At 41.8% G+C, this 144,179-nt stretch overlaps 6 protein-coding genes across 6 annotated transcripts; 3 read left to right on the forward strand and 3 right to left on the reverse strand.

Moving 5' to 3' along the window:
* Positions 1-981: 981 nt before the first annotated feature.
* On the reverse strand, positions 982-15,838 carry lonrf4 (LON peptidase N-terminal domain and ring finger 4). The gene is made up of 12 exons (XM_069670534.1): positions 15,076-15,838; positions 13,476-13,594; positions 12,760-12,882; positions 11,496-11,684; positions 11,245-11,362; positions 9,694-9,769; positions 9,361-9,475; positions 8,762-8,883; positions 8,481-8,639; positions 7,189-7,351; positions 6,905-7,054; positions 982-4,495 (listed from the first exon to the last, which is right to left on the reverse strand). The coding sequence occupies exons 1-12, from the start codon at positions 15,371-15,373 to the stop codon at positions 4,346-4,348; spliced, it is 1,782 nt and encodes a 593-aa protein (XP_069526635.1). The 5' UTR covers positions 15,374-15,838; the 3' UTR covers positions 982-4,345.
* Positions 15,839-16,627: 789 nt separating this feature from the next.
* Positions 16,628-19,744, reverse strand: med7 (mediator complex subunit 7). Its single transcript, XM_069670090.1, has 2 exons — positions 19,637-19,744; positions 16,628-18,108 (listed from the first exon to the last, which is right to left on the reverse strand). Exon 2 carries the CDS (start codon positions 18,100-18,102, stop codon positions 17,338-17,340), a length of 765 nt encoding a protein of 254 aa, XP_069526191.1. The 5' UTR covers positions 18,103-18,108; positions 19,637-19,744; the 3' UTR covers positions 16,628-17,337.
* A 2,078-nt stretch (positions 19,745-21,822) lies between these two features.
* itk (IL2 inducible T cell kinase) lies at positions 21,823-29,378 on the forward strand. The gene is made up of 17 exons (XM_069670087.1): positions 21,823-22,000; positions 22,156-22,260; positions 22,367-22,448; positions 22,537-22,662; positions 22,881-22,918; positions 23,588-23,739; positions 23,846-23,911; positions 23,997-24,051; positions 24,523-24,602; positions 24,840-24,982; positions 25,105-25,179; positions 25,460-25,628; positions 25,778-25,994; positions 26,078-26,142; positions 26,235-26,353; positions 28,750-28,907; positions 28,992-29,378. The coding sequence occupies exons 1-17, from the start codon at positions 21,863-21,865 to the stop codon at positions 29,055-29,057; spliced, it is 1,854 nt and encodes a 617-aa protein (XP_069526188.1). The 5' UTR covers positions 21,823-21,862; the 3' UTR covers positions 29,058-29,378.
* Positions 29,379-30,346: 968 nt separating this feature from the next.
* Positions 30,347-56,680, forward strand: cyfip2 (cytoplasmic FMR1 interacting protein 2). The gene is made up of 30 exons (XM_069670086.1): positions 30,347-30,532; positions 37,206-37,355; positions 37,456-37,545; positions 38,284-38,361; positions 39,873-39,974; positions 40,092-40,273; positions 40,362-40,458; positions 41,870-41,998; positions 42,114-42,218; positions 42,309-42,397; positions 42,518-42,755; positions 42,936-43,088; positions 43,586-43,725; positions 44,351-44,498; positions 45,195-45,348; positions 45,464-45,620; positions 45,703-45,799; positions 45,882-45,958; positions 46,051-46,159; positions 46,256-46,375; positions 46,478-46,677; positions 46,761-46,848; positions 46,987-47,130; positions 47,284-47,374; positions 49,801-49,931; positions 52,076-52,148; positions 52,279-52,373; positions 53,220-53,458; positions 54,125-54,272; positions 54,770-56,680. The coding sequence occupies exons 2-30, from the start codon at positions 37,239-37,241 to the stop codon at positions 54,935-54,937; spliced, it is 3,759 nt and encodes a 1,252-aa protein (XP_069526187.1). The 5' UTR covers positions 30,347-30,532; positions 37,206-37,238; the 3' UTR covers positions 54,938-56,680.
* A 628-nt stretch (positions 56,681-57,308) lies between these two features.
* Positions 57,309-64,947, forward strand: hmmr (hyaluronan-mediated motility receptor (RHAMM)). The gene is made up of 20 exons (XM_069670023.1): positions 57,309-57,354; positions 57,571-57,660; positions 57,767-57,846; positions 57,956-58,033; positions 58,187-58,375; positions 58,508-58,594; positions 58,724-58,835; positions 58,942-59,007; positions 59,673-59,746; positions 59,834-59,904; positions 59,987-60,354; positions 60,444-60,592; positions 60,678-60,892; positions 62,213-62,329; positions 62,451-62,651; positions 62,735-63,424; positions 63,522-63,594; positions 63,925-64,101; positions 64,200-64,359; positions 64,523-64,947. Exons 1-20 carry the CDS (start codon positions 57,309-57,311, stop codon positions 64,537-64,539), a joined length of 3,060 nt encoding a protein of 1,019 aa, XP_069526124.1. The 3' UTR covers positions 64,540-64,947.
* A 347-nt stretch (positions 64,948-65,294) lies between these two features.
* Positions 65,295-66,308, reverse strand: insb (preproinsulin b). The gene is made up of 2 exons (XM_069670134.1): positions 66,119-66,308; positions 65,295-65,431 (listed from the first exon to the last, which is right to left on the reverse strand). The coding sequence occupies exons 1-2, from the start codon at positions 66,306-66,308 to the stop codon at positions 65,295-65,297; spliced, it is 327 nt and encodes a 108-aa protein (XP_069526235.1).
* Between the last annotated feature and the right edge of the window lie 77,871 nt (positions 66,309-144,179).

A 144,179-nucleotide genomic window follows, 5' to 3' on the forward strand; every position in this document is an offset into this window, starting at 1 on the left:
ACCTGTATTGAACAGTTATTGATCACTTTTTTGATTGTGCTGTTGTTGGGATTACTCTTCAAGATTACAGGTCAGAATGAAGTGGATAAGAAGTAGAATCTGTTTAAATCTTTACAACTATAGCCTACATCAGAAAGGTAATATTTTAATTATACGGTATGAACCATGACGTGACTTAACAAAGACTATAATTATAAGTGTGATATAATAACTAATGCCATTTCTCTGCAGCTGTACAGTCAAATAATCTAATCTAAAATTATCATCAGACATTCACTAGGATTACACTCTCTCTTTATTCTAATTTTAAAGCTCCTGAGGAACATTTGGTTTGTGTTGATTTTTGCGCCCCCTGTGGACAAAGCCGTACCTCTCATCTCTTTGCTGAGTTTGTCCTGTACATGCTAAAGTGGTGGGTTTTAACAGAAAATCTCATCCTGCTTTCTTTAACAGTCATATGTATCATTCACTTTCATTTTTTGCCCTGGAAAGTTTAAACAAAGGCAGCGTACAGTTCATGGCTTCGTCTGACACCTACCCACCACCAGCAGTTTCAGGCATTAAAAATAACTATATAGAAATAATCAATCTTGTCGCTGATGGTCTGGTTTGCTTTTGAAGCTCATATAGAGTCATCAGAATTTATTTCAGTCTGTTTCATAACCAGTGAAAAACTCCTCACAGCAGCTTTAAGTTCAAACCACACGAGCAAACTCGAGGCTTCTTTCACTCCGCCGCAGCTGCAGCACTTCACAGTTCTCTCACTAATTCTAACTGTTCCACGACCAAAGTGTCTCACTATCAGTATGTGAGGCACGTTTTACCACTGTCACCCTTCCTCTCTACCAATTTCTGTCATGCTGTGAACTGCAACAGATCCTGCCACTTCCATTTTGCATGTAATGCCTCCTAAATGACCCAAAAATGGGCCGCATATCATACAAATCAGCCAGACACAAACAAAGACATTAAATGCAGAGCTTGCTTTGAAGAGCTTTATTTATAATAACATTTAAAATGTCATCCAGGGGGCAAGCAAATAAACAATAATCAGATCAAGATAATTGACTGCTCTTGGCTTGGAGGTGGAGGAATGAATACAAATGAATAAAAGAGAAACTGCATTTGAGGGTTTGAATGTATGTGTTACTAACATGGAGGTATCTGGAGAACAACACTGCATGTCTGTAGTTTTCACAGCCCGCAGACCACTGACCATCAGACCACATCAGCCAACATTTCCTGCACGCTGCAGCAGCACATCGCAAGACCACGCTTTTCACAGCCTTTCCCAAGAAGTGTTAGACTTGTTCTCATGGGGGAACGCTGCCAAGAGCGTGTCGCTTCTTGTGCTCCGTTTTCTGTGTTACAGACAATGTGGAGTGAAAGTGTTTTAACTGATTTATAGAACATTTTCTGAGAGCACAGTAAGACTGTAACTAAGGGACATCTGGGAAAGAGCTGCAGTCTGAATTAGATGACAGCACAAAAGTTGACCCTATAAAAAGATTAAAGACAAGTTACACATTAGGTTGGGGGTGCAATAATTAATTTTTCAATAGATTTAGCATTTGAAGGTCCCGCACTGGTGCAGAGATTTCTCTTTTAAGCAGAGTAAACCAATATTAATCTTTAAGTTAAAAAAGTGACACACAGAATTATGCATGAAAAAACAAGACATAAAAACACGTGAGAAACCTCAGCTGAGCAACAGAAAACACACAAAAGGACTTCAGTGTACAGAAATCTTCTCTGATAAGAAGCAGGCCTGGAGGAGGAGGAGGAGTGAGCTGCATCTCAGTGGCTGCGGGCTTGTAGTCATGCGTACGCCATCAGGCTGGTCATTCAAAAATTCTATAAGAATCTAAATCCCTTTTGTTTCATGTTAGCTTCAATCCTGTCTGGTAGCAAGAAACTGACCTGTATGATACATGTGAAATCAGTGAAATCAACACGGCTAGCTTTGGATACTATTGTGATAACGTTGAAGTCTTTGACATCAGATCACGTCAAAAACGTCTAACGACTATAAACAGGCAAAAGCAGTGTTTCCTGCCCTCAAGTAAAGTGTAAGTTCCCAGGTTAGAGTTCAGAGGTTAAGTTGTCCATCAGGTAACCAACGCTGTCCCAGAATCCATCAGTCTTTCCACTGGTTCGTCCTTTCGTGGGACATTTTTTGTGCATATCAAGTCGCATGATTTCCCCTTTTATTCTGAGCTGTGTCTGCAACCTCCAACTAGCAGGGCTGCTGTCCGGTACAGACAAACTGTATGTATGTTTGCTTGATTATTCTGTTAGAGTGATATGTTGGCCATGAAAAGACGGTAGTTAAATGTCAACCATACAAAAGGCATGAAGACTAAACTCAGTGTTCATGATGTGGACAAACATAAACTATCTAGCTAAGTATCCCCGTAAAACACAGAACATAGAAATATATCTATGGCACATATATCAAAGTTTAAAAAAAAACAAGCTCGAGCTCTTTAGTTTCACCCAGTTCAGCCCGTGTTCGTTAGTAAATTAACTCTATGTAACATTGCAGTTTGAACATTCCACGGAATGTAGCACTAAATCAATAAAAATCAATGGCAAAAATCACACACGCCTTCGTCCACGTGGTGTGCAAACTCTAAGACTCACAGGTCTCCTGATCAGCCGGCCCAGGCACTCAAAGGCACAACGACTGGTGTTAGAGGGGCCAGACAGACAGGGAGACGCAGTGGGCGCCAGATGTAGGTGATGCGGCCTACACAGAGGCACCGCAGGGGGACTCAGCCCTCGTCAGACCTTAGCTCAATTATTTTAAAGCCCTCGCTGCACAAGAGAAACACTGTGACCTAGAACTGCTGCTTCTTTTATAAGCACAGTGCTCACGCCACACTATATGTCAGTTACAAATAAAACAGCTAGTGAAGATGACAAAAATGACTCCTTATTTACAGCTGACAAACAAACACACAGTGCTGCATCCACACTTGACTATCAACATAAATTTTCACACAGGTTTATAGAGTAAAACAAAGGGCTGTCGAGAGGACTCGGAATCATCTTGGATTTTTTCAGACAGATTTTTGTTTTGTTTTTTTACCTCGTCTCAAAATGACTATCAATTTTCATCATATAACAGGTTTTTTATGAGTACTGAATTACAGCAGAGGTCTCCTTTGTTCCAAAACAAACAGACCCGGTGATTAAATCTGTAAAACTAAAATCTGTGTCTATCTGACGACATTCGGCGAGGCGCCAGGAGCTGCGAACCCCCGAATATGTTCTGATGTCCAGCCAACAGCCGGCTTTGATTGAAAACTGATACATGGCGTCATACGAGTTAAAACATGACCCTCCTGTGAGCTTAAGAAAGAGTTTGGCGTCGTGCTGAACTGGATTAAAAAAAAGAAATAACTAGTCCAAGTTTCATATTAAACAGTCAGATCCGATTCAACTGACAAAAACCTCATTCGGGTACAGCCCCAGCAGGTACGATTCACTGACCTCCCTCTCCGTCATTATTTCACAGACTCTCTACACAGGAAGAAAGCCAACAGCATCTAAAGCAGCAGCCACATCAGCAGCTGACATTCACAAAAAAAAAAAGATCCTCCAGCTGCTGATTTACCACGTCACAATATAAATAATTATTGCATTATTCTCTAATACTAAATAGGAATCTTTTCAGATTATTCAATAGTATAAAACGAGCCATAGTCGATGGCTGCTAAGGCCAATAGAATGTGAGCGTTGTGATTACCTGCCACACATTAAGTTGAATCCTCTAATATGCATAGTCCTGTTTAATCCAGTAATTGTGTGTGCTATTAATGTGAGCTCGCACTACAAACTTAGCTAGTGTAATGTAAAGAGCTGAATACGCAACAGGACTTGGCTGATGCTGTTGCATGTTGTTTATAACTGGAGTAAAACAGTGACACCTAGTGCCAATTTTCAGCAACAGCACTTTAAAAATGAACTGATAGAGCTCATCCACAAATAATAATTTACCACTATGATGGACTTTAATAAGTAGACTCTTTGGTCAAACATTTTTCTTACTGTTTCAGCAAGAACAAGGTGTATTCTGAAACTCTTTTGAAACAATGGTGTAAGAAAGATGTGCAAACCCAACTCTACATGACTGCACTGTTTTCAGTTACTATCTTTCTTCTATTGACCAGATGATTTGGCCTCTAGCTGTGACTTTAGGACCATCCCTTCATCATTGTGAGTCCAAATCCCAACCTCTCTGTGGTGCAAGTGCATTCGTTGCTTTCACTCCATTCCTGTGGGCGCGTGCATTATGTGACTCTCAGGTGGCTGTGGCAACAATGACACCGTACTGATGGGTCTAGCTCTGAGAGAAGTACTCGAGGACGAGGCGGAGGTGTCCCAGGCGGTCTTTGAGTGCGGTCAGGGACAGGACAGTGGTTTGATAGGAAGGGTCCAGCTGGAGGACGGACAGCAGCCACCAGCACCAGGCCGGACCGTTGGACGAGGCCTGGAGGACAGGGACAAAGACTGATTAAAGAAACATTCGACCTTGGGTATCAGACATTCATAATGTACAACACATAAAACCATGTGCACTTTTCGCATAGTCTAAGGCCCTTTTTACAACTGGTATTGTCATGTGACCTGGGTGATCCAGTGGACAGCTAGTACATTCACACATGGCATTAGAATGCATTTCCAGTTACCACTTGAGATTTGATCTCACTTCCAGGCTCTAAATCCAAATAAACAAATGTATGATTTTCATAATATAGACCATGACTTGATAAAAAATGTAAGGCAGCCGCACAGCAGAGAGACAGAGCGATCTACAGTTATGTGGTTCTGATGAGGGCTGTGATGGTAGTGAATTTTTCTATACACAGTGGACATAGTGGTGCATTAATAATATCCTTATCTGTGATTAAAAAGCCTTAACTGATATCAACGTCCGTTAATAATGTGACGTTCCACAATAATAAAGTTACGAGGCGTTATCCAGTTTTGTCTTGCTTTAATATTCCCATGCAACACAGGCTACACAGCTGGAAGAACAACAACCCTCACTCTCTGCCAATCACAGGCGTGACATCTTGCACAGATCACTGTCAGAGGAACCAGAGGTGACTGACAGGCTTACAGCCTCTAAGCATCTCGCGTAACACTGCAGTCATCTAACACATTCACTGACATTCACAAAAACTCAAAAACCACAACAGACCAGATTTACCCTCTAATCTCACTTCATAGTACACCCCTTCCCATGTTGAACGAAAGTGTATATTTGACGGATGCAGTGAGGACAGCGACTGTCCGTTGCTACACGATGTAACGCGATATCTCACGCTCGCGTGACTTTAGGCCACGGGACAGCCAGGCCTGTCTCTATTGCCCCTTGGCCGTGATGACGGTCACTGGGTCCGCACCAGGGTTGGCGTCACATAACCGCGGTATTGCGGTTATGCGGTTACCGTCACAGTCCTAATTCTAAATCCATTCATTATTCAATCTGTCCCAGATTTTCCATAACACCCCACTCTAATCCATACACTAAGTTTTCACAAGCTTGGAATGAAATTTGATTTATCAAGGGACAGTGCATTTTATTTTTTCAATATGGGACGATCCGCACAGGGACAGGGAAGAGGGCGGGACGCAACTAGACAGGGGTTAGAGATATGACCCATGCAGCACTTCAGGGACGGGGAGAGAGGATCCATTTGTCTATCGTCAACAGCCTTTTCTACATTGTGATTCCAGCGTTGTGCCACCTTTGCCATTTTACATTGAACTAGGCAACATAGGTGTAAAGCTGCCCCAGTGAGTGTTCTTACATAGTGTTCTGGTGTTGCGAAATCAAAATACATGCGAAAAGACATACACACACACACACGGTGCTGTTCTGCCCTACCGGCTCTGCTGTTACACAAACGCCTCCGTTACACCTCCATTACTACCTCCGACGCTGGCTCGGAGGCAGAACGACTTCCCCCATCATTCCTTCTGCCTCCGTGTGTTTTACATAAAATACAACATGTAACAGAGGCAATAATAGAGGAGATAATAATCATCTTGAACTAGCAGTGTAAAAGGGGCTTAGGTTAACAAATACTCCAGTCTGCAGTGGAGTTCAGAAACTTCAATGTTAACAAAACTGTAGAGGAACATCCGGCTTCACGTGATCACATCTTTTGCCAAACATACTCCCTCTCTACTATGTGAGCTCTTCTGTGAGTCATTATTTTCATATGAAGTGCGGATGTGAGATCCGATTGAAAGTGGTTACTGGAGACGCGTGTGGAGATGCATTCGAGAGCCAGATGTAAAAAGAGGTACTGAGAGCTGCCCACCTTGGAAAAATGTAAATACCAGCTGTAAAAACTCCCTAACAAGCCAGTTAATTCTATTCTTTCAGCTGAAACTTTATGCTATGAACACAATACCTGTTTCAATTGTTGTCAGGGTTTATGTAACCACTGTGCAGACAGCCATTTGACTGGACAAACCTGTACTGCCTTACTAATGCAAACAATAACTAAACTTTGAAAGATATAAAGGCAGACATCACCTTCTTTATGAAAATTACTTCAAATCAAAAGCTGCTTCTAAAATCTCTGTATGTTAAGATATTACAAGAAGAATGGTGCATGAATAAAAAAACAGTTGTGGGGTTTCATTTATAAGAAGTGAACTCAAATGTGCTAATTAGTCGCCACATTTGTTTGATGACATCGGATCCATTAACCTTTAAGCTAGGAACCAATTATAAGAGAATCACCATTTCACAGGTGGACAGCCTGACCAGCTACTATCTGACCTTTAAAACAACAGGTACAACAGTGGTTCATTAACACTGGTAGAGAAATCAGCTGAGTTAAAGCTACAGTAAGAGTCACACTTGTTCTAAGGCCCCAACCTGAATGTTCTCCTCCTTATCTGGCATGGCGCCATACTGTCTGTTGATCTGCTCACGAATGCGGCTGCCAAGGCGCTGGTACCAGTCCTGAGCCTGCTGGTACACACTGTCATGGAGATGCTGCAAAAGCTCCAACTCACTACCATCAACCTGGACGAGGGAGGACGCATAGACAGGAAACAAATACAGGGACAAGGAGAGAGAGAGGGGAGATCCATTTGTTACATTTTCAGTGAGTGCTATCTTCAAGTGTTACTATAGTTCGTGATCTCTGTGATCCTGACCTTCAGGTCCTCCAGGTACTCTATGTCAGCTGTGTGGTAGCCATCTCTCAGACCTCTCTTTATCACCCTGAATCTGCTGCCACCCACTGTGTCCACATACGACCGTCCATCAGGCAGCAGCTCCAGAGAGTGGATCTCCAGCATGCAGCCGTAGTCTGCAAACCTGAGGCACACAATGAAATGAGTTCAATATAAACTTTAATGTGTCTTTTTTTACATGAAAGACTTCCAGGTCTAAGTAAAGCAAAGAGTCTTGTAGTTGCTATTTATGTTAATAGTCAAATTGTCTGTGTCTGATGTCTGATTAGTCTAAATGAAACAGCTTTTGAAAAGGGGTCAACCAATGTGGTGAGGTGAGGCAGATTTAGACAATGGGTTTATAAACCAAAAGAATAAATAAACTGAGCTGTTTAATAAAACACTTCGGTGCAATGTTTTAATATATTGTATCATATTTGGATCATGCTGGGAAATTCAATACCATGACAACATACAGAGGAACTAGGAGCAAGTATCCGGCGGGGGAAGAAATGCACAGCAGATCTCAAACCAGATTTGTGACCATGCTGCTACGTCCCCTTACCACCCACTCAGGGCCACATATGACTTTTCTAAACTTTGCCCACTGTGCTGCCTACTTTGTCATCAATCCCATCAGGCTCCAACTTCCCTGCCATGAGCCTCACAGTTAGGGAAATGTCAAACACGGCCTCCAAATGCCAAAACAGCCTCGTAAAAATAACAGTAAATGAACTTGTAGATGAACTGGGTGGTCACCTCACATGGTTCATCTGGTTCAAAACTGTTCCTATTAGGGGTGCACGGTATTATCGGTATCTGCAGATAATGACTTAAAAATTACATATCGGCATCGGCAGATATGTAATTTTTTCTGCTGATATTTTCCGCTTTAATTCTACACTGCCTACACCACGCCTCTTCCGTCAAGAAGGGCGCAAGATGTCTTTGGTTTGGCAGTTTTTCAAAGTTTCAAATAGTTTCAAATGCATCCCTAGCTTCATTGTGTTTTATGTATATATTTAAATTAAGTTAAATCATCACGGTAAACAGTTGGAGCAGGTGACAATGGTAATGTCACAATCAAGTAGCTTTCAGAAAAGTTATTTTCATAATCTGCAATCCAGCAAATACGTGTTTTGTTGGCAATCAAAAAATATAGGCATATCAGCCAAAAGTCCTATATCGTGCATCCCTAGTTCCTATGATTAGGCACATATTTATCAACCCAGGATTTTGAAATTTCTATGTTGGGCATAATATATATGACATACCCCTTCCCATGCTCGTAACTGCACATGCCAAACTTCTTGGTGCCCGTCTCCATGCAGCGGCGCATCATCAGTCGATACCGAGGCTCAAAGATGTGCAGAGGGCATGGCACTCCAGGGTAGGCCACCGTGCAAACAAATATAGGGATGTCCTTAGTTAGACTACAGAGGAAGGAGCAGAAGAGAGGCAAGAGAAGACAAAAATATAAAAAATATGATAGTTAATTTTGAAAAACAATGGCACAATGAATAACAAGTGTAGATTGTGCGACGCAGGTGCCTACTTGGACAGTTCAGCCATCTCAGCATCATGGACCTGTTTCCTCTCAGCCAGCTGCGAGGGGAAAAGGAGGGTCATGATTTCCTGGAGCAGAGCTGTGGGGTTGTACTTCCTGTTTTTAAAGAACTGGGAAGAGAGAGAGATATAAGTTAGATATAACAACATTACAATGAGGAAGTAAGCATAACACTCATAGCATTCCAAAAAATCAGGGTACTGCAACAAACGAAAGCATTAACATTTAAAAAAGTTTTTTTTTGGGATCTAATCTAAGTGCTTGTAGATACATGTTAACACAAAGCTGGGACAACAGTGTTATTAATTATCAGTGTCATCACAAAGCAAATTATAGGAAAGAGGAAGCAGGAAGTTCTCTTGTTGCAACGTTTATGGGAAATTGTTAGTGAGAGCGCTGAGTACATAAGTATAGGTTTAAACTGTCAACAAACATTAAGTCTGATTATATTATTGCCACAATGTGTTGTCCATAACAAAACATTAAAAATTAAGCAGCCTTTAAAGTGGAGATGTTCATGTACTAAAACAGCATCCTCTCTCCATCAGGCTTAAAATAGATGTATGAAAGTGTCTGTGGGTGGTTACCTCTTGTAGCGGCTGTTTGCAGAGCGGACAGCGGAGGTTGTGGTCCAGACTCCTCTCTATGCACTTTTTACAGAAGGTGTGACCACAGGGAGTAGTGACTGGCTCAAAAAACAACCTTCAAATGGACACAGAGAGAGAGACACAAACGAAGGATATTTATACTATTTGTACAGTAGCTGTAAGTCTGCTGAGTGTTTGTGTTTAGGCTGTATTTGTGCTTAACCAGCCAAAGAGAGAGAGGAGAGAGAGTGGATTCAGCCTGTTACATGACTCTACTGCAGACAAGGTACAGCAATGCATTATTGATCAAGGCAAGCACTCCAGCACACTGACCTAATGCAGAGAGGGCATTCGAAGTCTGAAACAGTGAGGACAGACAGCGTTTTCTCTCTGTGGTGACTGCTTTCACCTAACAGACAGAGAGAGAGAGAAACAAAACAATGTTTAAGATTATTATGAGCCAGCACTCGGAAACTTTACATGACTGGGAATAATCAATGGAAGAATTAGCCTCAGTCAGTTTTGAAGGAAGAGAGAGGGATAATTAGTTTGAAGGAAGACAAGAAGAACATTAAAGTTACTTTGATGCTACTATTTAGCTAACTGGAATTTTGTATTAGAAACTAGCTACTTTGTAACCATGCTAGCTAGTTTAATTGGTAACACGGTTATACACAGTACAAAGTGATCACACAGTAATTGTTTATAATACTAAATTACATTAATTAGGTTACAAATTATTTATAGGAGGAATTCTGATAGATACGTATTATTTGATGTGAACACATCCTTGCACATACAAGGATTTTGACTATGGTTTAACATTGCTCTCCATGTTCATACATAGACGTAGACATACTTAAGACAACAGTACAACAAGCTTGACAAGGTAAAACAAACATGAATCTAATATTTACAAAAACATTAAACTACTATGTACAAGGCTACATAAAAAATAAATCTAAATAAATATTTAAGTGACATAAGTGACAATCTAAAGTGACATGTTATGGGATAAAGTGACGTATATGGGTAATAGCAGCATCATTTAGTAGTATGAAATAGTACAGTATAAATAAGGTGCAATATAAAAAGTGTTAAATAAATACAGTATGTTATATTACAGTATGTGTATTTTTATAATGTAGTATGATATGGAATATTAAGGCAATTGTAAAAATGTTATATAAAGGTAAAATTGCAATTACCTAGTGTAATTGTATAATATAGTGTAGAATAATATAATATACAGTATGTAGTATCAATAATAATAATATATGAATAATGATAATGTAATAATGTAAAGTAAAGACAGAATATCGGATGTTATATGGTGTTGATGGTGAAGTATAATATGAACATATACATATCGAATATTAGAATAGAATACTATATAATACACTACATAACAGTGTACAAGTAATAATGATAATATAATATAGTGCAGTATAATATGGAGGTAAGTAGTGATATGAAGCTTCTATATGAAGTGATTGGAAGTGATGATATAACAGTATATGGAAAGTATATAAGTACGTCATATGATAAAACAGGTTATTATGTAACAAGTTGGTTTAGATACAGGAGGTAGATGGGTTTGACAGGATTTACATTATAAATCGTGTTGACAGATAAACCAGTAAAACTGTTCCTGTATAAAGAATTGAACTGGAAATCCTGCCTTAGCTCACGTGTCCTTACAGGCTCATGTGTCCTAACAAGCCACTGAGTAGATAATAATCCTGGTATTAGACTATCTCAGTTATCAGTATTCTTCCTAACCATCTGGTAGTAAAGCTGTTTGTGTTGGGAATAACGTACATGATTCATGATGAGGACAGTGATGATGGAGATGAAGATGTGTGTGTGTGTGTGAGTGCATACCCCTAACATGCCCATCCTCCTTCCTCATCATCATCTCTTCGTCCTCTTCAGCAGCAGGGAGGAAGGACACAGCCTGGCAGAGGCTGAGGCAGCACTCAGTACCCGAGTCATGCTTTACCTAAGAGCCCCGAAGACAAACCCAACTATCAGTTAGAATTTAAGATGTATTTGTATTCAAACAACCCACAGCCAAGCCTCAGAGCCGGCATAAGAACAGTAAACGTTTTCCTAACCCAGTGTGCACAGCTTACCTGATGAGCATCTCTCCTCCCTTTTCCTTCTCCCTCATTCCCGTGTGGATGTCTCAGACCCTCAGGGTGAGTCGGCCCCTGGGAGCCGCTGAGGCTGGTAATGGGGCAGGGTTCTTTCAGGTACTCAGACACCACTTGGAGGATGCAGGACACCTCCTCTGGCACGTCCATGCCCTCGGCCTCCAGGATCTAACATTTAAATCCAAGTCAAAATAAAAGTGAGTCAAATTAAGGTAATAAGAAAAGTGTTTGTTTTCACCTGGGCTGTAAACTGAAATCTAATGAAAATAGTGATAAATTGTTAAAATCAGAAATAAAAAGAAAAGTTAAAGACCCCCTCCAGAAAAAATCAAGTTAATAACCTTGTAAACATCTCCATGTGGTGTTTCTCATGTGTTACAAGACATGTCAGGGACAACATAAGCAGTCATCTCCATGCCTGAACAACACGTTTTCAGATTGGCAGGTTTGAGACGTCACAAACCTAAGGAGCCAATCCTGTTAATGGACGGGACGCTATGCATATCATGTAGTGATAACCACTTCAGCGATGTGCGAGCCAGCTGTAACCATTATCGTCATTTTTGCAAACTCACTACTGACTACTAACGTTAACGTTACTACTACTAATTACTACATTTCAAGCTAGCTAAGTTTCAACAAGTTGCCAATAAACGATGGCAGAGACATGTTTTGTTTTAAGCTGAAATTTTGCAAAAGGAAAAACGTAGTAAATAGTGGGCGGGGACTATGCAGATTTGGGAATTTTTAATGTGGGAGAAGGAGGAGATGCCTTGGGAGAACTCAACATTCAATCGGACACAATTTATTATTTCAAGCAGAGCCTTTTATATGTCTTAAAACATGACTGGAGCTGGTCTTTAAATGTGGTTGTAAAAATTGGTTAAATTGATAACTAAAATGCTCGTAAAGTAATTTTACCTAACTAACAACTACTTAAAGAACAAAATACTTCCAAACCCCGACACAAACTAAGACTTCCGTGATATAAATAGAAAGAAAGAAAGATAATTTTAAGATTAGAGATTAGTAGATTGCACTCACACATATTGTTAACTTTTCTTTTTGTAACTTTACAAGGCCGAAGTCTTTCAAGTAAACGTGTTACTTCAGTCTGCATCTCACTGTCCTGTTATTTTTGCAGAAACTCACCTTTATAATATAACACACCTCTTGTTTTAGTTAAGTTTCTATGCAAGCTTTTATTAAACCCTCTGAAAAGCGGTCAGTTAGACAAACAAACCTTCTTGATCTGGCTCTTTGCAGGAATAAAGTCAGGTTGTAGATTTAGGCAACGGTGGAACTGGACGAGGGCCTCCGCCTGCTGACCCATTTCCAGCAGCACATTCCCTTTACGAAAGAAGCCCTGCACAAAGAGAAGGGTGACATCAGCACATCACTGCCTGTACAAATGCATGACACGTCTAAAGCACCTAACTGCAGGGAACATTACACATATTATCAGTTACTTTCTTTGTTTCATTTCTTTCATTGATCTTGATCTTTACCTTTAAAAGTGATATAACATGTCTCTGGAAGAAAAATTAAACAATAAAAATGATTACATGCAGTCAGCATTTCTGCATTTTTCAGTGAGACACCCACTGCCACCAAGTGATTAAATGACATTATGACATAAGTAGCTGTTTGCATAACTTTGTGAGTGACATAACATCAATAAAATCAGAGGTAATCGCTAAAAGGGGGTCAGCTTTCCATGGCAAGTTAAAATACAAAAAGATATGCTTAAAAAAGCTGCACCTTTTCTTTCTGGTTACATGTGTCATTGCGTGCATGTTACGAAACCAACTAACGGTGTGCACCTTAGGTCAAACTGAAATTCTGTGAACTGGCAGCCTTAAACGTGGTGCTGTTGATGATGCTGTTATGCTACGCAGAAAAAACAAGTATGCAACAAGCGTGACATAATGTGTTTTCTAATGCTTTCTCGTCTCTCACCTCAGTCCAGTTAGGACGAAGGCAGCAGAGGTAGTCGAGGTCTGTCAGAGCATCAGAGAAACGCATCAGTCCCCAGTTAGCATCGGCTCTGCACACCTTTAAACTCTGATCATCTGGGACTGAGGAAAACAACAGATGAGAGAGTGAGGAAAAATGGGTGTGTATAACGTTTGAAGAGCTACACACACCTTATTACTGTACATATAAACATTTAACCTGTAATGACAGGCATGGAGCAGCCTGCAGAACAAATACTGCTTGCTTTGAAACGTGAGGGAAATGTGTGTTACGAAGCTTTCTGAACACATTGTGCAACAGCAAGATGTTTACAATTTGCACAAGCACAAACCAATGTTACATGTTCAAAATATTATATGATATTGAGTTTAGGTATCAGAATCAGTATTCAGAGAAAAACAGAAGTTTTACCCCACAAAAAAACAGATTTGACTTCAAATAAGAAAAATAGATTTGTGCATGTGTGCATTCTCGGCTCAAAGAGTGGACATTACCTAAATGCTGTTGCGCCAGTAAAGTCATGTATATTGACAGTGCAAAGGTCTCAATAACACAGTGTCTGTGACTGACAATGTCCACATTATAAAATAAAAATTAGAAATAAAAATGTCAACACACAACCTCATATCTCCTGTGACATAAGACAAATCTGATGGGACATCATTACACAAGAACAAGGAGGGCTGGAGCAAGAGAAGCAGCAGTGTTTAATTGGATTGGCAGAGATGGCAAACATGTAGGTAATTCAATGGAACGCTGATTCACTTCAGCACAAACACTCCTACGATCTAGAAGACGCCCACTGACTACATAAACTCATCTAGGGCAGAAGTTGTCCCTTTTTTACGTCCACGCTGCTGCCTGAAGAAAATAAGGTCAGGTGCACATACAGAGGCAAGTGCGGAGGATCAGTAACTGTGCAGATAAGTGTTTCTTAGAACCAGAGGCATTGAGCTGGGGAAATATTACAACACATGCTCTTAAGCATTCCCTGCTTTTGTAACCATGACTAGACAGCAGAAAAAAACAGAGAAAGCTTGCTCCAGAAAGACACATTTTCTTAGCGTGTGTGCAACATTATTTTACAGACAACAGCTGTTTTGTCTGCTGTAACTGTTTCTTAAACTGTGTGTGGCTGAGGGGAAAATGGGAAAAGGGAATGTGTTGAACCAAACTAATGCAAGTTACATATAACATTATTCTAGTTCATGTTATTTTGTCTCAATGGTTCAATATGCAAGCAGACATAAACAAGAAGGGGCATCTGGAGACTGTTTACTGACCCAGTTATAAATTCAGGTCATCTATAGCCTCAGACAGTAAATATAATGAGTCCAACTGCATCCAAGTATCTCACTGCCGTGCACATTATGACTATGTTCTGGGGTGCAGAATGGGATGCACCACCAGTCACCATCACTGGGCATAAGCCAAAAACACTGAGCAGTGCGTAAAAGTGTGCCTCCAAACTGCCTGCCTCCTGAATCAAGTGTGATGTAAGATAAACGTGTGACAGGCTTTAAACACTTATGCACCAAACAAACTTCTGCATTGTGTCTGCAATTGCAACGATGTCCCTTACCTAAGTCTAGCCCCTCGTTGGCGATGCGTAAAGCTTCCGTGAACTCGTTGGCTTTGAGCTTCTCCTGTATATGGCACATCATTTTCGTCCCGTCGGGACAGCACTTTTCAACGACGCTGATGAGCAGGACATTGTTCTTCATGCTTTTCACCTCTCGTTGTTTTAACCTCTCTTTGCACGACGGGCATTTGGACGGGAGGAAACCCCCGACGCACCTTCGGCAGTACGTGTGACCGCACGACATGGTCACCGGCTCGCACATCAGGAAGAGACAGAGCGGACACTCCAGCATATCCATGGTGGATGTGTTATGTCACCAACAAACGTCCGACCGGACGAATTGATGCTTTCTTTCTTCAAAGCAATGCGGGCGGAGAAGCTTTTCTTTAAAGTACTGCATGGACCATTTAAATAACACTCTGTCTGGAAGCGATACAGTAAATGTGCCCCCTCTTTGATCACATCTGCTCGAACCAGACTGGTTTCTGTAAAGCTGGCTACGGCTAATTTAAGCTCACAAATGCTCACTTCACAAATGTCCTGATCATATTAAATTTACCCATTGACATTATCCATTTCAAGACCTAACTTAGTCTTTGGTCTGGGACACATAACGTCTTCCCTTTTTAGGCAGGTTGACTAAAAAAACTCAGCTTCCAGTTTAATGCGGCGCTTTCCTCGCTGCTCCAAACTCCATGAACGCAACACGAATCACACAGGAATATCTGCACATTAATATTCTCTCTTCTTAGAAGTCCGTGTCCGCTTTTAACCCCTCTAGCGACGTCTCCGCGGCCACAAAGCTGGGTTACTGTGTAACACCATTACATTACATAAATAAAGACCACGTGACGCAGCAGCGTGCAATCTGATTGGATGAAATGATGGCTTTCCGCCCTGTTGTGAAACGCAAGGATGCCGAGTTTCATAACATAATTCCTGCGACAAAACTTCTTGCTTTTTTATTCAATTTTTCAATTGGAAAATATTAGTCGGTAGTCTCGTGTGACATATAAAAGAAAAAAGAAAAATAGAAATGTAACTTAACAGTGCAGTGAATGGAAACTACCGCACAGTGTAGGGAATCCCAGCAGAAGAGACAGCTGGGGGGGCGGGGGCAACAGAACTGTGACATAAACCCACTTACCTATATCTTTATTTCTTTTACTTACATACACGAGACATTGAGACCTACTTAATTTTATGCCAAGTATAAATATAAGTTATCTAATGATATCGAAAGGGCTGACAACGTTTACACAGGGAGGCTACAGATGCTGCCATTGAGGAAAAATAACACTTCTGAGCTGTTTCAGGCAGGAAAGTGCTGAAAAGCAGATACATATGGCAAAATCTATTATATCTGTTATACAAGTAGTGCATGTCAAGTGCAGCCTGTCTCATAGACACAATGAGATGGGGATGGACCCAACAGCACTTTGATTCACATTTTGGTAACCCGCTGCCTTATAAGGCCAAATTTCCATACCCCTTAGTGACAAATTAGATTTGCATAGTTTTCCAAGGAACCTATTACACAACATGTGTTGGAAGAGGTTTTATTTACAGTCTTAAGTTTATTAGAAGAAATTGCCTCATGCAATTCTGTATATTTCAATACTCGAAGACTCGGCTCTGACTTACAGTAAAGAAATTAGGATCCTTGAAGGACAGATATGCTTGGAAAAGTTGACATTATTTAACATATGTTACAGCACAAAACTGTCACGGGAACAAGGCGACAAAACACTGCTTGTACTGTTAAGTGCTATCATGAAAACATGAGGTTAAAGGGATTGAGGGAGTGACTATTTAACTACAGTCTACACATAATGGCCTTTCCATTACCACTCCATCCGGATTAGACAGTGTGCAAGTCACAGTGACAGAATGTTTTCTGTCTTTTCTTTGTGAACTTAACTGAATGTAAGTCACATATATGTTCATGAAGTTTCCCTAAAAACAAGTATAGATTCAATAAACACTAATGGGCAAGTGTGACAGCAAATGGAAATTTCTTTATTGGTTTTATTACAAAAACTGAAAGTTTGAATGTAATAATTAAAAAGTCATCAAATATCTTCACAGGAGCTCTTTATGATATCTACATGATAGCGCTTAAATAAAACACCATTTACCTCCAGACAAGATTTCAGGCCCAATGAAAACACAGCAAACTTTTCATACTTACTCTAATACAACAAACAAAAGACAACCACAGTTAGATTTGTACAAAAATAAACATGACTACTCAACAGAAAATTAAGCAATTTCATCAATAATACTACACATGGCAGCATCCTTGTCCAACATTTTGTCCCTCTTTGAAGTAGGGGCACTCTTGTCCTGGTGACCTGCTGCCATACAGCTGCCACCTGCTTCCTCTACGTCCATTGGTTCAGTTTTCAGTCTGGGGGCTTGCCCAGAGGAACAACCAACACTCGCTGCTGCAGACGCAGTCCTTGTCCCATCACCAGCACCATCTGGACCCTCCATCTGAGGCAAGTCATCAGGTAAGGAGGCAAGGCAGCCCTGGATCATCTCCACCACCCTCTCAAGATGTTTCTGGAACCTCTCTGCCGTCTCTAGCCTCTGTCTCTTCTGCACCTCCATCATCACCCTCAGTGTCTCCCTGGCCTGATGTGGCCTGTATTCATTTATGAGGTGGTGCATATGAACAAACAGAAGCTTTAAGTCCTCCAGCTTCTCTTCGCGCTTTATACTGCCAGGGCTCTTGATAAGGATGTCCAGCAGATCCAGAAAGTTCACAAGAATGGACATGTTGAGCTTCTTAAGCTCCCGTTTGTGGTCAAACTGCATAGGATGGAGCCTCTCAATACCTTGGCTCTCCAGAGGCCGGATGATGAGGTCGTCACACTGGAACTGGTTGCCAAACATCATGTAACTGTCTCTGATGGGTGGAGGTGGCTTAGGAGCCAGGCCCTTGCGGATGTTTTCATCTGTGTACTCTTTGATGTACTGCATTGGTGGAGGAGGCAAGGCGCTAACCTGCTGTGGTTCACCCATGATGATCTGAAACAATGACACAAAATATTAATGAGTATGTTTTGGAAAACAGCAGCAGCAGCAGAGGTGGAGCTGTACATTAAGGTAGCAAAACAGTCGGAAAAATGCTGTTTTACTGGTATTCAAAACGTTACATGGTTTAAAGTAAACCAATGTTTCACAAGAGCATACTTGTTGTCAAACCACAACAAGTATGCTTTCAATGAAGTAGGCCGTAATGCAAGTATCAAGAGTGCAGGTACATAGTTACAAACAATGGCTACTTTAAAGATATTTTTTTAAATATTGTAAAGTATTCCAACTGATGAGATGTGTTTCATTTAGGGATGCACAATGTTAGCGGCACGTTATCACTATCTGCAGATTATGATTTGAAAATGACATATCGGCATCAGCAGATATGTCATTTTTCTGACAATATTTTCTGGCGATAAAACAACACTTTTATTATGCCTAAATGCTCGATGATTCCAAAAAATAATGCTACAACATTAACTTGGTGCAAGTGTGCACACGCATCACGCCTCTTCTGTCAAGCGTGAAGAAGAGGTGCAAGTATGGCAGTTTTTCAAAGTTTCCGAAATGTACAACAAGGTTGCTATTTGCAATGGTTGCTCAACATTGGTCATGCGAGGAGGTGCCATATCTCATCATCCAAGCCTGTCTAAGTTATATTAACATGACAGTTTTATTTGAAAGAATATGTTACATACAAATAAATATGGCATTTTGTACATAACCTAAGTTTAAGTACTTTTCTTATATTGCCCAGTGAATGTGTACATTTCAAAAAGCACTGTATTATTCTATTTCTGCATCTGCCAGTGGGCCACTACAATAAGAGTAGGCATGCAATCAATTCCACTACAGGGGATACTTAATGTTCTCTGCAATTAGGAGGAAAAAAAATATGTGCCTAATACATCAGTATCGAAAACAGCAATCGGCAAAAAAAAGTTTAAAATGCATCCCTAGTTTCATTGGATGCTCATGTGTATTATGCATATATATAAATTAAGTAAAATCATCACGATAAACAGTTGGAGCAGGTTACAAAAGTAATGTCCCAATAAAGTAGCTTTCAGAAAAGTTATTTTCATAATCTGCAATCCAGCAAATACGTGTTTTGTCGCCAATCGAATAAACGTTTTGCTGCTTCAATTCGCACCAGCGCCAAAATGTTTTCCATTCAACGTTAGCCTTTATTACAATATGTATTAACACAATTAGCCGGGTTAATGTCAGCACGGATGAGGCCAAATGTAACAAGCAAGTGACGCTAGATAATCAAGGGACTTCCTCTCCGGAAATTATTTGCACATAGTTTCATGTAGTCTCTGAAACCTCTATTCACGTTGTTAAATGCAAAGCTTGTCAGTCTATAAAGAGCGTTTTACAGACGAATGTAGCTAACTTACTTAGCAATTCTGCTAGTTTCGGGCTAGCAATATTGCTGCTAATCTCCGCTAACTAGTTACGAACCAAGAACTCGGAAATGCGGAAACGAAAATGTAGCTATTATACTTCTACATACCTCTTAAAGGGATCACTCCTCAGTTGTTGAAAGTAGACTTTAGATATTAAATGTAACAGAGGAATCTTGTCGGACTATTAGCTCATGACTAGCCTAGCTTCTCCCACACACTGACGATCGTTTCTGTCGCAATTCTATTGGCTGAACTGCGCTCGTGACAATTTTTTGGTCGTGTGGATTGGGTAGTGCCCGACAAATATACTAAACGCTGATTGGTCGTATTAATCGGAAGTAGCTACAGTATGATGAATATTTAGTCATGATTGTCTTTCTGGTATCTGATGTAGGCTAATTTATGTGTTTTTTTATTTATATATTATTGCACATTTTTACATGTATACTTATGTCAAAACAATTGTCAATGTTTATTTACAGCGTTGTAACTCATTGAAAGGAATAAAAAAAAGGGGTATCTGATGTAGGCCTCATGTAATGGGCCTCACATACTCAGACACAAAGACACATCAGAACTATTAGTGGAAAGAACACACTGAAAAGGACAAGCTAATGTATACAGTGTAATTGGAAAATGATACTTAAGTAATAATAATTTTACTGTCATTGTTTTACCATTAAGCTAAACCAAATACTTTTATCGCTGAAAGTGCCTGCTTACGAGCAAATGATAATAACAATAACAGTCTGTGGAGCACTTTACAATCAAGAAGCATAAATTGATTTAAAAGCTTAGGAAAAGAAAAGACGGGAAAGATAGAGCCATCATTTAAACAGTTGGTTGAGCTAAACAAAACACAAATTTGAATACATTTCAATACACTACAATAAAAGAAAGTTATTAGAAAAGCTATTTGTAAAAAAAAAAAAATGGTTACAAAGTAACAAAAACGTATGATGCAAACATGACAAGTGTTAGTGTACTTTTTTCACGTCAGTCATTTTATATTCTAAAGATAAAACTTTCACTAAATACATTCAGCAAAAGAGATTTATATACACATGGTTCTGAAATACCAGTCTGATTTGGCAAATATTCATGACAAAAATAAAATGTTGCAACTGCTTATATTTGAATGCCAACTAGACTGTTTATTTTTAGAACAAATAAAGTGGCCTAATTATTTTGTCTGACAATTATATTTTGTAGATACAATTTATCTTTTGAATTTGTCACTACTTACATCATTATAATATCACTCTTACTTATTTTCATCTTTTCTACTTTGTGTTTAGCTTTATTTTGCTGCTTATGTCATATTCTGTTTATGAAATTAGTTTTTAATTGTTTGTATTGTAATGTGTGTTTTTTTAGATCTTCCTGCCCGGGGACCACAGATGTAAATTAGCTATATAGCTAGATCTGGTCCAACAGTTGTGTTGTGCACGGCCCCTGTCAACTAAACTAAACTAAACTGTTGTTGTGCTGAAACATTACGACGACACGCTCACACTCACACTCATTACAACACACATACACTTACCAGACCACAATCTCCACATCAGACAGCTCAAGGACCTGGACATGTGTTTTAAAAGTATATTTAAAAAAAAAAAAAAAAAATGTTTCTGAATTCAACAAGTAAATGTGATATAAAACATTTTTTGCAGTTCAAAATTTAAAAACAAATGATGAAAGTATTGAGTTGAAACTGATAGAGACCAGATAGGAGTCCATCTCTAATCTAAAATGTCATGCAGACCTAATTACAGTTTTCCTGATGGTGGTGCTAAAGCATCCCTTCAAATCCCTCATGTTTTATGAGAGTTCTTATAACACGCTTAACGTTGTTTCTGGAAAAAAAAGAAGAAATCACGTTATTCCCCACTTCATGGTAAGTGAAACACAACTCTACAATTGTCTGGATTTGTCCGTGATTATTAGAAGGAGACATGACGACAGAAAGGTCTCTCGGCCTATATTTACATTTGTACCAAAACTTGCATATTTTGGTGGAAAATGTTTAAAAGTGCTGAGATTATAAAATGCCCCCCTTACTGCTGCACACTGTACCCACTGACTTATTGCATCATCAGTGAAAGTACATGTGGATGCATGTGCAGTTTGTATGAGTGTGTTTATGTTAGGTGCATGTTTGATTGCACAACCCATGTCATGCCGTGGATGTGGTTTACCGAGTGCAACAACTTTGTGCCGGAAGCTCCACAGCTTCTATCAAGTGATCACACACGCCTTTTTTTCTGTCACTGCAAGGTGCTCATTCTCTCTTTCTCCAAGTGTTTCTCATAGCGTCAATCGGAGCTGTCGCCATGTTCCCCCGGGTGATTTTGAAGGGAACTATGATTAAAAAATCTCAACAAAAGAGAAGAACATCACCTTGCAACTACAAGGAGAGGTTTTTTGTATTGGACACACAAGACCTGAAGTATTCTGAACCCCGTCCGGGGGTAAGTACATGCCCTTAAGCAACGCATACTCTGGCTTTTGATGTGAAAATCTACAATGTGGAAGCTGGGTTTGTTCATTGGGCCTTCTGGGAAGCAGCTTATATTTGAATCACAGTTTGCATGGCACACATAAAGTGATTATCATTTCCTCTCAGAGAAGGCCGATGGTGAAAGGTTGCATCAAGCTGTACACAATCAAGTGTGCGGAGATTGTGTGTAGTGATGTCCCCATACCATGTAACTATAAGTACCCTTTTCAGGTGAGGTTCATGTTTCTCAAAGCACACATGCTTACAAATACAAGTTCAATATAGTGTTTTTTAAGCGCTAGTTTTTTAAGAAGTATTTTCTCAAATGTCTCAACAGGTTTTTCATGGTGACCACTACCTCTACATTTTCGCTCCAGACAACGATTGCCGTCAGAGATGGGTCCGAGCTCTCAAAGAGGGTAAGCTTCAGATCTTTCCAAACACTTGACTTCATTATTGCACATTTATCATAAGCTTGACATGTCTGCTACTCTGTCTGCCACGCAGAGACAAAGAACAACAATTTAGTGCCAAAATACCACCCGAACTTCTGGATGGATGGAAAATGGAAATGTTGCCTACAAACAGAGAAACTGGCGGCAGGCTGTCATGTGTACAACCCAGTGGGTTCTGGTATGTATTATTCTTTCTCCTCTCCTCGTTCCATTTAAAACAGTTGATAAAAATCATATAAGCAATGATAAGACTCTTCTGAAGCATGACACGGTAAAATCTTAATCTTGATCTCAGTTCACTTGAGTTCAACAACAAAATCTGATATAAGATGCTGTTTCACTCATTTGAATATTCCAGAAAGATTCTTCATTTTTAATTTTCTAATTTCTCCGCAGCTTCTAAAAAGCCGCTGCCTCTTCTCCCGGATCCAGAGGTACCACTTGTTAAAGCATGAATAATTAGTTTGATATTTATTCTGTTGCTTCTCTGGCTACAAGTTGTCTGTACAACTGTCCAACATTTAAACAACAAGTTTAAAAATAATTTTGCATTGCCTTTCAACAAATGCTCCTGTTCTTTTGTAACAGACGATTTTGTGTCTTTGCATCTCCGACTGTTATATTATATGGCTCATATGTGGCAGTTGCTCTGCCTTCTCTATGCAAAACATAATATGATTGCTTTTCCATCATGTTCACATCTATTTTGTGTCTTTCTTGAAGAACACGTAAAGTGTAAAAATTGCCTTAGGGGCGCTGGTTTAGCTCAGCTGGTAGAGCAGGTGCCCCCTGAACAGAGGCTACAGTCCTCGTCGCACTTGTCGCAGGCTCGACTCCCGGTCTGCAGATCATTTGGTGCATGTCATCTGCCACTCTCTCTTCCCCACATTTCCTGTCTCTCTTCAGCCATCCTATACAATAAAGGCAAAAGCCAAAAAAATAATCTTATATAATAAACTGCCTTATGTAAAAGGTTAACTCAACTCAACTCAACTTTATTTATATAGCACTTTAAAAATAACCACAGCTGAAAACAAAGTGCTGTTCACAAATAGACAAAAAGACTTGCGTTTAGCTCAATGACTGTCATTCGTCTCTGCCAGATGGAACTGCGGGATGAAGTGCAGAGGACGGTCATCGCTCTGCAAGACTACACACCACTGGGAGACGACGACTTGCCTCTTCAGAAAGACCAGGAGTATATGCTGATCAACAGCTCCCACTCTGAGTGGTGGGCAGTAGAGGATGACCAGGGGTACGTATGGTACACAAAATACACATGCCAGTTTTAGTCGCAAATATACTGAAGTACGGATGACTTTAAGTTTGATTAATGTGTATTTCTCCTGGCTCTTAAACAGGCACACAGGCTTTGTACCCTGTACTTATGTAGCTGTAAAATCTGGAAAGAACTTTGAGAGATTTGAGTGAGTTTGATTTAATTCCTCTTCTTCTATCTGCACACCCATTCTGTTGAATTGATTTATTTGTGGTTAATTTGTCATCTCACAGGTGGTACAACAAAAACATAACCAGAGGGGGAGCAGAGGATTTGTTAATGAAAGAGGTAAAAACATTACCGACATTTACGATTGCAGTGATTATTCACTTTTCTTTTGTTTATTCTTCCAGCTGTGTATTGACAGCAAAAATTCTGCAAATAATAATTCTGATAATTAGCAGGATGTTGCTCCTGCGTGACGCAGTGCAGTTTTGCTGTGACTGTGCCACCTACAGCAATGTTGCACTTGCAAAATTAATGCAAATGCACCTGCGCAACAAGCATGGGACAAAAAAAAATGTCTCACAACCACAAGGTTTCCTCCAAAGCTGAATTTCCTGCAGTTTCGCGCTTTGTTGGGTTTTTGAAAGCAGGAGGTAGAAAGGCTTTCCAAAATGTATTTGATAAAATGAGTACTCCGCAAGTGCTGCTGTTAACTGCTGATTAACAAACAATCGGTTAACATGTCAAACGTGTATTAGAAATGTTGTTTTTCATTCAGATGGTTTGATTTCGCTTCAACGCTCTTCTTTTTAGGGAAAAGAAGGTGCATTCATGGTGCGTGACTCGAGGCAGGCAGGAGTCTACACAGTGTCAGTGTTCACCAAGGCACCGGGGTAATTTTACTTCCTTCATACTTGAACTGAAATGCGATTATGAGATGATGCTGGTGAATGAATCTTTGTTTAAAGCATTAGATGCTGGCAGACTGATTTATAATAGCTTGACCTGCCTGTTGGATAATTACATGCAAACTTGAAATCAATGCTGATTTTCATCTTGTTCTTCCTTTCTCACTTTAAACTTCTCCATTTGTGTGTCAATTGTTACATAAATGTATTTATGATCTTCAGGTCAAATGGGGAGAAGAACCCGAGAGTGAAACATTACCAAATAAGACAGGCAGAAACAGGAGAGGCCGCATTTTACTTGGCAGAGAAGTACCTGTTCAGCACCATTCCTGAGCTCATCCATTATCACCAACACAATGCGGCAGGTAAAAGCTGCCCCCCCGCATGCTACAATACCAATTTCATAAACACTGTGTCAGAGGATGAAGAAAAGCACTGCTCTGAGAGGATTTGTGCGTTACATGTCTCTGTGTTGTGTGTGTGATAGGATTAATAACGCGTCTGAGGCATCCCGTCTCTCAAGATGGAGGCAGCTCCCAGGACATTTGTGATCCCTTCAAAGGTTAGATTATGCACTGTTTTATAAACGGGTCAGCTGGACAGACTGGAGTTCATATAAGTCTTTACCTAATGCTGAAAATCTTGTGTTTGCTGACCTCCAGTGGTCACCACAGAGGTATTCTCAGGGTGTGTTCATGTTACATGACAATTATGTGACTGTTAAGTGTTGTGCAACAAAACCTGGATCTTGTATAAGACTAACTGCTTTAACACACTTTAGTAGCCATGTAAACATGCACATTCGTCGTATTCTCTTATATAGTCTGTGGTTATTTCAACAGATCAGTGGGAAGTGGACCCCGAGGAGCTGACCCTGGGTCAGGAGTTGGGCAGCGGCCAGTTCGGCCTCGTGCTGGAGGGGAGGTGGAAGGAGAAGAAGGTGGCAGTGAAGATGATAAGAGAAGAGTGCATGTCGGACGAGGAATTCAAAGAAGAGGCGAGAGTCATGATGTAAGAGCAGTTCATATCGTTGCCTAACATTGTTTTGCAAAATTCTCCTTATTTAATGTGTGTGTGTGTGTGTGTGTGTGTGTGTGTGTGTGTGTGTGTGTGTGTGTGTCTGTGCGTGTGTGTGTGTGTGTGTGTCTGTGTGTTAACAGGAGGGTGGCCCATTGTAAGCTGGTCCAGCTGTACGGCGTGTGCACCCAGCGCTCCCCCATGTGTCTGGTGTTTGAGTTCATGGAGAAGGGCTGCCTGTCAGAGTACCTGCGAGCCAAGAAAGGACGTCTGTCTCAGGATACCCTGTTGGGGATGTGTCTGGATGTCAGTGAGGGGATGGCTTACCTGGAGAGCTCCAACTTTATCCACAGAGATCTGGTAAACCAACAGAAGAGAACTTTGTATGACACATATTTGCATCTCAGCTCTGTTAGATCAGTTAATCTTTTTCTCTCCTGCAGGCCGCCAGGAACTGTCTTGTTTCAAAGAACAATGAGGTGAAGGTGTCTGACTTTGGTATGACCAGGTATGCTTTTTATGTTTACCTACAGTATTTATTATGTTTTTTTTGTACTTTTGTTTAACCGCAGTGTAATGGTATGTGTCTGCTCTCTGTAGATTTGTGCTGGATGATCAGTACACAAGCTCCCAGTGCTCCAAGTTTCCCGTCAAGTGGTCGGCCCCAGAGGTCATCAAATACTGCAAGTTCAGCAGCAAGTCAGACGTCTGGTCGTTTGGTGTGTTCATGTGTCCATCTATGTTCCTTACATTACTTTGTCTGTGCTTAAAGTCGAGGTCAAACGAAAAATGTCATTTTAATCCTTTTAGATCACATCCCCGGTAATATTGTGCATCTATTTGACAATATAGGCCAAAAAAAATACAGAAAATCAATTTCTTCGTATTCTTATATCAAAATCCGATAAATTTTTCTTCCTGTAAAACAAAATATCACGTGTGCCTACATAAGCTAGGCGCAGAGCACCAAGAACGCTCGGTCAGTAAGCTAGCTACTGCGCTGTGGACAACGTCTGTCTACGCCCACTTCTCAACGGTCAAATCAAATCCCTCTAATGATATGTCCCGCCTGCACGTCCTGTTTCACTCGGAAATGAGTCACGATATGGAAGCTAGATACTCTCAAAAAGCCGTTTCAGCTCGACTTTAACGTGCACTCTTTGTAGTCCTTTAGTGCAACATTTGAGATACTGTGGCTTTAACTGTAAAACACCAGGTCTTCCAGGTTTTGCTGGCTCGTTAAATATGCATCAAAATGATCAGAATTTTCTTTCATGGTATTTTGACTTTGGTGTTCTATGCGAAGAAAGTGGAAGTTAAACAATGCAACAATGATTTGGCGCAATTGTTCATAGACACAGAAGGTTACAGGACACATTTTGCATCAAACACACTGTTAAAAATTGTGTTTAAAAGCATGTTGTGTAAGCTGAAATTACACAAGTAATTCCAAAACACACATTATTGTAACTTCAGGAGAGATAAGAAGGGTTTATTTGTACATGTGCCAAAGACTTTGACAATTAGTCGGCTTTTTCATGGTTCAATGCCAACCAGCGGGTTTACAGTAATCGTGAGAAGTTAATACTTTTAGGACCATCGCCAAAAGAAAGGAGTTTAAACATGGAGCAGGATTTTGACTTGGCATGGACGGAAGATTTAGAAGCTGGGACTTGCAAAAGCTGCAGAATAGAGTGGAAAAAATAAATGTTTAATTACAACTTCCATCTAAAATAAGTATCAAATGCATGTCAGTTATATAGTAGATATTGTTCAGGAGTCAATCATGTTATTTAGCTATTGCAAAGATATGATTCGATGATATTGCATTAGTTAAAAAGTAGAATATTTAACAACTAAATTAATAATGTGCAGCCACATGTGACAGTTATATAGCTTATATTATATATATGTATGAGCCTGGTACCTCCTTTTTCCTGTAAGCTTGTTGGCTGATTGTAGATTTGGATGGTGTTTCTGATAATGATTCAAATTAGTGCCTGTAAAAGGGCTAAGATGAAACAACCACAGACATACAATAGGGTGGCTGTGGCTCAGTGGCAGAGTCTGTCATCTCTCTTTTGGAAGGTTGGGGGTTCGATCCCTGACTGCTACAGTCACATGTCGAAGTGTCCTCGGGCGAGGCATTGAACCCCAAACCCCATGTATGAATGCCTATAGATCCTGATAGGAGATTGGCACTTAGGCCTTTGCCATCAGTGTGTGAAAGGTTGAATGTGACGTGATGTGTGTAAAAGCGCTTTGAGTGGTAGGAAGAGGAGAAAAGCACAGGGAAAGTACAGCCAATTTACATATCACTGATTAACAGGATCACAGCAACGGGTTTTGGTTTACCCTCATAACTTAAAATGATAACCAACCAACTATTAGTGCATTCACAAGCGCACCTGTCCTCCGTCCTGGTTAAGATTGGAGTTTTGAAGTATCATATACTGGTTTTGCGGAAGCTGGAACTGCTCGGGAGAACTTCCATAGAAACCACAATACTGTAGCTTGTTAAGCACCTGATCCAGGTTTCTGATCATTCTTTGTTGGTAGAGAACATAGAGGCTGAGATGCCACGAAATCAAAACACACAACTGCACACAGATGATTAGAAAGGTGGATGTTATCATGATCATGTAAGAACATCCAGGTGTCTCTGGTTCCATGCAAACATCCCGTCCCCAATATATCAAAATCAGGAAAGCCTTAAAACGGGATACCAACAAGCATATACATGCACTCAATGCTATAGGTGTACGTATAATGATACAATAGAAAATGATAGGAAACAATAGGATATTATACTTTATTGTCCACATCGGGACATTATGCTGCATGCATTTAGCTGTCTAAAACAAAAAACAAAAGTATATACTGTATGTAAATCAAGTTGCACTACAAACACATTTACCATACTGAACATGTTTTACGTAATATACCACAATGATAAGTAAAAGGACATTACAACACCATGAAGCCATCACACAACTCCTACAGCCTCAAGAAACTTCATTTGAAATGTTGATACAGGTAGACACTAATGTGTTTGTAAAACAGATGAGTTTACATTGGGATCATTATTGATGTCTCTCTGTTCTCCCCTCCTCAGGTGTGCTCATGTGGGAGGTGTTCACCGAGGGCCGTCTTCCTTATGAGAACCGCACTAATTCTGAAGTGGTTGAGTCCCTGAACTCCGGCCTGAGGCTCCTGAAGCCCCGGCTCGCCCCCGACGCCGTCCACCTGCTCATGGAGTGGTGCTGGAAGGAGGTGAGTGAATGAAAAAGGAGGACTGCTGACATACAAAATAGACGGAAAATGTAATGTTCTTTTATTTCATGTTCTCTCTCTCAGAAACCAGAGGATCGTCCATCCTTTGCTCTCCTCCTGCATGAGCTGGCCTCCCTCTCTAACCTGTGAACCAAGATCATTTTGGGGGTTGTTAACAATAAAATAGCTTTATTTATTTTATTTATTGATTCTTTTTTAACAAATTGCTTGTAAAATGTGTTAAATGCCTGTAAAGTTTTTATGAGTAAGATGATTTCTGGATTTTGCACTTTATCTGTTTCATACCTTTGTTACAGTTTATTCTAAGGAAGGCTCACAGTCCATTCACACAGCCACTGCTGTTTACTGCAGATTTTTGTTAGGGTTCAAACACTCCGATCTCTGTACATTTAACAGTCGAGATGGTAATGATGTGAAACCCTGTGTTAATAAATAAATTCATGTGAAAAACTATTTTCTCCTAAGTTATCAACATATTTTTAGCACTACAAATAAAAAAAGGGGTATTCTTAAAGGGTGGTGTACAATAATTAACATTAAACAGATGTTAATTCATAATGATTAGTGACTTATGATTATCTCAAAGTAAAAATAAAAGACTCACACTAAAAAACAACAACAACAAAATACTACATGCCAAGTCGAATTCAACGATGGTTCTTAATATCCATTACAAAAGAAAAATATGTTTTAGGCCTACATGAATTATGGGAGATGTAGTACTAGAAAAACTTGCATTGTAAGAGCCCCTTTGACATCAGGACTTTGGCCTTAAGTGATAAAAATGCATGCAGCAAAAAAATAAAACGAGGGCAGCTTAGTAAAGACTATATCGGTAGGGAATAGGAGTAGGCCTATAGCTTAATGCACTTATATCATTATAAATTATAGGCCTTAATTTAATAACACATTTGAAACATATGGTCATAAACACAATTTACACAACAGGATGAACTAAGAATAACTTGACAAGTTATAACATCTTGCAGCTAGGGATCTGGGGTACTTATCGATTCATTTTCTATGTTTTTTATTTAGTTTAACCTTCATTTAAAAAAGTCAAGTCTAATATTGTGTTTTTAGCTAACTATCAATACACAAACATGAGTACCCCTAAGACGAGTTTGCTGTAACATATAAAGAGACCTATTTAGGTGTCGTTTTCAGAGGACTGTACTCTCTGGTCTATTTCATGCAAAGCAAAGTTCATTTGATCAGGCCGTTCCCTACTCAGACGCATATACGCACTACTTTTAACGTTAAAACACTGTATGTCTAAAAAGCAGCACGTAGTCTCCGGATGTAAAATGAAGTTTACAAAAACTACTAGTAAAAACTGAAATGAGTAGAATCAACATGTCGGGGCCCCTCATCATCCCCCATCCCTCGACTGTGACTGTCCCTTTAAGAAAATGCACTTGCAGCCATTTTCTGCTCTTTGTGTGGGGTGGATTAGCAGCACTGGGTAGGTACTGGGCGAAACTAGAGCATCAATCGGCACAGAAGACGAGCGAAAAAAGACCAGCAAACATTGGACCGCCGTCGCAGACCGCGACACCGTCTGCCCGTTTCCGTGTTCCGCCGGACGGACATGCAATTTACAGGTATGTGGCTTTCTGCAGCGATGGATGGAGCCGCAGCGCTACAGATGATGTGCGCTGGGTAGTGATGATGGCTGGAGACTGGAGCTGTTTTTTCTCTTTCTCTCCCTCCCTCTCTCGTTCCTCCTCGTACCGTGCATCGTTTCCGTTACTTTTCCGTCCGTGCACAAACAAGATAAAAGGGTCCATCGTGGAGAAATCGCCCTGAAGTGAGAGCCGTACCGAGCGTCCCGGTTTTCGCGGATTATTCTGACACATGAATGGGATCCCCGGTAGCTCACATCGGCATCGTAGCTCACGCTGAGATGGGTGGGGTGAGGAGAGGGTGCCTGTGTAGCAAGTGCACGCTGATGAAGGATGGATCGGCGATTTTCTGACCTGATAGCGGCGTTTTCGCCGCACAGAGAAAACAGATAACCGCTATGTTAAATAGGCGAGTGAAATTGATGCTTCATTCGGCTCGATTTCACCTCCTTTCATCATTTAATGGGCACTATTTTCTCTTCTGGATCGCCGCTTTGACCCATCCGGCCAGCAGGGCATTGCATGTAAATGAGAGCAGGCGATCTGCACAGCATTATAGACGTTTTCACAGCTATCACAGCTGCAGGCAGGCAGGCCTGTTACTGATGCACAAATGACAGGTTCACCTACTTCCGTTTCTTAACACTGCTGTTTAATTTTAGGCCGATCTCTCTAGTAGATTATGATCTGTGTCCATCCACTAATGAAGCGTAGAATTATGAATATCCCTCTTGCAGACTCACTGAGTTGTAAATCTCCACGCCAGCCCCTCACCAACGAGCAATTATGTAATGATAAGGCTCTGGATGCTTTACTGCTGCTCATACTGATTCAAAAATCACCATATGATTCCAGCAATATCTCTAGACAAGTCAGTTTATAATTATAGAGCCAAATCATACATTTCTCTCAAAGGTTAGCCTACTTTGCAGTCAGCACAGGATCTGGCACCACCCTTTCATACACCCTTGGTGTTGATTAAGAAATATAACCCTCAATACAATAATTTAATGTAAAAAGGGAAGAAACAATAGAGGAAGGATCACATTTAAATAAGGGACAGATATGCAATAGATGTGTTATATAAAGGATATGTGGATAATTTGTTGTTTACGGCCCTCAGACCTGAGGTTATTTCCCTCTCTGATATCACTGTCATGTCTTTCACTTAAAGATACATTTACAGTCGATCAATAGAAAATGAATGGCTGTTACTTGATTGATGACCAGCACTAAATTGGAATTAAACATCAAGTAAATATGCCAAAGATTTACTTGTCCTAGTTACACAAACATGAAGATATCTGTCCTTTCTCTGTTTAATATCTTTGTAAGATGATCAATTTGGGATTTATTAACTGCAGGTTGGACAAAATAAAACATCTGAAGACAATAACTTGGGTTCTGAGGGATTGTGATTGACATTTGTGACAGTTTATACTTTTGAATTAATAATATTTCACATTTTGATCGACAAAAGCAACAACCATTTGGCTCAGCCTAGTAGCCCATAATATGGCTTAGTTTTGTTGAAGCAATTGCATATTCACCTTGTAGTTTTAACGTATTTCTGGGAGTACATGTAAACCTCAATACATGATCATGAGCAGCCATTTGCAGCTAGTAGTAACAGCTGTTTTGTTTTTGTCGGATCAGTAAAATGATCAGACATGCGTGTAGACAAAATGACCAGCAAACCAAACAACCAAAGAAAAGGGAAGTAGAGGTGAACAATGTGGACAAACCATGGTGGCCAAATCCCATTTGTAAGCATAAGTTTGATACTTCTTTTTTCCCTAATGACCACAAATCTATACAGAAACAACACACTGAAACGTTAAAGGCAGGTGATGTTAATTTACGTTTTTGTTTACTTGTCATGTGAGATTGGCTTCTGTGTTTTCCCCCCATTGAGTATTCATGTGATGGTCATTGTTGTTGGTCTAAAAGGAAAGCATGACATCATGGGGATCATGAGACGACAGCAGTTTTGCGGCGCTGATCTCTGAAACGACAATCAGCGTGTCAAATAGCTTCAGCCAGCGTCCTGCACATGATCACAAACTGCAGACTGCACTGATGCTGCTGGAGCACACACGTTACACTGGTGTCGGTGTGAGTTATGTCAGTCAATGTGTTGTAAAAGATCATGTGTGTGCGTGTCTAAATGCTAAGATTCCCTGTCTCCTCCGTGCTGATCCGATCTCATCTCATCGTGAGGATGAATATATATTACAGAGCTGGCCTTGGGGGGAGATCCCATTGAGTGGTGTGACCCTGGAGTTGACACACTTTCTCTCACTCTCTGTGTTTCTCTCAGGCAAGATGTATTACACAAAGACCTCGCTGTACATGCTGGTAGTGAGTTTCTTCTACAAATTATGTATTGTCTGTTTTATTGCTTTTTATGGGTATTTTTTTAACTGTTCTATTATATCGTTCCCATTTTTATTTGTAGTTGTTATTAGAGCTTGACTGATATGTTGGCTAGCCAATAGTAACGGGCCGATATTATAAGGTCGATATGGGCTTGGGACAGATATATTTGTGTTGCCATTTTATTCCTGATATGTGCTGATTTGAAAACGTATTTTAAAGAGCATATAATGCAGAAAACAATGCTTGGGGTGATTTAGAAATTCTCTGACTCTATTTTTAACAATACTATATATAGCTATATATATAGCATCACAGCTTAGCTTAAAAGGCCAGTTCGGTGATCTTCAACCTCAGTCCTATCAGGCTATTATGGGGAGGGGGCCTTTGGAGGATGCTATCCGCTCCTCCAATCGGCCCTGGAAAACCTCCGCCAGACTATGTAACATGTGTCATCTGGCGGAGGCCAAGGAGCTCACTAAACTACACTTCCTCAATCGGACTCCCGCCTCCGATGACATGTGTCGCTCAAAATTTTCAGGTTTGAAATGTAGACTGCAGACCCGAAGATTTCTTAGACGATCCACCAGTATAGTCTCGTTGTATTTCGGATTTTGTACCGCTCTGAGCCTTTGCCTGCAGCAAAAACAGTAGTATTTCTGTATCCGTCTCTTGCTGGACCGTTCCTTTCAGAGGGAGGGGCGCAATGCATGCTGGGTTTTGAAGGAATGTAGAATGGGCAACTCATGGGAAATCACTAGCTGTTTGTACAACTTTCTCCACAGCTATGGCGCCAATTTCAAATATTATCGCTTCTATTGATTACAGAGAACACCAGCTGTGACTGACAGCGGCCTTTTCCAGGGGCAAATTGCTCCTTTAAGTTATTAGTTTGAGAAAGCAGCCCACTGACTATCTTTGCTCAGTCATATCAGTTCAAGTTGGCTATAAAATTTGCTATATCAGCCACCATATCGGTAACAAGTGAATTTATTCCCTCTTAAAAAATTCCATATTGCTCCGGCTCTAGCTGTAATGTTTTGAGCACTTCCATTGGATCCTCATGGTTTGTCAGGAGGAAAATAACTGACCCTAGTTTTGATGTATAGGCTAGTTGTAGTGTCAGGAGGACTTTTTTTTTGCTATGCCTGTCAGTAATGTTCTTCAGGCTATTTTCCCAAGAGTCCAACTACTGTATGGGGCTTGTAAAAAGAGTTTCCTTGTGTGGTCTCACTTGCTTGTTCCAGTGTAAAACAGGCCTACGGCTAGGTTACTAAGTGTCCAGAAGGGAATGAAGGGGCTCTTTGCTTTGTAAAGATGCACACATAAACACACGCTCGCACAGACACACACACACCAACTGTTGAACAGAATCGGGTACAGGGTGGGAAAGTTTATTCAGCCAACCCGGGCTTCAGTCTGTGCCTGTATTCTCAAGCACAGATGGGAGTTTAGCAGCACATAGCATGTTTGTGTGCCTGACAGAAGCCCTTGTAGCAAGCTGCATGTTTCGTTTTCTATAAGCTGTGCAAATAAAAATAACTGAGTCTGAATCCAGGCTTTGAAATGAACAGCTGTGAAAGAATACAGGAAACAGCCACTTAGAAATGACTAGGTAACATCAGCACAGGGCCGTCTTCAGTGTTAACCAATATATCAAACCTGCAACTCTTTTACTTGTTTCATTTTCATATTTGCAATACATCATCAACCACAAGCCATTTATAAGAAAGACAAAGAATTATAAAAATTAAAGTATTCCAATGCACATAATTGCGGGAAGTGAGATTGGACAACATAGATTTGACATAAGCAACTAGTAAACCTGACTTTAGATAAGGCTACCACCTTCTTACAATGTTTCTGTGAATAGCTTTTCTGGTGAGTACACTGAGGTGTCATCCACTCATTAGTTTCATTAGAGGTTTGATGACTCAGCCCTCCATCTGATTTCGGCCTCGAGACTGTTGGCTTACCTCATTGCAGATATAACCTCAGTAAACTTTGACAGTTTGATGTGACAGGAAACTCCACCGCCCTGCTTTTTGTCACATTTATGTTCATGTCTGTGGGCCTGCACATGTGTGCATGATCAAGAACAAAGTGTCTCAGTCAAAGTAGGATATAAGCCTCTGTCGTATATAGGATATTTCACAATGATGCCTTACACTTACTCTTTCTATATGAAGATTGCGCCATTTAGTAAAAGCCTTGAAAAAGCAACAGCTTGATATTTTTCCCTTTTTAAATCCAGGGTTAAAATCTCACATTTGCTGCTGTTACATCATTTATTCACCTACCTGTTCATTAGATCCTCAGTCAATGGCTGACGTCCAAAACTAATACAAACCTGACTATTCAAGATACCTTAACAAGATTTGTATCGATATACAAATACGTAATGGCTGTGTAATACCTCATGTAACAGTGAGTTCTTTGTCTACCTATAGCGAGGAGAAGAATTTTATTTAAATGTATCTGCCTCTTTTCTCTTCGCTCTTTGGATCCTATCCCTCTCAGCTCTAGTTGTACTCTTTCTGGCTGTGAATATTAAGCTGATTATCGTCCCTGCCAGCCCTGTCTGCCAGGTCAGACGTAAACGCACATTTCTTAGAGGCACATGACATACCGGTGGGCACATACACACTGCTTTAGCTGGGTCTCTGTTTTGTAATGGGAGACGGGGCGCTGCTCAGGCTGTGCCGTTACAAGGGGGTCTAGTCAGTATTATAACTGTGAATTTTGATCCGTTGTAATTAAGGTGCATATGCTGTGTGTTTACATATATTACTCAACATTATTTGATAGAGCATATCAGGGAAAGCTTCTGTGAAAACCACATAATGCCAGTGAGTCCACAACATTTGCTAGAGTCCATTTGTCAAATGTCATTCACTGCCAGACCAGACCTGTCTCTGCCTCTCTCACATCAATGAGATTTCCAGGTCTAGGCATTTCAAGAATTATACGCTTCAAATATGCCTCTAGTCAAATATGAAGGAAACAGTGAGGGGCCTCTGCCCTTTACTTCCTCTGAGCATTGACATATGGTGAAATGGGAGAGGATACAGGTGCAGGGTGAACACCCTGCACCACATAGCCTAAACAGGGTCTCATAAGAGGAAGTGGAGTGGTCTAGACATATAAAAAGAATATTGGGTTAATTTGTTTCTGAGGGGAAAGAAAAATCACGTGACTATAGCTGATATTTTTAAATTGTGTGACCTTCCTCATTCCTTTTATCTTTATTCATTCTGCATCCTCTAACCTTTTAGAGCCCCCAATAATTCTCCATGACTCTTGGCTAACTGCTTAGCTAGATATTTGAACCATTTATCTGATCACGTTTAGCTAACACTACTATTTGAACCATTTATCCATTGCCTCAAGTTCACTCTTTAACTTCAATTTTAACCAGTTATCCATCAATTTTATCTAACAATTTGAACCATTCATCCATTCATTTAAGCTAACTATTTAGCTTACAACTTAAATTATCTCTACTTTGCCTCAAGCTCATTGTTTAACTGACAATTTGAATCAGTTATCCATCAATTTTAGCTAACAATTTAGCTAACAACTTAAAGTAGTTCTACTTTGCCTCACTGTTTAACTTAGAATTTGAACCATTTATCCATTCCTTTAAGCTAACTATTTAGCTAACGACTTAAACCATTTAAATATTACCTCAAGCTCACTGTTTAAGTTACAATTTGAACCAGTTATCCTTTACTTTTAGCTAACAGTGTAGCTAATATTTTGAATAATTTATACTTTAAGCTAACTCTTTAGGTAACTATTCAAACCATTTACATTACTAACTATTTAACTATTACAACTGTTACTCCCATACTGTATATTATATCAGTTGCTAAATATTTAAACAGATTTACTATTACTTAATCAAATTCAGCTGTTTGTCCATCACCTTTGGCTAATTATTTTAACAAGAAATCATTAACTTTTAGCTAGCAGTTTCAACTTCTCTGCTAGCTTACAAACAAAACAGTTTGTAAGCTAGCTCATGTATTCTTAGCAGAAATACACAGTTTCAGTTTTTCTGACTCAATACGTGGATGTGTTTATTGAACTAATCTGCATTTTAATTTTTAAAACATGTATTAGACATTATTAAAATGAAACCCTAGCTACTACAGAATTGAGTAAAAGTACCCCTGGATGCATATTCAGTCACACTTTGCATCAGAATTTTTGTTATGGTGTTTATTTGTGCACTTCTCATATCAATGCTCCTTTTCTTTCTTTCTGTCATCAGACTGGGGTGTTGTGTGAGTGACGCCTAGTAAGCATGACGACCCACGTGACCCTGGAGGATGCCCTGTCCAACGTGGACCTGCTGGAGGAGCTGCCCCTCCCGGATCAGCAGCCATGCATCGAACCCCCTCCCTCCTCTATCATGTACCAGGTACACTCTCAGACACACTGACACCACTACCCACCATCATCCCAAATTGTTTAGACGCTTACATTATACCCCTTTCATTGCTTTCTCCCTCCTTCTACAGGCTAATTTTGACACCAACTTTGAAGACAGGAATGCGTTTGTGACCGGCATCGCCCGCTATATAGAGCAAGCTACAGTCCACTCCAGCATGGTGAGAAATGTGCTCAAGTCTAAAACACAAACACACACACACACACAGTGAAGATTGCCATCGTATTAGTTTTGCATCTGAGTGGTGAATCAATTTTTTTGTTGTCCATCGTAAATAGTTGCTGTTCCCCTTTCAGTGAACACAAAGCCGACTGTGGGAAGCAGCCTCACACCCTAAAAGAGACCCTTGTTTTATTGTGAATTGATTATCATTCGGCCCTTTTGTTAGGATTTGGCAAGGCCCGAGGCAGGACACACATACACACACAGACATGCTCATATAGACACATACTTCACTCACACACTGGTGAATCAGGCAGGCAGTGGACCAGGAAACCTCTTTCCCCTGATGGTGAATGAATGGAGAGTGTGATTTGCCTGGCAAAGAGGGGAAGTAGTGCTTTATTTAACCCTGTTAAAGCAGGAAGTCCCATTGAGGTTGAAGCAGGTCTATTTGAGGACACTCCTCAGTTTAGCCTTTGGGACGGAGAAATCTGTCTCACCTACTTCTGAATGAAGCGAACGTTCCCCTGCTGCAATATTTATCAAGCCCCATTCATGCTGGAATATTTGAGATGTTAAAAATGTTTTGTGTTGTTGAATGCCGCTGCAAATTGTAACAACAAACATATGCAACAGTCATGAGGGATAACGAATCCAATCAAGGCTTTTGTCAAATGAATATTCGCTGTAACTGTGCATTAAGAGTTAAAGATGTCTATATTTTGTGTGTGTGCAGAATGAGATGCTGGAGGAAGGACATGAGTATGCTGTGATGCTTTACACTTGGAGAAGCTGCTCCAGAGCCATTCCCCAGGTAACGCACACACATATACTCACACACTTGCACTTAACACGATACCTAACCTCTTACTGCATCTCTGTTTTTGTATGTTAAATTTTCTTCCCTTCCTGATCTGATCTTGTTCAGCAGACTGTGAGGCTAGTTCATTAAAAAGATTGCATGGCCTTAACAGTCACTAAACCTGCACAAACTAAATGTGCTGCCAAGAGAATAGTGTCTCTGTGCTCTGGTGCTGTTTGCTTCAATTTATATGCATTAATATATTACACATGACCCCAATTGCAAAAACGTTCACAAACAACAGCACTAATAGCCACTAGTTCTGTCAAAATTGGCCACAAATGATGTTTGATTATTCCTTCTACATAACAGAGATGTCTTAAAAAATTAACATACCTATACCATCTATCTGTCCATCTATCTATCTACTTTCTGTTGTTCTGGGGCTGAGAATCTGCCTCTGTTCGGCCGGGCTGGGATTTGAATTCTCTGCCATCATTACCACACGGCAGACGGTTGTTGTATTTGCTCGTTTCAGCTAGACTAAAGTTTATTATTGACGTATCATAGTATTAAGTGACACTCCGTAACCAAGAGAGTGCGTGCGAGGACATACGTGAACATGCAAATATTAATTTTAATAACCGAACATGCGTTTCTTATTACAATTGGGTTATATATTCGAATTAAGAATATTCTTTGACAGCACTAATAGCCACACACAGTAAGATTCTTAATATGACCATCCTCAAAGACTCAATGGTAACTGAAGCACAATATTTATCCAGGGTTTCACATCCAGACTTTACAGCGATCAGGGCAAAAAATACTCCTTTGTTTGAGCTACAAAAATAAAATTATCTGTAAATACAATCTGTAAATGATATTATGTCGTAATCAATGTAATAAGGGGTTAAATCCAGTCCAGGCTTTTCCAGACGCTTGTGGACGTGTCTGGAGCCATTACGCATGATGGGAATGAGAGTGTTATTTTGTCTGGACAGCCTGATCTCGCCGGCTCGCTCCAGGGAGTAAGCGGCGTTGCAGATGTTTAAACAGATATCACATCTGTCGAGTCTGGGCTTCTCAATAAAGTGAAAAAAGAGCTGCCCCCTCTCCTCTTCACAGTTCCTCCACGTATCAGACATATAACAAGGACAGATTGCATATCCTTTGTGAATTGGACCTCGAGAGGGCAAATTTATGAAGCTCAGCTGTCAGCGCTTTTCCATTTAAGATACATTGACCAATAAATTGAGTCGCTGTACCTTGAAATGTTCTCTAGTGTCACCTGGGTGACTTTCATTTCCCAAACTGGACAGGTAGAGCTAATGCATTATGAAAACAGAATCCCTTAAGAGTTGGACAAATATAAAACAGAGAGAAATAAAACTATATCTAAAATAATTACTGAATCATGCTGCAAGCTAATTATAAAGTAGCATGGACCTGCTAAATTAAACAACCTGTACACTGCTGTTGCTAAATAAAGCTGTATGATGGCACCCTCTTGTGTTTTCTAGGTGAAATGCAATGAGCAGCCCAACAGAGTGGAGATCTATGAGAAAACAGTGGAGGTGTTAGAACCTGAAGTGACCAAGCTCATGAAATTCATGTACTTCCAGGTAAGGCTCTGTTGCACAACAGTGGTTTTCATGCTTAATGATTGAGTGAAGCTGAAAAGATCAAGAGACATGCTTATGCGCCATATCATTTTGACATCTTTGTGTTTGTCTTCGCAGAGGAAAGCCATAGAGCGTTTCTGTAGTGAAGTGAAGCGTCTGTGTCACGCTGAGAGAAGGAAGGACTTTGTCTCTGAGGCCTACCTGCTCACTCTGGGCAAATTCATCAACATGTTTGCGGTGCTGGACGAACTGAAGAACATGAAGTGTAGCGTTAAGAATGACCACTCTGCCTACAAAAGGTAGTCGCTCTGAAACAAAGGAATCCAAACCCTAAACATTGTAAAAAACAAACAAACAAACAAATTAACATTTCTCCTCTGCTTTCAGGGCCGCTCAGTTCTTGAGGAAGATGGCCGACCCTCAATCCATCCAGGAGTCCCAGAACCTCTCAATGTTTTTAGCCAATCACAACAGGATCACTCAGGTTGGTATCGTAGACTGTTTTCTATAATGCGTAATGTATTTATGTTAACAACAGTATGGACATATAGGATAGAAGATTGACTTTTTAAAATTAAACAGGCTTTTTGTATTCCTGACTGCAGTCGTGAGGGGACTCTAGGTGTTTTTCCAGTGTATCTTTGTACAAATGTGTATTCTGTATAAGAAAGAATTACTTCAGCCGTCTACCAAGTACTCCAGGAAATGACTTGCTATATTAATTGAGCTGACTCACATTTGTGCTTGCACTATTTTAAGGGTGACAAGTGACATATTGTGCAGTCTAAATGAAAGTGTCTAAAGGGACAATTAAGCTCTTATCCTAAACATTAACATCTGACCTGCTGAACAATGATGTATTCAGCCTTCCAATTTAAGTATTACACTGTCGACTTTCAGATAAATAATGCCAAAGAAAGGAAAAAGAAAATCAGACAATTTTTTGCAGAAAAGTTAATTTAAAATGTCAGTGAGTCGAGTCGAGTGACAGACACTGACCAAGTCAGTGTTACAGATGATTTTGGCTGAATTAAAAGATTGCTTTGGTCCTTTTTTAATGACTCAAATCCCCATTGAAAGCTCATTTGAAACAAATGAAAAGCTTGTACATCCTCTTTGAATTTATCATGATTGCAATAAATACAAAGTTATTGCGTTAAAAGGTTTACTTTATGTTATTTAACTATATGCCAAGTAGAATGAGCCTTTTTTGGCATTTGCCTGTAAATATATTAGTCTAATGCTCATTTCTATTAACAGATTCTACATAGAAATGTAGATTCTGTCAGCAGGGGCGTGGATTTAAGGGATAGCAAGTGTTCTGGTTTCCGTTTGTAGTACGCTTGTAGTCCGAGTAGTATTGACCAATCACGCATCAGCAGGCTGCGGTGTATGCAGGAAAAACAGTCTGTGTGGCAAAAGCAGGCGGAGCGTATTACCAGCCCAGCTCCCATCAGCGGCTATCTGACGATGATTTAGCTTCTTTTATATTAATCTCTACAGGCAGAAATCTGCAGCATGTTCAGCTAACAATCTGTTCTATATCTAAAATTTGAGATAAATTCCCGTGACGCTTGTGAAGTCGTTCATTGATTAGATTTCCCGACTTCCTCGAATGCATCAGATCGATCCGACCTCAGTTCAACAATTTTAAAAGTAGTTTTCTTCTCCTCTTGAGGACAGACCTGACAAAGCTTCATTTTTCGGTTTCTTTTTCTGTAACAAAAGCAGCACATAGAAAAGGAAGTCTTTCGGTTTCAGTTTTGCTAACCGCTGGCTACACGCCCGGCATGTTCACCGTTGTCCCCAGAGGCTATATCGTCATCAGACTGTAGCCAAACGGATCCGAGATTGGTCTGAAGGTGACCTGTTGTTTCCCCTCTGTTCCTCTGTAGTGCCTGCACCAACAGTTGGAGGTGATTCCTGGCTACGAGGAACTTTTGGCAGACATCGTGAACATCTGTGTAGACTATTACGAGAACAAGATGTATTTGACTCCCAGTGAGAAACACATGCTGCTCAAGGTAAACACTTTTTGACTTCTCTACCTGCATCTAACCTATAACAGCAAACTGTGTTTTATAGCTGCCTATATGTCCTTTGCTCGTGTTAAACAAATCGCGTCTCTCTTTGTGTCAGGTGATGGGCTTTGGTTTGTACCTGATGGATGGGAATGTGAGTAATATCTACAAACTAGACGCCAAAAAGAGAATCAACCTGAGCAAGATTGACAAGTTTTTCAAAGTAAGTCTTTTGTTTTTTCAGCGGCTCTTTTATCCTGACTTGTCTTTGTGAGCATGATATGACTGCGAGCCGTTCTCTTCTGCTTTTCAGCTTCAAGTGGTGCCACTATTCGGAGACATGCAGATAGAGCTGTCGCGCTACATTGAGACAAGTGCTCACTACGAAGAAAACAAGTCCAAGTAAGAGGACCTGTCTAGCCATCTATTTTAGTAATATAGAGAAGTGCTCTGCTATTCTTGACCACTGCACCATCTGCTCGCCCGCCCTCAACCCTCCATCTTGTTCTGTCTTGTGTCCAGGTGGACGTGCACCCAGAGCAGCATCTCGCCTCAGTACAACCTGTGTGAGCAGATGGTGCAGATCAGGGAGGACCACATCCGTTTCATCTCGGAGCTGGCGCGTTACAGCAACAGCGAGGTGGTGACGGGCTCGGGCCTAGACAGCCAGAAGTCTGACGAGGAGTACAGAGAGCTGTTCGATCTCGCTCTGAGGGGCTTGCAGCTGCTGTCCAAGTGGAGCACGCACGTCATGGAAGTTGTGAGTGAAGCGATGGATTGGCTCTGTGTGTGTGTGTGTGTGTGTGTGTGTGTGTGTGTGGGTGGGGATATAACATTTTTAAGGCAGTCAATATGCGTGGGTTTAGGTATGAATAGATTGTCGTTTTGCCATTGATCGTTGTAGCTTTGATCTATTTAAAGCTCTCTTTGACTCTTTCAGTACTCGTGGAAGCTGGTCCATCCCACGGATAAATTCTGTAACAAGGACTGCCCAGGCACAGCGGAGGAGTATGAACGGGCCACGCGTTACAATTACACCAGTGAGGAGAAGTTTGCCCTGGTGGAGGTCATTGCCATGATCAAAGGGCTGCAGGTAAAACACCGGGGACACTGACAGGTGTTGAAATGCTCCTTTTATAGTCATGGAATATTCACCTAAAAGAAATAGATCTTAATACACTTGTTAACTTTCCACCTGAGAGGTAAATGTGAAGATCACTACCACTCTCATATCAATGGTATTGATCAAAGTTTAATATGAAGCTGCAGCCAGATGCTAAGTAGCTTAGCTTAGCATAAAGACTGGAAACAGGAGGGACAGGGTTAGCCTGGCTCCATCTATTCTTAGATTTGGGATTTTTCAATAGGAAGAAGGAGTAATGTAATTGAGATTTGTGACTGTCACAATGTAACTTTGCAGAGCTGAGTATTTTTACATGTCTTAAAACATGGAGGGTATTGTTAGTGGGAATACAAGAGAGTGTGTGTTTCCCAGGATGTAAAATAATCTTTTAATTGCGAGTTCATTGTGAGGGGTACTTGCGACCAAGAAGACAATAATGATCACAGTGTATGTAATTAACTGTGCAGGTTCTGATGGGCCGAATGGAGTCAGTGTTTAACCAGGCCATCAGGAACACCATCTACGCAGCACTGCAGGACTTTGCTCAGATGACCCTCAGAGAGCCTCTGCGCCAGGCTGTACGCAAGAAGAAGAACGTCCTCATCAGGTACACACGCACTGTCACTAAATTAAAGGAGCAATTTTCCACTGGAAAAAGCCACTGTCAGTCAAAGCTGGTGTTTATTATAAGCAATAATATTTGAAATTGGTGCCATAGCTGTGGAGAAAGTTGTACAAACAGCTAGTGTTTTCCCATGAGTTGCTCATTCTACATTCCTTCAACACCCAGCATGCATTGCGCCACTCCCTCTGAAAGGAACGGCCCAGCGAGAGACGCTGGAATGAAATACTACCGTTTTCTCTGCAGGCAATGGCTCAGAGCGGTACAGAATACAAAATACGACGAGAATATACCGGCCGTCTAAAAATTACATGACATCGGAGGCGGGCGTCCTAGATTGAAGAGGTGTAGTTTAGCAAGCTCCCTGGCCTCCGCCTGGATGTTTTCCAGGGCCCATTGGAGAAGCTGATAGCGTCCTCCAAAGGCACGGAGTGAAATTGCATTTTTTTCCTACCATAATGGCATTAGCTCCCCATAATAGCATGATAGGACTGAGGTTGAAAATTGGCAAACCTTTAATCTTTATCCAATGGCTCTGGTGATATTCAAGCATGATTTTTTACTCTTTAAGACCTGAAGCACCTTTTAAAATCAAGTTTTTTATCTGTAGTGTTCTTCAGGCCATCCGAAAGACCGTCTGTGACTGGGAGGGGGCGAGGGAACCTCCAAATGACCCCTGTCTGAGGGGCGAGAAGGATCCGAAAGGTGGATTTGACATCAAAGTGCCGCGCAGGGCTGTAGGACCTTCCAGCACACAGGTAAGACACGAGACAGGGCTTACATAAGCTTTCCAGCTGGCACAGTTTTAAATGAATGGCTGAGTTCCTGCGAGCTTGAAGTTTGAATGAATGCACAGTCTTGCTGTTTACAATATGAATGATCTTAATCCGGCGGTAGTGTTTGCTTTGTAAGAACTGTCCTTCCGCTTTTCAAACACATCTTGATGATTATATTACATAATTGTAATTGGCTGTTGGTTCTATAATACTTGTAATGTTTAGCGATCGTCTAGTGGCTATAGTACTCCTACTACTGCATAATAACATTGCAACTTATTTTCCACACATCCTCTGCCCTTACTCATTCAGTTCCAGTCAAATGAGTGTCATCACTTGACACTATATGTGAGAGCAGTAGTGGATGGTGTAGCTAGGCAACGCTTCCTGTAGCTAGATCATGTTGGCACCTGGACAAAATAGAGCAGAGCCGATTAGGCTGTGAAAGACTGAATGAAACTGACATTCAGAGTAACATGTAACACAGGTCGGTTTTTGTGAGGATGTTAATGTATCCTAACTTTCAACACAAAAGCTAAATGGTTTGCTATATTTTGCACCTCTTGGTAAAGGTGATATTCAGAATTTTCCTCTCATAACCGAGCTATTTCTTGACTTAAATCACATAAATGCTAGTGCAACTTTTACCAGAAAATCACCTCTCCCTTCCCTCTGCAGCTGTACATGGTGCGCACCATGCTGGAGTCTTTGATAGCAGATAAGAGCGGCTCTAAGAAGACCCTCCGCAGCAGTCTGGATGGACCCATTGTGGTGGCCATAGAAGACTTCCACAAACACTCCTTCTTCTTCACACACCTGCTCAACTTCAGCGGTGAGTGCCAGTCCTTTAAAAATGATGTGATGTGTTTTCAGTTGAATTGCGTTGACTGTAAATTTGAAGATATAAGATATAATTCCTTTTCTTCTCCCTTTCTTCAATCATCCAGAGGCCCTGCAGCAGTGCTGTGACCTGTCCCAGCTGTGGTTCAGAGAGTTCTTCCTTGAGTTGACAATGGGTCGCAGAATCCAGTTCCCCATTGAGATGTCCATGCCCTGGATCCTCACCGACCACATCCTGGAGACTAAGGAGCCCTCCATGATGGAGTGAGACAAAACATTCAGTGCAAAACTCTGATTGTGTTTGTGCTTTAAGACTGTATTATAACTAGGACTCTCCCTCCTCCAGATACGTGCTGTATCCTCTAGACTTGTATAACGACAGTGGCTACTACGCTCTCACTAAGTTCAAGAAACAGTTCCTGTACGATGAAATCGAGGCTGAGGTAAGCTCCTAAAATGCAGCCATCTTTACCTCAGTGTTGATCTTTAGAAACAGTACCTTCATACTGTTACTCTTGCCTTTAGGTAAACCTCTGCTTTGACCAGTTTGTCTACAAGTTAGCAGATCAGATATTTGCCTACTACAAAGCAATGGCTGGAAGGTAGGAAAAGTGACTTCATCTTTGTACTTTTAGAGTTTTTGATGTATTGTAGCACTCAGAAAACTTAATCTGCTAAATCATGTGTTTCACAGCGTCCTCCTAGACAAGCGCTTCCGAGCAGAGTGTAAAAACTATGGCGTGATCATCCCGTACCCTCCATCGAACCGCTACGAGACCCTGCTCAAACAGAGACATGTACAGGTGTGAAAAAACAGAAAGTAGTGCTTTATGGCATGTCATGGCCCTTATTGAAAGTGTGTAGCATCTTTTCATAACACTTCGTCCTTTGTCTTACAGCTGCTGGGTCGCTCTATTGACCTGAACCGTCTGATCACTCAGAGGATCTCTGCAGCAATGTACAAGTCCCTGGACCACGCAATCAGCCGCTTTGAGAGCGAAGACCTCACTTCCATAGTGGTAAGATAACCTACCAGGGAAGGATACTACAAAACTAATATGTATGAATCATCATATTCTCAATCTAATTTCTCATCCTAATGCTGTATCCATCCCTGCCAGGAGCTGGAGTGGCTGCTGGAGATCAACAGACTAACCCACCGGCTCCTGTGCAAGCACATGACCCTGGACAGCTTTGACGCCATGTTCCGCGAAGCCAACCACAACGTGTCCGCTCCCTACGGGCGAATCACGCTCCACGTCTTCTGGGAGCTCAACTTCGACTTCCTCCCCAACTACTGCTACAACGGATCCACAAACCGGTCAGTCTGTTAGTGTTTATTTGTATTGATTATTTACCAGCCTTTCTTTCCTGTATTGGTTTTAAACATTGTTCTTTTTTCAGCTTTGTACGCACAGCCATTCCCTTCACCCAGGAGCCTCAAAGAGACAAGCCAGCCAATGTGCAGCCTTACTACCTGTATGGGTCCAAGGTATAGTGCTACTGCTGTCTTACATTTGATATAACAGTGAAGATTTTCCTAAAATCTTTCAGCAGTATGTGCAAAGGAAACCCCTCTTCCTACTCTTCCACATTAACACAGTCTCTCTGTTTCTCTCTCTCTTCTCAGCCTCTGAACATTGCCTACTCCCACATATACAGCTCCTACAGAAACTTTGTTGGCCCGCCTCACTTCAAGACCATCTGCCGTCTCCTTGGTTACCAAGGAATTGCAGTCGTGATGGAGGAGCTGCTCAAGATTGTCAAGAGCCTGGTATTTATCTTCATTTTTCATTGCATCCCTAAAATTATGTTTCCTTCCCTCTCAGCGTGCTGCATTCTCACAGTGAGTTCTTTTGTTCCCTCTCTGTGCCCTCTCTTCCTCTTCCCTGCTGTGTTCAATCTATCTTCCCCCGTCACTTTGCAGTTACAGGGCACCATACTGCAGTACGTAAAAACACTGATAGAAGTCATGCCTAAGATCTGCCGCCTACCGCGCCATGAGTATGGCTCCCCAGGTGAGCTCACAATCCTCACTGTTACAGCGACTAGAGTTCATATGAGGTTACATGTGTGGACATACAACAGCTATTTTGGTGCCATTTAGCCGTAGTAAGTTATTATTGTTATATGTTAATGTATAGAAGAGTGTTGAACATATTGTTGGTGAATTTACAATAGTGGGTTTGTGTGGTTGCATCTTTCATGTCATTACTTCAAACGTTAAAGACCCCCTTCAGTGAAAATCAAGTGTAAACATCTCCATGTGGTGTTTCTCATGTGCTACAAGACATATCAGGGACAACATCAGCAGTCATCTCCATGGCTGGGCCTGTCTGCTTTTAAACTGCAGTGTACCAAGGACAGGCTGAACAACACATTTTCAGATTGGCAGGTTTGTGAGGTCACAAACCTAAGGAGCCAATCCCGTTAATGGACGGGGTGAAGCTATGCATATCATTATGTGTAACCTATGGCAAACACTTCGGCGATGTGCGAGCCAGCTGTTACCGTCAACGTAATTTTTGTGAATTCACTGCTGACTATTAAGTTAAGCTAAGTTTCAACAAGTTGCCGCTAAATGATGGCAGAAACGTGTTTTGTTTTTGCGACAAAGGGGGGTAGTTGTAAATTTGCATAGTGGGCAAGGACTATGCAGATTCAGGAATTTTTAATGAGGGAGAAGGAGGAGATGCCTTGGGAGGACACAATTTATAATTTCAATCAGCATTTTACATGTCTTAAAACTGAGCTGGTCTTTAAGATAGCATCTTATCTTTGCCTGGTCAGTGAAAGGTGTTTTTTATCCTAGAATTGGCGAAACAATAATAAGATCATAAGATCATGAGAAGATTAAAGATCCGTCTTAAAATACTTAACGAAATAAAGGATGTCTTAGAGTAGTGGGTTACACCTTGACCCATGATACAAAACTACCTTTGCCTGCATAAAACTGGTAATTCAGGTAGAGGATTCAGACTAATTTTGAACAACATTTTCTTTCTAAAATTATATTTGTCAAAATAAAAGAGCAGGATGCTGTCTTTAGGCTTTGTCAGCAGCTGGATTTTAGCCATGCGAGGAGTTTGGCTCTGGAGATTGTAAAGGCAGAGTGATGGCGGGTCTGCGAGTCAGTCCACCACTCTGCTCCATCCTGAAATAGCTCAGGCACCTGGATGGATTACATTTGGTAGAGCTATTTGTTGTCTTCAGATGTTGACTTTTCCTCTGGCAGCTAGGAGAGGTTGGCATCCAGATCAGCCTCTGCTGATTTGTGTTTTGTGCTACTTTGCTAAAGTTAGCACGTTAACTTGCTTAGCTAGAATGGTGGCTGTTCAAACATTGATTTAGGATGATTGTGTTATCACTGTAAGCAGGTTAGCATGCGGAGGTTAGCATTAAGCTAAGGGCTTAGCACATAGCTTCTAGCATTATTCAGCATTATTTGATTTTACCCTTTTCCTCTTACTTAACAAGGTCACTCTTGTATCTCTTTGGGAAGTCACTTCTCCCTTTTTGCTACATTCAGTACACCGAATATGTTGTTCTGTTCCCATTTTAATGCCCTTTTTAATCTTTCTCCTTGCTCACCTCTCTAGTGTTTCTTGCACAAGCTGCCTCTTTGAGAGCAGTCATAAACATTACTGGAATAAGATATCAGTTGGAGCAGCTGTTAATGTTTGCAGCACACAGCTAGCAGAGGAAAATGCTGACAACATATAAACCACTTCATCAACAAGAATCAAGCAGTGTGTACTTTAAACAGATAGGAGGGGTGTATATGAGCTAATTGGGGACACAGTGGGGGAAATAGCAACTCTGCTGTTATGGAAATTAGGTTTGGGATAGGTGGTATTGTAAAATCTAAATAAAACAAATACATGAAGACATATAAATCATCTATTTGTAATACAACAGTGAAATTAGTGTGGATACGGCCTTCCAAAATGTCCCATTTGAGTGTAAAAGATTCTTTACGTTTCGGCCTACTCGCTTTAAATCCTTTTTTCCCTGACCTATCTCTGTGCATTTTGGCTCAGCACTGAGTGCGGATTAGAGGCCAGTCAGATGGCATATCCTTATGAGAAGCGTTTAGTTAATCTGTAGATTACTGATGTTCTGTACCCAGAGTTCTGTACCTGGCTTACTGCCTGTGATCTTACTGTCAGCAGTTAATGATCCTCCCGTCGTCTGCTGTGAGGGCCTGATGCTCGTACCAAATGTGGGTCAGGGCAGCTGGGCAGACATGCTGACATCATCCTGATTCATCCAGGTGGCAATAGATTGTCAATGGCATGATGAAGAATTAGAGGGCGCTAGGTGCTTGGCTGTACAGTGCATTAGACTGTAGGAATGAAGAGGTGCTTTAATAGTGGATGAGTGTTTTTTTTTTAACAGAAAAATGGATTTAACAAGGTATCATGGCTGTATTTTTCCATGCCAGGAATCCTGGAGTTCTTCCACCATCAGCTCAAGGATATTATCGAGTACGCTGAGCTGAAGACAGATGTTTTCCAGAGCTTAAGGGAGGTGGGAAATGCCATCCTCTTCTGCCTGCTCATCGAGCAAGCTCTGGTAAGACATTTCCTCTTTAAGTGTACATTTACCCTTAAACTGTTTTATTCTCATACCTCTGACTGTATCTCCCTTCTCTTTCCTAGTGTTCTGAATCTTTATGCCGGATTATTTGTCTCCAATTCCTCCCCTGCTTTCCCAACCTTTATTGCTATTAATTCCCTCTGTGGCCCCTGAGCACGCTCAGCGAGCGGAGCCCGCTTATCTATAATATCCGCCTTGACTGCAATGTGTTTATGTGGGTGACCAATAACCTGGGGGCCTGAAGGTTTCTGCCTTATTTATGGTGTTAAATCACATCTAAAATCAAATGTCATTGTCACAAACAGTCAGGCTCCCAGTCCATGTGCTGCCTCAAGTATGTTTAATCTTTGATGGTTTTTATTCTGAAACAAAACTCTATTTTTCATTACACGCTGGCATCTACCTCAGGTGGTAAGGATTTAGGTTTTGTTATTGCTATCACAGAGGCAGAATATGTCTACTTCTCTCTCTTTTATCTCTTGTTGGTTGTGGGCTGCTGTCTTTCTCTTTCTTCTTTGATTATGTCAGTTTTGCACAAACTATTTCTCCTCCAATCAGCTGTGGAAGTAAAAGGACTGAAAATACTCTTTTTGTTTATAAGGAATTAAGTGAAATTATTATTTTTGACACAAAATTTTAATTTTTCACAAAAAATTAATTTTATCAACAGTGGTTAAAATTGTAATTTCTAAGATCTCGGTTGTATTCTCTTTGGAGGCACTTATGGCGATAAACTGTGATTGCGGGAGCACACTTCCCAGATATCCAGACAGTGTTGCATGTGTGACGTTCTCGGCTGGCTCCCTTTGTCATGGTTGTAACTTTCTTTTTCTTTGGATTTTCACTTATTTTTGAAGTTGTATCTGTAGTCATCGATCTTTTCTTTGCCTGTTCAGCCATAGTAGATTACTGTTTACTCGCAACACTTGCAGAGACCGGAAAAGCAGCAGCTTAGCTCCGCCTACCCTCTCTGGCAGACCAACCACTGCTGGCTTATGGAAAACGCGTCACTAACTGGGCACCGCTTGTGATTTTTTCCGTGAATGTCGCCACAGACACACAGTCTGTAATACCGCAAATGCAAAGGCTTTCATCAGTGGGCCATAGGCTCAGTCACCATTGTGTTACCTCATTCGGCAATAGATAGTGACTTAATAGACATTTTTGAGATTATTACTTTAAGTAAAATTATTATTTTTGATACAAAACACTAAATAAATTATTGGAATTTAAAACTGAAATTCTGTCAACGCAATTTAATAAGTAAAAAAACACATTTGGCTTCTGTATCGTAGATTCTTTCCATCCGTTTCTTCCATGGAAGAGTTGATGTAACATTTCTGGTTGGTTGTTGGTTCAGTCTTGTGCTTAACTCGACACTTCTTCCTTCATATCCTCTTCTGGTTCTGGGGGCTTGTGATGCCTGTCTACATAACACTACTCAGCTGTCACTCGTACTACCATTTCTGTCTGAATGCACTTACGTGTGTGTGTATGTCTGTTTTTTTCATAATTGCATGTCTCTCTATTCTCATCACCGTTTAGTGTCAAGACGCCTCATCTAGTTTGATTTATCGCATGTTGTCTTAACTAACAATCTCCATCACCACCCGTTAGCACTTAGTCTTCACATCGCAAAAATACCACTAACACACTGACATTTCACCCAGAAGGATGGGAGTTTATTGAGGTGGTTGTAAACATGACCTCTAGCTTCTAAATAAGCTTACATGGGATATTGTGCTTAACAGTGTGACAAATTATCACCTGCTAATTTTGGCTTGTCATCATGCCTTGATAAACATAGCAACTTGCAAATTCACTTATCTTTGTCTCTGCATAAGCTGACTATAGTGAAGCGTAATCCATCAATCCATCCCATGTCTGTTTTCTAATAACTTAGCGCATTTAAAATATGCTTTAAATGCTGTTTTCTTAATAACAAGCCAACTCTGTGATTGATTTTGTGACAAAGTTCAAGGAATTAACCTCAAAATGTCAGGCAGGGTCTTTAACATCACCACCTCATGGCTACCTTGCATGCTCCATAAGGATGTACACAATGCAAAGTGGGAGGTGAACTTTGAATGACCCTGTCTTGTGTTGTTCTTGAATCTTAGTCGCAGGAGGAAGTGTGCGACCTGCTCCATGCCGCCCCCTTCCAGAACATTCTGCCCAGAGTCTACATCAAAGGTAAACAAAAGGTCGCAGGTAGAAAATAAAAAGGGCAGACGTTTAAATCGATCAAGTCCAGTCCAGTTAATATATGTGTCATTAGTATTCAGTATGTACATTGACCTGCTTGTGTTTGCATGTTATATAGAGGGAGAACGTCTGGAGGTGAGGATGAAAAGGCTAGAAGCGAAGTACGCCCCTCTCCACCTTGTGCCTCTAATTGAGAGGTTGGGAACCCCACAGGTGAGACAAATCAATCCTATGTTTTTCCTTCTTTAAGTTCATTATGCTTCCGCACTGGCGTAACCCCCGTGGCCGGAGGCATTATGTTTTTGGGTTGTCCATCCGTCCGTCCATCACTTTCCTGTGAACACGATATCTGTTCACTTGGAGTCAAGGATGAACTGATTACATTTTGGTGGTCAGAATGCCAAGGTCACTGTGACCTCACAAAACACGTTTGTGGCCATAACTCAAGAATTCATATGCTAGTTATGACAAAATTTCACACAAATTTGTAATAGGTTTAAAATAATGACGTGATGACATTTTATACCCAAAAGATGAAAGGTAAACTTCACTGTGACAGCAAAATGCTTCATATTGTCATTCCAATTCATTTCTTATTGATTTAGACCCCAAGGTACTTGTGTGATTCCACCCTTTTCACTTCCTCTCACTGGATGACAACCGGGACAGGGGGCCTCCTGCTCCTCTGCTAATCCACAAAAAGCTCTTTGATCTTGCTAATATTGAACTTGAGGTGATGATAATTGCATCATGTGTCAAAGTTCTTCTCAGTACTCTCTCCTCCTCTAGAAAAATCTTATAAAAAAAGTGAGGGCAGCATATTTCTCACTGGAAACTATTCACTGGAATCAAACATGTTGCTATAGTATTAACTTCCATTTTGCCAAAACAAACATGTGATACCTTTTGTTTAATAACTCCAACATTTAGAGTCAGACAGAAATGTAACTTGAATTTGACTAGTTGGCAGTGGCATACAACCGCAAGGCACTAATTCTAGTGTTGTTCATATAATGCTTAAATAATAGCTTTTTTTATTGTGTCTGTTTTTTTTACCAGCAAATTGCCATTGCCCGCGAGGGGGACCTGCTGACCAAAGAGCGTCTGTGCTGCGGCCTCTCCATGTTCGAGGTCATCCTGACGCGCATCCGCAGTTTCCTGCAGGACGGGGTGTGGCGCGGGCCCCCGCCCACTAACGGTGTGATGCACGTTGACGAGTGTATGGAGTTCCACCGCCTGTGGAGTGCCATGCAGTTTGTCTACTGCATCCCTGTTGGCACACATGAGTTCACAGCAGAGTGAGTGGCACCTGGCTAGAGTTTGTGGCACTGTAGTCGAGTGTTTTTGGTGATGCCTGTTGGGATCTTGTCATTCAACTCAAAATATAGTCTTAGCTTGTCAGGATGGAATGCAAATGCAGTCTGAAAAATGGGTTATATACGGCTGTGTTTCCTGGAGGAGTTTGTGTAGTTGTATTATTTTGGTTTGTTTTAATGTTTGATCTGTTTTTTCAGTGGAAATCTCAGATTTTTGATCTAAAATAAACTAAAAATATTGCAAACTTATTTTACTTGTGGCTGAGCTGAAGTTTGCATGTGTAGAAAGAGAAGATGTGATCAAGCATAAGGGAAAGACACACACTGTCAATACACCTTGATGTTGCAATATATGCTTCTCCTCCCCTGTTGAGACAAAGCATTTAAACCCTGTTAAAACTAGCTCTATTGCAGTAGGAGAGCCTATGAATAAAATAAAATACACGAAGGTTGCTGTGGTTCAAATACATGACAAAAACTTGGTTCACGTCCGGTTTAGGAACATTTTTACCAGCATCAGGTGATAAAAGCACTATAAGCTGCACTTACATCTGAAGACATGAGCCACTGTTAAAAGATTAATTTTGTAATCTTGTCACATCTTTAAATGGAAACTTAACTCGTGTGTTATTCATGCCATGCCTTTAGGCAGTGCTTTGGGGACGGGCTGAACTGGGCCGGCTGTGCCATCATCGTGCTGTTGGGACAGCAGCGTCGCTTCGACCTCTTTGACTTCTGCTACCATCTGCTCAAAGTCCAAAGACAGGACGGCAAGGATGAGATCATCAAAAATGTGGTGGGTAAACTGCATCTGCATGGAGTCAAATAACGGTCAAAAAGATCTTAAATAATTTCACACTCTGCTGATGTATTTCATGTTTTGTGTGCATCCACTGACCATCCAATCAGAGGAAGGTAAACTGTCCAATCAGGGCACAACGGATTCTAGCATTAGCTCGATGTAACAGCTAAGAGCAAGAGCTAAGTTAACCTTCAGCTAGTGGTATTACTCGCTGACTCTGCCCGGTGTCGAGGCTCTGAGCACGGGGACTGTTAGGGGTCACTTTTCAGACCAGAACAGGAGCTCAGACCATCGGGAGTTCAGAGTTGTCAGGCTTGGGGTGGGAGAATCAATGGAGAATTTCTTGCAGAGTTTAACGACGTTAACGTTACAGTCGGCAGGATATTTACAGTGAGGTTACACTGGACTCTGACACCGAGGGTGATTAAGACACGGTTGAACTTCTTGATATTGTCCGACTTATTTCTTTTCTATTCTGTTTTCCTCTGCAGCCCTTGAAGAAGATGGCAGACCGCATTAGGAAGTACCAGATCCTCAACAATGAGATCTTTGCCATCCTCAACAAGTACATGAAGGCGGTGGAGACGGACAGTTCCACTGTGGAGCACGTTCGCTGTTTCCAGCCTCCTATACACCAATCCCTGGCTACCACCTGTTGAAAATGACCCTTCACACATAGTTCACACACACGCAAACACACATAGCTGTGATACTAATTTCTGCCTCTTCCTGGTCTCGTAGAAGTATACATAACCACAGTGGCTCCACGCTGGCTTTAAGAATCCAAAGACAAATCCTCTTACACTGTTTCTCTATCTAACATGGGACTATCTTTGAATTCTTGGAGCCTGCACCCTCCTAGAAGTGGACCAGGCCAGAGGCAGAAGTGTATATTCACACCTTTTTTTTTTACTTTAATATCTGTGTGGCTCTCACTCAGACTCATGCATGCCTTCTCTTCTTCCTTCCGCTGCACACCTGTGGATTAGACCACTCACACAATTGCCAAAAGAGTAACTCTATCCTGTAATATGAAGCCACTTGTCTAAAGTCCCAGCCTAAATGCCTTCAGAATTCGTAATCAAGCTGAGACAAAAGTAAATTTAACAAAGTTATAATGAAAAAGAAATAATTTTCTAAGTTATACAAAGATCTTTTAAGTGAAACATGGTGCTCTTACGTGCTACGACCAGTACTAGCACAAGCACCAGTACACCTGTGCTACCATTTTGCGTGTCAGATATTATGACCTGAACATGTTTATTGTGAAACATTTCAACCTCCTCACTCATTTATATTATAATCTGGGCTGCCCATGTCCATGATACATATTGTCTATCATGATGCATTTGAATACTTCTTCCTTACTTTTTCCTCGCCTGCTTGCTTTTAAAGGAATGAAGGTACATAGCGTTCTTGATTTGCTTTTATTTATCTTAAACCCCTCCTGCATCTGGTTTACTTGCTTCCTCCTGACACATTTTAATTTGGTACCAGTCCCACTGTAAATTTCACTGTTGAACTAAGTGAAGTGTTGAGTGTTGTAATCGTTCTTGTTTTTAATTATTAATATTTTAATTTACACATCCTTGGTATACTTGCCTCTCTACTACTGGCTGGAAACCTCATCAACTGTTTGTTTTTTTTGTCTGCTGGAAAGATTTTTATATTCTGTAAATGAATACAGTGATATTATTTACAGTTTGGAGAAAAAACATCTTCATCTGGGTAAATGTGTTTGCTTTTTCAAGAGTTAAAAAACAGCAAAAGAAACAAGATTAGAAAATACCTCTAGGTTGTATAAAGACAGTGCTGTACTAGATTAACCTGTTTTGAGTGTGAATGGATGATGTTGGTCATGCAGACCTATACTGCACATAAAGGAAAAAAACTAAAATGTCAGTTATAATTAAAGGGCAGTTTCTTAAATATAGTCAGTATTTACTATTGATGGATTTTTTTTCTTTAGATTTAGCAGTGTTAAAATATGCAAAAATTGTCCCTATTTTTTTCACATGAAGGAAATCAAATGAACTATGAAGAAGTAACCCTCCTGAATCAGCCCTGTGATCTTTTTCTGCTCCGTTTTGAATGAAGGTTTCTTTTGTAACTCCAGTGTCTTTTTATCATATTTATTCAACTCTGACGTATTGTTCATTTCAAGGTTAATCTAGTAAAAATGAAGGTACCAATGTATCATCTCAAAACCTTAGCATGGCAAGTGTAATTTATTGTCATCAATGGCTCCATTTGTGACATGAGGCTTTGTTTATGATATTGTTGTACAAGTGACCATGTTTTGAAGTACAAAAAAATGGAGAAAAAGAATATAACATGTACAACAATGGTCCTGCAAAGGATTTGAAATTATGTTGTATTTCCATGAAATAAAAAATGTTTAACTGAAAGAGTGAAGTTGTGTTTAAACTCTTTTTTAGAATTTAAGTAAAGTTTAGAGTCTATGATAACACATGATGGATTTGTTTAAGACAGGCATATCTATATTATTTTTAAACATCGTATATTCTTGTCAATATTTCACAAATGTATGGCCAAATAAATAGAAGGGGTAATTATTTTTTTAATATTTATAAGCAATTTCAAGAAAAGAAAAGAAGTTGTGGTTGTTGGCTGGTCTGAAATGTCTTCAGTCAGTAGGGCCAGGTTAACTGAATGAAGACCTGGCCCATTATTGAAGTGTTATTTTTATAACAGCAGTGCAACCTCGCTTCTCACCTAGTGTCATTTGCATACTACCATATATGAAGTTAAACACAAGTTCAAATCACAGACTGTAGGGTTTAAATACGTTTAGGTGGAGTGGGTTTGTTTGAAAATCAAAATGTGAAGAGAATGCTGACGTCATTCAGGATTGGCTGCCTATTGGCCACATGCACGTAAACGTACGTATGACGTTATTTTTGAAATTTCAGCGGTGAAGCGTTTGTTGTTGTGTGTCACAGGGAGCTGCATTGCAGCCGTCTCAAAACTGTTTTAAATTTGAAATTATTCACACACGGTGGACTAAAAATGTCTTTTTCAAGAGCCCCCTTGAAAAGGTTCAACGAGCACCTAGGTAAGTTACATTCAAAAAGTTGTATTTTGTCGAAGCTTTTAACGGTAAGTATGTTAGCTTAGGTTAGCTTACATACGTAGTTATATGATTGTTAAGAGGGAGCAAATTTAGCTGTTACACTTCACAAGTTTGGTACAAAAAGGGAAGCTAGCGTTAATTTAAGACTATCAAAGAAGTAGCATCAGTATTTTGCTAACACTGTGCTCTTGGCCGAAGGTTGTGCCCCAGCACCGGGATCCTATGAGGTTAAACCTGGGGACCTGAAGGGAGCAGCTTCCTTTGACAAGTCTGATCGATTCAGACTTGTTAAGGCAGGTGGGTAACTATGAGAAGCACAATGTAACAATGAGAGACAACGGAAGACGTTGTTAAAAAGATAATGTTTTGTGAAACTTATTTTCATCATCTCTGTCCCCAGCTGCTCTGCCACCACCATCACCCTCCAAAGCCCTAGTGTCACCTGTTCGCAGGACTATGTCGGTTGATGGTCTTGTAAGTTTTTTTCAGCATGTTATAATGCCACTCCTCACTAACAGATCTGGTAGTCCTAAAGCTGATCCTTACATAAAACTAACCCTCTTTATATCTTGTGAAAACCTAGGTTGAAGGGTCAAGCATAAAAAAAGAGAAGAATGTCATGACCATGGAAAGGAAGCAGCAGAAACTCTTGGAGAAGGAGGTACACTTCTCTAACAGAACATTTGTGCTGCAGGATTCAGTGGCATGTGTTTTCTTTAGTCAGAACCGAGCCATTGATAACAGATGTAAACATTTGTATTGTTCCCGTTACTGCAGATGTTGAATTTGTAACATTAGATGTGTTTGATTTCAGATAAGGTCCCTGGTTCAGCAGAGAGGGGAGCAAGACCGTCGCTTGCTGACTCTGGAAGAGGAGCTGAAGAAGGTTGAGGCCAAGCTGCTGGCTGCAGTCAGAGAGAAGACAGGCCTTGCTGCCAATGTTACCACCCTTGAGAGACAGCGAGCTGAGCTCAAGAAAGTCAACGAGTTCCTAAAAAACAAGGTGTGCTTGACTTGGATATTTGTTTAGTTTGTTTATTTGCTGTATTGATTAGGCCAGGATGAAATGTGTCTTCGGTGTGTCTATATTTTTAGCAGTGCTGCATGAAACGTTTGACTGACTGCTTGTTTTTAGGTTTCTGCTGACACTACAAAAAAGAAAATCAATTCTCTCTCAATGGAGTTGATGGAGGCCAGGAACACTTTGGATGTGAAAAACAAGGTATATCTTACATGCAAATACTTTATTTTGTGAAATTATTTATGGGTTTAATCACTGCTGAATGTTAAATGGGTGGATAAGCACATTTTCAGCTGCAGTAAATGCAGATGTTTATGCATGTGTTTGCAGGAGTTAAGTGTCCTGCATATTAACACTGAAGGCCAACTGAAGATGCTAGAAACCGACCTCCAAGCTGCCAGGGCTACTGTCAGTGTACTAAAGGAGAGAAACAAAGACTTGGGTAAGAGTTAGCTATTTGCAGCAGATTTATACTGTGCTACCAGTGAGACAAACCGTGCATGAACAGCAACAAGGAATTAATAAGGGCTGATTTTTGTCTTTTACAGAGGACCTTCATCAAGTGACCAAAACCCAGAATGAAGAGCTGGAGAACCAGAATGCTAGATTGCGAGGTGAGTTCTGTGTATGAACTGCGATTTCCTTGATGCACATTGATTTGTGGGATTGAGCAATTGACCCCTCCATCTTTGTGTTCACTGTGGGGCATTTGCATTCGTTAAGCAAAGTCTGTATTTTACTAAAACATACTGACAATAACTCCTGGATATGATGTTGAGGCTCAGCAAACATTTGCTTCCTAACAGTGATATACTGTTAATAGGCAGCCACATAATACTTGTTGACCCTGTTAGAATATTTGAAAATGTTCCTTTTGCACATGCTGCCTTATGCCGTCCATCATTTGGGGATTTTGTTCCCCTGATTGATTTGAGCTCACTCCTGAAGAATACCCAACATGCAGTCGAAACTTTAATTTATATTTCTGAGCACAGATGGCATAATTCTTGATGAGTAAAGACGCACAGAGAAAACTTTCAGTAGAATTTTTACTTTACAAATGACCTACATTGCAAATTTGCAGGGGATTAAATTTCCTCTTGTCCTCTACTATTATTGCAAATTAATAGAGCCCCCTGCATACTACTACACCCTTGCAAATAGGGCTTCAGATGTATGTAGGCCTTAATAATTGCACTTGAAGTACCAATAAACAACACAGGTTACAGGTAATATAACTCCTGATTGTTTTTGCTGATTTGATTAATGTTTTTCTCAGCTGAGATACGAGAGCTGAGGGAGGAGGTCAAAGTCGTGCAGGGATACCTGGATGCAGCCAATGACCAAATCCAGGTATAAATAAAGCCTATAAGTACCTATTACTTCATCTTTCAGTCATACTTTGTGTAAAACTGATTTGACCTGTTTGTGGGTTTGTAGGATCTCCGCTTGCAGCTCAAAGAGAAGACACAGGAGCACATTGTTGCTGGTTCTCAGGTTGAGAATATAAAGTAAGCAAATGCTAAATAGTTCCTCCAAGCAAGTAAGATCTCAGATGCATACCATCATACTTATTTGGCTCATTTTTCGCAGGCAACTAGAGACTGAACTTGAGCAGCGCACTACAGAACTAGAAACCACACAAGACGTGCTGAGACATAAAGAAGAGGAGGCACAGAAATTCCAGCAAGAGCTGCAGGCTTCAAAGGGTGCTTTAGTGGAAGCTGAGAGAAGATTGGAGGACCAGGAGCTGGAGCTTAAGTCTTCACAAAAGTCAGTGATTGACATGGAGGAGCAAATGGAGTCAGCCAACCAAGAAGTTCAAGAGTCTCAAGCAACAGTTCGACAGCAGGAGGCGGAGCTTGCTAGACTGAGAGAGGTGCTCAGAAGGACGGAGAAGGAGCTGGATGAGAGAGTTGCACATCTTGAACAGAGGTGTTTGTTCTCCGAGGAAGAGCGAAGTAAGTCCACAGAGATCCTGTCCAGGTTTTTGTTTGGAACAATTAGTCATGTGATGCTCATATTGTGTATATATTTTATTTGTTTTTAGGCAAGACTCAGGAGCAGGGGCTGAGGAGAGTTGAGGAGTTAAAAACAGAGCTCAGTTTGCTGAAGGAGGCTAAAAGAGATGAGAGCAACAGACTGATTCAGCTTGAGCAAGAACATGCTGCTCTCACTGAGGAACTGACAAAAGAAAAGGTACCACAAGGCTTTGTCTAACATGTTGCATTCTTTTTAGATTCAGTGTAAAAACACATGCCATAACTGCCCCTTTATTCTACAGGAACTTGTCGACTCCCTGACTGTGCTGGTGGAGCAGGAGAGGGAAGACTCTGAGGAGCGATTGAGACAGCTAAAGGAGGAGATGGAGGAGGTGCTGGGAGAGCTTGCTGCCTTGGAGGAGCAGGAGGAGGGAAGGCAGCAGACTATACAGAGGTTTAAAGAGGACAACAAGGAGCTGCAGAGACAACTGAGTGATACCTCTGCCCTGTCAGAGAGGTGAGCAACCAACAAACATACTGATAACGAGAGTAAAGAGAAGGAAAGGTAGAAGTTAGTTGTCCAGAAATTTTACTACAAGTATAAAGAGTGAGTTTGAAAGTCACACTGATATCAAAGACGTCCGGCCCACTACACTGCCCCTGTGATTCTATGTAGAGTCACAGGCAGCTGGAGGCATGTTCCAGCACACACTGAGCCAAAAGTAGAGGAGGATAATTGACAGTTTCTCACTCCATTACAGGTTTGAAAAAGTCTGTGGGTCACTGTCTATTTCTGTTTTTAACCAAGTTCAAGTTTTTCAGTCACCTCAGGGTAGCATCTTTTTTACTTTTTAGCTTTGTTTCGTCCAGTCAGCTTTGAACCCATAGATATTTAATTTTTATATCTATTTTGCCTCTAAAACTGATGTAAATAATTCGTTGATTAAGAAAATAGTTGCAGACTAATCTCCTCTCGATCAACTTTTTGGCTAATAAGCTTTTGTTTTAGCTCTTCTTTGAAAAAAACGTGTTAAAGCATCGTTCTGTTGAGCAATTCGACACAGACTGACTGATTTTATATAAATACTAAATAGATCAGTGTTTCAGAAAAGGTTCTGATGTTAGAAAAGAACAAAAGGGATTTAGGGATGTGCACTTAAACCGGTTAACTGTCAATCAACTGTTGAGACTATTAACCGGTTAATACTACCAGTCTGTTTTGAAATATACATATATACAGTATATTTGGGGAAAAGATGTTTTGTTGTTGTTAGTTGAGCTGAGCCTGAGAGGAGAGCAAAATTAAACGAGCAAAAATAAGCTTCGCTTGGGACTATTTCAGCCAAGGTGATGACAATGTTATTATGCAATGCAGTACTTAATAAATACAGCGGTGGTACAGGCAAAATGCAATACCACATATAAAGCAAACATCCACAAGTATCCCGACCGGTGGGTCCAGTGCACGTTTCTCAACAACTCTGTCCTCCATGCTTGCGGGGAGAGTGCGATAAGCGACAGTCTGAGAGGATAACGCAGAGAATCTGTGAAACGGTGGAGAAAGATATTTTGCCTGTCAGCGTGGTCAGTGGCGAGGGGTTTCAGGAGCTACTGGGCTATATCGAGCCTAATTACCAAATGCCATCAAGATGGACAGAGTATGGCAGCTGACAACCTCGCAGCTACACTAATTGCAGTGGAGACCTGGGGACTCGCAGGGAAAGTGTCTAAAAGTAAATGTAAATGCACATCCCTGCTTCAGTTATTAGTTTTAAGGGCAGTGATGTCAATATACATACTTTAAACACATGAAAACTGTGTGCCTGTTATGTTTTAGTAAGAACAATGACGTGGCAGCTCTAAAAGAGGAGCATTCAGCAGCGAAGAGAGAACTTCAAGAGGCACTCACAAACTCACTGAGTAAGATGGCAGACATTGTCACAGAGCTGGAAAGGTGAGTTCTTGACTATCAGAACATCTTTAAATATTTTTATATTGTCAATTTTATTTGACTTGTCTATAACTTGAAGTTCTGTCAACATGTAAAGTTCACAGACTGTTTTTCTTGCTTTCAGAACAAAAGAGGCCCTGAAGGTAGCCGAGGAAAGGCAGAAAGAACTGGAAGCGGAGGTGGGCAGAGTGACACACCAGATGAAGGAGGAGATGGCTAAAGTGGTTCAGCAGAAGGACGAGGAGTTAAACAGAGTGAAGGAGGGGTTAGAGGAGCACCAGGAGAGACGGTTAGCTGAAGCAAAAGCCCGAGAGGAGAATTCAAGGTATGCTTAACATTCAGTCTGTGTTAAAAAAGCTGTGACTTTTTACCCACTTTTTAAACGTCCTCTTTTGCTTGACTTGATAGAAAGTTGCTGGAGGTGCAGACTTCCCTTGAACATAAAGAAGAGGAAATGAAGGCCATGGAGGCGAGCCACGCTGCACTGATCAGTGATCTACAACAGCAGACAAAAGAGAGAGAAGAGGCACAGGGGCAACTAGAGTTACAGAGAGGTCAGAGTGTAAAAGCTCGGGAAATGCTAGAGAAGCTCAGCTTGGAGAAAGAGGAAATAATAGAACAGCTCCAACATGAAAGAGAGGAGAAAGTTGTGTTACAGACAGCCCTTCAGATGGAAACAGGAGCACTGGACATTGAAAGGAAAGACCACGAGCAGGTCAGGTCAGTGGTGCTCACACTACAGACCAAGCTTGAGAGAGTAGACGAGGAAAGGAGGAGTCTTCTGTCTCAAGTAGAACTCAAAGATCAGTCTAGGCTGGCGCTCGAAAGTCAGCTGAACGTGGCCGAGCAGGACAGAAAACAGCTGCAGTCTTGCCTGGATGAGGTTGAACAAGGTAGTGTGAGCTTCCATGCCCAATTAGAGCTCATGAAGGAGGAGACGCAGACGTTTCAGCACAGGCTGGAAGAACAACAACATGACAGACGGGCTCTGCGGGAGCAGGTAGAAGTACTGACTCAGGAAAAGGTTACACTGCAGTGGGAGATGGAGGAGCAGCGAAGGGAACTCCAAAAACAAATATGTGATGCACAGGAGAAAAGGTGAGCAAGTTGGATCTGTTGCTGTGTGTGTGTCTGTGATTTTTAAAGTTTTCTTTTTATTACATTTTGTAAATGTTAATCGTTCCTGTCTTCTTAGCTCCCAAAGTTCAGAGACAGAACACTGGAGGAAACAATACGAGGAGCTTTTTGCGAAAGTCAAGCCCTTTCAGGTCAGTCATTTTTACATCAATTAAAATATCCCAGATTTATTTTCATTAAAGCTGCAATTGCTTTATAATAATAACAGTGGGAAAAAATCACATTTGTAATATGAAAGGTTTTTTATGTTGTGACAAAGCTTCAGATATTAATTACAACCCTGCCATTCCACTAAGAGTATTTGAGTTTCTTTCAGCTCATTGTTTTGGTTGAACAGGCTGAAACTTAACTGTTTTGTTTTTTAGTCTCACTGCTGTTTTTAACCTAATTTTAACCCTCAGAGAGACTTAGGTTTAAGTTGCCTGAACAGCCTGAACATTTATGTTGGTGTGTGCCTATAGGAACAGCTCAACGCGTTCGCAGCAGAGCGAAATGCACTACTCAATGAAAACGGAGTGAACCAGGAGGAGCTAAACAAGTTGTCTGACGCTTATGCTCGTCTGCTGGGACACCAAAACCAGAAGCAGAAGATCAAACACGTCATGAAGCTGAAAGATGAGAACATAAACCTAAAACAGGTGATTAACACAAGCTAAACCGTCTACATTCCAAACCAAGCACATGCTCTGTCTCAAGCACTTCATCCCTTTTTTACTTTCTGTGTGTGTTTGTGTAGGAATTGTCCAAGCTTCGGTCCCAGGTGAGCCGGCAGAAGAGCGATATGGAGCAGCTGAAATCAAAGCTTCCTGGAACTCCTCGCCGCAGGTTTGATCCCAGCAAAGCTTTCCAGCACGACAAGGAGAACAGGCGAAGTGAAACTGAACCCTTAAGAGAAGGTGAGTATTGAAATGACCTCACTGAAACACTCTGAACCTAAAGAGGGGCAGATTTTTGGAGATGTAAAGAGATGAGATTAAACAGTTACATTACTTCTGTTCATGAATTTGTTGTGCTCTAGATATTTTTCTGTGAAGCCTAACTCTGTGTTTGTTTTGTCAGGAAATTATTATGCCTGATGGAGTTCTTCTACCAGACGAGAACTGACAACTAATTGGCTGCAAAATTAATTTTTTATGTTTTGGTCTTTTGAGTACTTATTAACCTCTTTCTCTGACACTTTTTAATCTGCGACACTTCTGCGTCAATTTTATCATACAGAGAGAACAAGGTTTTAGGTCACCAGTTTTGATTTTAAGAAGTATTAGAAGCAGATTGTGTGTGAATGTACAGGAGCAGTGTGTGAAAATAATGAGGAAATAGACAGCTGCAAGTGTTATGTACACACAATCCAGAGAGCAAAAGCATAGTCAGCATTAATGTGATGCTTTTAGTATTAAATGTGTTTTTGAGTTTTATCTTTGTAACTGTCTTGTAACCATTGCTCATGTGGGATAGCTCTTTATAAACCTTTCCTCTTTGTAAATAAAGACAGATTTTAACATGCTTTTAAAACAAGTGTTACTGAGGCTTATTGACTTCCCTAGTGTACAAATGTTGCCTTTTTTGGTTACGTCTTCTTGGCTAAATCCGTCCTCAGCCAGTAGGGAGCACTCTAGGACTGCGGCCACATTTTGTAGCGCAGCAAAAGGCCGTGTTTCATCCACTCTTTACACCAGCTACAAAGAACACAAATTCACATTTTTGCAGAGGAGCCCTGGGTTATGGGTCATGAAGCTTTATTTCCTTCAGTTGGAAAGACACAGCCAGCCAGTGTTGGGTTAGAAGTGGACTTTCTACATGCTCTGAGTGGTGCTAGTTGTGGAGGGACGAGTCAATCGCAGTAGCCCTCCAGGTGGTAAACGCTGCATGGGTTATGGCAGCACTGCTCCACGATGCCTCTCTTCACCTTGGGCTCGTCATGAGCCTTCATCAGTCGCTGCTCCTGTCTGGCCCTGTTAGACAGGAACCCTTTGAAGTGGAGAAAGTTTCCATAGCTGAGTGTTAAATCCTGCTATTGCTGTGCAAACCTCCTGCTTCTCAAACTACTTCATACTGTTCACACTTTAATGGGGACTTAATGGTTGGATAATCTGATCTCTACAATCCGTTAAGTCTTGTTACTTTCTTCTTCAAGAGGAGATATGAAGGAGCTCCAACAGAGGCATATCATAGCTTACACCTCTGAAGTTAAATTCAATACATCAATAGTCTGTTTGAGGTGGAAGATCCAAATAATGCGTTTTGGGAATGACGTAATGAGGAATTTGGGTTTTTCAGAAGATATGTGATTACTGGATCTGTCACATCATAGATGTTGAAAGCAACGATAGGACACCAAAAGCCCGGACACGCCGCTGCATTTAAAAGAGGCCGAAGACCAGCTCTGCACGCTAATGATGGTGCGGACAAATGTATAGGTTTATCTCGGGGAGGTTTCCAGTATGGTGTCTGTAAACATTTTTCCTGCAGCCAGTATCCAAATTGGCATTCTCATTATACTGAGTTTGAACAGAAAAACAAAGCCTGCCCAGGGTCCGGGGGCAATGTCATGCTGTTCCTTTCTGAACTCCCACTATTAAGAGGACAATTTAAACTTATTTTGCACAAGTCAAACTAGAGAAGTCAAACTGTCGCCAGTGTCAATGTGGAACTTACCGAGCAGATGATCGAGGTCCCTCTTGTACGGTCGGTTTCGACTGTAGAAAAAGCCCCGTTCTCCGCATACGAAGTAGAGGGCGTCCACCAGGTGGGAGCCACACAGGTGCTGTGCGGGTGCCGAGGACACCGTTGGAGAGTGGAGCACCAGCAGTAACAGCATGGACACCGCCCATGGTACCCTGGCCATGGGATGGGGACCTCTTTGAAGGAGCACAGGAAGAAAAATGGTACACTTTTGATCAAACTTTTATTATACTTAGTTCCAAAGACAAACACTTAAACTGAATCCAGCCATCAATTCTTAATACCTCGAAGCCAGACGGCTGAAAGCTGCAGGATGGAGTGATGTTCAAATTTGATCAGACCTTTCTTGACAACACTCGGGCATTACAAGACCACTTTCTTTTAATAACTTTCGATATTTTGCGATGTTCCGGTGAAATTCTACCAGATCGCCTCAAGTCTTGAGAGTATAGCATCTCAGGGACAACACTGAGGCATGAAGCATTACTCTGTATGGGGGGTTTGTGGTAATGATGCCTGAGCTGGGTAGTTTTTAAAGTTAAGATTGACCCCTGTTATCTTTTTATTGTTCATATTTACAAATGGCATTCAGGATATCAGCCATCCAAGGTTATGTTTAATGCTATTCCTTTATACCTCCTTTTGAAGTAAATTGAAAATTGATTTTATTTTGATTCCTTTTGCTTCACTTTCATCCCCAGGTGAGCCGTATTTTATCACAGCACCATCTTTTACAAGCTCGACGGAGTGCCCATGCTCCCGCATCATCATCAGGGATACTGATGCTGCTTCTTCAAGGTCAGTCCTCACCTTGCTATCAAGTTTTGCAGCTAGAATTGAACATTTTATTAGAGTTATTAGTAAAAATCCAATTTCTGATGGATATTCTCCTGGGTTGGAAGTTCAGCTCAATTTTCAAGGTGAAAAACATATTTAGCAGTCATTTAGAAACGATATAGACCTTTTGTGGACATCTTACAGTGTAGTGCAGATTATTGGATTGAAAATGAATCATTTTAACAGTGTCTTTAACAATGCACCTGTGCCAGGCATTACAACATTGGCAGACCACTCTATCTGGCACGCCACTCCTCCCTACCTCTTGGCTGTGTGCCAGGCTCCTTGGCACGGTAGATTGTATAGTACTTGTGCTATTCTTTACTTTCACCCCTGGTTATGATACATATAAATTTAAAAAGTTGAAGTCATGAGGGGGAAAAAGAGAAACTTGCTTACCTGTGTGTGAGGCCTCAGTGCAGCAGAGCGGCTGGGAACACAGTTGAGTAGGGCCTTGGCCTTAAGTACTATACAGCTACAGAGAACATCTCCACTTGGCTACCTTTCCCCTTTGTAACTCCTTATCTCCACCTGGCCTTTGTCAACCTCAGTGGAGAACACTGCTGTCCTCTCATTAACCACCCTGACCTGTAAGCCTTTTTATCCGCTCTTGAGTGGCACTAAGTCAGTTAACTGAGTGTGTACCAACAGCAGAGTTGAGATAGAGTTGAGAAGGCCGTCACCCAGCGCGATGCTTAATTCAACCCCTGCTGTGTGAGGGCCTGTCTGACACAGTTTATACACTGATGGACAAACACCATATGTCAGGTTCTGGCAACTTGTGCAGATAAGAGGACATCCAGGGTTGTTAGTGACCCCCAGTGGTGTGTTTAAGGAAGAACTGTGTGCACCAACAAATACTCATGAGAATAAAGTTATTTCTGTTATCGGCTAATCAATCAATTTTTAATTGTATAGCGGCAAATCACAACTTAAGTTATTATGACACTTTACATAAAGAGCATGTCCAGAATGTACTCTATCTAATATTAATTACAGAGACCAAGCTTAATCCACCATGAGCAAGCACTTTGCAACAGTGGCACAGAGAAGACTTCCTTTGAACAGGAGGACACCTCAAGCAGAACCAGACTCAGAGGTGGACAGCCGTCTATCTAAACTGGTTGGGTTGGTTGAGAGAGAGAGAGAGAGAGAGAGAGAGAGAGAGAGAGAGAGAGAGAGAGAGAGAGAGAGAGAGGCGGGGTACACCCTGGACTGATCGCCAGTCAATCACAGGGCTGACACATAGAGACAGACAACCATTCACACTCACACCTACAGGCAATTTAGGGGCCGGACTCGAACAAGGAACCTTCTAGCTGTGAGGCGACAGCGCTAACCACTGCACCACCGTGCCTGTCACTTCATTAGTATATGAAAATGTGTGAAAGGGTGAATGCTGACATGTAGCGTAAAGTGTCTTGAGTGGTCAGAAGACTACAAAGAGAGTTATCTTAAGGAGATATGTCAGTGCAGTCCATTTTAACCATTATAAAAATGCCAAATGTAAAAATCACAGTGGCAGTGGGAGTGAATCGATACCGGGTGCAGTCCGCAGCAATGATCCACAGGAACCTTTGAGACAAGACGGCACCAAAACTCAGGGGAAAAATAACAGTCTAACAAATCAGAAGATAAAACAACTCTGAGTGTAAGAGATAAAATAAAATATGAAGTCAAACGCAAATTTTAAAGAAGCATGTACAGAATCGTGTGTCAGATATTAGCTTTCCTGGATGCACTTAGTGTATGTGTTGGTTATAAGTCTCTAGTTATAACCCTTATAAAACTTTTTAGCAAATGTAGCATGTGGTAAAGATTCATATATTTTGTAACATGTTAATTTTTTCTGTGAAACGGCACTGCTCAAATGGACTGTACTTATATCGCGCTTTTCTAGTCTTCCGCTTACTTAAAGTGCTTTTACACTACATGTCACATTCACCTTTTCACAGAATTCACAGAATTACTCAGTCAGATTTATGCCCATTCATACGCCATTCATATGCCTTCGGGAGTAATTTGGGGTTCAGTGTCTTGCCCAAGGAAACTTTGACATGACATGTGACTGTAGCAGTCAGGGATAGAACCACCAACCTTCTGACTGAGAGACGACCAACTCTACCTCTGAGTTAGTAACCAGTTAAACCCACCCTCCCCAAACTGCCAGTGTCATGACTGCATACTTAGGTTTACTACAGGTTAGATTTATGCAGCAGTAAACTCGGTTAAGTCAAGAAAAAGATCATGGGTTGGGTTAAATGTTAAGTGTTGTCTCTCGGTTTCACAGGGTAAAAGTCCTGTGCTTGTCCTATTGGGGTTCCTAGCCAATCACAGCACAGGAGGGCGGAGTTAAGCAAGCTCTTTTGGGAAAAAATGACGCTTTTGTAACAGCATAGTGTTGCATTCATTTCTGTAATATCTTCAATGTAGCTTTCTACCTATTTAAAGATTATATATAAAGTGTCAATAAGCTGGTTGGATCCTCCTTAAAAGAAGCTACTGTTGGCAGAATATATAATTCCATACATTTAATTAAAGTAAGAAAAAGCTGTTTGATGCTTTCCCCTCCCTAAGCTTTGTTTCATTGCACAGCTTGTCGTGTGCAGCAGCTGTTCCTTTTAGTTTTAGTTTGCCTACAGTATCTGGGGGTGGGCCAAATTTAGATGAGAGGTGACACGCTGTATAATTTTATTTGAAGTGATGACTCCACTGTCAGGCCCTGAGGAAGAAACACAGCTCGCTACTATCACCTCTCTGTCTCTGCGGTACGATTTCACTTAAAATATTTATAATTGATACGACTGTTGATACCTCAGTAGGAGGACAATATCATACTGAATGCATGTTTATGTAAATTTATTGGAACAATTAATACATATTTAGTACGGGATTTGAACTGTCGCACTAAAGTATATTTTAAAGCAGCTCTAACATGTTCAAAGCAGAGCTATCTTTACTTTGAGGGCACAGCTCAAAACTCTTTAACAAACTCTTTTCACCTTTTCATTGTGTGTCGAGCCATGACAGATATTTCATCTCTCAGAGACTCTCAGGGGTCACTTCTCCAGTCTTTAGCTTTAGGAAATTGAGGCGTATGGTCATGAGTTTCAGCTGAACTGTCCAAGGATCAGAACGATGCGGTTTCTAAAAATGTGTCACATTCCCCTTTAAGCTGTCATCGCAGCTTTGAATTTCGAAGTGTTCCCCAGCTAGACCTCACTTTGAAAAAGATCTAGAGGTCACCATACTTATGACATTTTAATAAGTGAGACAGATGCAACCTGGGGAACTTTTCAACAGAAGAAGAGATGAGATTAATAAATATTACTTGTAACAGGCCTGACAACAACTCCAAAAGCTACTAAATCGTATCACATTTATTCATACTATTCTCTGTATAGAAGTATGCAGGTATATGTTTGCATTCTGCCATGTTCTTCCTGTCTTTGTACAGTAAGAATCAAACGGCCACTGCACCTTTTTTTTAATTAAAACTCTAAAAACAGTATAAATTGTCTTGTACGAAGAAGTATTAGGGCCACATTAAAGAAAATAAGTCTAAGATTACTACAATTAAGTCGTGATTAATGGCTGGCTGCTCTTCTGATATTCCTTTCAATATAACATACAGGCTAATTGAGCCAAAAAATTATGATTTTATTCTTCTATTATTAGGACTTTTTTCTCCTATTATGATGACTTTATTCTTGTATAATAATGACTTTATCGTAATATTACAACGTCTTTCTTGTATTATTACAACTTTATTCACGTAATATTATGACTTTCTTCTCTAACGACTTAATTCTCGTAATACTACAACTTTCTTCTGTTATGACTTTATTCTCATATTATTAAGACTTTGTTCTTGTATGACTATTCTCGCAATATTATGACTTTCTTCTCTTACGACTATTCTGGTAATATTACGACTTTCTTCTCTCACTACTTTATTCTTGTATTATTACGACTTTATTCTGGTAATATTACAACTTTCTTCTCTCACTACTTTATTCTTGTAATCTCAGTTTTTTTTTTCCTTTAATGTGGCCCTAAAACTCCATCCTAGTCTTGGCCAAAATTATGTGCTATAAAATCAGTCTGAGTCTTTGGAGAGGGATGGACTCTGTGAACTTCCTGTCATCATGATGCTGTTGGAGGTCACTGCCAATGCAGGTCAGAAGATTGGGACTTTGGTGGATCTTGCGTCCGATACAAACCACATAACCCATAAGGCTGCTGACAGACTGAGGTTACGGAGTGAGAAGGTGACCTTAGTTGTACACGGCGTGGGCGGGATGACTATGGAGGTGAACACAGAGAGGTACCTCCTCAGAATTAGGATCAAGACACCTGAAGGCAAAGAGGTAACCCACGAACTTGTCTGCTATGGGCTGGATGAGATCACAAAGGGTGAGAGTTGTTGGACACCTCGTCTTATGGGAAAGTCCAATGGGGAAAAACAGTGGGCGGAGCACACCCTGAATTGTTTGAGGATGTAGAGGTGGCGGCACACGAGTCAAAAACCCACTTTGCTCACTCCATGAGGACGGCTGCTGTCAAATATGAGGAGATCATCAGAAGACCAAAGACGGAGAAAACCTCATTGCAAAATGAAGATGTGGCCGATGCAAGCTTTACAACTGCCACCAACTGTGAGTTTCTTGAATGGTGGAGGTGGGAGAGCATTGGAGCAGCATGCGAGCCTAGGTGTGGAGGATGTCGGTGTGGAAATTGCCCGGAGGAAAAGAAATGACCTTGGCGGAGGAAAAGGAACTTGAAATCATGAAAGGAGGACTTAGCTATGTCAAGGAGGATGCTCACATAAAATCTCCACACTGGGATGCAAAGTATCCATGGACGGAGGATCCTGCCTCACTCCCCAACAACAAAGGTGCAGTGGAGGCCACATTCTTAAGAACAGAAAAACAATTGGAGAGAGAGCCAGAGTGAAAAGCTGCATACAAAACCCAAGTCCATGAAATGGTTGAGCGAGGTGCAGCCGTGGAACTCACTGGAAAAATGAGGAGAGACTGGAAAGGGCCTGTGTGCCTTGGTGGCACCGAACCCACATTCTGTAACAACTCCAGTACGACTGGTGTGGAACAGCAGCCAGAAGTTTAAGGGGCTGAGCATGAATGATCTTCTGCTGAAAGGACCAGATGTACTCAACCCAATTAGAGCTGTTCTACTGAGGTTCAGAAGAGGTGTGCATGCAGCCCTCGGTGATATCAAAAAGATGTATAACTCAGTGTGGTTGGAGGAACGTGAAATGCATCTACACAGATTTCTCTGGAGGGATACACCTGAGGAAGAAATAAAAGAGTACGCCATTACCCGAGTCAACATAGGAGACAAACCAGCTGGGTGCATCACACAGCTAGCTATGAGGGAGACTGCAAAGCTGTCCATCTTTGCTCACCTGGAAGAGGAACGCAGGGTCCTTGAGGAGGATAGTTATGTGGATGACATCCTCACTTCTCATAACAGCCTGGGGAAACTGGACAAAATCACAGAACGAGTGGAGGAAATTCTGAGACGTGGAGGCTTCATTCTGAAACCATGGGTCCGGTCAAGGCAAAGTGGGAGGCAAACAGCTGCAGAAGAAGTCCTGAAAAGGGCAGAGGCAGTCGAAGAAAGTAAAACCATCATTCTTCCAAATCAAATGAGAAATAAAGACAACAAAGCCCTGGGTGTTGGATATCAAGTGGAAGAGGACAAACTCTACATCTTTACCTCAATCAACTTTTCCAAAAGGACAAAAGATGAGAATAGGCAAAGATCTTCTCAAGGAGGAGGTGAGACCTGGAACACCTGACACACTGACTAGACGGGAGCTGTTAAGCCAAGTAGCTGGACTTTATGACCTGATCGGCTTAGTAACGGCGATCCTTGTAAGAAAGGCATTCCAGGAAGCAGGGGCTGGAAAGCTGACACGAGAAACCTGGGATAAGCCACTCTCTGAAGGCCGCAGAGAAGAAGCCATTAAGCTTTTTGAAGAATATGTTGAGCTTGGACAAATTAAATTCTACCGGAGCCTCACACCAGCTGACTGGAAAAAGAAACCATGGGGAATCACCTTCTCAGATGGAAGCGATAAAACTTATGAGGCTGTGATGTATTTGAGATGGAACTCCAGGCAAGGAATTGATGTCCGATTCATTGAATCCAAAGCCAAGCTGACACCACTGGATCAGAAAGGAGATGCAGTCAGAGCTGAAATCTGTGGTACAGTCTTTGCAGCCAGGCTCAGGAAGTATTTTGAAAAGCATGGAGGAATGGAAGTGGAGCGATGGATTCATCTAGTGGACAGTCAAAAGAGACAGCTATGGGTACCAGACCTTTTTTGCAAACTGTGTTGGTGATATCCAGAAAGCTGGGCCTGTGAAAGACTGGTGGTGGATCCCTGGAGAACAAAATATTGCTGACATCATTACAAGAGGAGGCTCTCCTGAAGAACTGAAGGAGAATTCCACATGGCAAAATGGACCAGAGTTTCTGAGGTGGCCAGTGGAGGAGTGGCCCAAAATGTCAGCTGGAGAGGTTGCAACACATGCCAGAGAAAGTTTGAACAAGCTCCAAAGAAAAGCCTTCACAGCAGCAGTCACCAGAGCCCAAGCAAAACAGGGAGAAAATCCCTATCAGGCCTCACAGGCGAGCTTGAAGGAGGAGATTCAAAAGGAAGCGAACCCAACTACTACTGCAGGATGGGCACCTGCTGGCTGGAGAATTAAGAACCTCATGGAGATAAAAAAGTTCAGTACCCTGTCCAGACTGGTCAACGTCGTCGCCTGGGTGTGGAGAGCTGCCAAGAAGTGGCTGGAGATGAAGGAAACTGGCCAAGGACAAGCAATGGGAAGGGAAGCTGTGTTGACAGCGAAGGAACATGGAGACGCCCTCAGAGACCTCTTTCTCGCTGCCCAACAAGGTGTCGCTTTTCCAGACACAGTGTTGAAAAGGCTAGCAGTATACAGAGATGTGGGCTCTGGGCTCTTAGTCTGTGGCAGCAGGATCCAGATGTTTAATGAAGACAAAACCTCTGTGCCAATAATACCATATGAAGCATGGCTGTCTGGCAGCACGCAAAGCCCACAAAGCTGCCCATGAAGGTGTTGCAGGAACTCTTCTCAGGATGAGGAAAAGGGCCTGGGTGATAAAAGGTTGAAGACTCGCGAAGAAAGTGGTGGACAGCTGCGTGGTCTACAGGAAAGCAGCAAAACAGTGTCAACAGATCATGAGTGAACTTCCACCTGAGAGAGCAAGCCCAGCCAGCCCATTTGAATTTACAACATTGGATCTGTTTGGGCCTTACAAGGTAAAAGATGAAGTGAGAAAGAGACTCACACTCAAAGTCTGGGGCATTGTATTTTGCTGCATGGCCTCGAGGGCCATATACACTGATGTTGTCAACGACCAGTCATCCGAAGGGTTTCTACTTGCCTATCAGAGGTTTACTTCCTTCAGAGGACACCCCGGGAAACCCTGGCACAAATTTTGTGGCGGCAAAGCCTGCGCTTGAGGAGCTTCACAGATTCCTAAGTAAATTGAACAAGACTGAGCTTGAAGAAGAAGCCTCCAAATGTGGAACGGAGTGGTCTTGGAAGATCAATCCAGCAGACTCCCCTCACAGAAATGGAGCAGCAGAAGCAGCAGTCCGACTAGTGAAGCGAGCCTTAAGAAACCTTGGTGGAGATGGAGTCTTCACGTGGGGTGAATTCCAGACATTCCTCTTAATGGCAGCAAATCTGGTGAATGAAAGGCCCATAGATGCTAGAGTACAGAGCTGGGAGGACTGTGTAGAGTACATCAGCCCAAATTCTCTTCTGTTAGGACGAGTCAGTCCAAGAGGGACCCAGGAGACTTCCAATTTGAAGGTTACCCATACAAAAGGCTACAAAGTATCCAGGGAGAAGTGAACAAATTCTGGAAGAAGTGGTGCCAATTAGCAGGTCCAAGTGGCACACCAAGGAGCGAAATGTTGCTGTGGGAGATGGTATGGCTGTATGGCTGGCTGACCAAAATCCATTGAGGAATCACCATAAGTTGGCCAGAGTGGTCAGTGTCAATACCGACAAGAAAGGCATCGTGAGAGATGTAAATTTGAGGACCTTTCCCAGCTACCCTGTCCCAGTCAAAAGGCCAATCTCAGGAAAGGCATCAGATGGACACAGTAAGAGACTCTCACCTAAGATTCCTGCTACAATTCTTCACAGAGAGGTCAGACGCTTGGTAATCCTACTTACCATTGATGAACAACGTGGAGCTTGAAAGACTGTCATGACCTCCTTGGGTTCAGTAACCAGGAGCTCAAGTGGGAGGTGTTAAGTCATGTGTCAATGGACTGTGGTTTTTCTTTTCTTTTCTTTTCTTTTCTTTAGTTCTTTGTTTGCTCAGCATGGCAAGCTCTTTTCAAGGAGAAAGGAGCCGTTGAAAAGTTTGTGACATCAATGCTTAGATGACTGCGGAGACGCTATTGGTTTTCAACCTAATTCTATTGCTGACTGATTCTTCTTTTGAAAGCCAAAAGTCAAAAATAAAGAAGGAAAAGTGTGGAGTTGTCCAGCGTCCTCTGTGATCCTCTATGCTGAGTCGAGTTTAGGCTGGCATTGAAACATAAAGCTCCAAATAACTCGACAGTCTGCCTGTTGAGTTTACTGGCTCATTTTCTATAGGAAGTCATCCATGTATTTAGCATCTTTGGCAGAAATGCCAGCAGGGGTAAGAAATGTTGTTATTCTAATCTCTGGTGTGTATTCTCCTGCAGTGTCGACCTACCCTTTGAAAGGGCAATGCAATGCAGAGCATGCAATAAACTTGGATTTGGATACCTAGATGGAAATCAAACTAAGCATGAAAGATATAAATATCAAAGAGGAACCTGCCAAAGCAATTTCCATGTTACATTTAAGTGGAGAGAGCTCTGGTCGGTATTAATACCTTTCGATAATGTCACTTGTTTACACAGATCTCATGTTATTAAGTTTAGTGAAGCAAAAAAAGATGTACTCTCCGATCAAACATCCTGTGTTTGCTTTGGTTGATTTAAGTCCGAAGCAGCTTCAAGCTTCTTTTCCCCTGTTAGAGGATGGAGGGAGCCGAGCCTCGTGGTTTTTATGCAGATTTAACAACAATAATGATGTCATGAATGCTAATTTGTTGTCTGATGTAAGAGGTAAATTATTGACATAGAGTTGGAGAACCTACATACAGTAACTATGTTAAAGTCTAACATCCAAAGAAACATCTCAAGGGTATTTTTCCCTGATACATTTGAGTGTAAATGTCTTTTTTTACACTCAACATATTCTAATAGACTTAGAACAGGAAGTTCAACTTTGCCAACTCCTGATGATTTAATTAATGGCCTCTCTGTAAATCCCATATGTGGTAATTTAATGCAGAAGCACCAGAGAAAATTAACCCAAAGTTCAGCTTGTGTTTCATTTATTTTTCACAAAGGGAATAGAAGCCGTTTTTAATGAGCTGACAGTAAAGCTCTTGTATCATCTTTAGCTGACGTGATCAAATATTCTTTTAAGAAGTCAAAGACTTAGCATTACGTTAGGGTATATGTGTGTTAAAGTGGCTTTTGGGCACTGAAACAGATGTTCATTTGCTTTAAATGACAAGTTTCAGCTAAATGGCAGCAGAGGGAGGGCAGGTCTATTAAAACCTTGCTAATGAAAGCAGGGTCTATAGAGGGATGATAAAAGAAAAAAAGAGAAGAAGAAGAAGAAAGCTATGGAGCACCTTGGCACTGCGATTTGAGAAGGTGTTAAATGTACAACCAGGAAAGGTCCAACTTTGCCATGCTTTGAAAGTGATTCCTCGAGGGACCAGAGCAAAGCGGCAAAGAGCTGCGAACAACAGGCACATCCTCCTCTCCCCGGTCGCCTGGCTGCTTCAAACACGCACATCAAATAGCAGAGGAGTAGCAGACGCCCTAGACATGCAGAGACAGACAGAAGTTGGGTGGAAAGTCAGCTGGGTCCCTAAGGTAGGGGTTGCATAACTCGTCTTCTCTTCTTCTGCGTTTGAGGAGATAAAAGGGAGTGAGGAGTTCAGCCCAGCGAGATGTTGTTAATCTGCTCTGATAGTGAGCCTTTTTACTCCCATAATTATCCCCGACTTTCCGAGGATGGAGACTGAAGAGACTTAGAACATCAAAAAAAGGAAGAAGAAAAATCGTTGAGTTGCGCAGCAGACAACAGAAACAGCTTGGATCATTATGTTTTTATAAGAGAGTTTGAGCCGTAAGTAGACAGAAGTTTTGAGACACATTTCCCTAAGTCAACTTTCAGAACACAAACAAAGACTTCCTAAGATTTATAGACTGAGCTAATCTTTGAATATTGGACATTTGCCATTAAAAATCACTCAAAGAGAAAGCATCAAAAATGTCAAACAAGTTGAAAACTTCTTTTAATTTTTCTGCAAGGGCAAACTGTTTGGATTCTAGCAGATTAAGCAACCCTGTCACATGCAAACATTGTCTTCTGCATATGTGCGCTGAGACACAAAAGACAGACTGGACACGTCCGCCTGTTCCAGACACTGACCTCCATGTGTGTCACGGCCTGCTGGCTCAGCTCTATGGCAGAATGCCACAGAGTTTCAGAAATCTCTGCTGTGTGTGTGTGTGCGTGTGACTGTGAGTGAGAGTTAGAGGGCCGCCCTGGTGTCTGCACCCTCCTGTCTGACCAGTGACAGTCGCTAATGCAGTACTAACCTCTGTCACGACCTACTTTGCTACGTTGCCACCTCTGCTCATAGCCTGATAGGACACACACACACACACACACACACATATTAATAATGAATAATATGAATCTCTTTGTCCGAGGACGTTTTTTTTTAAAACTGTACTTGACTCACAGCACACACACGTGCACACAAAGAGAGAGACATTTGAGCAGATTAGAGTAAGGAGTTGACAGGTTGGGTCGAGGAACAGAGCCTGGTAAGAGCACACGCTGACAGCTGAGAAAATGACTACATGTTATAGATGTGACAATGTGTCCCGAGAGAGAGGTGAGACAGGACAGAGTGATGGCCAGTTTGATTTTCAGGCCAGAAAATAGATTTCTATTTAAACCCTCATGTGACCGGCCTCTTCGAGTCAAGCTCCGTGCGTCACGAGAGGATTCCATTTGGAATTGGCATTTTTCTAGTTTGCGTGAGGCGTCGTTTAGTTTGATGGATTGATAAAAATCCTCTCGCTTACTACATCTTTTCACACCGTATCTGAAGGGAGAAGATTGTTGTGTCCATCCCATCTGGGTATGTAACCCTTCAGTTCCCCCAATGAGAAGCAGTATCAGCTTGAGATGTGCTTGATCTCTTTCATTTCTCCACGGAATAGAGACTTGATTCACTTTAGTTTGGCAATGATGTGATACAGTCTTCATTTGTTGGTGCTGACAGCTTTATGGTTGCATCCGTGTTTGAACCAAGTCTTGTTTTAACATGTTAGCCAGGAGAAGGCTACATTTTGAAGTGCTGAAGACTATGGTAATAATGTCATCATGCATGGCTCTATCTCTTACTCTAAGTAGACAGCTTCATCTGTATGTTATTGTCTGCTGACATTTAGCAGTTTTGAGCTTTGCTACACTAGGCTGCTGGCTTCCTCGCCAGGTTGGAACTGTGCTGGGAAAGGTACTTTGCGTCCTGGACTTCATAATGTACACATAATTAAACTTTTACATCCCCTATGTAAAATTATAGGCCACGTAAAAGTTCATGTGACCGAGAAATCAATTGCCTTTCTTTTTTTCTTGTGTACTAGTGTCTGTGTTCTCTGTGTTGTCATTTGTATTTTATACTCTATCTGTTGTGCTGTCGAGGCCAGGACTACGGTTGCCGACAAGGGCAATCATGCAGCAAAGGCGCAAAGGGTATCTATTAAAAGAAACGGGCTGCAAATATAGAAACAATGCAAATTTAAAAACGCATGCAAAAGTCCAAAACACATCAGCAACGGAAATACGGTACAAATGACAAAAGCGTGCTGCAAAAGGCAGAAACAAATGCATTAACATCAAAACTGCTGCAAATACAGACACGATGCAAAGGCAAAAACACAAAGAATGCCAAAGATAAACACAGCCAGTCAACACAACAGAAGTGCTCCAGGCCTGAGGGCGCTTGGTGTAACGGCTAATAGCAAGAGCTGAGTGTTGCTTCCATTAGCTATGGATCTAGGTTAGCCGTGCAGCCAGCGGTACTATCAGCTGACTCTGCCCGTTGTCAGGGCTTTGAGCACAGGGTTGTGTTTGTGTTCACTCTGGACCGCAGGGATGTTGAGTTGGCAGTTGATGGTGGGGTTTAACAAAAGGGAGTGACATTAACGTTTCAGTAGCCAGGATATTTACAGTGAGGCTACACTGGACTCTGACAGCGGGAGTGATTAAGACACGGTGGGGGAAGATAATGAGAGGGATGTCGGGCATCAGTTTGTGCCCATTTCATGAGGCCTGAGCTGGGGTTCAGTTGGGGAAGCTCCGGGATGCTTGGCAAGAAAACCACTGCGCTACTGTTGGCCCCTCTGTTGGTCTCTGACTGTATTGGTAGTCAATCTCAAGGGACTTCCTGGTTAAATACACTTTAAATAAAGAAAATTAAAAACATGCTAAGTGTCTACAGAATTGATAGTGGCATGTTGAGGTTATACTAACATTTGCTATTTAGCGCTAAACACAATTTACAGTTAGGACTAATTGAAATGCTATTTTGCAGGTATTTTGTCTGAACCAAAGAACCTGGTACATAGAATTTTGTCCAAATCATCGTTCCAGCCATTTATCTGATTGTGCAAGGCAAAGTTAAGGTTCCTTACAAAACACCAATGTCTGCGCCGAATTTCATGACAATCCATCAAATAGTTCTCGAGATATTATTATAACTAATCGACCCTGCCCTGCTGCTACCATGTCTAAAACAGCAATATCTTTCCACATAAGAGTATCAGTTAGAATATTGCTGGTTATTCTGGTGAAGGTGTGTGTACATATTGGTCATAAGAAAAAAATGTTTTCAATTTTTCACAAATCACCTCCTAGTTACGGTGCAGAATAGATGGAGTTAAATCTCCAGGATTATAGCAGAGCTGTGCACAGCCACCTGCAGTAAGGATGCCTGTGTGTGCGTGTGTGTGTGTGTGGGTGTGTGTGTTTGTGTGTGTGCCTATGTTTGCACAAATCGATAGGGCTTGTATCACCCCCCTGAGTCCATCTCCCCCTGCTCTTAGAGATAAAGTAGAGAAAGCAGACCTACAGCCAGACGTATGAGTGGGATTAACAGCGGGCGCTTATTTGCGGGAAGAAAAGAGGCCAAAAGCTGGAGATGGAGAGATTTCAACACTTTTTCATTATTTTGTGGAGAATGTGTACAGCAGCTACTGTCAGGGAAAATGTCACAATCAATCAATCCAATGTTTTCTGCCAACCTGCCTCAAATTGCATATTGACTCAGTGTAACGGTCTCCCAACTGCTGGGTTAGATGCATGTTGACAACTTGAATACTGCAGGGGAGTATCAGTACGCTGTTATTGGTGTATGTGGAGGAGTCTGAGTGGATGTTACAAAGCCCGAGCCGTTCGTCTCACTTCTTCCTGCGCTAAAACTTTCTCTCATACATTGTGCAGGTGTAAATGTGAGCGGGAGAGGTGTCGGTGGCTGTGGAGCAGAATTCATAACATGTTTGCGTGTACGTGCGTGTACAGACCCGACACCTGAGAGTTATCTCGATCTGTAACTGTCGGCTATCTGCAGGAGCTGTCAGTGCGATATATATAAATGGTGTGTAGTCGCACAGAGGGGCTGTACGTTGCCTTGTTGGCTCCCACTGAGTTCGCATATAGCATGTTGAACAGGAGGCGCTGCAGCTTTGATATGTTGATGAGCGCCTTTTATGTTGTGCGTGTGTCTGAGAGAGAGAATGTGTGTGTGTTTGCGCATGTGTTTTAGTCTTTTGCTGGAGAGCAGGAGGGAGATGCCTCAGATGTGTCGTCCTTTCATTCCAGCGTCCTCCTTTGAGGATCGAGGATCCCGTGGAAACTTAACATTTCATTGTGGCTTGCTGCAGATAAAGATTGAATTATCTTGTGTTCTCCTTAAATCCCCTTTCAATTTTTTTTAACAGGGATGAAAGATTTTGTCTGAGGCGCCCGAGGAGCTGTGTACCCCGCTGTTTGGTAATATCTGACATTAATTCCTCCACCCTTCCCAGTTGCGCCGAAACAATTCAAGGGCAGTGTTAGATCCTCAAATTGAGAATTTACTGAAAGGCGTTTTCCACCACAGCAACTGATAGTGTTTTTGTTAGGCATAATTCCATTTATCATTACTGTGTCCTAGCACAAACTGGCTTGTATTACCCAAACAACAAACTATATGTGACGCTCAATCACAAGGGTTGTTACCCAATAATGGAAGTAGATTTCTGCTCAGTGTTCGAGAGAGAAAGAAAGGAGAGGATAAGTCTTTGAAGTGAAAAGAGAGAACTCCCCTCTGAGTTTCCACAAAGAAGAATTTCAAGGAACAGAAGGCAGGATGGGAATGCAGAGAGGTGAAAACAGGAGGCTTTTTTTGATACTGCGCAAGAATACTTCATTCTCTCCAAGTAGGACTTGCTTCATTATTCAGCAGGATGTGGACCTCTGCTTCTCATCTACACAATGTTTCCACTCCTGCACACATTCACCCTGTGCACTGTGAGACTGACCTTTGACCTGGCCTTGTAGATCACTGTCTTAGCATGTGAGTCGTTCTGAATGCAGATGAGGCATCATGGTCTTTATTTAACCTGCAAATATCACAGAATGACGACATTGCTAATGTAGTTTGGCAGCTCTGCCTTTGGATGAAGTTAAAAGGTGCTCCCTTTTTCAACCCTACATTATACGTGACGTCTCTCTGGTGTTTGAGTCAATAGTTCATCGCAGGGTTTGTGGAAGGAAAAGTTTCCAGCAAAACTGAAACAAAAGTGAAATAACTTCTCCTTTTGTTTTGTATTCAGTCTAAAAGAACAAAACAGCTTGTTCTACACAAAAACATCTTTCAGCCTATTAATCTAACACAGCCCTTGCATTTACACAGCCCCTTGCATTTGCTGTTATACCAAAGTATTAAAACCGGGAGTTGAATCAACTTTCCAGCTCACAGTAACAAGCAGCTCACACATGTGACACATTTCCCATCACCCAGCAGGGGTTGGCCCTGCAATCATTTCTCTGCTTGAATTGTGATTCTTCTTTTGCATCCATATAAACATGTCACTGTGACGGACAAACAAAGAAAAGATCAGAAGAAGAAAGGACTGAGAACTGACTGATGTCACATGGGCGACACTGTTAGGATCTCGGGCAGACTTTACGGTAACAACTTTATGAAGTTTGGCCGTTAAAATATTCTGTCATCAAACTGAGCTCTGTTGGTAGTAAGACGAAGAAGAGAATTCAAGGGACTGGTTAAATAAAAGTTAAATAAAACAATGTCTATACTGATAGAGGCTTATTAAGGCGGTACTAACATTGCTGTACCTCGTATTATTATTTTGTCCAAATCATCGTCCCAGCCATTTATACAATGGATAGGCAAGGCAAAGTTAAGGCATCCCCAAATTAATTTCAAAACATCCTGAGAGTAACACGAATGTCTGCGCTAGATTTCATGACAATCCATCAAACAGTTGTCGAGATATTTCAGTCAAACTAATCGACCCTGCCCTGCTGCTACCATGTCTAAAACAGCAATATCTCTTCAAAAGGGAGAATTCGCAGGCAACATAGTTAGGATCTCAGGAAGATTTTATGGTAATGACTTTATGAAGTTTGGCCGTTACACTATCCTGAGTTCAACCTGCCTCAGGAGCTGCTGATCATGTTTTACATCCAGTCTGTTCTCTGCACGTCCATCACTGTTTGGTTCGGATCTGCCACCAAACAGGACAGAAACAGACTGCAACGGACAATCAGGACTGCGGGAAAAATCATTGTGGCCATCCATCCAGGACCTGGATGGAGACAGGTAACATCACTGCAGACCCCTCACACCCTGGACACAAACAGTTTAAACTTGTCCCCTCCGCTAGGCGTTACAGAAGACTGCATGCCAAAACAACCAGACACAAAAACAGTTTCTTCCCACAGACTGTCACTCTGATGAAAACATATTAGTCACAGAGCGTCAGAACAATCAGTGTGGAAAAACCCTGTCACCTATAAGACATCTCATCGTATGGACACACATTTTAGTCATGTAAATATCACCCATCATCTGGCACGAATCTATGAACACTGTTTTTTTTTCTGTAAATACTGGAAACTATCTCCCTCGTGTAAATTAACCCATCTGTTGCATAATTACATTTTTCTAAATCATTTGATATATTTCAGCATCGTTGCACTCCTCACTTTTGCACCATTGTTTTTCAAAGGCTTGTAGATACTAGTTTAATATTTAATGTTGAATGTAGGCTTTTAAATATTAGTTTAATATTTGATGTTAAAAAAGAAGAGAGCAAAGTTAAACCGGAGTCAAATTCCTTGCGTGTGTGTACATACCTGGCCAAGAAAGCTGATTCTGATTAAGACGTCGCCAAGGTCGACAGGAAATGAAAGTTCCTCAAAAGTACGAAATAAACGGTGAGGTCCAGAAACACACCTGCAATAATTTCTTATTCACCACAGGTGCTGCCAAAGGGAACAAAAACAGTGATCTTAGAGATTGTAACTTTAAAGCTGGCTTAATCCATTAGCTAAACCGCTTATCCTCAGAGGGTCGTGGGGGGCGAGAGGCGGGAAGGATCCATTAAAAATATTGATAAGAAAACAGCTAAAAAAGATGTTTTTAGCTAAATGTGTTCTTTTCATCACCATGACCGGTACATTTATAGTCTAATCCATTTTGCTGACATCACTTCAAAAGTGTGTCCGAACAATAGAAAGTTACACAGGAAGTGATTTTTGTAGTTTCTCACAGAGACATTGATAGCATAAAGCGACAAAATGTAAGCTGTGTACCAATTCAGGGGCTGCATCCTTCGGAGGACAAATTTGAATGCCAACAAATGCCTCCTCCTTTTCCCGGGCCACGAAGGATCCATCGGGTGTGTCCTTCGTGGCCTAACGTATCCCACGATTCATTGCACAATTCATTGTCAATTAAAACAAGATGGCGGACTCTCAAGGAATACACTTAAATGTAAACATTTTTGGTTTCAACTCAGTCGAATAGCTAGTGATGCAAAGGTTAAGAAAAACAACAACAAATTATCTTTGGAATAATAGTTTAAGTTACAGTTATGATAGCTAGTTAGCCGACGATCTACCTGTTGCTAGGCGACAGGAGCGGTGTTTGGTGACGCAAACAGGAAATCCTCTGTAGACAGGGACCATCTCATTTCAGTTCGGCCTTAGCATCTACACACGCTATGAATGACTCATCGTTCTTAGCCGGCGTCTTGAGACACGGCTATAGTATTGTGTAATTCCCTTTTTCAGCAGCTGCAGGATTCAATAGATTCTGCTGAACCAGATGTAAACACGAAGAAACGGCTGTAAGGCAAGCAAAGGAGAGAGAGGCGGAGGGCAAATATTAGTTCAGAATCCTTCGCTTGGTACTGGCTTAAGGACAAAAAGGGACTGAAATATGACCCAGACCATGTGGAAAGTTAAAGACTCCAGCTTTAAGCATTAAAAGGGGCAAAAAACAGCTTTAATAAAGCAAACAGCAGCGGTGATTTAATGTGGCCAACCTGACAAGTCACAGAGGCAATCCTTCTAATAGAGCCGCTCTGATTTATCACGGAGACTCTCCACAATAGAGACTGTAATGGGCTTTATTCATATTTTTATTTTATGAAACACGATGAAAGGGGTCATGGTGGCCATTAAGAGGATTAATGGTACGTGTTGGGTAAAGAAGACGCTATAAAGTCTTAAAAGTTAATGCTGTCATCTGCACACTGCTGTCCTGATGGAGTGGGAGGGGCCACGCGCAGCTAATAGACATAATTCAGCCAGGTAATGTCGGATCACTGGGGGACAAGATGGATATCACTTGGCAATGTTATGGGGAGTGTCGAGGTGTGCCGGCACATTTACGTGGGTTATTTATGCTCCGTAATGAAGAGCATAATGAAAATTGGACACAACTATAAATATGAGCAGGGAAAGCGTAATGTGGAGAGATAATCATTGATGCAATTAAGGTGTCGTACACATGCAGCGTGAGCCCGGCCTCCCCTGACTTTCCCCTCTTCCTTTCACCGAGGCGGTATTTTATTCTGAAAGATCACATTCAATCAGGCCGGGGGATGTCTGCATAAATCCTCTGCTCTCGCACAAGAAGGCTGGCATTTTAAATATGTTAATGCCAAAGCAATAAAGTCTTTGGTTCATCTATCTCGTAGGCTTATTGACAACTACTGTTACATTGTTAGTGATGTTTCTTTGTGGGGTGTGGTTGTGTCTCACTGTGTGTTTAAGTCGGCGCATGAAAGAAAAGGATCATTAGCGGCACATTTTGGTGCTTTTTAAGAACTGTCAAGTCTGTGAGAGAGAGAGAGAGACAGAAAGGAGGGAGAGAAAGCTGGGTCAGGTGATGTGTGAGGAGGAGAGATGGAGACGGATGAGAGAGGGAGCCATGTGACCCTGCAGACCAGATGCTGATAAAGTGGCATCACTGAGCGCTCCATCAACTCTGACTCTCATCTGTCACTGTCGCCCCGCTGCTTTTCAACCTTTTCTCCTTATTCCTCCTTTGCATCATCTCTTCCCCCCTGTGTGCGTGCATTCTTCCTCAATCTACACCACACCATGCGTCCACACAGCTCCCATCCTGCGGTAAGGATTCCTTCACTCACCTCTGCCTCTGTTCTTTAAACACATTGCTTTACATCGAACGTTTCACAGTGAGAGCGTTCAGCTCGTGGGAAATGACTCACAGCTGTAGTCATTGTTTTGACAGACTCAAACAGGGACGGAGGCTTTCCACTGAATATTTTGAAATTTTTCCTCCACATTGGAAGACCACCGCGGCTTCTAGCTGCCAAAGAGAAGCTGTTTGTGTTTATATGAGAAAGACGTCACAGTGGAGTTTTTCATTTTCTTTTAAAATTTGTTATGAGCGGTTACAAGCAGCCATGTTTGGGGAGTAAAAACGGCATTACAAAGTCTGTTTTCACAAGAAGCTGCAGAGATGGTTTCATGTTTACTGGTGGTGATATAGCTGATACATGCAGAGTTACATCCAGGTGGGAATGTCCTGCACATAAACTTCCTTCACTATTAATCCCTGACTCTTAAACTCTTGTGCAAGTAGAATAATAGCGACTAAAACTGTGGTCACACACTCTTTGAGACTCTCCTTTCTGGCAGATCCATCAGGCCAAAAGAACATTGTCTTCTTCTCTGCTGCCAGCCTCATCAATAAGATCACTCCCCCACCAAACATGCACTAACACGGACTCTCATCAGAGCCTCATACTCACTTAACATCACACTAATGTTAAGCCTCAAAGCTGACTTTATGCAGTATGTTAACGCACACTAGGCTGGACTGATTATACTGCTCACTGTCTTTTTTGCACTCTATCATCGTCCTGCACATACAGGCCCGCCCACAGAAATGACTGGGCCCCTGAAAAGGTCCAGTAAATGGGCCCTCAACTAAAGCCGTTTTCCCACTGGTCAAAAAACCTGCTAACACTCTGCTTTTCTAATTAATGGGAAAGGTTACAATCGGCATTCAGACCCGGGTCAAATGACTCTGCACAAATGACTCTTCACTGTTTACTAACCCTGTTTAGTCAGACAGTAACGCAGCATCTATAAGCGGGTCTTCCCGGGTCTGAAAAACTCATGTCAACGCGTTCATTTCGGTGAGAAAGGGGTGTAATGTAATTACTCTATGTCAATTAGTGCGCATACTATGTTGACATGGTCTCTCCTATGTAAACATAAACTGAGAGGGACTTGCTGAGTTATAGGGGCTACATAAACAGAGGAATCATTACAATTCACAGAAATCAGTGGGTTTAAATTCTAGACGTGGACAGAAAGCTTCCCCCCCCTTATGGCCGGCCTTGTACTGTACAGCTTTTCCATTACACTAATTGTACTTACTTTTATATAATATTGTTTTTACGTTTTTATATTTATTGTATTGTTATTTTTCATTTAAGATCTCTGAAAGAAGGAAAACTGATGTTGTAGTTTTTTATTCTAATTCTATGTTCATTGTTTTGCACCAAAACACTAAGACGAATTCCTGTACGTGTAAACCTGATTCTGATTCTGTCTGTGTGTTCCTGTGTGTGTGTGTGTGTGTGTGTGTGTGTGTGTGTGTGTGTGTGTGAGAGTGTGCAATGCAAGTGTGATGCGAGTGCTTGAGCAGAAAGCAGCCTTATCCATACGCACTTATCTCTCTTTGAAACAATGATCTGATCTAATGTGACGAAGATGAAAGAGAACAGATGATGAGTGTTTCTTCTTGATCTCAAGTGTAATACAGCATGAGTGGGTGCTATATAGCACGAGTGGGTGGTGTTTTAAGAGTGCAATTTAAAGATATGAGAAATCAAAGATCTGACATAACTTATCTATTCTGTAGATTTATCCTCTTCCTTTTATGAAAATGCAACCAAAGTACAAAGTTTAAACTCTATCAGCTTGTAAATGAGTCCTTTCTTGTTAAACAATGCCATACTGGAGCTCTAACCTTCACTCTGATGGAGAAATATGTAAAAGGGCGCTGAATGTTGTGTCCTTCTCTGCAGTAAGGGTTGGGCAGAAATCCCTCAGGTTAATCTGTCTAATAGCAACTATCCTGGCTGTCAAAAACCAGGCAGAGACCGACACTTGCAGGCTCAAATGACTTTGTTTTGTCCCTGTCTGAGAAAGCCCCACTGATTGGGACTGTGTGTGTGTGTTTCTGTGTGTGTGTTTCTGTGTGTGTCTCAAAAATAGAGCCACATAGACATTGATTTGTGTTTGGTGGAACAGATCAAATTGTCTCCTCATGCTTGTGCCCACTTTTCCATGAGCATGTGTGTTTATATGCGTGTGTGAGGATTGTGCGTGCGTGCGCTTGCACAATGTAGCAGCCTGATTCTCGGGCCAAACCCTGTCATTTTGCGCCTGTCACATTCTGTTAAGTGTAGCTCACGCTCCTTCCTTAATTCCCCACATTCCCTTGTCGCCTCCAACGTCAATCCAGACACTCATAAACAGCGTCTCTCGAAATTGCATCCGATTCATTACACCCCGCTTCACGCAAAGAAGGGAGAATCCAGCCACCTCTGCCCACACGCAAAGGCACAGCAGCAGCTTCTGGTGCGGTGCCAAGAGAGAAGCTTAATTTCCTATCTTTCTAATATTTTGTTGTGCTGCTGTGTGCCAAGCCTTCAGTATATGGTGGTGGACACGTTCAAAAAATATGGTTATCAGTGTATCGATTCTACTTGTGATCTTACTGATGTAAGGTGAGCAGCTTATACTAAATGTTTTCTTGATGCACATATAAGAGCATTCAGATATTGTTTAAACCCCTTATGTGGTATCTCAAGCAGGGTTGTAGGACAAGGGGGAAAAGGGGGGCCTTGTATAGGGGGACCTTATGTGAGTAGGGCCTGTATGGAATCAAATAGAGGTCAAAAAGACCACAAAGTACTGTTTTGTGAAAAAAATTTGCATGCAAGTATCTAAATGTGTTAATTTGTAAATAAAATTTGCAGGTAAAGAAATATTTTGTGCTCACAGATAAGATTTACAAATGTGTCAAAAGTTTTTAGAGCTGTAGAAACTGTTAGAAAATATATATACTTTTTAAAATTTTTGCCACAATATTTGCACACAAATTTCCTATCTGCATGTCAGAACCTGAAGTTACAGGCTACAAGTTGCAAGTTACAAGCACAAATTTTGACAGTTTCACCAGCCTCCACGTTCTCCTCTGACCATCCAATCAGAGGAAGCTAAACTGTCCAATCAGGGAGCAACTGATAAAAACATAGCGGCATATACAACCAACCACATAAGTGATCACATATACACACACACACAGTAACTATTTATACGCTTGGGAGAAAAGATGCAAACAAGTTGGCGCGTGACAACATGAATAGCCGGTGGATGATGCAAAGGGCCCGTTCGTCTACAATACGTATGAACAGGGTCCAGAATTTTGTGCTGTGCCCCTGATCATGAGTGGTGACACCTATATGGGCTCTACAGCACGCTGTAAGTTTCCTCATTAAAAATCTCTTTTAAAAGAGGAGTGTTGTTGTTAAGATGGCTGCAGGCTCTGTCACTTTCTGTGAGTGTGTTTAAACCACAGACCAACCATGGTGTTGTTTCAGGTTGTGTGTGGCATTGGGGGCTCTGAGTTTAAAGGAAGCACAACAACACAGCGTCGGGATAAGCGACATATAGCTAACGTTAACATTTATAACCAGTGAGATTGTCAGGAAATCATTTCTGGTCAGCATTAGTAAATCCATTTACATACTGAAGCCTCCTCATGTTGTTTTCTATTATTAATGCCTCAGTTATAATTTAGCTTAGTATTAAATCAGCTGCAGCATTTTTTTCACAATGGGGCAAAAAAAAACAGGCTAACACAAGACACACAATCCTGACATGAAGCATCATAAAGTTGTTCTTGCTAATGGGCTAGCATTAGCCATTACTTCCTTACCTACCGAGCAAACACATCGTCCGAGTGGAGTCATGTTTCTGGCCGCCTGAAAACTAAGTCCAATATGTGTCTGTGAAACCACTCAGAAAGTAGGCTATCTATGCTTGCTTTCTTCACACGCTAGCTGCTAGCTCCGCTAACCTGAGGATTGGTACCGGGCAGGTAGCATACAGTGTGTCTATCAGAGCTTTGTGGGTAGCATAGATAGTCATGGTCACTCACATTGCTCACCGTGCAGCCCTGTTGAACCCACCACTTTACTTCCATATCAGCTATCTGTCTGAGCTCTGGAAGCCTTGTCCACACTTTGACAGCTGTGAACACAGATACATGCCTGGTGCGGATGGTATTCTCATCATCCTTGTAACACCAGTTGTGTTAGGTGCCACATTAACTGAACAATGTAGCAGAGGCAAGAACATTTTTTATCCATCAATCTATCCTCCATCACTCACACCCTTTGCGGCACCCAGATGGCTGCTCTCCCAGCTCAAATTGGGTAAGAGGGCAGTTTTATGAAGATTGTCCATAATCACAAATCACACATTTGCTTTAGAGGGCTTTTCAATCAGCACAACATCCTTAGACTTGACCCATAATTTAACTGGGTCACAAGAATAAAGGTCTACACACATACTAAGAAGGTTCATACTGTGAATGATTAGTAACGCAGCCTTACCGTCTGGAAATGACAAAACTAAAGAATGAACCACTGCTATTGGACTTCTTTTTCCCATCTGCACAATTCACCAGTGCAGCAGAGATAAGATTGGTGTAAATAACAGTAATATATTACACTGACATAAAATACCAGGCAGGTGTTGAAATGCAAAAGGTCAGTCCCTCATAGCCCCTTTAAAAATGTCCACATGTACTCCTGCAGCAGGTCGGCGAGTGCTCAGACACGCCATCGAAAGCTGAGTGGCACTCAGCAGCACTAAAATAAAAAGGAATGTGATCAGGAGTGACAGGATCCTTAATCAAAGTTTATCAGGGCTGAGGAACCTCGACTAAAATCCCACTATATCCTATAAAAGTGTCAACAACTTACAGGACATAAATGCGAGTCGTTTGCAGGGGTTATTTGTTCGCAGTCCTTTTTTTTTGCTGTGTTTGATTGTTCACTAAAAAGTCTGCATTTCAGTGTTGCTTCATTTTACCCCAAATCCCCCCTGACTTTGTGAAATAGACCAATGATATGTTATTTTTAAAATTGAGGAATTAATGCCTGACTGCAGGCATAAGTGCGTTCAGGAAATAAAGTTCACTCAAGGCCTCAATTCATTCTCATAAGGAAGTGTCAGGCGGTGGCATCGGCCTCTTAATAGAAGCTAAATATTTGGCTGCTGTGACCTTTATTTTTACATTCAGACAGGCACAACAGTAATTTCCTGTGAAGCTGTGGTTAATTTCTTGCTTCCCTACTCACAGTGTCACTCTGCATTTTCTCTGCAAAAACAGAGGAGTGAGAAACACTGCTAATCACTCTTATGGAAAGCTAGCAAAACAAGCTGTGTTGTCACCAGTTCACCCTCCTTCACACTTACAGGTGGTCACAGTTCTCTCTTAGTGTGACAGAGACTATAGCTGATGGCCCGCTTGCAAGCTTAGGACTGTAAAACAGGATGCATTCTGAGGATTTAATGTCTGCAGCCAGAGGGAAACCAGGGGGAGCATGAGGTGTGTTGGTCAGAGGAGCTTCAGCTCACTGCTGGGCAAAGATATGAGACGAAAATTTATACTCTGCTTACACACCAGTGCCTCGAGCCAGAGGAAATGAAGGGGTCGGACTGGCCACGGGAGATCAAGCTAGAAGCGTTCTTGAGGGTTTCTGTCTCACCAACAGGGAAGTGGGACAATGATTACTATAAAGCACCTCCTCTGCTTTACTACAAGAAGAATGTACCAGAAGATGTTGTAAAGTTGTTTACGGGGTAGGCAGTGCTCAGCAGTCAATGTAGTTGCACCAGACTCTTAAATCTAAGTTCAACATAGACAGATGTAGCTACTTTATTGGTCCCAAATTGGGGAATCTATCCATCCTATACAAACAATTATGCAAACATACTTGCTGACGGTTCTGAAAGCAGTAAAGTTTTAGCCAGCTAACATGACATTAGCCTGTTTCACACTTAGCCTAAATGTGTGTATTTAGTAATTTTATTGGTATTGACTGGCTAAAGCTAAAACTAGGTTGATAGCAGATATATATATATATTTATATATATAAGATATATATTTATCTTAGTAACTGGTTCACATTGTTGAAATGAGCCCCAAAAACTTCAATTAGAACGTCTCATTTTGCATCATAGCTGATGCATGGCTATGGCAGGTCCCAAACAATGGCATCAACAAGCATGTCTGATACTTGTCCATGGCCTTTTACTGTCCCGCCCACTGCTATTGTTTTTTAATTTGGTTTTGTGAAGTGGAATTTGGTTGTGTAGCTAAATTTGGTAGTGTTGTTGAATTTGTTTTTGATGTGAATGTTGGGAGCTGCTCGGTGGTGCAGTGGTTAGCGCTGTCACCTCAGAGCTAGAAGGTTCCACGTTCGAACCCTATTTTTTGGTCTCCTCCGAGCCCTGTTGGAAATATCAGATTCTTAAGCTGGTGCAGGCTCCCCAGTGGTAACATTAACTTAGTGTCCCATTTGGTGTTGGATATCAGTGGGTCAGTCCAAGCTTTGCCTGCTGTGGTGGGAAGGAGCTCGGCTGTGGCTCAGCTTGAAGTTGGTCCCAAAATGACCAAAACAATGAGCTAAAATTAAATGTGTTGTCTAGCGGGGGGGGGGGGGGGGGGTTATAATTCTCTTTGGATTCATCACCTCTTTCAGATACACATCAAACCATTATTATTATAAAAAATATAGATATATATATATAGTCTTTATTGAAAAGGGCAAACACAGTCTGGAATGGGTGACATATAAGAGGAGCTAAAAGAAGGAGCAAAACGTAAAGTTGTGCAGGAATGGGGCAGTGTTGTGACTGCAGAATAAACCCATGTGAGTTAGTATACATTTTAAGCCACGTTGAAGTATACGAGCTGATAAGTACTTGATAAATTAAGCGCGAGTGACTTTCCATTTACTGCCACAGACGCTGTAGGACATAAACTCCTTCAGAAGGCCTGTGTGTTATGATAGTGATACATGAACCAATGCCAGGACGGAGGATAAACTAAAAATATGTCTGTGGTTTGTTAGTACCATGATGACACACCGCTGTAAACATCAACAAATGCTTTGAGGATTTGGAGGTAATCATATCAGTATTGTTGATAGAGATGCATGACATTCTCTGATGTTCCCTCCAGCCACAAGAGGCACACAAAGTACACATGAAGTTCCCACTGATCTTTAATCAATTTCTGCTGCAATAAGCCGCAGAAACAGGTGGTGGAGGGTGTTGCATTAAAATTCTGTTTCATTTCACTTCAAAAGGGGCTTTTAATGTCTGACATATATCCCTTGAAAATGGACCTGTCTGAATCATCCCTCTATTGGAAGTCCTGCTGTATCGTGAATACTGAGTAGTAAGTGGGCCAAAAGTGAGCTTTTGTTTAACTAAAGCTCTGTTTTGTATCCTGAAGAACCTTATCAAGAATCAATCAATAAATTCTTATTTATATAGCACAAAATCATAACCAAAGTACTCTTTGTTTTACTATTTTCAGAGACCCTACAGGAGGAGAGACATACAGAGAGAGATGGACAGAGCAACAACAACAACAGATACAGACTTATGGCTACAATGCTGAGGGTAAGATGCGGCGTAAGATGCCCCCTTAAGAACAATGTTGATTTTCTTTTATAATCTATATAATTTGAATATCACTGTAATATGTACACAACAAGTACATATATCACATCACCACGGATACTTAGCCTACACTAGCAAATAATTCAAGCTAGCTAGCTAGCGCTATAGCAAACTAATATTGCTCACTATTGCCCCCCTCGACACACACACACACCCACAACCGCACTAACAACCACATGTGTACACAGGCTACAATTTGGCACATCACCACGGATGCTTAGCCTACACTATAGCAAAGAATTCAAGCTGGCTTGCTAGTGCTACAGCAAGCTGATATTGCTAACTATAACGTTATTATCGTAACATAAAGTCAGCTAGTTAGCCTTTCAGACTGATACCAAAACATTGCTTACTGTTGGCTAGCTAATATGTAAATGTGTTAGACAATGATGTATACCTTCTCAGAAATCTAACATTAGCAAGGCTATTAACAGTAAAAAAAACAAAACGTTTGTATATGTATATCCTTGTACAAAATACACAGAACAAAACACAGTTGGTTATTTTGCACTGTCAGAATATTACATCAGTTTACATCATAATCACTTCTTTTGATTTCCTCCCACCAGTAAAATGATTTCAATGCTATCCAAAGATAGCAAGGTCACTACCATCCAAGAAAAGAGCCAAACTTAAAATTGGCTCCATACAGTGGTCAGAAGAGGAATAACAGAGGGGTTTACCCTACTTTTCTAGTCTTCCGACCACTCAAGGAGCTTTTACCTTACATTCACCCTTTCACACACACATTCATACACTAATGACATCCGAGGCCGCTAATAACCATGCACACACACTCACACACTGCAGGCTATGCCTTCAGGAGCAATTTGGGGTTCAGTATCTTGCCAAGGATATTTTGACAGGTAGACAGGAGGAGTTGGGGATCGAACCACCAACCCTCCCATTAGAGCGCAACCCACTTTTCCTCTGAGCCACAGCCACCCCCTATTTGTCGAAACATAGGCCATATGACATATGAAACATTATATATTTGCTTATTCCATGTGTAACAACATTTTGTGGTTATTATATGTTCTGTCACCTCGATACTTTTCTAAGAACATTTAGAAGGAGATCAAAGGTTGAGTTTTTAGTTATTGTTTTACTCATAGAGCTGTGGAACCCCGTATAAGGATCCTTGGAGGGCAATGATATTAACAGCTGCAGTAGAAAATGATAATGATGCAAAATATTGATAGAAACAATAAGAGTAGAAATCTGCTTTGTAGAGCATCTACAGGCGGACTAATGAGGACTGTACAGTGTAAAGTGGAAACATATCCGTATGTTCAGAATCAGACTGGTTTTACATATTCTTTCATGGGAAACAGAAAAGCCTGCTTGTTAATCCCACCAACAGATTGCTGTAAAGGTTGCCTTCAATTGATTCCAGCAGTACCAGCAACAGGATCTAATCCATGTATCCTGCATAAATCATACACTAACCTTGAACGATGCTCAAGCCAAACTTTCCATCTCTATTAAATCTATGAATTATAATTAACATTGCTGGCAAGTCCGGTATTACTTGCTGCGGCCATATGCTGCTCTCCCTCAGCTTCACAACAGCTGAATCAGTTGTCGTCTCTTTTAACCAGAAAACACAATATGACAGCGTTTGGCAGGGCCTGTTTCCTCATCTTAATGCCACTGTTGGTGCCAAAAGCTTATTACTTTGTGATGAATTGAAAGGCAGTGCCAGTAGGTGGCAGTGTTGCTCTTCTGCAGTTCTCCTGTTGCTGTCTTTGCCTGTGCTAAGCCCCAGCATTGATTAATTAGTTTATAAAATGTTGTGTAGACTTTGGTGTATTGGCTCTGGTCCGCTTTGGCTCTCTGTCTCTGGTCGCAGACAGATTAACAGATAAATGGATCACCATAGAGTTTTCCAATTTTTGGTGGAATCATTTTATATTGTCCAGTCATAGCTTCAGAAAACAGACAAGCATCTCAATTTCTCCTGATTTCAAACTCCCAGTCCAAAAACTTCAAACTGAAACCAAGGAATAGATCATTTTCAGAGGGAAAATATTCCATTAAACACTTAAAATAATGTGTCATTATTCACCAAAGCAGTTCTAAATAGAAATGAATGCTTCTTTTTTTTATCACTGTCTCTAATAATCAATGAATGTTCATTTAATTGTGAAAAAAAAATCTATTGTGTCTCTAAAATATTCATCCATGAGGTGATGGAAAACCTCTCAAGCCTTTCTGTATTACCTCTGCTTGTTAAGTATATTGTTAATTTCAATGAAAATTAATTTCCTTTCATTTCAATTTAGTAAGGTCAACTAACTTTGAATAGCTTGGAGAGAGTTTACTATTATCATTAAAAGTGTCCTGATTGGGACCGGCCTCGACTGAGCAGTTTGTAGGCTTGAAATGGGAACAGGAAATTGTGGGTGCAAACCTTTAGGGAGTGTGATAAGCAGAATCCTCCCTTTTTTTAATGAAACAATTGTGTTTCCAGCAAAAGAAGTTAATTTAATACCTAAATATCGCTTATTGAAAAAGACAAAGAATTGAAACACTGGGCAATCAGTTCGAGATAGAATGGCACTTAATTTGTCACAAATGAAATATTAAATGAAACATCATTAATTAGTGAGAACAATAGGAGTGGTTGTTTGAAGGATACAGTGAAGGGTAACAGCATATGCTTTTGATCAAAGCTCCCGAGTTGAATGAAACTTTCAGATCAAACACTGAAATGAACAGCTCCATCAATAATGGATAAAAAGTGCAATCATTACCATTCATGTGCAGCGTTGCAGGTGTCAGGAAGACATGCCGACACGCGTGTTTATAAGGTAGAAGATGGTAATCAGCCTGTAAATCAAGTGCTTTAAATCATGTTGACTTGTAAAGCTGCATAAGTAATTTCATCACCATTTTCTTGGATGTTTGCAGCCCTGATGTACGCCAAAGAGCTATTTTAAAAATGTGTTTCCTCCCTTTCCTGTCAGACTGCGAGGATATGAAGATGTTAAGATTCTGTGGGTAACATGGACTGCTGAGTTTATCCTTTCTCTCTAAGGAGAAAAAATATTATGACAGACACTGTTTTCCTTCTTCCCCGACAACATGTTGTGCATTTTTATACATAAAACCCTCCTCGAGTGTAACAGCACGACTGGAGATTCTACAAATCTGTTCAAATCTTGTTCCTCAGCTGGATTGTTGAATAATTGCTGAAGCGCCGTTTGTATTAGCGGGGCAGAGTGCCCTCTTAAACCAAGGCCCTGACTTTTAGACGGGCTCTTAAGACAGTCACGCCATGAAGGTCATCGATTATTCAACACTCTGCACCCTGACCAAGCAACAAAAAATGTCCCCAAGACAGAAAGCCTCTGTTTAACATATTTAATACCAACCGTGTGCGGATATAATCACACCCATTCTCTTTGAAACCCAAGAAAATGGTAATTAATTTTTCATAGTGTGAGTAAGAATCCTAATTTGTAAATGTGAGATCAAAAGAAATAATTTCAATAGCTGGCTAGCGGAGGAAATCCTCTGTGGCCGAGGACAAGAGGCTGTGGTGTTCACGATGTCCCCAGTGGCTGCGTCACAGCAGAACCCAAAGAGGGATTTACTGTTTTTTTGCTGAATCACATTAATAAAGCATGTACCTATTAAACCATGGCGACATTCATAGGAGGAATGAGTCACGCTTATTTTATTTATTATTAGAACATCCTGCTTTTCTATATAACACATAAATCTGCATTCCTCGCCGGGGCCATGCACACTCCATTAGGTTGTTGAGTGTGTGTTTGACAAGTAGCTAAATAAGCAGTGCACACATTCGGTACGTTGCAATAGGAGCAATTGCATTAGGTCGGGATCAGTTCTGCAGGCTGGATAAAAGGTCGCAGAGGTTGTGAATCACAGAGGAATCCTAATCAGGCCTTGTTGCAACTCTAATTAATTACAGCCCAGAGGGCAAGAGATCATACAGAGACCTACAAGCTTGCACACATGCAAACACTGACTCACACAAATGGAAAATGTATCCTTGGACTGTCTTACACCAGTGCACACATCAATCTGTTAAATGCTTTCCAAGTGTTAGTTCATGTAGTGTAACCTTATATTTTACCACTTCTCCTCAGCCTGTTGCCCCAGTTAGAAATGTCCTATTTCCACATAAGGACTTGACATCTCTAGAGCACTTGCCAGGACTTGTTGCATCCCACTGTTTTATGTGTGGGCAACAGGAAGACAGAAGAAGCTTGAGTGTGAGAAAACCAAGAGAGTTTCCATACAGAAATGAATTCAAAAATCAACGTCAGTATGATTTTCACTCCACAAAAAACGAAATCCATGTTGTAGAATGAAATTAATGCTTGACATGTAAATATTTGTTCTACTTGTTTCAGGTTAACTCCTGTCATAACCGCCATGGAAAAATCACAACATGATGTCAGATCGAAAAATATACTCTCATACTACATAAATATTGTAACAGCAGCTTTTTAGAGTAAAGATGAACATTTTGGAAAAAATTTGATGATCTGCTCTGACGAGGAGCCGGTTAGCTTAGCTGGGGGGAGCAGCTAGCTTGTTTCTGTTCCATGGTACTGTTAGTGGGACAGCCTAGCACCTATAAATAAGCTCACATGTTGTACCTTGCTTTCCCCCCCAAAAAAACTGTAAATTACAAAGACAATCAGTTCTGGTTTTATTAACCTTTTAGTGGACTTTCTCTTTGCTAGGAACAGTATTTTAGAGGAGCTACTATAGGCAGCTTTGAATTTGGACAGAGCCTGGCTAGCTGTCTGCCCCCGTTTCCAGTCTTTAAGCAAGGCTAAGCTAACTGTTTAGAGCTTGCTGCAGCTTCATACTTACTGCATAGATCCATTCATCCATTATCTATACAGCTTACAGAGAAGCAACTAGGCAGCTTTGAATTTGGGCAAAGCCTGACTAGCTGTTTGCCCCCATTTCCAGTCTTTAAGCAAGGCTTAGCTAACCGTTTAGAGCTAGATACGAGGGCTAAATACTAACTAACTAAATATCTGTAAGAAAGCTGGTGTAGGGGCAACTGTGGCTCAGTGGTGGAGTTGGTCGCGTCTCAATCTGAAGGTAAAGGGTTTGATCCCTGACTGCTACAGTCACATGTTGAAGTGTCCTTGAGTAAGACGCTGAAACTAAATTGCTCCAGATAGCTTTTGGTGTATGAATGGGCTTGGGTCTTTGCCATCAGTGTGTGAATGTGAGTGTGAAAGGGTCAATGTGACATGTAGTTTAAAAGCGCTTTGTTGTCAGAAGGCTATTAAAGCGCTATATAAGTGCAGTCCGTTTACCAATAAGCCAACTTGCAAACATGCTGCATCAATGTTTTTTGATGTCCTTACTTATACCATATAAAATGAAGATACCTAGTTCTGTCCTTTTAAAGAAGGCAATTGTCAATGTTGAATAGTGCACTTGTGTTTGTGGCAGCAGCGTTAGAAAGGCCAGCGTGTGGGAGCTCTGATTAAGAGTACAGAGGCCAGCCAGAAGCTTCCGGGGCAGCTCTGTTTGCAAACAGCGAAAAGAGCAAGGGCAAGCCAAAGCGGGAGATCACAGGGTGTGTGTGTGAGCGAAGAAGTGCGTGTGCATGCATAATGGCATTTTTTTTTGTAAATTAGACAGTGATGAGCAAAAGTTTGCTGACTCAAATGCTGGAAGTCACGTCCGGGCCATCATTTGCTGTAAAATCGTGATCTTTGACAGGCCTCAGATCAAAATAGACTGATCAGAAAAAAAATTTAAGTGATGAATCACTGACTAACAAAAAGGATGGCCAATATGAATATGTTAACCTTGACTCTTACATTTTTTGCTAATGTGCTGAGTAGGGGAAAAACACTGACTTAACTTCGATAATGCCAAGTTCTCAAACTCATACTGATGCAGAGTACATATTTTCCTAATCGATTTGGGAGCAAATCCTCCACTGAAGGCAAACAGGGCTTTAGTATTCATGGGGGCATGTGTGCCTCTCACTATGTTAATAATGCTGTCTTCAGAAAGGCTCAGGCTATAATGAGGATTCACAAATTCAAATCACAGTCTACTACATATGTCAATGCCATCAATATAGCAGAGCTCAGCCTCTACAGTTTCCTCTCCATTTCTGACACGGGTCGACTTCTTGACCCTTCCCACATCGACAAGGAAGCTGTAGGGAAGTTATCGCTGCTCCCATCAGATAATGACAAGATGATGACTGGCCTCTGGCCCCGGCTTCATGGTTTACAGGAGAGCTGTTGGCAAGCAAAGGGCATTAAAGGGAAAAAATAGAGGGGAAAATGGAGAGGTCTAAGCACTACTGCTATTTACTACTTGTCAACATACGTATCAGCGAGTGTGATGCAAGAAGAAGCCGGTGGAATTCAATTCCCTCCACTTTACAGAAATAGGCTGGCAGTCTTTATCTATTCCAGTTTGTGTGTTTCTAACTGTGTTTTCTTAAAATGAGACTTCATCTCTGCTTTAACTATGTTTAATAAATCTTTAATAGGATGGGTACATGAGAGTCAATGTAATTTAGCCATGCTCCCGCTCTCTGTGTATTGAACAGTAAGTGTTTATGTAAATGAGAGCTGGCTAGCAACTCTCCCTCCGGTCTGGTCTCAAAGGATGCTATTTATTCACACCGAAAAGGGGCAGTTTAAGAAGGAATTGTTTTACATCACGTAGAAATGCTTGTGCTGATTGTGATTTTTGAATTTACAATGTTAGCATGTTAGCTAAACAAGCACCTGGGTAGCGTTAGCTCGTTTCCTCACACTCCATACCATCATTAAACCAAAGACTAGCAGGCTGCAGAGTTTATTTGCTTCAATATCCCTCTGACTCTCTTTAAGCTTCCCAAGCTACTCCTCTGTTTAAGACTTTCACTTCTAAATAGTTACTTTGAAGAATGAACTTCGGGTCATTATTGCCAAAGTACTTGATTAATTAAGTCGTTAGAATGGAAAGCGCAGAGCAATGGTTTGCTGCCTTTTGGTCAACACTTGTTTGCTTCTGTTTATTAAAAAGGATCCTTTGGGTGAGGAGACCTCTTAAATGGGGTTAGAGCTTGTTGAAAGCAGCATTTCGCAGTGAATAATTGGATTGCGGCTGTGAGAACGTGTGTGTTTAAATGCTGGGATCGAACAGCGCCTGGGGTGTGTTTACCTGAGAAGGCTCTTCCCCCCCCCTCCTATCCTTCTTTCTCTCCCTCCCACCGTCCATCGCTGCTCTCCTCCTTTCTAATCAGTCTGATAAAGGATATCCTCTGCAGTCCGCCAGCCATAGCTCTGCAGCAACAGATTAGGCGGCCTGCACGTACGCACACACCTCGTCTGCTGCAGGGGGGATGGTGGTGGGCGGCTGGAAATGACCAGACTGAATTAGAGATAGACAAAGGTACAAGCTGCAGATGTAAAGTGCATCCAGATTAGGGATTTCCCCCCTCACACGAAAGGATGCGTGCAAACTCACCTGCTCACACACTTGTCTAAAGTACGCCGGCATGCACATAAGAGTTAGCAAACTCACAGACGTGAAGCACTGTGCTAACAAGCAGAAGTGAGTGGCTCTGACAAATTGGACTGTGCTGATGAATTGGTGCGTGTGTACTTTGGCTAACAACACTTGGAGTAATGAGCAGGTTGCCCCTAAAGTAACCTCTGCTAGCTGAGTTACAGAGATGGATGCTGCCTTGGACGCCTTGTGTGTGTGTGTGTGTGTGTGTGTTGTAACTTTGCAGGAGGACAAAAGAAGTTTGTATCAGGATGCATGACCGGAATCCTCTCGAGGTCGCCACAAATGTCCCAGACTTTTATGTGATCACAGCAGCACCAGACTATTTGTGTGCCTATAAACACAGAGTGGAGCAGAAGAGCCTGTTCAATGGCTTTTACCGTTGTAGGGATGTTGTGTGGAGACCGTTTGCTCATCTGCAAATGGTGCACGAGATGCCAAGTCTGAAACATTAGTCGATAGTGTTGCTGATTTCAGACACGTTTTTATTTACTCTGAGCAGGAAATGACACCACTCAAGCTGTTTGTGGCACTGGAAAGCTTCGGATTTTGTAACCTCCTGGTGCCACTTGGAGGTCCCCAAAATTTGTTCCTAAAATACACATGCCTACATGTTGCCTGTGTGACAAACCTATCATGCTTTATAGGGATGCACCATATTGGATTTTGGCCGATATGCCGATATTTTCCAGCTCTTCCAACCTGATTGCCAATTCGATTTTTTTCCCCACCTAATTGCAGAGAATATAAAGTCTCCCCTGTAGTAGAATTGATATCACACCTACTCTTTTTGTAGTGGCCACCCTTCTTCACGCTTGACGGAAGAGGCGTTGTACAAAATATCACGTGTCTGATCTGTCATGTTTCTGAGCGCACCTGAATGCAGCATCCCCCCCGAAACAAGGCAGCGAGGGAGACATGTCTGGACTTGTTTACTGCAGCTATACTACGAGACATAAGTGATCGCCGACATACTTTTTTTAGCGTGTGTGCGTCCACGAATATGTAAGTTAGTTTTGCACTGATGTTTATGTTACTCTCTGTTAGCGTTGGCTTTGGCTGCGGGTGTATTTTCAGCTTGTTTGATGTTGTTGATGTTGATGCTGTCCAGTAAAATGGCGAGAATTTGAGCAAACTGTTAGCTGGTTAAGAGTTGCGAAAGTTGTTAAACTTCAATTCATTGGCTGGAGTTTCTGTGACTTTTTAGTCTTTATTTGTGTATTGTTGCTAACTTTGCACAGGCAGTGCGCGTGCACACTTGTGCAGCTTTTTTAGGCAAAACTTCAAGAAACAGGGAGGCAGAAATTAACGTTTCTGCCTCTGAGGCTCTACGTTCAGTAAGTGCACCAGATCGCCAGTTTATGCAAGTTATTTACATCAGACAACGCTTGCTCACTCAGAACACACTCTCCCCATGTTGGCTCTCAAGTGAGACAAGCCTTGCTCTGTGAATAAGCTTGTGCATCATTGTGCCCTCATTTAGCCTTCCCTGTTGCTGAATGGAAGCTGTTACAAGCCCGGATTCTCACAACCTTGACAGCTGCGGCAATCAGCTTAAATCACACACTTTTATGACCCGGCTTTCTACCCCGATACACTGCACTGAATGAGATGTTTTATAATTGGAGAAATGCCGCGCCGTAGGTGGCTTTAGATTTACAGTTGATGGAGTTATTAAAACACAAGTCAGCGGTGCCTTTAATGCGTTTGGCTGTTTGTGTCGTGCAAGGCGGCTGTTACGGCTCGACACGAAGGACTAAACACACTGATTCATGGCGTTGGCAGCGTGATGGTCACATCTCTCCTTGACCGGCTGGTTTATTTAGGCAATAAAAACATACCTTGGCTGTTAAAAGAAAAAGGTTTTCATATTTAGAAAGTTACCTTGAGACAAAGACAGGCGGGTTATTTCAGCTGAGCAAAATATCCGGGGACAGGAAGTGAAACCACGCTGAGAAGCAATGTTTTTTTGTGCATGCTGGTTAAATTGGAAATGTATGATTACAGTAACATGTGGAGAAGGTTAAACCTCTAAACTATCACACAAAGGGCAGTTGCCTAATGCGAGTGTGCATGCATTTACACATTCTCTTTAATAAGGTCCTGAACTTCATCAAGCCACGCCGCACGGTGCCATTATCTGCACCCAGAGAGCCACGCAGGGCTCCAGTGGCTGATGGGATTAAGGAACAAAGAGAGTCATGGGATTAGTTTGGCATGGGAGAGGTGCCAAAGTCTGGAAGGCAACCATTTTGTTTACCTTTGTCTTTATTCTTTTATTCCATTTCCTCGATGTTGTGTTGTGACTCTCTGTCGGGGGGCGGTGGAGAGTGATATCTTGTTTGGCTCCTGACAGCACCACTTGGAGAGGAAAATGAAAAGAGATGGTGATAACACCGAGACTCACGCATTCACACACACCTCCCGCCGGCCTGTCCACCCCACGCTGTTCATAGTGCAATTCAGGCCCGGCAATTTAGGGCCGAGTTAAAGTGGAGGGAAAAGCCTAAAAATAGTGAGGCAAGGCGAGGGAGTGGGGGAGAGGAGGGGAGAGAAAGGAGACCTGGGGAGTGATTGGTGGAATGGTGAGGGACGGATGTAATTTTCAGACAACGGCAGGGAAGTGATGTAATTTTCTGGGTGCAATTTGTGAGTGTGAGCGTTTGTGTGCACGCACGCGCGTGTCTGCGTGGCGTGTGACAATGCACATGCTAAAGTAGCACTTGAATGGAGGACTCATCAACCGAGGGAAACAAAACATCTCATGTTGGTACTTAGATTTTTTTGGGGGGGGGGAGACCAAAATTGATGCAAGTTTTTTTGTGATATAAAAGCCACCTTCAAAATAAAAGAGGTTTCATCTTGTTAGGCTTAACTAGTTTGCTCACAACACATTTGTCTCCAGACGCTAATAAATGAGCTTCGTCAAGAAGCTATTATTTCCCTCTTTTTCTTGCTACTCCTTTAAGAACCCAGTGATAAAACAACATGCACAGCAGCTGTAATCTCAAGCGAATGAGCTTTACAATTTGGGAAGGGCACAATTGATATTGCTATCAATGTAAATTGTGACTTTTATTTCGCCTTCTCTGTTGGACTTGCCAAACTAATGTTGCGCCGAGACTACATTGTTTGATGCATTACGCTCCTGGCTGTCTTGGTAGACAATTAGTGTGACAGATGAATTAAAGAATATGAGGCCATTTTCCGCAGGAGATGGATCCCTCCCGCCGAAGAAGTTATCCATTTATTGGAGGCCTATTTTCATATCATAGGAAGGAGAAACATTAAAACTTTAGTGTTTGGTAATTGAATGGTTTAATGGCATCGCTCTCAAAGTGAACCAAGGACATCTTTGTTTATTAATTTGAACTTTGAATGCAAACTTTAAATGCAATGACGATGGACAAAAAGTCAATTTAAAGGATAAGGCAATATTTATTTTTATTATAGAGAAACCCTTTTATAAGACTGAAACCGATGATGAATTTATTTCAATAACAAGTTCTGTCCGTGGAGCCAAAGCCTGATACAGTTTATTCCTCTTTGTCAAAGACACCCACTGATGTGCAAAAACCTTTAAAATAAACATAAACATGGACGCTGAGGTTCATTTGGTCTGTTAGAATTAGAGCACAAAATACTATTCATTCATAACAAATACACTATTTACCCTGTTTGCACTTGCATTAATTACTATGATTAAAATGACTAACATGTTAGCAAACACTTGCTAACACATACAGCAGACACTGAGCAACATTAGCATTAATTTTAAGTCTTGTTGAGTTGAGTTTAGGTCAATTATGCACTCTGGAAAAACATGGGTGAATGCAAAGTACTGTATTTTTCCTTTATTCGTAAAATTTGCAAAAACAAATTTGGGTGGCAAAATATAAAATTTGGATGGAGCTGCTCACCCTGTTGGGGTTCCATTCCACTATCACAACCCGCTCACTGTACTTTATCCCAAATGCTCCACAATGTTCACCTGCTAGTTGCTAATTTTGTAGACTGGACAGCATTAAAGAGCCGCTCCAGTCATGTTTTTAGACATATAAAATGCTCTGCTTGGAATAATAAACTGTGTTTGATATGTTTTTTTCTGCAAAATATGTTTAATTACCTTGTACAAATCCTCTCAGGGCATCTCCTCCTCCCTCATTAAAACTTCCTCAATCCGTATACTCCGTCGCCAAAACAAAACACGTCTCTGCAATTGTTTAGTGGCAACTTGTTGAAACTGAGCTAGCTTGAAATGTAGTAATTAGCAGTAGTAACGTTAACGTTTGCTGTCAGTAGTGAGTTTGCAAAAATGATGATGACGGTTACAGCTGGCTTGTGCATCACCGAAGTAGTTGCCATAGGTTACACATAATGATATGCATAGCGTCACCCCATCCATTATCAGGATTGGCTCTTTAGGTTTGTGATGTCTCAAAGCTACTAATCTGAAAACGTGTTGTTCAGCCTGTCCTTGGTACACTGCCGTTTAAAAGCAGACAGGCCCATCCATGGAGATGACTGCTGATGTTGTCCCTGATATGTCTTGTAGCTCATGAAAAACCCCACATGGAGATGTTTACAAGTAATTTACAAGTTAATTTTGTTTTTGGAGTTAATTAATTGTTGTTTTGTTTTAATTAATTGTTTTGTCTAAGGGTGAATTAATTGTTGAAGTGAAATGATTGATTAGTGCAGGCTTTAGTAGCATCTTTTATAAAACACAGCTCATACACTGTGAGCTGTTTATTGTGTCACAGGCAGACGGGCAAAGATGGAAAAAATTATGTGTAAATATAGATAATTGAGTTTTTATCTTTTCATTGGATTTGATGTTATGGCTTTGCATTTTTTTGCCAATATATTAAACTTAAGCAAATTCATAATATACAATTTCCAATAATTCATCTATTTCAATCAGTCCATTCTCAGATAGTTAAACCTGACTGAAGCCTCCTTGCCCTCATGTCTGCAGAGTTAACCTTCCACCCTTTAATTAAACCCAGGATTTAAGGTGTCACGTTAAAGTCCTTCCTCTATAACTGTGACTGATGGTGTTGAATTAATCTAAATAAAGCTTGCGATGTCACGTGGTCACCATAAACATGGCAGGGCAGACCCCCGTTGTTAAACTGTCCTCTCACCTCATCCTTCTCTCATTACGTGGACAGCAGGTCAGCCATGAGCTTAGACGGAAAAGGCAGATTCTGCTGGTTACATCTCCTGCTGGTCTGTGCATTAAACAGGCTTCATAAGCTTTATTGGGCTGTGCCCTCATGTGACTGAGTAGTTGATATCCTGTAGCTAGAGGTTACAGTGAAAGGCAGATATATAACAGATCCCCCTCATAATCTTCCTAGATAATTGGGTAATTTAAAATAAGACCCTATAACCAATCAGGGATGAGAACCAAATTTTAAAGGTGTAAACACACAGGTTATGACCACATCCAATCACTAAATCTATGCGGCCCAGCAGATTTTTATTTGTGCATTCACCTGAAGATAAGACAGTGTTTATTGGCTCCTCTTGTGACCTCCTCGTCCTTGTGAATCTCAGCGGGACTGTTAGTGTCTTGATGGAAGGTTACCTCCCAGTATAAAACACTCAGCCTCTGCAACAACAACTTTATAGAACACCTGTGGGAGCGGCGTTTTATGGGCTCATCGGCTGCATGATTTTACATTTAGCAGTTAGCAAAGCGACATATGCTGCGGGAAACAAACACCGAGTCCTCGAGACACCTGCACCTGCATGCAGATGGCGCTGGGCCAGAGTCAGCCACGTTGGTCCATACACAATGCTGTGACCTTTATCGTCCTGCTGAGACAATACAAAGATTTTAAGAGGGAATATGCATTTAAATAATCATCTTGAACCATGGGGTTAATTCTCAAGCAGAATATTTGATGATTCCACATAAATATGCATCATTACATTGTGCCGTAATCAAAGTCAAAACGATGAGTCAACAACAGTCATTCAAAGTGTTCATACTCAATTAGCACCCCTTTTAAAGAGCCTCCAATAACTATGCCCATTTGCATGCATTTTGCATAGCCAAGCTGGCAGAGGCTGACTGGGGAGAGCAGCGGTTATATATCTTCTTGCGGCAGAGCACGTTGATTCTTTTGGGGGCAGTTGAAATTCTGCAGAAGCCCAGTTTTCATTTTCATGGCTGCATTTACATGCTGTCCTACTGTCTGCCCCTTTGAGTTATATCAGGGGGCTTTATCACCTGAAATAAAGCAGAGATAAATGTTGCTGAGAAAGTGTAAAACACAGCCCCCCCCCTCAGCAGAATCTGTGTGTGTTGCGTGTGCACGTAGGCGGGGGTGTGTGTACATCTCCGCGTGAGTGTTTATGTGTTATTTAATGCTCTAAATCTTGTGTGTAAACTATGAGCATTCTGCAGACTCGGCTGCTAACGCCGTTTCTTGCAGGTTCTGCTGAGCGTGCACTTTCAGCTCAGGGCTGCAAGAGGTCACCGTCTGACAGAGCACACACAAATGCACACACACACAGACACACATTTGTACCTTTCCTAACATTTGATGCACATATGGATCCAACTGTCACTAAAAAGGAAGTTCACTTCCCTGGGGACAAAATCATTAGTTACGGTCAGTTTTATAACTTGGGAGAGGGGAGGGGGATAATAGACTTGACTGTACCTATACTGTTCGAATGGGCTGTATAGCTGGACACCAGAAGTGTAAAGAGTGGTGAAATATTCTACTCAAGTAGAAGTTCTGTTACTTGACTTAAATTGTACTCAAGTAAAAGTAAAAAGTGGCTCAATTAAAAAGTACTCTAACTAAAAGTTACTTTCCCACCCCGCTGATTTTTATAATAAACTAATTTTGCCAAGGTTACCTGACACATGCATCTGATGCAATGAACTGAGAAGGAAGAGAGGAAATGATTGCACAGTTGGACCAGTGTCAAGGTTTATGTAGTTAAAGTAACAGGTGTTCCAACTAGTGCCATGAATGCCTTTATAAAGCTTATTGTGTAGCCCTCAACTCCCACTAATAATTAAAATGAAACTTTCAAACCTGGGCCCTACGTTTAGATGTTTTGGTGTCAAAATGATGAGAGACGGACCTTTTGTCAAGAAAGATCTTTTGTTTAAACACAAACAGCACTTATATCTCTCTCTTCATAGCCACCAGACTCCATTGACAAAAACAGTAATTTTAACCTCGTAGAACACGGGAGTTTCTGATGGTCTACCGCTGCCTCGATTGATTAGTTTGTGTGTGTTATTGTGTGGTGTTTTAAAGGGTTAGTTTGGTTCCGAACTAACGTGTGTTATGACGTGTAACGAGGCAGCGGTAGACCAGCAAGTCCCGTGTTCTTCTGCAGGGTAAAATTACTGTTTTTGTTAATGGAGTCTGGTGGCTTCCAAGAGAGCGATCTAACGGCCATTTCTGGTTAAACAAAAAACGTAAGCGCTGCTGTTTTGAAGTGATGCATGACACTTTGATCTGATTGGCCTGTTTTTGATGAGTTGCATTTGACTGGTGTCTGGTCCAAGTCAGTTTTTTGTTCTAGCTCGCAATATCTTTTGATAAATATCTCACTCATTAACGGATGGATGTACAAATTACATTACTTAATTTTTTCAATTACAACTTTGAAAAATACTCTATACTTAAAGTATAAGTACCACCTCTGCTGGACACTAGCCATGTAGGTGGGCGCACGAAGCAATACGTCCTCTCAGATAGATCTGGCGCATTCTGTGGAAAACGCCCTTATAAATACAGCTCATCTTTTACCAGAACAATGCCTAAAGTGTAATTTGAAACCTATTTCTGGCTCTTTCTCACTATTAGGACTAAATTGTGTTTGCTTGTGACTCTGGTGCCTCTGTTATCTTGTTTGTACCTCAACTGTTTTCCCAGACTTGAGCTCCTTTATTTGGGGATGTTTTGGTGAACTCTTGAGCCCTCCTGAGTGGCTGACTCCATTCTGTCTGAAAACACAGCTCTAGAGAATAAATCAAAGCGCTGTGCTCAGAAATATATAGTAAATACAGACACAATAGTGTTGTGTGTGTGTGTGTCTATATGTTTGTAGCTGAGAGGGAATAAGTATCAGTGGTGGGATTTAAAAATGGCTGATGCACAGAGGCCTTTCTGAATAATTATTTTCCAGACTGATTCTCAATATTCCTCATAGAGAAGAAAAAACACTCCTCTTTTCCCCTTTTTATTCTATGCACAACCTTGATATCACACAATATATCTACTTATAGTGGAGCATCCACTAACTTGGGATTCGGTGAAGTTTGCTATGTGCATAGTAATAAGGAAATCCATGGACAAAAGAAAATCCAACCTTTACAGCTCACAGATGCAAATGCATTCATTATAATGCTCCCTCATTGGCCGACTCCAAATCAGTTGACAGGAAAGGGACAGAAATATTCTGATCATGTACCACTGGCGTAACTTATTTCTTTCACTCTCTGGCTTTTCTCGGTGATCCACGTCTCAACTGACCGAGCTGGAGTGTCCGCGCAGACTGAGAAGTGGTTAAGTGAGCACTGCGGAGGATCACCGCTCATTTAATAAGACCACATGACACACCACAGGGATGTAATGCAATATCACAGCACAGTCCAATTTAGTCATACCTGGGGGGTAATTGATGAAACAGAAACACATAAAAATAAAGGAAATAGCAGGAATGTATTTTCCTAACTGTAATTTACTGTAATGTACGCACAAATGTCTGGACCTGAAAGCAGCATGCGGCTTAGGGGAACAAAGATAGAAAACATTTGGTCTTCTCTGATGCAAACACATTTTATTCTGACCCAGCACAAGTGAACAGAGTTAGAGAGGACTTTGTGTTTCAGTTGTGCAGAGCTGAGCAGACCCGGGATCCTTTGCTAAGCCACACAGGACTAGACCGGACCAGACCGGACCCGACTGGATTCCCTCGTCGTGACTCGCTGCGACACCACATGCGTCAGTTGGGGAAGCAGGGAGAGACACAGGCAGGTAGGACACCGGCTATTCATGCTTCAGGCAATGTAGAGAGGCTTCTTCTTCTTCTCCTGTACTCATCACTTCCTGAGGCTAGGAAACAAACTTTGTTCCTGTCCAACACAAAAAGAGATTTACTTTCTGTCAGCACAATTCTCTGTTTTTGTTGGGTCTGAAATAGCCTTTCAATGGTTACACACACACACACACACACACATACGGAGTGGAATTAAATTATCTATCATTGCACCATTGTGTACATTTGTGCTCATGTCATTGTAAGTGCACACAGAGTGAAATAGGGTGTGTTCCAGAAAATGAAGTTGCATTCTCAATTGAGAAAAAAAAAATCAGGAGTACCTGCTCTTTGGGCAGAGAAGAAAGGTGAGCTGAGGCTCAGAGAGGTGATGGAGAGGATGACTGAGGAATTTAAGGGGTTTCTGTGTGTACCTGCCTGTCGTGCGTTAAACAAAACACTGTTCAAAAGGGCAAAATGATTGTTATTGTAATAATTACATAGTTAGCATGCTAATTAAGGAAACAAATCCTGAGTAAAAGGTTACATATTTAGCTCATAGACTGTATAAAAAGATGGACGACTTGACAGCTCCCTAAAAGTGAAGACAACACATTTCGAGCGCCCCCTGCTGACTGGCTGCAGTATAGGTCATAAAGCCTGCCTCCTCCATGACATGAGTCATAGTTAGTTCTTATCATGCTGATTTATGTCCATGTTCATTTTTCTGAGTGAGTTTAGTTTTAATTGGTTATCTGATGCTATAAAAAGGATGATTGACAGCTCTGTTGACAAATACGGCTCCGGCAGTCAATCTGTTCCTGATTAGCAGAGTAGAGGAGGAACAGCGAAAGGAGACGTAACTAAAACAATCACTACACTCATTGAAGTTTCCATATGTGTGAATGTCTGCTTTAGACCAACACAAGAAGCTGTTCTGCTGTTAAATACCGACGTGCGGGATCTTTTTGCTGTTTTTTTTCGGTAATTTAAGTGTGTGGTTTGGTTAGCCGAAGTGGCTACGGCGGTCCGCCGATCTCAACTGCGCAACTCTGGCTCCAAATAACGTCACCATCGCAAGATGGCAGCACCCGTCAAGCAGGCTATTTTGGCTTCAATTTCGTACAGTGAGAGCAGATGGAGACGCTCGTCCATCTTTATACAGTCATTGATTTAACTTCACATTGAGGGGATCAATAAAACTTAAAACATCTGCAACAGCTAGCTGTAGAGCGTCATGAACACTGTTTTCATTTGGATTTTAAATGCTACTTATTTATTTTTATGCAACAAAATTATGTGATGCAATAACACTGATAAGGCTCGGATGAAGATAAAAAAATATAATGATGGAGCCACAGAACAAGCTGATAGAGATGCAAAGTAACCACGTCCACCCTCAGACTTCATTTTACTAAGCAAGGCTTAGGTGTGACATTTCTTTGCACACATGTACACTCATTAGAAAGTTGAAGCTGAAATAAAACAAGACAAAGTGTGTTCAGACATTTGACTGATGGACCGTTTGTGCGGTCTGTGTTTATTCGCCCACAGCAGGTGTACCTACTGCACAGATGTTAGCTCTAAGCTAGCTAGCAACAGACTGGCTAACCATTTGTGCACTTATCCTGTCTGTGTTCAGCTCGGCCTCAGGCTGAACTCGACACTCACCAGACACTCTTTGTGATTTCCCTTCTGTCTCCTCTTCTCTCTCATCTCTGTAGTTTTATGAAGCAGATTGATTAAGCCCTCAGATCAAAGCGAAACATATATAAGTCAACGTTTTTACCCGCCACCCCTGTGAAATTTGTCTAATAATGTTTTAATGTAAGCCTTTCATTGACTTTGTATGCATTGCATCGCCTTAAAAATTGACATCACATTCTGTCTAACCCACAGTTAGAAGGCATTTCTCAAAGTCAAGGAAGGATCCTTTACTGGCTAAATTTCAAGGATGCTACATCATCGCCTCCTGCTGAAAGACTGCTCCTATGTTCATATCCTTTTAGTCAAGAGTTCCTCATTTAGAGAATTTTCAAGGTCATGTTCATGTTTCATGTTAACGTTGGTACAATGCTAAATGTACAGCCCTGTTCCCTGATTTGGACAAAAGGAAAATAAGTTAGTAAGCTTTCAGTTATCACACCTTAGCAATCTATACATTTTAATACATTTGACGCAAGCTTAATAATCCAGTAGTTAATATCACTTAAATTTGATCTTCAAGGCCTAATGTTACACTATGTTTTGACTTGACAGCGCTGGCACCTTTTAGGTTCTAGGGTGTGCTTGTCTTCTAAAAATGCCTCAAAACGAGAGTAAAGGAATACTTGCTTACAGTATGCTGTAAGTAAGTAAATAAATTGGTTGACACCGTAAATATGTTTCATCAAGGTTGTCAACCTTTGTTCTTCATCTTACAGCTTAGCAAAAACATTTAGTGTCAAAAAGGTCATTCAAGGGCAATGTGTAGACATATAATTTGATTAATTAGTTGAGTTACCAAGTGGTGAACGATTGTTCCCTTGGATTAAGAGGTGAATACAACAATATATCAGTAATCCATTACATTAGGCAGTAAAACTTCAGGCAAAGCCAAGGAGGGTCTCTTCTAGCTTTTATGGAACCCAGCTTAGGAAAGACCCCTTTCTACCAAGGACTCCCCAACTTTGAGCTCAATGCTACAAAGTCAACATGCTAACATGCTCGCAAAGACGATGCTAACATGTTGATTTTTAGCAGGTATCATATTAGTTGAACTTGCTAGCATGCTAGTTTTTAGTAACTAGCACATGACCCTACAGCTGTTCTTAAGCTTCTGTGGAGTACAGTTGATGCACAGCTGATGGGAAGGATGTTTTGAAGGTATTAGCTCATAAAGTATACGGTACATTAGACTTTTCACCTCATGGTGGCATAAGAATGTTTACATATTGTCCCATTCAGGACTAAAGTTTCGGTAAAAATGAATGGTATGAGCTGTAAGGTGGTGCAGTGGTTAGCGCTGGGTGCTTTCTGTGTGGAGTTTGAATGTTCTTCCCGTTCATGCGTGGGTTCCCTTGCTCGTTAGGTTGATTGGTGATTCTAAAATTGGTGTGATCTTGCAAAGTTGTCTGTCTTTAAGTGTCAGCCCTGTGATTGACTGGCGACCAGTCCGGGGTGTACCCCGCCTCTCACACAATGACAGCTGGGATTGGCTCCAGCCCCCCGAAACCCTGAACAGGATAAGCGGTATAGATAATGGATGGATGGATTGATTTTATGGTATGTTGAAATATACCAGAGGGGGACCCCTGAGAGACAAAACTATCCACTATAGAGCCAAAAGTAGCAAGGCTTAAAATGCAAAATTGTTCATATATATTTAAATAAGTTTGTTTTCTCTCTGTTAGTACACATGTCTACTCTATATTTATTGACAAAAATGCCCAAAATGGTAATCATCCTGCAGTACACTGTTTGAAACCAAAGAGAAATCTGCATCTTAAACATGTATACACCACGGGCCGTAGAGACCATGGACATGAACTTTGAAAAACAAGTAGATTCTCTCCACAGTTGAGCCAAATAAAATGAAACAATTGAGGGGTTATTGCGAGGACGCTGGTGAACTCGCTGCAGTTTTGTTGTTCTTAGTGTTTTATGTCAACTGTTTTGTTCAGATATCTCGGCAAGTGGTTTGTCCAGGGGAGTTCTCATATTTTATTCACAAAAAGACAACATTGGCTATTCTTTTTTTTTCGTTTTTTTGCAGGAAAGAATGAAAAATAAATATATTGTAAACAGAATATCTGGAGAATTGAAGTGTCTGCATGGATTTATCAAGTTTGTCAAACTTGCCACATCACTCCACGTGGGTAGTTTCCTTAGTCTTCTCACCGAGCTACAGTGTCACCCTGATGAATTAATTGTCTGCATTCCTAATGCAGAGAAAGAGAGTTTAGAGGACAGTAATTGAATCAAGTGTTATTGATTTAGTCAGAGTATCACTACGGCCCTGATAAGTTGTCTGTAAAACTCTGATTAGCATTTGCCGCGCTAATGGTCGACCTTCTGTAATTATGTTTTTTACTACTCTCCTCTTTGCTTTCCTCTCAGCCCCTCTCACATGGCTCCTTCCTACCAACATAATATACAGTAAGTACTACTCTATTTCCTCCTCCTTGTCTGATCCTCCACCTCCCACCTCACGTTTTCTCTTTGCCCTTTATCTTGCTGCCCTCAGCTGAAGCCAAAACCCCACAGAACCTCTCTACTCTCCCACCCTGTGCGTCTAATTCCCATGGCACAAGGGAGGAAATATATATTCTTGCGAGGGTGCACACTTCTTCCAGCAGCAGTAAAGTCGTGTTTCTCTCGCTGGGCCTGAAGCCAAAGGCCAGTGTTGGTGTTTTACAACGAACCTCCGTGGAGGCAACGGGCTGAACTGCAGCGATGGCACTTTCCCACCTCAGTCCCTGGCCTCCCCTCCATCCCCCCTCCAGCCCCTCAGCCTCTGGGGATCGGTGAAGATAAGGATTGAACATCTCCGGATGCCACTTTGCATAAATGTTTAATAGCAGGGAAAACATTAGCATCAGTAATTAAAGCAGTAATTTAAGCCTAGACGCCATCAACAGGCGAGCTACTTCCACGCTGGAATAACACAAGTGAAACACAGTAATTAGCTTTGCTTTGATTGGAAGGGAGACTGGGTTCAGAAAATGTGTGTCCGTGTGTGTGTGTGTGTGTACTTTTGCACGCACACTACAAAGCAGGCCATACTTTTAATGTTTACCTACTTTCTGTGCAGGAGAGAGTTTTGCAAGTGCTTCCACGTGATTCAGGATTGATCTGCGGCTGTATTAAAGATTGATTGCGTGTTAATGTGTGTACATACCCAGGGCGTCCATGTGTGTCAAATGGCATTTGACATTGGTTTGGACAGTGTTAAACACTGGCCCGAGGAGGTCAAATATTGTCTAGCACTTCCCTAAGGAAGCTGATGTTGTCCTATGTCATCATCCACGTCCTGTGGGCCTCTGTCTGTCTCTAATTCCCCCTAAACTCTAGACTCTAACCTTTCTATCTATCAGGCACCTCTGGGACAGTACCCTGCATTCTTTTTCATTAAAGTGCTATGATAGCAATATGGCTGAGAGGGGGGATGATATGTTTTGCTTTTTTCCACTGGCATCAAAAATCGTTAGGAGAGCAAAGAGGTCAGCCTGGCTCGAATCTGGCTTTTAATGGGTCCTTAAAGCTAGGCCCCAGGGATGGGTGTACACACACACGCGCGCACGCGAGCGCAGACACACAAACTGCCCAGTGTCTGAAACCAAGCCAAGACCTTTCACACACCCCCTCCTTCTTTTTTTATTTCACTCTATTTTTCTCATTCTCTCCATTGGCTAGCTATTCTAGCCAAATAGCTGCAGCCTTTGATGTATTGCAAACGACTATTGCTGGAGCATCAGTGCTGCTTTATGATTCTAACTCATCCTTGGCTCGAGTGGAATCTGCACTCATGATTGTTTCTTTATCTTTTCAATTCAATCTTTTTCATGTCGTTCAAAAGAGTTCCTTTGTCAAGGTGCATTTCTATCAGCCTGCTGTCAGATATTCTTTTTCCATGTAACAACACTGTTAAACCCATGACCTCTGACCTTTGTAGAAAAAAGCACTTTTCTCTCGTGGCGGCCCCCTGCAGCTCTCCCTCAGTATGCTGATAGAGTTTCTGCACCGTTTAATTAACCGTATTGAGTTTGCATCAGCAGTGGGGTGTTATATGGCCAACTGGATACACACACACCCACACAAACATGCGCACACGCACACAAACACACATTCCCGCGCTGCCATGCACATTCCTATCCATCCCAGCTGACAGCTTGTTAATTGCCAGGGGGTTAACTGGAAGTGGTGGTGTAATTGCATCAGAGTTTTAATTTACCCTGGCCTCTTATTTATTTACCTAGCCGTAGATTTTAAAGCAGCATTAATCGTCTGGGTGCGTCAGGACAAAGTGGGGATCGACAGGCGGGATGTCAGTCCAGACTCGGTCGAGGCAACTTGTAGAGCGTTCAGTTCGACTCTGCAAGAAAAAAATCATACCAGCACTGTGATGAAATCCACTCGGGTGAAGCATGCGCTTAAAGCAGAATACTTAAAGCTTATTGAAAAAGAAGGTAATAATTGAGTCACTGTGATGTTCTTTAAAGTATTTTCTTCTTCAACAGCTACAGTGTTTCATAATCAATGGCAGCGATGAATGACCAGCCTCTGCAGAGCAGTCTTATTATCAATGCTTTGTGCATCTCGGCTATTCTGAAAAGTCCAGAGTATTGTGGCTTATGAGGCCTTGATGCTTGAATGCGTGGCATTTCATGACTGCATTGACTTTTTTTTCTCCTCGATTTTTTTCCCACTTCTGACCTCGGAGAAACGGCAAAGCAAGAAGACCTTGGTAATCAAATTTATTTGACAGGGAAGCAACTTAAAAGCTGCGCGGCAGACTAGCCTTTAGTTCAAGGCTTTGAGGGGGGATGAGGGGGAGACACTCCAATACCTATGAAACACACTTTAGAAAAATGTCATCTGCTTGATCTATCTGACCATCCTGGCTATGAAAAAGGGCTGGATTAATTGTGAAATTATGAAATCTGTCTGAGTGAGGGTTTCTTTTTTAAGTTGAAAGGGTTCTGTGTATCTGCGTGCATGTGTGTGTATCGGTGTGTGTGCCGTGTGTTCACATTGTACATCAGAATGACACAGGGTGAGGGATGTCAGGGAATAGGGTAAATTCCCAGAAGCAATCCAAATCTGCAGCTTGATGCCTTTATCCAACCAACCCCCTACTATACCCTGACGCACACACACACAAACACACACTCTCACTCACTCCTATGAGCCCATCCATCCATCTCCTTGACATGATTGTTCCTCTCTTGTTACTTTATGTTCTAATCCATCAGCTATGAGTAAAACGGCAATTACACCGAGCCATCGATGCAGCCAGCAGACAGAGTCAGAATTATGGCACGGTGCATTACTGCAAATTGCTATTAAAGTTCCTCTTTTTCCTTCAGAGCACGGGGAGCAAGTGGAGAGTAATGGACATTCATAATAAGGCACATCATTAGGATAGATTTAGTCATCTCACGGTTTTAATTGCAGCCTGCAAATTTTCCATGAATGCACTAGCATCCTGCAGAGTTTGAGTTGTGGTTCTCCTCTTACTGCCCTCTTTGCTCCTGAAGTCAAAGTTCTCGCTTTGTTCACCGGCTGTGATGCTTCCGCACACTTTTATCACCACATTTTAACTATATTATGTTCCTGCAAAGTTATTTACAATCAGCTGACAGCAGCTAGGATTCATCGCTCATGCATCGTGCTAAAAGTTGAGATTATTAAATATGGCTGCACCTCTTGATACATCAGAGTGATACATGGAACTCTGCAAGAACAGACCCGAATTCAATTACTTAATGAGCAGCAGAATCTAGAACTAGCGTCATGCGAGGACAGGAAAATATAGCATACGGTACAAAAAAAGCAGAGTGATGGAGGATAGATGGAGAGAAAGGTGAAGTGATGAGCGGTGTCCTATAAGCCGGTGCTCCAGGAGATGGATGGTGTGCGTGTGGGTGGAGTTGTCCTTGGTGTGGTGCTGATTGTGTATGAGGTGGTGCTCAGCAGGACAGATGGTGCTAGTGGGCAGATGAGTGAATAATGATGTTTCACCACAGAGCTGTAATTACCTGCTCCTAGGCCCGCATGGCCCAATGTTAGCACAGTATGGATGCTAGCACACGCTCGCACAGTCACGCATGCCCTCATGAATCTCCACATACAGTGTGTGCGTGTATGCATATACCACATAAACACTAACATATACGATACTGACAACGCTGCTGCTCCAGTCTCAGGATTGATGGAGAGACACGTGTGATGCAACACTCTGAGATGTGCTCAGCGATGTGAAGTGTGAGAGAGATGTAAGCACACGTTTTAAATCAAGAAGAATCTGTGCACCTAAAGGGGAAGTTCCCTCACTGAAATACGAGTGTGTGTTTATACCTACAGGGCCATACATGCAGGGGCATGTGTGTTAATAAATCCTATGGTTCCCATTGTTGCAGTCATGTTTACATCTAGTGGGGCTCTATAATGTTACTCACACTGACACAGGATGTCAGAGTATCATTCAAATAAAACTTGTGTGTCAGTTGGATTGATGCAGTTTTTTTTATTATAAATAAATATAAAACGACTTGTTGGGCATCTGGGCAAAATGTTTTCCTGGTGGGAAGCCGGTGAGGTATCATGTCCTTATCGCTGCACCTAGTGAGTCCTTGAGGTTGGTTTCATACGATTTACCAGTAAAATAAAATGTGACATTTAAATTATGTTTCATTCAAAACATTTTTGTGCCAAATGCAGTTTTTGGTAGGAGTAGTAGGAGTGGGCGCCGGTTTAGCTCAGCGGTTAAATCGGCGACCATATACAGAGGCTATAGTCCTCGATGGGGCGGCCCTGGGTTCAACTCCTACCTTCAGCTCTTTGACGCGTGTCATCCCCCACTCTCTCTTTCCCTGCTTCCGACACCATCCACTGTCCTCTATGTCAATAAAGGCATAAAATGCCAAAGCAATAATATTTAAAAAAAATAAAAGGAGTAGTAGGCGTGTAAGTACATGGGTTTGTGCTCTCTGCACTCAAATCACATATCATAAGTGTTTGCATTGCAACATAAAACTGTGGTGGCTGACGAAGGCAATCGCGCTGCAACGGCACAAACGATTTCCATTAGAAAAAACAAGCTGCAAATTCAGCAACACATGCAAAAGTCCAACACAAATGTCACAATAGAAACGCGCTGCAAATAAAAAAAACATCAAAGCCAAAACAAATCAAACGCACTGCAAATACACAAAGTCAAAAACACACAAACCCAGAAAAGACATGCAAAAGGAAAAAGCTGCGAGGAGTAAACACCAACACTTCACTGTGCTGAGCCCGACACCAGGCAGAGTCATCTAAAAGTACCACTGCTTGCACAGCTAACAGAGATCCATAGCTAACAGAAGCTACACTCAGCAGCAGTTACTTAAGGAAAGCTATCTGCCGATCGGGAGCCATTTCTTAACAACAGTTAACAGTTGTGATTTCTTTGCTTGTGTTATAAAGTGGTGTGTTTGCACAGCAGTCAGTGGTAGATGGCCAACAGAAGGGCTTTTTACACTGCCAGCTCAAGGCGGGATTATTACGCCTCTGTTACGTTCCGTCTTCTATGTAGAACGCACAGGGGCAGAATGGTGGGGTGAAGTCGCTCCGCCTCTGAGCCGGCATCAGAGGTAGCAACAGAGGCGAAACGACGTCTGTGTAAACTGCAGAGCCGGCAGGGCAGAACAGTGCCACGTGTGTGTATTTGTTTACACCTTGTGCACATTTTGCTCTGTTCCTCTGAGGTGGAACCGCAGTGTAAAGAAGGCTACAGACTCAATAATAAACTTGTTAACAACATAACGACAACAACGAGCGCCCCCTACAGGCCTGGAGCACTTCCGTTGTAATGACAGCAGGGTTTTTTTGCAAGTTGTCTGGGTTTGTGTGTTGTTGACTTTGCATCATTAACGTGTTTGCAGCTGTTTGAATTGAATGCATTTGTTTCGGCCTTTTGCAGCATGTTTTTTTCATTTGTTTGAGGGCTGCATTGCGATTGCTCTTGTTGGCCACCGTATTCAACACATTTACTATAACATTTCTAAAGCCCAGCATAAACAATGTACTCTACATTTTCTATGAAGGTCATTCCTACTCATCAATGCAGTCAAGGTGTACATACATTTTGTCCTTACCTTTTAATTTAAAAGATATTTATTAGTATTCCTATAACACATGGCATGTCTATTTGAAAGGAGACCCTTGTAGTTACAAATGCACAGATAATTATCACCTGACTCTACAGCTCCCCTCAGCATATGGATCATAACTCTAATAACTCATAGTTTATGTTTTACAGGCACAACTTTACTGTTTGTATTCTCCCTCACTACTTTCAAAAGCATCATTTCCAGCAGCAGCTGTTTTCAGTGAAAAGGCTCTAATAAATCCACTGTACACACCCCGCTCAGCACCAGACAGCTGACACACACAGTTAGTGACTAGCTGGTGAACACAGTGGTGCATTTAGCAGCTAAAGAGCCAGATATTTCCCCAGTGAACATTGGACTTACATTTATCAGGTGGCTAGGCACATGAATTCAAATGAATCTGTTGCTCTGCCTTATATGTAAATAGTTGTTTGTGAACAAGTTAGCCATTGAAACTTAAATGTTGTGTTTACAGAATCTTTCACTGCCCCCTAAAAGCAACTTGATATTCAGAGCGCTTTGAAGGCAGCATCATTTGTCAGGTCCGCTCGGCCAGTTGCTGTGTCACAGAATGCAGAGAAGTTAAACTGGTGGGGGAAGAAGATGGATATGTGGTGTGTGAGGAATTTATGACCATGCCACACACACACACAAACAAACACACACACACACTGGCAACGGCAAGACTACCAATCACACTATTTTATGCTGCTGGCCTGGATTCGGGAAACTCCTTGTGTTTTCAGATGACCAGTTGAGTGTCTATATCAAGCGCCTCATCCTGGGTACAGATCAACTGGTACTTTTCAAGAATCAAGAATCAGCCTGATTCTTGTTTACTTGCTTACTAACTGGTGCACGACTACATTTTGCAGCTGCCCCAGTAATTGAGGTCTAACCGCACCCTCGGCAAAGACGCGCACACACACACACACACACACACACACAGGAAGGGAGCGGTGTGTTTCCTTAAATGATTTATGCATGACCATCTAAACTTCACGTTTCAGTTTACACGAGGCACCAAAGTGTGTCAGGGGTCGCACGGGATGCCAACGCCATCATGACAATTTGCAACACGCCAATCACCTTTCCAGCTGCGTTCAGTCCACATGCTGTAGAACTAATGTTAAACGTAAATTAAGCTTATTACAAACTGTAGATGTGTTTACTCTGTTGTGTAGCCTGCAGTAACATCTGCTTTGGCTGCTTATTTTCTTCACATTTCTCTGTGGAGTCTCGACTTCCTGTCGGCTCATTTGCATAGAGATTCTTATGGTGCGGTTGACGAACTTGGCATAAAGCAGTGCTATATTATTTTGACATGTAAACTACTGTTTATAGAATATTTCTCAGCTGTATAATGAATAAAAAATGGCACATGGGGAAAGCGTGTCCTTTAGGTTTGGTTTGAGTTTTTTTATGATCAGTGCTTTGGGTTTTGTGAACAAAGAAACACACGCAAACATGCACATCATCAGACAACCACTCTGACTTTTATGGACGATGAAATATTTAAGAGTTGCTGCAGCGCTGAGTAATCCCAGTTGCTATTATTTGGAATTGTATAAATGTTGGTTGAGCTAGATTTCTAAGTCCCCCATTAATGGGCGCTGCACTGATTCTACTTCATTCACATGATTGTGTTCAAGTGTTCAAGCTGTCAAATGTTGGTCTATCCACCCTTTGAAGAGAGTTCTGTTTGTAAGATGAAAAAAAGAAAAGCCTAACAAAGATAAAGAGTTTGGTGTGGCATGACTTCTGCAGTTCATTCTTGCCTCATTGTCTGTCTAAAGATAAATAAATAAAGAAAGAAAAGAAAGAAAGGAAACCTTCTAACTGTGAATTCCCCCCTGAAGTGTCCTTTAGCTTATTGTTTTGGTTTCATGACCCACAACGCTGGAGCCGATCCTCGCTGTCGTTGGGCGAGAGGCAGGCTGATTTCCAGTCAATCACAGGGCTGACACATGAGCTGTTTCTCAATTCAGGGGCTGCATCCTCCGAAGGACACGGTACACAGAGGATGAGTAATTCATAGCCTGTGTAGACCGCTAAAGCCGAACTGAAATGAGACGGTTTGATCTTCAGAGAATTTCCTGTTCCCGCCCTTAACCTTGCGTCACAAAGCAGCGCTCCAGTCTCGTAGGAACAGGTACCTAGCAGGCTAACTAGCTGTCATAACTGTGACAATTTAATTTTTTAAGATATAATTCAGAGATTTCAGTTTCATGCTCTTGTAATTTCGGAGGCACACTATTTTTAACCAGACGTCTATACGGCTGGCTCCCTCTGTTACGATTGTAACTCTTGATTTTCCTCGCTGACGGTCGCTTTCCTTTTTAGACTGTTCGCCTTCATCTGAGCGTCGAGTTTGTTTCTTTTTCTTTGGATTTTCACTTCTTGTTAAAGTTGTATCTGTAGTCATCGATCTTTTCTTTGTTTGTTCAGCCATAGTAGATTACTGTTTACTCACAACACTTGCAGAGACCAAAAAAGCAGCCGCTTAGCTCCGCCTACCCTCTCTGGCAGACCAACCACTGCTGGGTGATGGAAAACGCGTCACTAACTGGGCGCCGCTTGGGATGTCACCACAGACACCCAGTCTGTACTACTGCAAATGCAAAGGCTTTCATCAGTAGGCCATAGGCTCGATCACCATTGTGTTACCTCATTTGGCGATAGTGACTTAACAGGCATGTATTTACATGAAAATATTCAAGATTATATCTATCTATCTGCTTGAGAGTCCGCCATCTTGTTTGAATTGGTGCACAGTGAATCTCTGGATATGTTGGGCCATGAAGGATGCACCCGATGGATCCTTTGGGGATCCTGGGAGGAGCCTTCGAAATGGGACAGCCTTCCAAGCTGTGACGCAATCGTCCTTCAAAAGGTAAGACAACCTTTCACGCTCACACTCACACCTACGGGCAATTTTTTTAAGTCAACAATGAAACGAGCATGTCTTTGGGAGGAAGACCCGGAGGAGACCCATGCATTCACAGAGAGAGCATGCAAACTCTGCACAGAAAGGTCCCCATACGTGCACCACCGTGCAGCCCCTCAGTGTTACAGTTTTAGTTTAGTCTCTCAATTCAGCTTATTTCTAGAAAGCAGATAATTTCACTTATATTCTCAGATCAGCACTGCCCCAAGTGGCCAAAGTTATAATTAATGAGGATTTCAAATGAAATATTCTACTTTTAAGACTTTTAAAACAAGCTAATTGATGTTTCTCTTTTGAAAACAATGGTCAACCCACTGCTATGCTACTCTTTGACTATGACAAAGGGACTCCTATATCTTTGCTCCTTTAAAACCTGTAACTACAGCACCAGATCCCAGAGCGCTTTAGCCTGAGTAACTGCGCTCATCAATTAGGAGCTGCTTTGCAGAACTTTGCGGCACACTCGACGAGAGAAGGCTCACATCTACAGTACATTGGAGAGGCAGAGTACCATTCGCAGGTCACCGGTTAGCTCTTCCACATTCTGCAGCTGTCGTCCCCTGGTCCAGACAGCAGCCACTTCATCAAAATCAGCTGCTGGAAAGTCACAACAAATTACCCACAGGAACCTACTACAGAGCTTGAAATAGCAATCAATTTTTACCGCTATCACAGCTGATGTCATATGCGGTAAACACTGCTGCGCATAGCTTATGCTAATGACGGAGGGAGCGGGAGAGAGATGGCCCTGTGATGATAAAGTCCTTTATTGTGATTGGTTAAGTGATGAGTACTGGTGAGAGATGCCAAATAAATTACCCATGGGACAGGATGGCAGACTCTCAACAGTAGATCACTTGTAATAGTGATCTATAAAGTGCAGACAGATCACAGGATTATGGCTTTCTATTGCAACACATAGAAAAGATCTCTGGGGCGTTTTCATCAACAAAGGATGATGTTAACAATTTGTAGATGTCTAATGCTAGCTGTAATTGCTATCATGCTCTTACATGTGCAGTGTACATGCCTAGAAATGCATTGTTTTTTTTAAGCAACACGATTAAACATTACTGCATCACATATAAATAAGGTAGCTCTTACAAGTTTACTGGCTGCAGCAGTTCTAATAGGATTTCCAATCTATGCTAGTTCAGGCTCAGCTCAATATGGAATTTAATGCAGGCTCTGTTTGTCTCACAAGATTTCTGGAATAGGAAATGAAACCTGCTGTCAGGATGTTTTTGATTAGGCTTAAATGGGGATGAAACAATGGGCAACTCTGAGCCTGCAGAGGCAATGACCTGTCAACAAACTAGTCCCGCGGAGCACGACTAGAGCCTCCTCTGATCCTCCAACACCTCCTCTCCTGTCTCCTCTCCCTCTCAGGGGGGACGTATCCTCATCTCAAAGGCCACTGCGCCACTCACTCGACACATTCTATTTCGGGAGGAGGAAAAGTTGCGATTTTGTTCCTTCCTCTGATTTCCGTGCCGTTTCATCTTCACTCTCTCATCCCCCTGTAGGCAATGTTGGTGGACTTGTTGAAGATATACCATACTCTCTCTCTTCGACACAACATAGCCGACATATATATCTTCAAGAAACATCACAGAAAAACTCCCTGGAAGATACCTCAAGGCGGTGAGGCTCTGTAGCCGCTGAGCTGTTGAGAGATGCTCGAGCGAAGAGGTGTGTTTGATAAAAGTGGCTGGAACACCTGCGTTTAAGGCAAAAGCAGCCATTTGCAGCTATCCACTATTGACAGTATTCCTAATCTAAACCATTTTTAACTATACTTTTATTTAATCAGACGATCTTTTCCTACAGATGTGAAAGTAAGAAGAACAAAAGTTCTAAGTGTTCAAACATTGATTTCATTTGCAGCTTTGATTCTTCAGAATCATTACGAGGACTTCCTCCCGGCTTACATGTCCTTTTTTATCCGTCAGAAGCTACCTGGAGTTATTTTGTTTTAAATAAGCACACATGAACAGGCACACTAACAGCTGGGACAGGTATTGGAAAATAGAATACAGAGGGATGCTGGTAAAGTGCGGCAGAAGTGTGTGTGTCTGTGCTTCTTCCAGGACTGATCTGTAGCTAAAGTGGCAGGTCTGATCTTGTAAAGGTCATCCATGACATCAGGACTCGGCTGCTTTAGGCTTGATGCGTATTGGTGCTGATAGCTGCACCACTAGTGAAAACTCGGTCCTTTCTCCCTTTTTTCCTCTCCCTCCCTCCCTCTCTGTCTTTCCTTTTCTTTTCATCTACTTCTTCACAAGCACACACACACACACACACGGATCAGGACATGTGCATGTGTATAAACAAGCCTCAGGTGTTTAGTGTATCTGAAAAGGTCAGCCCCACTCATTCACTCTCTTTACTGCTGACCAGTGGGAGTGTGCAATAAAAGCTTTCATGATGTGCGCGCACGTGTGTGTGTGTGTGCGTGTGTGTGTGCCACTCAGGGTCCTTTCACTGCAACACCAGTTAGGAAAGGGACACATCAGGACAAAGTCAACAGAACAAGGAAGGTTACTCTGACAGAGATTCGGATCTGTCATCATCTTAGCCGACATGTTCACTGTTGTTTAGTCTTAAAGGAAAAGTCGGACATTTTGGAAGATGTGTTAATTCAACAAGATTGATATTCTCTCATACAGTACATCCTAAAATAGGGGCCTTTAACTCCCTCATTGGTGGGCCAGGCCTTTTTGAATTTATATGGAGCTAGTTCTTATTAAAGGCTACGTTTTATTCATCCCAACTCGCTCTGACCAAATTGCATATGAATAACAAGTCTTTCACACTCTTCAGCCGCATTAACCTGTAACTTCTGTCGAGTGGTCTGGCAAAATATGACAGTTAAAGATATATAACCCCTCCCCCCTCCATTTACTGCCTAACAGAGGTGATTTATTTGCAGTGAAGCCTGGTTTGGGCCAATACTGTGTTTGTGACAGTCTATTGTGTTTCATGTTATTGACTATCTGTCTGGCTATCAGAGCTGTGGTGATTGCCATCTTTTGATGCAGTTGTGGTGTTTGATGTAATCATTAGGGACAGGCATTTCACGCAAAACACTATTCGATATTCACTGGGAACTATTCGACTATTTGATCGATTTTTGACAAACTCTTTGATGGCTGCAGAAGTCTCTTCATTTTCCTCCGCTTCCGAATCTCACAGCGCCACACCCGTTTTGTCGGCACCTAGCACTAATGCTTTCTTCTTCTTTTGTTTTTTAATGGTGGTTAGCAAACAGCTTTCAGATACGCTACAGCCACCGTCTGGCAGAAGTACCGCATTACAAGCAGGCGCCAGTGGAAAAAAAAAAAGTTTAAGATGAGATGATAGTTGCACGAACCTTTCAATTTTTAATAAATGAATGACTATTCGAATATTCAAAAATCATGACCCATCACTACTAATCATCAAATAAAGGTAGCTCAACCATTGCTATGTCTTGGGTTGAGGTTCATATTATGTCAAGGCATGGGTTTTCATGATCAGTTGTAAATGGTAAATGGACTGTAGGCTACTTATATAGCACTTTTCTAGTCTTCTGACCACTCAAAGCTGCTTATACACTACATGTCACATTCACCCATTCACCCACGGATGTCAAAGGCCTAAGTGCCAATCTCCGATCAGTATCTATGCACATTCATGCCCTCTTGCCCAAGAACACTTTGACATGTGACTGTAGCTGTCAGGGATCGTACCCCCAACCTTCTGATTGAGAGACGACTGATTGTACCACTGAGCCACAGCCGCCCCACAGGAAGGAAGCATTTGATGCTTCTAGGCCTCCTTGATTTTTTTGATTATTGAGATATGGTTTGAGTCGGCGTGTTTTTGTCACACTACTAAAATGTTATGCGTATGTCCAGTGTGGTTAATAATGTTGCTGTCTGTTGGGTTGGGATCTTTGTGAATAACCATCTGATTCTTGGCCTCAGTTGGGGATTTTTGACCTAGCATGAGAGCTGACTCCATTGGTAGGATGACATGATATAATCAAAGATCTTTAAATATGTATTTATTATTTGATCAATTATTTGTTTTCTTCAGGGGCAGCTGTGGTAGAGCCGGTCGTCTCTCAATCGGAAAGTAGGGGGTTTGATCCCTGACTGCTACAGTCACATGTTGAAGTGTCCTTGAGAAAGACACTGAAGCCAAAATACCGAAGGCTATGTGCATATGTGAATAGATATGCTACTGGCATAGTGGCCTTTGCCATGAGTGTGTAAATGTCACTGTGAAAGAGTGAATTTGACATGTAGTGTGCAAACGCTTTGAGCGGTCAGAAGACTAGAAAGGTGTTATATAAGTACAGTAAGTACAGTATTATAGGAAAAGTGGTACATCGTCTGCGTATAGGCTGACTTTATATACTATCCTATTGGTGCAGATGCCTGTTACATTGTTAGATTGGTGTATTGCTGCTGCCAATGGTTCAATAAAAAGTGCAAATAGTGTAGATCTATGTTTGGTGCCTTCATGAAATGACTGGCCTTCATTTGTTATACAATGTTTTGCTCCATTGAATAAAAATACAGCTATAAACTGAGAATTTAGTTTAAAGCAAGAGCTAGTTAGACTAAATTAGCATAAAAGACAAGTAAAACACTTTAGTTGGCTCTGTCCTAATGTTGACTCTTGTTGCCTGCAACCTTTCCGTGACTTCAGTCAGTCATGCCATCAGGAATGATTTAGCTTGGACAGGGTCAGCCGAGCTGTTGCCAAGGCTAACAGCCTGCCGGCTCCAGCTTCAAATTAAATAACAGTTATTTCCCAAAATGTCAGGCTATTTCTTTAATACAGGCACTCTGTACATCTCTATTATTCAATAGAGATGTGTCATTTAAGGATATTGTTTAGTGCGCGGCATTAGTCATGCTTGCTAGTAATAATGAAAGGACCTGGAAAGAAAGTGCTGTTTCTGGTGTGCTCACTCATCTTACTCTAATGGCTCAGGGGCAGGAGGCCTTAAGAGGGGACATGCAAACACATGAAAATGTTTCCCATTGTGGGCATAAAGTACCCTCATGCTTGTCCCCTCAGCCTGCCTGGTCTGTACACACTTTATTTGTTCTGTGCATTTCAACAAACAGAAGAGCGCTGCTCACTCAAATTAAGGTGGAAAGCGGAGTGGCAAAGCTGAGGGCCTTCCTTTAATGTTAAGTAGCTTTTTTTCCAACAGGGGCCCCTGGAGCTCAGAGTACTCTAATGCTAGACGCAGAAAAACAATGGACTGGCTGGAGTTCACCATGGCAACCATACTCATGAAGAATTACCCAGGATGCACGTTGCTCTGATGCGACTCTTTCCCTCAACCTCAGAAGTTTACAGCCGCTGAGAGGTTTATGTCTCTTTGTTTTCTCCTCTCACGCTTTGCTGAGGATGACGAAATTTACAGACATTTTTGCTTAACCTTCACAAACGATGATATAGGGACTGCTGCCACACATTTTAAAGCAAGCTGTATGCACCCCTCCTACACACACATATACACTCAGTCTATCTCCCTTTCCCTCACTGTCGACTTGTGTCATGATGAAGGCTCTGTCACTCCGTCCTTATTACCAGTAGAGAGGTCAGTGCGAGTTCACTCTTACATCACTCAGACTCTGACAGCGGCAGCACTCTCTGCTAAGAGAGAAAAAGGAACAGACGTATGGAGAGAGGGAAAGAGAGAAAGAGAGAAATGATTCTAGTTTATAGGGGGCTATATCCATCCAAGCAGCCCTGTCTCCCTCTGCCAGCCATTGTTGGAGTGAACTGAAGGAGTCAGTCAACCAGCTGAGTCTTGTCTGTGTTCGCCTGCCATTTAGCGAGAAGTGGAGGCGCGTAGGAGAAAAGGAACGAGAGCAGTGCAGCACATATCACAGGAGGAAGCTTGGGCCTGAGTGCTTCTGTGTCCAGGTTACCAAAGGAAGAAAAAAAAAAACACTCACAAAAAAGCGAAAGCAGCAGAGAGAGGAGAAAGAAGGATCTCCCGTATGCTTTTATAGGAGCCTCTATGCTATTTGTTGTTAGCCAAACTTCAGAAAGCATTGATTTCCAAGGAGCTGGACATGGGGAGCCATATTTTTCCACTTTACCTTTTCAAGTGTTTGTTTGAAGAGCGGGTATTGAAATCCTTCCTCTGCTGCACTATTTTCAGCACTCCTGGAGGCCATCCAGCGCGGCTGTCGAACATATGTAAGCTCCGAACCATGTTTCCAATGCTTCTGTTTTTCCCATTTAATCAATCATTTCTTTACCCAACACGACATCTATTTCGAGCTTTTATCCCAGTCCTCTTCCTACGACTTGCCCTCCATCCCTCTTTACTTTTGACTTCTTACCCCTTCAGTCGCTCCGCTTCCCCCGACGGTCTTTCACAACCCTGTAGGAGGAAGGTAGCTCTGCGGAGATATTTGTGCCTTTCTAAACTCTTCTCCCTCCCCAGGTAACCACACCTTCTCCTCCTTCCAGTCCTCTGTCCTCCTCCTCCTTTTCTCTTTTTTTGAAAGGTTTAAGCCACAAAGAGAGTCATAGTGCAGCACAGAGGTCCTCTGCTCGCCTGAAGAGAAATGCAGGATAGGGAAAGGCCAAACTTTGTTTTATTATTGACATAATCCTAAAAGCCTGCGCCTGTGAAGACAGATCAATTTTCTCTACCTTATCCTATTATTAAAAGCTGGCCTGAGGGCTAAGGACACCTGATCTTACAAGGAGAAACAGAAGGAGAGAAAAACACACAGCGAGACGGATGGATACACACAAACACCAACCCTCTCTCCTGCCAGCTCTGGCTGATAAAACATGTATCTAGCCTGAATTTGATTTTCCAATACTGTCATTAATAGATGAGCTAGCTGGGGCTGGGGTTGGGGCCCGTGGAGCGGGCAGGCCTGCTGTAATACTCATGGACAGCAGTGAAGATAGAGACAATCACGGCTGCTATGAACAACACTTCATCACTGTCACGTTTGGGCAGAATTCAATTTGCAGATGTCGAACTCGCCCCCCCCGTCTCTGCCTGGATTGTGAGAAAGGCACACACACACGTGCACGCACAAGCCCCCACTTGTACACAAATGGTGCATGCTTGCTTATTATGTGCTTCTTACAGTAGAAAAGCACATCAGGCAGAGATAACCGCGTTGTTCAGAATAGTCGGGGGGAAAAAGGATGACGAGGAGAAGAGATGCACTCCAAACCCTTTCTGGTCCATATATGATCAATGAGCTCTTTTGTGCGCCTCATGCTATGACTGTATATTGTGGGTATAGCGCATCACTCACATTATTGGACAGATAATTTGCACAAAAACAGAGCATCTCTGCCCTACAGCTGTAAGAAAATAAAATAAAAACCAGTGCTTGCTTAAATTGCAAGATGCACAATGTGTAATCAGTAATCAGAGCGATCTTTCAAAGCAGGCGGATGAATATGAAAGCCGCATTGAGTGCATTTTTTTTCCCCACAACAATAAAAGAAAGACATTTTGTTAATAGTTTGATTTAGTTAGACGCAAGAAAAGTGCCCACCAGGAAACAGTGAAGCGTGAAGAGAAATCACCCATCCTGCAATTAACATAAATGATGGAAAATTTAATCAACCTACGGCAGATCAGGATGTGACACCAGACGAGCCTCAGCGTCAGCACAGTGTGTTAACAATACCTGTCATGTGTGTAATGTGTGGTGGGTTGCGTATTGATGCTTATATAGATTTCTGTAAATTGACTCGGCTTTCTGTGCTTCATTATTAATGCTTGTTCTGATTACAACTCTCAGGTTGCACATTATTTATTTTTTACTTTCATTGGTCCAATTGGAAATGCTTTAAATTACAGCTTTTAAATTAAGTGTTATTATTTTATTACATATGGGCACAACTGAAATATTTACTGCCCACTTATTGGCACTTGGCAGAGGCGGCTGTTGCTCGGAAGTAGAGTAGATCACGCTACAACTTCAAGGCTGGTGTTTCGATCCCCAGCCAAAGTCTCCATAGGCAACCCCAAATTGCTGCGATGTGTGAGTGCGAATGATAAGTAGATCAGTTGCTTTGCATGGTACTGGATTAAAGTATGAACGTATGTATAAAAAAAGATGGACGACATGACAGCTCCCTAAAAGTGAAGCCAAACCCTCTCTATCGCCCCCTGCTGACTGGCTGCAGTACAGGTCATAAAGCCCGCCTCCTCCATGTTAACAGATGGGACATGAGTCAAACTATAAAATCTAAATACACACCAGTTACATGTTTCTCAAACATGGTTTCTGTCATTATAGCTAGTTCTTATCATGCTGATTTACGTCCAAGTGTTCATTCGTCTGACAAGTTTATTATTAATTCGTTATTTGATGCTATAAAAAGGATGATTGACAGCTCTGTTGACAAATGGGGCTGCTGCAGCCGATCTGGTCCTGATTAACAGAGTAGAGGAGGAACAGGGAGAGGAGACATAACTAAAACAATCGTTGTTGAAGTTTCCATATCTGTGAACGTCTGCTTCAGACCAACACGCAGACGTGTGGGATTCTTGCAGTTTTTTTCCATAAGTTATGTGGGTGTTTTGGTAAGTGGAAGTGGCTACGGCGGCTCCAACCGCCGATCTCTACTGTGCAGCTCTGGCTCCGAATGACGTCACCATCGCAAGATGGCAGCTCCAGTAAAGGGAGGTATTTTGGCTTCAATTGTGTACAATGAGAGCAGATGGAGATGCGTCATTACATGTAAAAGTGCCTTAAGTGGACATTGAGTGGTCTCAAAACTAGAAAAAGTTTAGATTAAGGGGATACTTAAAACGTGTATCCTTCACTCTGAATGATTAGTACCTGGTACTTTAAATAACTGTCGGATGCATTAGGAAGAACTTATACACTGTAATTATAACGAAACGGGACAAACAGGGGACTGTTTTATTTTGAAGCCCGACTGCCCCAGACTTACACTGCTATAAGAGTGCTTTCTCACACATTTTTCAGTCTGTATTATTATTATTGTGTACTGTTGCCAAAAAGTATTGGCCGAATTCTTTATGCACTCTTTGCAAAAAGGGTTGACAAAAAAAACAACAGCTTTTGAAATGTAAATGGCTGGCGCTTGCCACTCTTCTCTTGCTTCTTGTCCAATAAACTTCAATTAGCTTGCTTGTGATTTAAAGTATGTGTATTTGGCTCCTTAATTGTTTATAATGAGATGGCGTGACAGGACATAAAGCTGGCCTTCTTCTCTGGCATCAGGTTTTATTAAAACATAAAAAATGCAAACATAACAATTTTATAGCTTTTGCTATAAAAGTGATGTTATCATCTGCATAAAGCTTTAATAAAGCTGCTTTGTTTTATCATAAGTGCAAAAAACGCTTCCATTAGTGATGAAGGCAAAAGTTACAAGAGAAAGTTTATTGAAGAAGGTGTCGGGGGTATTTTATCTGTCGACAGAAACTATTAAAGTGTGAAGCTTAAAATGAGCTGGCCAAATTCAAACCCATGCTACTTTAAATACGCTGGCTCTGTTATTTCTTATTATGCAGATAATCAAAGTGGCAAAGTTGTCAAACTTTGCTGAATACATCTCCGATATCAGAATTGTAAATCAACCTTTGTCTTGGCTTGTTTTGGACCTCTGTTTGACTGGACATGAAAAGTGTACGTTGTAATCGTAATATGACAGTTTGCCATCATCTTTAATACAAAAAACCCTTTGTTCCCAGCAGCCTCCGCTGAGATTGTAAAATCAACACATTGAGAAAAGTTCACGTTGCTTTGTGCCGGCTGATAATTTATCACATACAATGGATTGTTTTTCTGTCTCTGAATTGACACAATAATGGCCGCCTGTGATGTATTTGACCACTTTGCTTCTTACTTTGAAATCAACACACATAATAGGCGGTGATTACGGCAGCCGGGCTGCACAGCCGCAGCAAATATTTCCTCTAAAGAATGGGACTGTTTGAACCCCTTTCAGCCCAACACAAATGGAATCGATTAATAATTGCCTTTTCTTCTCCAACAATGATTAGTTATTTCATGTTGCCATTTGTGTGCCGTTTGATTTGTGCGACTAGTGAGGCAAAGTTTATGTGTGCGTGTATCCAGGGACTCAAGCCTGTGATTTGTTGCGTAGGTACCTGGGAAATGTATTCTTAATTGCGTCGAAACCTTGTTACACCCTCAGACTGGCAGGTCACAAATAACTGGCCAGCTGCTCTGTGGCTGTGGGCACGCGGAGAGAGAGGAATATAAATGGATGGATGAGAGAATGTGAGGGTTTGGTAGGAGGTGGAGTATTTCATCCCCTCATCAGTGAGGCGGCAGGTGTCCTGCTGTCAGGTCTGGGTGGGCAGGGGTGTGATGTGAATGTCTGATCTACAGCCCCTTTCTTTCTTCGCTTTCAGGCGTTTCCTACATGCAGATTTTTCCTCTCTCGAGCATACAGTGGATTAGCACGGTAGCAGTAAATAAAACGCATGTAACTGTGAAATATTTGCTTTTGTGTCTTATTGAGGCAGCCTGTAAGCGTTAGCCATTATTGTTGTTGATTTATTAATGCATCTGCGTATTATCGGATCAAGAAAAAGCTTCCGCTCACTGCCTTGATCAGGCAGATAAAACACCACACAGGAAACACTTTGTTACATTCTGCCATTGATTTCCAGCCCTATCCATGTCTTGGTGATTATGAGCAGGATTGGAGTTTTAGCTTAAATGAAAATGACTGATGTTTATTGGCTGCTAATAAGCTATTACCTCAACCTTGCTGCGAGCTAGAAGTCAATCCATGCTCATTTCACTTGTAAGGAGGGAGGGAGGGCTGGGAAGAAGGATGGGAAGACGGTTTGGAAGTATTAAGGAGACAGAGGGCAGAGTGAGATAAAAAGCAGAGAACATCCGTGTTTGTATTTCAATGTGCTGAGAGTAAGCTGCAGCTTAAAGCAATTTATATACCTGTGAAAAATGTGCCAACCATTTAATGGCTGTGGAATTAGCCGGGAATGGAACAGCACCTATTTCAAGGGCAGGGCTGCTTGCAGATAAGCATCACCATTTACTGTAATATTGGAGCCAGAGGATAGAGTCCTGTTACAGAGGAGATTAATGAGGCCGGCGTGCGGGTGTGTGCGTGTCTGTGTGGATATTGTATTTATATCTTTCCTGGAAATGTTAAGGATTCCAGCAGCAAAGAAATTAATATTTCCTCACTTTGACACAGAACACCACACATGAATTGATCTCAGATACCGCTTTGAAACAACTCATAACAGTGCCATCATGTGGACGGAGCTCTCCTGTGCACCTGTGTGTGCCAGAGACTCACCACTGAGCCAGCACTTTCAACCTGCCCCTTTTTAACTTATTTGCAATATTTGTGTTTAAGCACGCACGTACACACACGCAGAAAATTTCCCCTATTTGCTTTTCCTCCTTTTTAAAAATCAAAAATGATAGATGAGCGTACAGTTTCTGGCGTATTGATTGCATGCTTTTATGGAATTACATCTTAGAAGCAGGTTGGGTTATTGGGAAGACAAATAGGCCCTGACTAAATGAGAGTAAGCACAATCCACTGTGAGCTGGCTGGAGAGATTGGGCGACGGGGGCACCTAAGGGCCAGGAGCCGTTCCAACACCGCAGACAGACATCCATCCTTCCTCACCTCCTGCATGCCATCGCTCAGGCAAGACAGATAGCCGAGGCCCCGAGTGGAGATTTCTGAAACGGAATCCACTCCACTTGTCCGCCTCTACATGCTACACACGCTGATATGAAAACACGCCGCAGCGCTGAGAGCAACGACGGTTCAGCTTGATGGGTTTCTCCCATTGCCACAACATTTAAATGGAGCCGCTCTATTTCCTTTATTGATTATTATGAAAGCATTTCATTATACAGGAAGTTATACGGCCAACAAGCAATTATGAATTCAATACTGCAAATGTAAACTGAAATGTGTCTTCAAGGCACGTGTGGGAGGTGAAAAAGTCATTAAGCTGCCCTGAACACACACACGCACACTCACACACACACACGTTAAGTGGAAGGGGAGTGTAAATACGGTCATTTTGGGATATTAATTCACTCACTTTACTGGCAGTGTGGCGTTGCAGTAATTTGGTGATGGCGAGGCAGTCCATTATGAGAGTCAGAAACATGGAAATGGTGCTTACTTAATCTGTTTCACATGGAGGGGCTGCAACCAACAAATGAGACCCCACCCCCCACCTGCACACTGCAGCCGTCGAGCCGATAATCATCTTCATCACAAGTGATCGGAGATGTAAAGTGCATTGTGCAATGGATGCTTGTAACATGAACACGGTATGAAGACACCTGGTCTTTATGTCATTTTCTGTCTGTGATTGTTAAACTCTTTATTCCCAAACAGCTGCCATTACTACTCTGCCACAGCAGCCTCCACTGTGAAGGCTTTCAATACAATATGGTAAATGGACTGCACTTATATAGCGCTCAAAGCTCTTTTACACGGCATGTCACAGTCACCCATTCACACTCATATTCACACACTGATGTCAAAGGCTGCTATGCCAATCCCAGATCAGGATCTGTGCACATTCATACACAGATGGCTTTGCCTTCAGGAGCAGTTTGGGCTTCAGTGTCTTGCCCAATGACACTTTGACATGTAGACTTTAGCAGTTAGGGATCGAACCACCAACACTCCGATATAGAAACGACCCACTCTACCACTTATACCCCTTTCCCACTGATTGTCTCTTTTTCCATTGCCAGTGAAGTATACTCCTGTCGGTCTCTTTTCTGCTGTGTCACCATCTGATGTCACAAACGCACAGGAGACAGGGTTAGTAAATAGTGAAGATGTAACGGTGGTTAGGTCTTTATTGTATCTATTGCTCATTCAGTCTGTTTATCAAACTAGGCGCAGACAAATTTGGAACGATGTTCGAGCGCTGCTTGGACGGAGACGGGCGGAATTTGCAGAAGTTACTGACGGAGCATAGCATCGCACCGGAGAGGGGGCGGAGATTAACGTGTCGACACGGATTTTGTGTTCTCATTAATGCCGATCAGAGCCGAGGCGATAATTAAGCGGGTCTACTGCAGAGTCATTTGACCCGGGTCTGAATGCTGATTGTAACCTTTCCCACTAAGCAAAAAAGCCGGGTGTTAGCGGGTTTCTTAACCAGAAGGGGCTTTAGCCAGTGATCTTGCTGTCTGCATATGTCCTTTTTCCTGATTGAAATACTTTTGGGGTCAAATGGAGTAGGAAGACATCATTATGAGTGAACAATTATTTATTTATAAAAAGTCTTAGGCGATTAGGCTCCATCGTGATGTCTTCATGTACTCAAATGGGTAGTGAGGCCGAGAGCAGGATAGGATGCCCTCGATGGAGTCTCGACACTGGTGATGGTGATGAAGAAGGATGTTGCAGGATGAGCTGAGGAGCTGGACTTGGACACTGTAGAGATGGTTGAACGGGGTCGAGGAGGGTCGCAATGATCGAGCTGAAAAGTCAGACTGACAGCGGAGAGAGAAGAACAGAGTTAACATTTCACAGCGGCAGGATGATTGGTTGACAGAAGTCGAGGCTAACTCTGGTTGGTTTAGTACTTCAAATGGTAGACACCCATAATCAGCTGATCACCAGACAGGAAGCATAGGGGGGCGAGAGAGAGAACGTGACATGAATGAATGAGTGTGAAGCAATCTTCCTGCTTTAACTTAAGCTGAGCTACACTGGATGAGGATATGGTGAGGGCCTCTGCAGACAAAAAAGCACTTTTCACGTACCTTAATTTTAAACAAAGCAGGACAAAGACATACTCGGTAGGTTCATTGGTGACTCTAAATTGCCCATAGGTGTGGGTGTATGCATGAAACGTCTGTCTCTATGTGTCAGCCCTGTGACTAACTGGCAATCAATCCAGGGCGTCCAATGACAGCTGGGATAGGCTCCAGCCTCCTGCGACCCTGAACAGGATAAGCAGTAGAGATCATGGATGGATGGATGGTAGCTAAGTGGCCTACAGAAGTGAAGAGGGAGCTGAGCCTGAAGGCAAAGCTTTCGATTTACCTGTCGATCTACGTTCCAATCCTCACCTATGGTCACAAGCTTTGGGTAGTGACCGAAAGAATGAGATCGCGGATACAAGCGGCCAAAATGAGTTTCCTTCGGAGGGTGTCTGGGCTCAGCCTTAGAGATAGGGTCAGGAGCTCGGAGATCCGGGGGGAGCTCGGAGTAGAGCCGCTTCTCCTTCGCGTCAAATGAGCCAGTTGAGGTGGTTCGGGCATCTGGTTAGGATGCCTCCTGGGCGCCTCCCTTTGGAGGTTTTCCGGGCACGTCCAACTGGGAGGAGACCCCGGGGCAGACCCAGAGCTCGCTGGAGGGATTATATATCCCGTCTGGCCTGGGAACGCCTCGGAATCCCCCAGGAGGAACTGGAAAATGTTGCTGGGGAGAGGGACGCTTGGGTGACCTTACTGAGTAGGCCGCCACCACGACCAGGCCCCGGATAAGCTGAAGATAATGGATGGATGGATGGACATTATCTCTAAATGTGCCGGAGCTTCCTCTCCAGTGAATGACGTCTTGTATCCAGAGTGACTTTCAGCAGGTAAGAACAAATGAGTGGGATGAAGTTTGGGATGTTAAAAAAAATGAAGCTTTAATATAAATTTTAAAAGTGTCCCAGGGTGAAGGAAGGATTATTTACTGTGTTTACAGCATTAAGCTATTAGCAATTAGCCACAGTTATCCGTCACTGTCCTTCAAGACAAAACTAAGGGTAATGACGACAATCCATCCTTCCTTTGCTGCAGCAGCAGAAGCTGTACCATTTCTTGTGGCTGCATTATGAACTACTGAGGCTACTGTCAGTGGAGAAACCGGTGTCCCTGCCTCTTATCTGCCTCTTTCATGTGCCCAATTATCCACATGAAAAAGGAAAATACATCATTAAACAAATTTGACCCATGAATGCAACTCAAATTCCCGAGAGCTGTTCTCGCTCAACCTTATTAAATGTTTTTGGATTCCTTTCATCAAACTTTAAGGTAATTTTGAGTGAAATCTACTCCCACGCTGACTTCACATGCTTACTGTAAATTCACTTCAGTCATGAATAGGAATGTAGATGAGACAGAGGGGTCACACTGCAGAAGGATATTTAACCTTTGAGCCATCGCAGACATGGATTATGCAGAAGCTGGAATAACTAATGCAGGATCATACACTGACAACTGCAATCCAATGAATATAAAATAAAATGTTACAGCCATGCTGCTTGAAATACATCAAGTGAGTTAAGAAAAAGTTTAGCAAAAACAGACATGTAACTTTTTCTTCAGCATGAGGGGAGAAGAGGATAAAAATGAGAGGTAGATGCAAGGCAAAGGAGGAAGTGAAGATGCTGTGTTCTTAGCGCTTCAATCCCCTCGAGTGATCCTGGTGAGCGGGAGCAGGGAGAGAAGGGGGGACATGTTCCTGCTGCAATGTCTCTGCCTGATTTTTAACAGACCGAAAAGCTCGGCAAGCGTCCCCGCAGGACAGCTGACCAATGGCGGCACACTTCTTAAGCTGAGCGAGAACGGGCGGGGGGAGGGGCGGGGGACACACGTGGCGTATCGCACGGGCAGCATTCCCCCCATCGCTCAAAGTCTCTGATTGTCATACATGAACAGCCTCCGAGGATATAAATTTTTCAAGTGAGCCGGGCCGATGTTATTTGTTTGCAGTGATTTGATATTTCTCCATATCAAAGCCTGACGGGTGGTGCGTGTGCAAGCGGCGTGAGGCTATCACATGCATTATATAAACATAAACAAAAGGAAACAAAGCAGAGGAAAACAAATCAAAAGGATAGCGTGCATGCTTATTCCTCCAATGTAAACAGCACAGTCAGTGGTAGTTAATGCAGTAGCTAAATACATGCATTTTAATGATGGATAACTTGTGTAAATGGAAATAAGTATAAATCGTGACTGTTGAGCTGCAAAACAGAACACAGCACCGCTGTGCTCAAAATCATGCACCGGCTCAAACCCCATTGCTCCGGACGTAATTGTATTTACCAGTAATCATTGCGAGTCCCCACGGGCCACTGCAGCTAAGAATATCTACTGGAAGATAATATTGATATTCGATTTGCTTAACTGAAGTCGCTCTTCTTAAATAACATCCGTTACGCACTGCCCCGCACTCAGCGTGGGAGTGTGCATGCGTGTGTGTGCAGGAGCAAAGCTACATGAATGATTTGAAAGGTAGGTCCTTTATCAGATATATCACCGCCGGCAAATTAAACCACGTGCAGTCAAATAGCCTCAATAAGAGGTCTGAAACGACTCAACACAATATTCTCCTTCCACCAGGAATCTATAAATGGCCCATTTAGCATCTGTGACCCCAATGCCTGCTACTGAAGGAGAGTTATGGCCTTTCAAAAGGAAACTATCATAGATTTTAGTGAAGTAAGAAAATGTCCCCAGGTAGCGCTAGAGCAAATGAAATTATGCATGACCCCCTCATTACTTGGCTTAATAAGTGATCTATGGACTGGGAACAATAAAGATCCAGATGTCATGCAGACATATGAACAGGGAAAGACTAAAGGGGGAAAAAAAGATGATGAAAATTCCTCATATCTACATATTCAGTGCTGCAGGAATGCATGAAAGTATGAGAGTAGTTTCCCGCCTCTCCCTTTGTCATTCACATGCGCACATACCAAGGACTGTGATATCTGTCTCTCATTGGTATTCATTGACCCTGGGATGGAGAAATGGCCATCGCAGTTTTCATTTAATCAGACAGTTATGGGGATATGCTGTAGGCGTGTGTGTGTGAGGTGTGTGTGTGTGTGTGTGCCTGGTGGACATAGGCTGTCAGCAGATATTAACGCAGACTTGTCAAGGTGGAGGAGCGAAGAGGGTATGAAACCTGAAGCTGGGTTAAGTAATTGGATTCTTGTTCAATAAAAGTTGGGCTAAGGGTGTCTTTGTGTGTGTGTGTGTGTGTGTGTGTGTGTAGGTGTGTTCGGAGTGCTTTGCATGTTGAGAGGTTTCAGCATGCTTGGAACTTGACATTTACTCAAAGATTTGCCTTGAAGATAGGACCAGAAGTTTTCAAACGGTGAGGTGTGCCTTCCCACGGGGGCTCTGGGAGCTGCAGGTGGGGACACAGAGGGAATGGCATGAGCAAAGATACCACGGAGGGTGGAACGGACAAGTGCACACCGGTGCTCTCAGAATAAGAAGTTAGTTGTAGTATGACTGCCCAAATAAAACTGCTGCTAAATAAGCTTAAAACAAGTACCAGTGTGTAGGATTTAATTGGATCCATTGGCAGAAATTAAACCTGATATTTATAGGTTTGTTTTGATCAATTTACAACCCCCTGAAAATAAGAATTTGTCTCTTTTTGTTACCTTAGAATGAGCGGCAACACAGCGTGCCATATTGCACCGCCATGCTTCCTGCAGAAGCCAAGAACGGATAAAGCAAACGCCGGCTCTGCAGGGGGCGTTTCACATTTTCTGCCAGTTTTGCAGCCACCCTTGGTTCTCCTGCATGAAGGGGAGAGTGAGGTGAGAGGTTATCAGTTGGTTGCAATCTGCAACCTCAGCTGTAGATGCCTCTAAATCCTGCACACTAGCTGCGACAAAGCTGCGCCTGAGATTTATCCATCGACATGAAAGTGATCCGGCCAGAGTCCTGTGTACAGCGCAAACAAAAAGTAATAATCACTATTTTTTTTCAATATTTTTTTCATCCTTGTGTTGTCATTTGCCACAATGTAAACAAATATAGGCTAAAGTTGTGGCTGATAGCACAGCTCACTAAATCCATGCTGTGCTTCCTATTTGCATCATCCAGTAGAAGTTGCACAACCTAGAGCGTGATTCGTTGCATCTAATGATAGCAGTGACAAAATCCATTAATATGAACTTTATCGCCGATACGGTTCAGTTCAGTGTATAAGTTCAGCATTTTTCACATCTACCATACCTCCGAATTTCAGAGCAGAGGCCAATCCATGATTTGCATCACATAATGAAATGACTCCAGACGTCTTCTGCAAAGCCGCACTTTTAGAGCTCCTTCAGTTTGGCTGACATACACTGACTGCAGGAATATTTCTGTATATAGATAACATAAGTGCTGCTGCAGTCCATAAATGACTGGATTTAGATTTCTCTCCCATGAGTGGGTGCACAAACTCCTTTGCATCAGTGGAGTTGGTGCAGCGAGCACACTGATAAAGCCGGCAGGGGGGGATGGTATCCAACTGGACATAAGCGGTGTTGAAAGATCTGAAAGGGCAAGTTTCTGGATTGAAAACAGTTGACAATCAAACTCTTGACAAAGTTTTGTGTTTGTGCTTTCATCCAATAGGAGATGTCTAACTGCTCTGTCATCTATATGTATTCCCTCGTCTTGAAGGGTTCATACTTACTTACTTCAGTTCCAACTTAGTCTGAGAGACTGTTTTAAAGTGGAGTTTATACAACATATTTCTGATGTCCGTTCTGCTCTGAGAAGCATGATTTTGCTAAAGGGCGGAGATGGTCCTTTTCAGTCTGCTGCTTTCACATACGGCGATCTACAGATCCAAACATTTAAAATGTATAGTGCTGTTATCTATGAGGTCCCTTTGCATCATCATATGGCCTCAAGCTTTAAACCTTATCAAAGATACTTCTGGAACGGTTGTGTTGTTGTAATATTCAGGGCTGTTTTCTGATAATTACCTGTTAAAAAATGTAATCAGTAACCTGATCCAAGTATCACAATTTCAAAGTAATGGATTGGATAACTTCAGTACTAAATCTGCAAATGAAGACAAGTAAAAATACATTCCAATACTTCTGTAATGCACGAATGCCTGTTTAAATTCATTATGCGTATTTAAATGTACTTTGTTAGGTCTGCTGTTCTCACTACTTCACACTCAAACTTCACGTAAACTGCAATAAACTTATTCCAGTCCGGAGCTTGTGTTTTTACCCTCAGCATCCCGGCCGCGGCATCACCAGAGTCACAAACTATGTTTCAGTAGTAGAAGAAGACGACAGGTTAGCTAACATTTTAAACTAAAGTTCTGTGCAGCTAACGTCAGCCACTGGTCTTACCTGTAAGTGTTTCTTTAAATTAGAAGTCGAGTCCTCGGATGATGATCTTGCACTGTACTGCGATGTTTCTCCCATTATCTCTTTTGGAAACAAAATGATGGTGACATTTCCACCCAGTGAAAGCTTTTTTTTTTCACCACAGGCCACGGCAACTTTGAGGAGCGGTGTGGTGAGACTTGTGTGTCGTGAAGTGTCGTGACGTGTGCGCGCAGGTGCGTGGTATTATCGGTCAGAGATGGTCAGACGGTTTAGAAATGAGACAGCAGATGTTTTAGAGCATCTTTGGTTTTATATCGTCTTCATTTTAAATTGTAATCCTGTTAGTAGTTCCCCATTTTTAATAAATGTGTCTGTAATCTAATTACCATTTTTTTTTCTGTAACTGAATACAGAACACAGTTGCCTTTTTTTGTATCCTAAACTTGTATTCTGTTACTCCCCAAGCCTGGTAGTATTGTACAAAATGGTGCAGTACTTTTTTAAATGATCAGGATATCCTTAATTATATTTTAAACAATATATGCAATTTAAGAGGGTAATTTATTTGTAGGGTTTAAATCTCCAATTAAAGGAAAAGGAACTGTTTTTCCAAGATTGCAGGGACACAAGTGTGCAAACTAAGTACATCTTAAGTTTTTGTCATCGGATCTGAAATCTTGAGCAACATAAAAAAAAAAAACTTTTAAGAAGCTCTTTGGGCCTTTTTACTTGTAGCTTTAATTCCTCAGAGCTAGATAGGGAGCCTCCCATGTGCTGGCAAATGGTCGACAAAGCAGATAAGCAGAGTATCACTGAGGCACACTGCTGTAGGCCCCAGTCAAGCATGAACATCCCCGTCACACACACACACACAGAGACACACACAGAAAACCACTCTGTGACTTGCAGAAAGTAAACTTTCCCATTAAGAACCATCTGTGAGTAACTCCATGGTCTAAATATTAAAGGGATCTTAGATTTAGTAAAATCCTCATCTTTTTTCTCGTCCTCATTAGTGTCAAACAGACAACAAATTATGAACTGCTGCTTCCTGGAGTCCCCACACACTCCTACAGCAGCTCAAAGTTAATATCCCCGCAGTATTTCTTGGCCCATGGCCTGAGGTGTCTTCATCCAGTCCCCGATCCACCTCGCCGCTCCCATTATTGTGAAGAAGTTGCGGCCTGACCTCGAGGCCCTCTCAGATCCAGGCGCTGTCATGGAGGGTGAAGCCAATCAACCTGTGGATAAAATTCATTTTGGCTACGTGTGTCTGGGATCTTATTCTTTCAGTTACTGTCAAAACTTGTGACCACAGGTAAAGGGTCAGAACAAAGAATTGAGTGGAGAAATGAGTTCGGCTTTGAGGCTCTGCCCTCTCTTTGCCACAGCAGTCCAATACAGCTGCATTACTGTAGCCCTTGCACCAAAATGACAGTCAATTTCATCATCTATTTCAAGGAGAGAACCATGGTGTCAGATATCAAAGGACAGGACATCATCTCCACATAGACAGAGGACATCCTGTTACAATTGGACAAAGGCTTAGGTTTGGTTTCAGGGAGGTTAGTTGGGCTCAGGGGCCCTCTTCCTTTTTCTTGCATTTGTCATAGGATTCAGTGATGTCATGCACCTTCAAGTTAGAGCTGTGGTGAAAGAAGCAGAGACACACTCGCACAATGAAAGTGAATGGGGACATAAGTTATTGGAGACACTGACAAAAGCTGAGCAAAATTGGACGTATAGCGACAGTATAAGCGTGGGAAATGCAGAATGTGATTGTACTGAAAGGTTTCTGGATGTAAAAGTATCTAAATGTGTGAACAGGATGATGAACATCATGCAAAAGATATTTTGGACGTTTTAAATTACTGTTTTATACCTCAGTATTCACTGATCCAATCAAATCAAGCTCACCACAAGGTCTATTCACGAGCCGCTCAGAGATTTGTCATCGCATCACACGGTCTCTCATCAGCGGTAGCAGATGTGAGGGGATGGAGATGTCAAATTTCCAATTTTTTCAGACCACTTTACAGAACACTTTTTGTCCAAGTTGTCTTAAAAAGCTGAGATTGAAATTTCAGTCTTGATCTTGGAGACAGAAGCTGACAAAACAAATTTTCATTCTCACTTCAAGGCCTTTCAGCTGCTGAATGCTCCTGGAGTTTGAGAAGCAGAGGGAGGTGAAGGCTTGGTTTCATAAGTTTCTTTATATTGTGTCATG

Source organism: Semicossyphus pulcher, unplaced genomic scaffold, assembly GCF_022749685.1.
Source record: "Semicossyphus pulcher isolate SPU_LCO1_2020_fin unplaced genomic scaffold, fSemPul1.0.p SCAF_2, whole genome shotgun sequence".
Classification (NCBI taxonomy): Eukaryota; Metazoa; Chordata; class Actinopteri; order Labriformes; family Labridae; genus Semicossyphus; species Semicossyphus pulcher.

What these genes read in the sequence shown, in the direction of transcription:
- lonrf4 (XM_069670534.1), bottom strand. Translation starts at nt 15,373, where the DNA reads ATGGATATGCTGGAGTGTCCGCTCTGTCTCTTCCTGATGTGCGAGCCG. An exon ending in GGAGGAGAGATGCTCATCAG is followed by an intron (nt 11,363 to 11,495) that starts GTAAGCTGTGCA and finishes CGGGGCTCTTAG; the next exon opens with GTAAAGCATGACTCGGGTAC. An exon ending in AGTACCTGGAGGACCTGAAG is followed by an intron (nt 7,055 to 7,188) that starts GTCAGGATCACA and finishes TCCCTCGTCCAG; the next exon opens with GTTGATGGTAGTGAGTTGGA.
- itk (XM_069670087.1), top strand. Translation starts at nt 21,863, where the DNA reads ATGTTCCCCCGGGTGATTTTGAAGGGAACTATGATTAAAAAATCTCAA. An exon ending in GTACAACCCAGTGGGTTCTG is followed by an intron (nt 22,663 to 22,880) that starts GTATGTATTATT and finishes ATTTCTCCGCAG; the next exon opens with CTTCTAAAAAGCCGCTGCCT. An exon ending in CTCTTCTCCCGGATCCAGAG is followed by an intron (nt 22,919 to 23,587) that starts GTACCACTTGTT and finishes CGTCTCTGCCAG; the next exon opens with ATGGAACTGCGGGATGAAGT.
- cyfip2 (XM_069670086.1), top strand. Translation starts at nt 37,239, where the DNA reads ATGACGACCCACGTGACCCTGGAGGATGCCCTGTCCAACGTGGACCTG. An exon ending in CCATGAGTATGGCTCCCCAG is followed by an intron (nt 47,375 to 49,800) that starts GTGAGCTCACAA and finishes TTTCCATGCCAG; the next exon opens with GAATCCTGGAGTTCTTCCAC. An exon ending in AGAGGTTGGGAACCCCACAG is followed by an intron (nt 52,374 to 53,219) that starts GTGAGACAAATC and finishes TTTTTTTACCAG; the next exon opens with CAAATTGCCATTGCCCGCGA.
- med7 (XM_069670090.1), bottom strand. Translation starts at nt 18,102, where the DNA reads ATGGGTGAACCACAGCAGGTTAGCGCCTTGCCTCCTCCACCAATGCAG.
- insb (XM_069670134.1), bottom strand. Translation starts at nt 66,308, where the DNA reads ATGGCCAGGGTACCATGGGCGGTGTCCATGCTGTTACTGCTGGTGCTC. An exon ending in GGACCTCGATCATCTGCTCG is followed by an intron (nt 65,432 to 66,118) that starts GTAAGTTCCACA and finishes TCCACTTCAAAG; the next exon opens with GGTTCCTGTCTAACAGGGCC.
- hmmr (XM_069670023.1), top strand. Translation starts at nt 57,309, where the DNA reads ATGTCTTTTTCAAGAGCCCCCTTGAAAAGGTTCAACGAGCACCTAG. An exon ending in ACGAGTTCCTAAAAAACAAG is followed by an intron (nt 58,376 to 58,507) that starts GTGTGCTTGACT and finishes GCTTGTTTTTAG; the next exon opens with GTTTCTGCTGACACTACAAA. An exon ending in CGAAAGTCAAGCCCTTTCAG is followed by an intron (nt 63,595 to 63,924) that starts GTCAGTCATTTT and finishes GTGTGCCTATAG; the next exon opens with GAACAGCTCAACGCGTTCGC.